The 140460-nt window shown below is 43.5% G+C and overlaps 4 protein-coding genes across 6 annotated transcripts; 2 read left to right on the top strand and 2 right to left on the bottom strand.

Moving 5' to 3' along the window:
• Positions 1 to 23373: 23373 nt before the first annotated feature.
• Positions 23374 to 107093, bottom strand: ALDH16A1 (aldehyde dehydrogenase 16 family member A1). Its single transcript, XM_066607818.1, has 17 exons — positions 106956 to 107093; positions 99333 to 99435; positions 76021 to 76147; positions 74369 to 74547; positions 74204 to 74281; positions 73273 to 73457; positions 71680 to 71832; positions 65880 to 66077; positions 62685 to 62783; positions 62432 to 62568; positions 60314 to 60419; positions 58963 to 59132; positions 41215 to 41382; positions 35499 to 35703; positions 34288 to 34473; positions 26811 to 26936; positions 23374 to 24105 (listed from the first exon to the last, which is right to left on the bottom strand). The coding sequence occupies exons 1-17, from the start codon at positions 107049 to 107051 to the stop codon at positions 23932 to 23934; spliced, it is 2490 nt and encodes an 829-aa protein (XP_066463915.1). The 5' UTR covers positions 107052 to 107093; the 3' UTR covers positions 23374 to 23931.
• On the top strand, positions 89233 to 95981 carry LOC136631696 (speedy protein 1-A-like). Its single transcript, XM_066605984.1, has 6 exons — positions 89233 to 89420; positions 93078 to 93235; positions 93638 to 93696; positions 94466 to 94548; positions 94787 to 94955; positions 95041 to 95981. Exons 1-6 carry the CDS (start codon positions 89233 to 89235, stop codon positions 95275 to 95277), a joined length of 894 nt encoding a protein of 297 aa, XP_066462081.1. The 3' UTR covers positions 95278 to 95981.
• On the top strand, positions 106854 to 117967 carry PIH1D1 (PIH1 domain containing 1). 3 transcript variants are annotated; one of them, XM_066607821.1, is made up of 11 exons: positions 106854 to 107140; positions 108866 to 109003; positions 109305 to 109371; positions 111801 to 111986; positions 113492 to 113553; positions 113674 to 113755; positions 114987 to 115083; positions 115314 to 115361; positions 115461 to 115551; positions 115670 to 115813; positions 117774 to 117967. In XM_066607821.1, exons 2-11 carry the CDS (start codon positions 108923 to 108925, stop codon positions 117807 to 117809), a joined length of 894 nt encoding a protein of 297 aa, XP_066463918.1. In that variant the 5' UTR covers positions 106854 to 107140; positions 108866 to 108922; the 3' UTR covers positions 117810 to 117967. The 3 variants fall into 3 exon arrangements, with proteins under 3 accessions (XP_066463918.1, XP_066463916.1, XP_066463919.1); XM_066607819.1 differs by lacking the exon at positions 106854 to 107140 and adding an exon at positions 107162 to 107358; XM_066607822.1 differs by lacking the exon at positions 106854 to 107140 and adding an exon at positions 107362 to 107421.
• Positions 117968 to 120604: 2637 nt separating this feature from the next.
• LOC136571774 (prolactin-like) lies at positions 120605 to 129404 on the bottom strand. The gene is made up of 5 exons (XM_066572403.1): positions 129374 to 129404; positions 126355 to 126536; positions 123655 to 123762; positions 122062 to 122223; positions 120605 to 120811 (listed from the first exon to the last, which is right to left on the bottom strand). Exons 1-5 carry the CDS (start codon positions 129402 to 129404, stop codon positions 120605 to 120607), a joined length of 690 nt encoding a protein of 229 aa, XP_066428500.1.
• Between the last annotated feature and the right edge of the window lie 11056 nt (positions 129405 to 140460).

Below are 140460 nucleotides of genomic sequence, written 5' to 3'. Positions count from 1 at the left end.
GACCCGCAGAATATGGTGGCAGTATACAAATGATTATTATTCAGACCACACAGCTCTCAGCATGAGGTATATAGGTGCAGGTTGCATAATATACATATAGAAGAAGAGTGGAATAGCACATAAGATAAATATGCTTATGATGAAATTGTATTTATTTAAATTGACTCAAAACCAGTGATGAACACACAGTAATTTGTATGTGACGTTTCAGGTAAAAAATACCCTTCTTCAGGCACGGATTGCAGTTGAAGGCAGGAAGGCAAAGGCCTGGCCCAGGCTCAAGGGCTGCCAGAGTAATAACTGAGAGCAGGAGGAGATATTGTTGTATACAGCACCAGTGGTCGACTTTTTTCTTCTATATGTGCTATGATCACTGTCAAGGATTATTGATTTGTACCTTCTCTTCATCTTGAGCAAATCTTTAATTAATATGTATGCAAATATCACCAAAATGGGTCGCTTCCAGACCCCATGTGTAGCATGTTTTGCTCAGTACTGATTATACGCCATTTACCTCAGCTATGTCTGTATGATACATTGCAATAACTGGAAAATATTACCAAATGGTATCACAGTATCTACACCTGCCAGCATTTAATCCCAAATCGTGTGAGTTTAAAGAAATGACCAGGAATGCCTGTTTTGACTCTGAAGAGATTTAATGGGCATAATTCTTAGGGAATTCAAGTTGATGGATGCCGCAGAAGATGACACTTTCCCCTTACAGTATTTTTTGAATTGTAAGAGATGTACTCGACTATACAACCAGGTTTTGGCAAAAAAAAAAAAAAAAAATATAGAAAAAAAAAATCATACTAATTAAAAGGGGTTTTCCCACTTCTAGCCATTTTGCTGCAGGAAGCAGGCAGCTCTGTACATCACGCTGTGGCCCAGGTTGGTACTACAGGCTGAATCCCATTCATGTCAATAGGACTCAGCCTGCAGTACCATCCCAGGCCACTGTGCAATGTATGGAACTGTCTGCTTCTTGCAACAGAACAGCTAGAGGTGGGACAACCTCTTTAACCACTTGGCAGCATCTGATGTGCGCAAGGTTAGTATGGAGTGGGCCTGAGAGCAGAGTAGAATTGATATGTCATAATGGGAGGAAAGACATCTTTTTTTCTGATCATTACTCATTGGCAGCTAGTATACTGTGGTAAGGCAGGTACATTGATAAGCTCTTGCTTATGTGGCATGGGTAGATATCAGCCACATCAGAGTTTACCCTACACATTAACCCCTTAGTGACGAAGCCTGTTTGCGCCTTAGTGACAGGGCCAAATTTTGGAAATCTGACATATGTCACTTAACATAGCTAGAGATGAGCGAGCACCCAAATGCTCGAATCCGCGTTATTCGAGTCAAGCTTTTCGTAAAATTCGACAGCTCTACTCGAGTAATGAACCCCATTGACTACACTTTCTCTCTCCTGCCAGACAAAAAATTTGCCAATGAGGCGCGCTGCATCGCAGCAGGGAGAGGCCAAAACGGGCACGTCACAGCAGGGAGGAGCCAAAAACTGGGGCGGGGTCGAACACGGCTTGATGCTCATTTAAGTAACGAGCACCATCGAGTATGCTAATACTCGAACGAGCATCAAGCTCGACAGAGTATGTTCGCTCAACTCTAAACATAGCATAACACCGTAAAGGTTTTCCATATCCAAGTGATTCTGACATTGTTTTCTCGCCACATATTGTACTTCATTTAGGTGGTAAAAATAGTCCGATATAATTTGTGTATATTTATCAAAAGTGCCAATATTGAGAAAATTGTGAAAAAAAAATCATCATTTTTTCACATTTTCAACTGTAATATCTCAAATATGTGCAAATATACTGTACAAATTACAAAATATATATTTCCATCTGTTTACTTTATTCTGGACGCACATTTGATAAACTTTCGTGTTTTTTTTTAACCATTTAGATGACGTACAAATTTAACATTACTTTTCAATATTTTGAGGAACACTTTGTTTTCCTACACCAAGCCAAGATTGCAAAGGCTCATAGGTGTTAGAATGATAGATCCCCCACAAATGACCCCATATTAAAAACTACACCCCTTAATGTATCCACTGAGGATTTTCAGGAATTAATGCAATTTAGAGGAGAAAAAATAAAATTTCATATTTTTGCAAATATGTAATTTTAAACACATATTTTTTCCTATAGTGCACATGAAAATGAGGATTTATACCCCAAAATGGATACCCCTGTTTCTCCCGTGTTCAGAAACATACCCATTGTGGCCCTAATCTTATGTCTGGATGCACAACGGGGCCCAAAATGAAAGGAGTAGTCAATGGTTTTCAGAACATAAATTTTGCTTGAAGGCCTTTTAGGCCCCATAGCACACTTGTAGAGTTCTTGAGCACCCAAAACCATAGAAAACCGCCGCAAATGACCCCATTTTGAAAACTAGACCCCTTAATGAGTTTATCTAGGGGTGTACTGTCCATTTTGACGCCACAGTTTTTGAATGAATTTCAGCAAAGCAGAAGGAAAAAAATTAAGAGTTTCGTTTTTTTGGCAATTCTGTCATTTTAAAACAGCTTTTTTTGTACAGCACACACATGAAGGAAGACTTACACCCCAAAATGGATACCCCTGTTTGTCCCATGTTCAGAGACATACCCCTTGTGGCAGGGGCGTACCTAAAGGCTCAGGGGCCCGGGTGCAAAAGTTCAGCTCGGGGCCTTCCCCTTGGGCCTCCACCCCACACTCCCCCGTACCCATACCTAGATTGTGCTGCATACATGATCTGCCCCTTGGCGTAATCTTTCCAAATATGACGCATTTCCTGAACATGAAAATTTGTTTGTAGCCCCGCAGGCCGCTCTCACATACACACCACTTTTTACTGCTATTAGCACAGCGCCCCGAGTGCCGTACTAACCACGATACAATCTGCGCTGGAACGCGGTGTCCCCAACGCTGTGATTTTCGAGAGCTGTCTGTTCTGTTCCTGCATTTTCGTGGTTTTTAACACACCTCATCACCCATCACAATGATGGGGTGCATTAAAAAGCGCTATCAAACGCTGTAACCTGTGTTCGAAAAGGCTGCTTGAAATTCTGGTCAAAATGCCACGATTTCGAGTTGCGATTTCTGAACATGCATGAGAGCGGCCTCAGGGGGGTCATGTTTTTGTTGCACTTTAGAACCACAATAAAGAAAAACACATAAAAAACATGCATGCAGTATTTAAATGATCGCGTACGTTATTAAGGAGCTGCAGACACTATTAAAAGCTGCATGTGGTTTAGATGCATTTTTTTATTGTGTGTAAAGTGTGCAAATAAATACAGTAAATCCAGGGAGATGTATAACTTATACCAGAGATAGATAGATAGATAGATAGATAGATAGATAGATAATCACGGTAGGAGATAGATAGATAGATAGATAGATAGATAGATAGATAGATAGATAGATAGATAGATGGATGAATGGATGAATGGATAGAGAGATAGATATTGGATGGATGGATGGATAGATAGTAGATAGATAGATAGATAGATAGATAGATAGATAGATAGATAGATATTGGATGGATGGATAGATATTCGATGGATGGATTGATGGATTATAGATAGATAGATATGATATAGATAGATAGTATATAGATAGATATGAGATAGATAGTATATAGATAGATAGATATGGGATAGATAGTAGATAGATAGATAGATAGATATGGGATAGATAGATAGATAGAGAGATATGAGATAGATAGCTAGATTAATAGATAGATATGAGATAGAGAGATGGATAGATAGATATGAGATAGATAGATAGATAGATAGATAAATAGATGCGGGAGACAGACAGACAGATACACACACATATATACACTTACCCCAGGGCTCGGTCCACCTCTCCTCCATGTGACAGCAGCAGCAGGAGAGGTAAACTCAGAGGCTTCCGTGCAACAGGAAGCCAGGGGCAGCACATGAGCACATGATCATTGTGCCCTGCCGTCCCATGTGACCTCCTCCCTCCTTCCCTGCCGGCCCATGTGAGTACCTCCCTGCTTTTCCTCTCAGGCTGGCTGTTCTCGCTGCTGTATAATGGGAATCTTGCTGCAGATAGAAAGGACAGCCATTAATGCACTGAATGTGCATGTGGGCATGGCGGAGGGCAGCCTCGGGGCCCCCTGAGCGCAGGGGCCGGGTCGCCATGGCGACCCCAGCAACCCCTGGCGGTACGCCTATGCCTTGTGGCCATAATCTTATGTCTATATGCACAACGGGTCCCAAAATGAAAGGATTGGTCGGTGGCTTTCAAAACAGACATTTTGCTTGAAGGCCTTTTATGCCCCATACCACACTTGTAGAGTTTTTGAGCGGCCAAAACCATAGAGAACCCCCACAAATGACCCCATTTTGAAAACTAACGAATTCATCTACAGGTGTACTGTGTATTTTTACCCTACAATTTTTGAATAAATCTAAGCAAAGCAGTAGGAAAAAATTATGATTTTCATTTTCTTGGCAATTGCGTCAATTTAAAAACAGGTTTTTGTACAGCACACATAAGTATGAAAACTTTCACCCCAAAATGGAAACCCCTGTTTGTGCTGTGTTTATAAACATGCAGGACATATTATAAGGCCTGTAATGGAGGGAACACCCGTTGAATTTCAGGGCACAACTGAATAAATTCCAGGTCTCATTGCTGACTTGTGCGGGAAAAAAAATGGACTCTCTTAAAATAATCCCCCCCCCCCCCCACCTGCACCCTTTTTGTCATTCCACAAATCTTAGATGAAAGTAATAATGTGAACTGTGTGGTATTTCCGAAGACAGGGGTAATTAGGGGGGCCTGGTGGGGACGGGTACATGGGGCAATAAAACAGAGTATCCCCCCTCCTCTAATGCTTTTTGGGGGGTATTTCTTGACCTCAGCGGCAGGCATGGAGTGTAAAAAAGTGGCGCTCTGTGAGGCTTCGTAAGCTTGCTGAGGTGCAGCGGTCTCACACAGAAGGCGCTCTACAAGCTGCTCCAGAAACTGCAGGAAGGCGAGTGTTCCTGGGGCTTCTTGTAAATGACATAATACAGGTAGGGGTCTGAATAATTTTGGGCCGTATGTGGAATCAGCTTGCGGAGCTGTGAGCCCGGCCGTGACGCTGCATACGGCCACGTAATGTACTGCGCATAACTGCGTACTCACGCAGGCGGTCATGCGCAGTGCACTTTTTTTGGTTCGTATTTCCTGCACCGTCGCTTAGCGAGGACGCGGTTACACGCAGCCCTTACACAATGTAGTTGCGTATGGGCTGCTGGTATATCTGCTCTATGTTGTGGATATCTGTGTTAAAATATAACATGCTGCGTTCTGTTTTCTGCGAGTGGATTACGTAATTCCAACCCGCTACGTGAGCGGAATTGTGTAATCCAATGCGATATTACCACAGATCAGATGCATGCGGAATCCGTAATTCCTATCCGGTCATGTGAGACTGACCTAAGGTATATCGCTACCTTTTTATCACGTGACCAGGGACCACTTAACGAGGCCACTGGTCACTGCTCCAGGCTCTTAGAGACCATTGGTCGCCAGAAGCAAGGAGATTTTGGATTTCCTGGGCTCCCCGGCTCCTGCACGTGTCCGGCATTTTGCCGGCGGTCGAATGTGCAGAATCCGGGAAGGTTCATGGAGGAGGATCACGTCAGGATTCAAATACGGAGGCCTCCAGTGAAAAGTTTCATCTCCACTCACCGATCGCATCGGTGAGGGGAGATGAAACTTCAACTTTTTTTAAATTACTTTAACGTGATTGCCATTATCTATTGGATAACGGCGAACACGTGATCGGGAACCCCTCACTGCATCCCCCCATAAAATCTCCATGCTCTCAGCTAAGTTCTGTAGCCAGGAGCAGGGAGATTTTAAATTACCCTAGTAATCAACGGCTTTTGCGCATGCGTCTGCCATTTTGGCAACGGGCGCATCCGCAGAAACTGGGGTAAGGTCCGCGGGTAAACCTACCCCATAAATCCGATCCATAAGGGGAGGTGAAAACTGAACTTTCTTTAAAATTTTTTTTTTTTTACTCTTGTGTGATTGCCACTATCCATTGAATAGCAGTGAAGACTGACTCGGGGACCGGTCGCCGTGGTCCCCGGTGATATCTCCTGGTTCCCGGTTACCTTCAGGAGCCAGGAGATTTTAATTCTGCTGGGGCTCCCGGCCTTCTGCACATACGTGTAACGTCATATGTCTGACACGCATATAAAGAAGAGCGGCGACGGGTCCCATAGGACCAGTTCACTGCGGGACACCATGGACAAGGCGAGTGAGTATGCTCAGCTGCCCTGATGGTTCCGATCCATCAGGGCAGCTGAATCTTTATCTTTTTAAAACTGTTTATGCACTTTATTGCTATCGGTGCTATCTATTGGATAGCATCGATCGCATTGCTGGAGGTGGGGAGGCTATCCACAGCCCAGGATGACAGCTCCAGGCTGTCGGCTACCTGCGGGCACCGACAGCATGTAGCTGTCACGTCCTTAGCCAAGAGGGCTTTAATCCAAAGAGGATGCATGTTTTTATGTCCTCTAGGATTAAAGCCCACTTAGGTAGGACGTAAAAAGGCAATGGGGCAGTCACTACGGGGTTAATGAAAATTACTACAATTTGTGATTCACACATCGTATGGATCCACATCATGTTACCTTCATGGATTTGGAGCTACATTGTATTCAGGGTGAGGTCATTTTGACCTGCACATTCAGAAAACCTGCTGTAGGCAACAGAATTTTGAGAGCAAGCAATAACCACCCACAGCATACCATTAGCTCAATTTCTGTGGGTGAGTTTTATCGCTCCAAGCCCAACTGTAGTGATGGTGCCAGCTTTGAGGGTGAGTCACAAGATTTTTGTTCCATTTACAAAAGAATGGCTATCCAGCACAGTTATTAAGCAAAGCGGAGAATAGAGTCAAATCTAAATCAAGAACAAGGATAGACGAGGGGTTGGAAACTCATAACGAGGGCGTAAATAATACATCATTGTTGGTGCTACAAAATAGTAACCAATTTTCTAATAAGTAGATTTGCCCGTTCTCAATAGTAACCAAAATCTTGCTAGGAAGGTAAGAGGCTTGGGAAATATGTTGTCCCCCAGCTTGATAATTTCAGCTTCTGTAAGAAAAAACTGCTTCTACAGCCAGTGGTTTTACAAATGTGGGCAAACTAGGTGTAAAAGGTGTCTGTTTGCCCTGCCCTGTAGAGGTTTCTCTGCTTCAGAATACTTTTCTACATATAAGCATTAGTTTTATTAATTGTAACTCAGAAATGGTGGTTTATGGTATAAATTGCATATCCTGTGGCAGGTCATATGTTGGAAGCACGATCTGTAAGTTTCAGAAAAAGATATTTGAACATGTACTTTATATACTAACAGAGGGCATCAACTTTCTGGTACTTCCAGACATTTCATTTTAGAGAATAACTGTGACATGACTTCTTTGAGAGTATTCACTATCGAGGTGGTGTGGAAAAAGCTGAGAGGAGGTGACAGCCAGCAACCGTTATTGAAGAGGGAGGCATAGTGGATGTTCTATTTGAGCACTATTGTCCCCCAAAGGTTAAATGTGAAACGAGAATTGAGTTTTTTTTTCCCTAGCCATGGTTCTTCCTGTTTCCTACAGATCCTTAGAGTTTTGTAATTATGGCAAGGTTCCTCTATTGTTGCTCTCTGTCTCCTCATTTGTTTTCCTTGGTTTCACAGACTGCATAATATTTAATGGGATGTCATGTGACCATGGTGGCATCAATTAATGGCATTGTAGTGTTGCTTTTGTAACACCTGGATGGAGGCCAAGTGGAAACTTATAATAGGGGTTTAAGTAGTTGCATTAGTGGTTCTTTGTCTTTTTTTACAACTACTGAATAGTAATGGAGAATTCTTATCTATGTGATCGGGAAAATGAGGAATAATGGTATATTTAAGTTCCTTAGTTACCATCAATTGACATCTAATTTTTATGTTGCCGGTTGAAGTGCACATGCCTCATTTGTACCATATTGCTTGCCTGGGCAATGATGTAATGGTGCCTGTATTACTTCCGGTTGGCTAACCTGAACGCCAGAAAGTTATTTATGATTGGTTCAATCTTCTGGGTTATGCGTCAGTCAGCTGGTTACCATCAGGGACATTTATTTTTGTTCATGTTGTTTATTGAACTTCGTGTCAAGACTTAGTGCCAAGACAACGACAATGGTACTAGGACTACTTCCGGGCTGAGAACGTGGATCTTGTAGCTGAACTAATCTATAGAATGAATTCTGTGGATTACATGCAGACTGTGACATTGGGGCATTTTTATAAGTAGTTTTCTCATCCTTTTGCTTGTTTATGGTATTTTGAAGTGATTTTTGATGTACATCTGATTATTACATTTGTTCTGGGGAGAGAACATGTGATGCAATTTGGACATTGATTCTGAGCTTTATCTGTAGGTATCATGTGATAATGGTTTTAAATTTTCATTGGTAATACGGTGTATTTTGCACGCGCAATATGTTCTTGCAAAATGAGAGCAGCTATTGAACTAATTACACTAATTTCAATGAATAGGAGCCTGGTTGTGTATTCTTTTTTTGCACACAAAAGGTACGGTGAAATACGCACACAACCACACAGGTCCCATTGCGTAAATATACTTACAACCATGTGACATCAGCCTAAGATCTTAGTCACACGGGCACATTTGCGCCCGTGTTGCTGCACTAAAAGACGGCCACACTGTAGATGCGGATGAATCTCCACAGCGCCGGGAGGAAGAACTGTTGACCGGCTCCATTGCTGGTCATGTGTTCTTTCTTCCGGCTCTGCAGAGGGACGTTCGTCCTGAAATGGTGCTGTCTTCTTCCTGCAGTAACACGGGCGCCGATGTGCCCATGTGACTAAGCTCTAAGGGTGCTGGTATTGCTTGAAATGTGTTGGTATATCGTCTGGATAATGAAGAAGTGAAATAACTAACACATTGGAGAAAACAAAAAAGAATGAAATGAAAATCTGGTGGGACATGCATAGTCTAAAATGATATGTAGAACTAAGCATGATACCCAGAGGATTACGAATAAAGAAGGTTCCAACCACTGAATATTCTGAAGAATTTAAAATAAGATGGGATGCCATTCTGACGGAGTGCTCCTTGGATTTAATGAAACTATTAGTGAAATTTGAGGAACAAAAGTTAAAGGAATTGAAAAATAATATAGGAGAAATGGAGAACGCGTTGGTAAAAGCAGAACATGACAAAAAAAGTCAATCAAAAAAATAAAACAATCTAACAAGAATGGAAGAAGCTATTATGCTAATAAAAAGGAAAAAACTAGAGCTGGATGAGAGAGATTATTACATTAATGGACCTAAATAAATTCATTAGGACATTAATAGTAAAGAGGCATTTTTCTATGAAAGAAATTATGGAAGGAAACAAGGAAAAGGATCTAAAAAAAAAAGAGTGGATGAAGCTGACAATGAATTTATTAATAAAACCTTTAAGGAAGTCAGAGCAACTTTGGATCTTATTCAATTGGAAAAAGAGAGTATGCCAACACAAAAAAATATGACAACTACTAACGTACCATTTGAAATTCCAAACCCAATGTTTTACCCCCTTGCATCCAGATCGAGATTTATGGACGATTTCCAAAATACCTTGGAAAAGCAACTCATAAAATTAAAAAAGGAAAGTATCAAATTTATAAGAATTAAAAGGGACAGTCTCACATACAGTGAAAGAAAAGAACTAAAAGAAATCGTACTGAACAAAAATCTGGTTATCAAAAAATCAGACAAGGGGGGGGGACATTGTTGTTATGGATGCAGAACATTATGCAAGGCAAGTGGAAAAAATTCTATTTGATGAAAGAACATATAGGAGAATTGACTTTAATCCCACCAGAGAATGTTTGAGTGGTTTGAAAAAAATGCTGGATAGTGGAAAAAGAATGGGGGTATTAACGGATAGGGAAGCTCAGATTTTGTGCCCTGAGAATCCAGCATTGCCAGTGTTCTACAGGGTACCCAAACTCCACAAGGATGAATTCCCACCTCCATTACGCCCCATTGTTGCAGGGATCGATTAACCCTGTGAACGTCTTAGTTCATGGGTGGATCGATTCCTGCAACCTTTAGTTAAAAGGGTACCAGGATTTCTTTTGGATAGCAAATCAGTTATACAGCAACTACAGAATTTCAAATGGAATTAAAAATGTTTTTTCGTTTAATGCCATGTACTTTTTACAGGTATCAGGGGCCCCGATTCTCACCTACAATAGTGAATTTGACAATGGGCTGGTGGGAATCAAGATACACATACAATGATGAAAATCCCCTGCAAAGCTGCATGATGTTGTACGGACGATTTATTGATATTATTGCCATATCTGAGAAGGGGAAGGGAATGAAAAGCATTTCAGAAATGTAAGATCAGTTTTCCGAATATATTAATGAAAATAACATCAATTTAAGATTTGTATGTACCTATGAAAAAGCGGCAATTTCATTTTTGGATTTGGAATTGTATGGGAACAACAAATTTGGAGTGATCGCAACTAAATTATATCGAAAAAGCAAGGCAGGAAAAACGATATTACATGCCGATAGTGGACATCCAAACCATGTCATTAAAGCTATCCCTAAAAGGAGAACTAATTAAAGGAAAGCGAGCATGCTCTACAATAAAATATTACAAACAAGCGGAAAAGGGGATCAAACAAAGATTAAGACAAAGGGGTTATAGTGAAAATCTATTGAAAGAATCCTGCAAAGCAGTGAAGATCTTCTAAAGAATAGAAAATGGAAAAATGAATTTAAAAAAAGAGCACATAGTATTTTCAACTACATATAGTAAGAACTTTAGCATGATATGGAAGCTTTTCTACAAATTCCTCCCGGTACTATGTCAAGATGAAATAAATAATAACATTATGAAGAAGGGAGTAAGGGTAGTAGCCAAAAGAAATAAACACTACAGAACAATAAATCACAATGGTTACAACTAGAGATGAGCGAACGTACTCGTTACGAGTACTTACGCACCCAAGCACCGCCATTTTCGAGTACAGCAGTACTCGCGCGTAAAGATTCAGGGGGCGCCGTGGCGGCACGGGGGGTAGCAGTGGGGAGTGGGGGGGAGAGGGAGAGAGAGAGGGCTCCCCCCTGTTCCCCGCTGCTCCCCCCCGCACCGCCGCGCCTCTCCCAGCCCCCCGGCGCCCCCCGAATCTTTACGCCCGAGTACTGAAGTACTCGAAAATGGCGGTACTCGGGTGCGTAAGTACTCGTTACGAGTACGTTCGCTCATCTCTAGTTACAACACAAAGGCTTTGTAAATTATGGAAACACTCAATGCAGTTTGTGCCATTTGGCTAGGAAATGTAATAAATTTAACGATAGCATGGGAAAGAACGAGTACAATATTAACAACTAGATAAACTGCGACTCCAAGAGTATAATTTACATTATCACTTGCACTACATGCAATATGCACTACGTGGGATGCACAACCAGGAATTTAAGAACATGCATAGCTGAACACGTGCGGCATATAAAGAATTCAAATACAAACCATTCAGCAGTGCCAAAACATTTTATAGACTCACAGAATCATAGAATGGTAGAGTTGAAAGGGGCCTCCAGGGTCATCGGGTCCAACGCCCTGCTCAGTGCAGGATTCACTAAATCATCCCAGACAGATATTTGTCCAATCTCTGTTTGAACACTTCCATTTGAAGGAGAACTCGCCACCTCCTGTTCCACTCATTGATCACTCTCACTGTCAGAAAGTTTTTTCTAATATCTAATCTTTGTCTTCTCCCTTTCAGTTTCATCCCATTGCTTCTGGTCTTTCCTTGTACAAATGAGAATAGGGCTGATCCCTCTGCACTGTGACAGCCCTTCAGATATTTGTAGTCAGATATTAAGTCTCCTCTCAGCCTTCTCTTTTTGCATTCCAAGAGCACAAATAGTTTGGTTTATTATGGAATAAAAAAAAATCAATAAAAGAAAACCACAGGTTGACCAAAAGGACCTACTAAAAAGAGAGGATTCTAACCCTTGACACAAGAAGTCCTGGAGGTATGAACACTAAAACAGATCTTCTCTATATATTATAAATTAAAAAAATGTTTTTTGTTTTTTAATCACCAATGTGTTAGGAGTACAAACAGCTAGAATTAATTAATGAAACAAGTAGAAAGGCAAGTATTGATGCAATGAATGGGGAAAAATGCATGAATTAATTGGCATGAAAGAATGTAAGGAAAAGGAAAAATAAGGTAAAATGATAAAGAAAAATACCATTAGATATAAAAATCAATTATTGTAATCATATACAGAGTCCAAAAACAACGAATAGGGATAAACGGGGATGTGGCTCACTAAGTGGGAACAAAGGGGTTAATAAGACGCTGAAATCCTATGAAGAGGTTAAAAATCAGGTGTTTTTAATGAGTAATGTTTTTAAGAAGACAGGAAGTGATATGAAGATGATGTGAACAAGGTTCAATGTAATCGAAACGCGTTCTACAGTTTAAGTCATCCTGATGTAACAAGCACTTTGTAATTGATAAAGCAGGAAGATTTTTTCACAAAGCCCGAGTTCCCAGATCATCTATGCTTATGTACTATCGAACTAATTACACTCATTGCTCATTTCAATAAATAGGAGTGTGGTTGTGTATTCTTTTTTTTTGCACACAAAAAATTAGTACTGTGAAATACACACGCGACCACACAACTCCCGTTGCATAAATATGCTTACAACCATGTGACATCAGCCTAAGGGTGCTGGTGTTGCTTAAAACGCGTTGGTGAATCGGCTGGACTGGAGCTGTGGAGTTGCATTGGAATTTATGGAATATGAATAAATGATCTGATTTGTAATCACATCATTGCAAGCTGGAGGCATTAGGTTTTCTATAAAGGTGGGATGCATACAATGTTCTATGGTGTAGGCCACGTGGAGGCAGAAGATTACTAGACATATAGACCCCCTGCAGCAGTCATAGCAGCTAATCAAAAACCCAGTGTGGTTGCTGGAGATGATAAAAAAAGGTAGAAGATTTAGGGTTAATCATAAGATGTTGCTTAAGAGAGAAGCCCATTGGATGCTGAAATTAAGCACAAGGCACCCAGTGGGCTTGAATTTCAGATCGGATTTACCTTATATTTATTAATGCACACCGCTGTTTACTATATATTTTTTGATTTATTGTAAATAATTGAAGTATTTAATCTATTTATACAGTTGTCCATAGAATTAGGTTATGCATTTCTAAAGTCCTAGGCGATATGTTTATCCATGAAGATCTATTTGTCAGCTGCTGCAGATTGTTTTTAATTGGTTTTAATTTGTAAAGTATTTAAGGAAGTGATGTAGCTCCCTTAATCAGGTGATCAAGACTCTGTTTTCTGGAGTCGAAACGCGTCCTGAGCGGCGTCTGACCTTTTAATGTACACTTAACATAATGAAGGCTTCAGACGTTCACTAACAGAACAGCAGCGTTCTACATTAATTATTCTACATGTGAGGCCGCAGAGGACTGAGTGGCGAAGCTGTCTGGATGGAATCATAAGCCTACATAGAGGTGAAGACAGCAGACACTGGGACGGGTGAGCAACTTTATACTTATCTCTGTTAGACACACAGTACTACTCCATCCCTCCTGTGCCTACATATAAATTTTGCCTTATTTTACACCCGAAGTTGATAATAAAGATAACAAGTAATATATGCTATCCAAACATCGGAGTGCACATAGTTAACACCATGGACTTTGACATTGACACAGAAATTCAATCACGGCAAACCCGATTGTGTCAGGTGTTTAATCACACCGCACCCCTTGACAATAGTAGCAGTGAAGTTAAAACTCTTTCTCGTCTCTTGGAAAAAGTAAAAAAAAAGTGAACTTCAAGTCTGGTGGGACTCTAACAGCCTTTCCAAATATGTGGACCTGAATATGATTCCACGGGGGCTACGTATAAAGAAATTTCCAACTACAGAGTTCTCACAAGAATTCACCATGCAATGGAATGAGATTCCAGAATTAGAGATGAGCGAGTACCCAAATGCTCGGGTCCGCGTTATTCGAGTCAAGCTTTTCGTAAAACTCGAGAGCTCTACTTGAGTAACGAACCCCATTGACTACAATGGGAGACTCGAGCATTTTTGTATGTGGGACGCTGGGTGCCGAGCTTGTTTTCCTTGGTTCGTGTGTTCTCTCTGTCTCTCGACAAAAAATTTGCCAATGACGTGCGCTGCATCGCGGCGGGGAGGGGCCAAAAACTGGGGCAGGGTCGAACACGATTTCATGCTCGCTCAACGAGCGCCATCGAGTACGCTAATACTCGAACAAGCATCAAGCTCGGCAGATTAAAAAAAGAAAATTGGACAGAGACATTAGAGATTATGAGACAAACGAAATCTACAGTTGGAGAAATAATTCTGCAATCAGAAAAAAGAAATCTATTCTGAGAAACAGGAAAACCAAAAGTAAACACATGAATCGAGTCACTTTTTCAACTTCTGAAACGGAGGATCAATGCACTGATGTGGAAACCTCCAGCTTTAACTCCTCAAGTTCTGAAACAACATTTAACGTGCACAAAGGATCAGATAAAAGGAATCCATACCCTGAAAAAAACAGGGAGAGAAACTCAAGCAATCCCCGGAGGTATCCCAGTCGACACAGAAGAGAAATGTACAAGAATTACTGGATAATGACGTTATTGTATTATCTCCTCTAATCATATCAAACGAAAAGAAGTCAGTACTTAGTGAAGGTCTCAACTTCGTACCAGAGAAAAATTTTGACTTACTACGAATAGAGTTGAGCGAACGTACTCTGCCGAGCTTGGGGAAAGAGAGAGAGAGAGAGAGAGAGAGAGAGAGAGAGAGAAAGAAAGAGAAGGAAAGAGAGAAAGAAAGAGAGAGAACACGAACCAAGAAAAAAAAAAAAAAAAAAAAGCTTGGGACCCGGCGTCCCACATACAAAAATGCTCGAGTCTCCCATTGTAGCCAATGGGGTTCGTTGCTCGAGCAGAGCTCTCGAATTTTACGAAAAGCTCGACTCGAATAACGCAGACCCGAGCATTTGGGTGCTCGCTCATCTCTAACTACGAACCATAATGGATGCCAACAAATTTATTAGACCTTTAACTGTGAAAAAATATTTTGGAGAAACTAACAAAAAAGATGAAAATTATGGTAAAATCACAAATCCCTCATTTAGCGATTTTTCCGACAAGAATTGCTTAGGTACCATGGCTATAATACATCTACAGGATCTGGAAAATGAACAATACATACCAACTACAGAACGATTGACTAAAAATATTAAGACCATCAAATTTCAAACACCCAATGTCGATTTCTATCCTAAGACCTCTAGAAGTCCCCATATGGACAATTTTCAACACGCAATAGAAAGAGACTTATTGAAACTTCTAATGCAAATTAATGCAAACCCCAAAAGAAGGAAACAAACTCTGACAGATAAGGAAAATGAAGAAATGCGTAAATTATCTAATAATAAGAACATTGTCATCAGGAAATCAGATAAGGGGGAACATAGTGGTCTTAGATGCAAGTCTATTCCAAATTAATTCATAACATACTTAGTGACACTGCCACATATAGAGTCTTAGACGTTAATCCAATGCAGGAGTGCATCCTCAAATTAAACAAACTTATTCATGAAGGTGTATATCAAGGCATATTAAATACGAAGGAGGCGACATATTTATGTCCTCAGAATCCTTCGATGGCTGTATTTCACAGCCTTTCTAAAATGCACAAAGTAGTATTTCCTCCTCCCCTCCGTCCCATTGTTGCAGGGATCGGTTCACCCTGTGAATATCTTAGTTCGTGGGTGGAGCAATCCCTGCAGCCTTTGGTTAAGAGGACTCCTGTAAAAGTTGTCCCAAGAAGTCCTGGAGGTATGAACACTAAAACAGATCTTCTCTATATATTATAAATAAAAAAAATGTTTTCTGTTTTTTTTTTATCACCAATGTGTTAGGAGTACAAACAGCTAGAATTAATTAATGAAACAAGTAGAAAGGCAAGTATTGATGCAATGAATGGGAAAAATGCATGAATTAATTGGCATGAAAGAATGTAAGGAAAAGGAAAAATAAGGTAAAAAATACGGTAAGATGATAAAGAAAAATACCATTAGATATAAAAATCAATTATTGTAATCATATACAGAGTCCAAAAACAGCGAATAGGGATAAACGGTGATGTGGCTCACTAAGTGGGAACAAAGGGGTTAATAAGCCGCTGAAATCCTATGAAGAGGTTAAAAATCAGGTGTTTTTAATGAGTAATCAAAACGCGTTCTACAGTTTAAGTCATCCTGATGTAACAAGCACTTTGTAATTAATAAAGCAGGAAGATTTTTTCACAAAGCCCGAGTTCCTGGTTCTTCTTTGCTTATGCACTATTAAACTAATTACACTAATTGCTCATTTCAATGAATAGGAGCGTGGTTGTGTATTTTGTTTGCACACAAAAAGTACAGTGAAATACGCACGCACCCACACAACTCCCGTTGCGTAAATATGCTTACAACCATGTGACATCAGCCTAAGGGTGCTGGTGTTGCTTGAAACGCGTTGGTGAATCGGCTGGACTGGAGCTGTGGAGTTGCATTGGAATTTATGGAATATGAATAAATGATCTGATTTGTAATCACATCATTGCAAGCTGGAGGCATTAGGTTTTCTATAAAGGTGGGATGCATACAATGTTCTATGGTGTAGGCCACGTGGAGGCAGATGATTACTAGACATATAGACCCCCTGCAGCAGTCATAGCTGTTAATCAAAAACCCAGTGTGGTTGCTGGCTGCTCTGCAGATCAGAGTGGCGCTGCCGAGGGCAGGGAATGTGGCTGGTTGCTAGGAATGGCTTGCTAAGCAGAGAGGTCAGGCAAGCAGCTCACAACGGGGAGGAAAAAATGGTGAAGTTACAAAGTGACTGCGCTCTTCAGGACGGGGGGTATTAGTGTAGCCCTGCTGTGGTTATAACAGCCCCACAAGATTTTGGAATGTGAATTTGTAGCCGTTTAGCCAAAAGAATATTTGTCAGGGCAGAAAAAAGATCTTGTTAGACTGGTTGCACAATACATCTTCTGAAACCAGCGCTAATTCCGCCCTGCATGCAAAAAAAATGCATTAGGATGGAATCCAGGATAGCACCATGGAGAAGAATAAGCGAGACGTAGACTTCCTTGGTCTTCATCTTCTCTGGTTTCCATCCTTGTCAGTCTTCATCACTGGAGAGAAAAGCTGTCCAATGTAAAAGAGTCTGTAACTTTGAGATGGAGACCAAAAACGTTTCCATCTCACATATACTCCCCTATGGTGCCATTCAAGTTACGTCTTGGTTTTCGTCACCAACTATGATGATTTGCTTGATCAAGAGGTCTGCTTGGCCTTGAAACACATAGCCTGTTGTGTCCCCGCTGTAACTAAAGAGTGCGGATGCTTCTATGGCCGGGTTATGCACTGCTGGGAAGCTCTGTTAGCTGTCAGTTTAGGATCAGGGTGGCTGTGGGCATGCATACTGACCTGCTGTCATGGAGGAGCGGGCAGCAGTCCTAGCTGTCACACACACTGTGCTGTGAATCACACTGCCTGACAAGGTGAACATACCAGGGGGGTATTGGGAATTTAAGTGGGCCTGTACATGAAGCCTTTTTTTTTTCTTTAATTCACACATTTTTTACATGCATTTTCTTCCTATACAAAACAGCATCAAATCTACCTGCTCAACTATTAAAAAATTTCTTATTCCATTTCCTATTTTTTTCATTGCAGGGCAGTGGTTTCACAAGCAATACTTTTTTGAAAAAATGCTATGGTTTTTGGCATTTTTGCTGCAAAAACACTGCTGCCAGATGTTAGCAGGAAAAATGCCCAAGACCGTTTTTCAAGAACACTCTGAGGCCCAATGTCCATGGGAGGATTTTAATTATAAAATGTGCGTGAAAGATCTGCAGATCTAGAAGCCCATAGGGATGCATTAGCATCCGCAGAGCATTTAAAGCATGCAGATGTGATTTTTTTCCCCCAGTGTGTGGATCGGACACGTGGAAAGAAATCACACCATGCTGCATTTTTCTGCGGATCCCGCAGGGACAGCTTCCTTTGAAGTCAATGTAAGCCATCATATCCACAGCTGTCATTGTAGCTGTGCCGCAGATCCGAAGGAGACTTACAAAAAAAAAAAAAAGTGAGCATGGCGCATGCTTGCCGCCGGCGTGCCGAGCGCATCCGCCGGGCAGAAGAAAGAAGATCTGGCCGCGACAGAGGAAAGCCCCGCAGTGTCCAGACAGGTGAGTAAAATGTAATTTGTGGCCTCATAGCTGCGGGCACGGGTGTAAACCGCTGCGTGTCGGTGGACACGAGGCCTTAGTCTACCTTGACATATAGCACAAATGCTGTGGAATTTATGCATGAAAAATCTGCAGCATGTCCACCGTATAAGCCATGTAGACATACTGCGGAAACAATCCAAGCAGAATCAGCAACGGAATTGACATACGGCAGATTTTAAATCTTCAGCATATGTTGATTCATGCTGCAGATTTTTAGTGTGGACTTCACCTCTTCCCATAAGGAGGTGACATCCCTGACCAAACGTGGATTTTGGCACATAATAGCTGTAAAATCTGCAGCCGATTCTCTGCTGCAGAAAATCTGATACAGGTGAATGGAAACCTACGGATTTTTCCAGTATTTTTTTGTTATTTCCAAAAAAAAAAAAGCCATTTTTATGTGTAGTCAAATACAATTTATTGTTCCCTGTAAGCAGCCATTTCACGCTGGCCAGAGTCTGATTGAAACGTTCTTCATTTGGAGGAAGCCCAGAAGAATCTCTGGCCCGGGGATCCGCTGCTCTGATCCATCTCCACGTCTGAGACGCTCCAGAAACTGGAGTATGTTTATGAAGTTCATGTTGTTCTTAACGTCTCCAGCAATGAAGTACGGGATTTAGATTTCATGCACTTAGAAATGGAACATTTCTGAGTTTCTACTACAAGAGGAAAGTCCAGACCCTACGGCTCCCACTACCAACAGTAACTTGCACACTTGTGTAGGCGCTGCGCTCCTCACCTCATACCACAAGCGGCTCACAATAGAACCATATTTACTTCCTAGCAGACGATGTTCTTAATTCTTAGTAAAATCTCCCACACAGGAAATAACCTTCACTTAGCCGTACATATCTGTGAAAAAGCAAAAGCCTACAATATGCACAGAAATAGCAGGGCGTTGGCGCCATTTATATATTTAAATAGAAGGTTAAGTATTTTTTATGTCGTTTAAGTATATTTATGCTGCCCTATATGAGTGCAGCATAAACTAGCAATAGAGTCCCACATCTACGGCTGACCAATGTCACCCTAAGGACGCTTTCACACGGCCGAGAAAATCTCGCACGATTATGAACCCCATTGTTTTGAATGGGCTCATATACATGAGCGATTTTTTGTTCCGCACATCATGGTGTGGGAAAAAAAATAATCACGGCATGTTCTATCTTTGGCCGTCCCCTCTGAATGCCTCACCTATTGTTTTCATTGGGGCCGGCAAAGTATCGCACGGCGTGCAAACAATGGCGCTGAAAACAATGAGAAATATTTTACGATCCTTTGGCGCGGCTATCAGATCAAAAATTCAAGAAAAATTAAGTGACGACACATCTGTATATGTTCCATATGGAAAAAACATGCGAAAATTAAGGGTCATTTATATTTCTGCCAACTCCTAAGGGACTTACCTACTGAGCATGTGTGACCATCAGTACTGAACAAATTAGGCCACTGGGAAGTAATCAAAAGAATAGCAGGTGGTACCATAACAAGTGCGTAATGGCAATATCTAAACACAGGAGCCCCCAAACCCATACTGCCCCCATATCCAGGCAGAAACAGAATGGAAACATGGCTGTGCATGTCCACAGTAATGGCCATGGACTTCTATAGGAGTCACTGAAATGGAGCATGCATCTTGCTCTGCGGATAGAGTTGCAAAGTTATTCAACTCCATTCCAAATTAGGTCTATTTGCTACATTTACAAACTTTTAAGCACTTGCAAAAAAAAAAAAAATAAAACAAGAACAATTAAAGTCTAAGTTATGGTGCTCATAGAGCAGGTTACCAGGAAGGGGAGGGGGAGGATATTTGTTTTTATACTGGCCCACCTCCCGATTCCTGCACTGCAGATTGTACATCGGTCTCAAAAGTTGCATGTTGTGCGCCCACACTCCCATAGAGATTAATGGGAGTGCATGCACAAGACCGAAAGGTACATTCCCATGTTCACAATGTGCAGCATGTACTTATGTCCATAAAAGTGCCTCCTTCTCCACCACCACCACGGGAAAGAACTTCCTTATAAGAGACTTCATCAACTGTCTCACAAAGAAGGTGGTCTATTTGATCACATGTTCATGCAAGAAGAAATAGGTTGGCAAGACCTGCGAACAATTTAGGAGGCGGATCCTGGGGGAACATTGGGAATGTAAGAAAAGAAGGTACTCCCCTATCCAATCATGTATGGGAAGCACATCAGGGGGATTCTGATTGTCTGAAATTTCAAGCGGTTCAACTCGTGAGAAGAGACGTACGAGGTGGGGATGTCGACCCCCTTCTGTTGCAAAAAGAAGTAGGGTGGCTATTTCAGCTGGACACCGTCCAACTGAGGGGTCTAAATGAGAATTTGGTGTTTAATTGTTTCCCTTGAAGATTAACCCTAGGGGAAATGTTTCCCTGGATTCTTTGTACAAAATATTAGACTTAACCCTATTTATACCTTGTTGAGGTCCATGCGATGGATTACTTACCGGTAGACATTAGGGAGACCTGCTATTATGTGGTACCTGGTATTAAGCTTTACCTTTTATCGGATATAAATAGGTAAACTGAATTGATATTTATCATGATGTCCCCAGAGTGGAAATATAGGAGTCTGAATACCGACCTGAGATCACCGTCATCACACTTACCGGTATCAGGATGCGATACTAAGCTCTAATATAATTCATCCCCATTGGGAAAATATATATCAAAAGTTTGACCTGAGATGATCATTTTCATACTTCTCATTGAGAATGATGCTATAATAAAAATCACCCGCAAATAATACACAAGCTCAATACTCATATACAAGTTTAATCTTAATCTTTATTTTGCTTGTCCTCGATTCCACCAGTGGCATTTCCATAATCTCTGGAGTCACCATTATTTCTAGTGTAGCCGGGAATTGATGATCAATAACTTGTCTGACTATAGTATTGTATGTGCCAGAGCATTCATACCCAAGTAGTGTCGGCACATTGTAGCTGCCATCATCCAATATGGCCAACACGCTCCCTTTGCCCTTACAATGTAGATAAATTGGGAAATGAAGTCATGATGCAACGGAATGTGCAGCGTCACAAGCATAGGTCACGTGAGCCACTCGGATGACGTCCCAGAGTAGGCAGTGCCCCTAGGGCGTATCTAGAGCCTGCGATTGCTATGACTGCAGAAACACCGGCAGGATAGCAATTATAAGTTTTAATGCCTCAGGTATGAATTATGATCGTGATCAAAGGGATTCAAATGTTACTGAAGGACTCCACGATACACCGAGCAACCAGAGGTACGAACGTGTGATATAGATGTGAAGCCGTACTATTACAATGTGGGCAGCATGGACTATTTATTTACATCACTAGAACATGTATTGGCTAATTGAATCCAGGGACACTCCCCAGGGGTGGAGCTAGCGGACTATATACGACGATGGGGACACATTAGCCCTGACCTACCATCAAGGCCAGAGGCTCTGTCTCTATTGTTTGTTTTGTTATTTTGTCAGTATATATCAGAGGAAGCAACCATACTGGTGACACTATTGCTTTACTGGTGGTTATTACTATATGGCAGCGCTGTCAATCTAGTCGATGTTATGTATGGCCAGCAGCATTGTTGTCATTGGCAAGGATAACCGAGGCTACAGTTTGGCCATTTCTTATACAGATAATGGGCCAACTCAGTTACCCGATAGCTTGCCTGGTCATTTGAAAAGATATTGCTCTTTATCGATAACACAAGAGATCAATGATCGTTCTCTATAGTTTAGCATCTATTTCTATTTCAGACACATTACAAAAGAGTTATTTGGGCGTTGTTAGAAATAAGATCAGAGAGAGAATTTTCCACAGCAGATGTTGCAGATGCAGAGCTCGATTTATTCCCGATGATCTGCCAGCATTGCGTGGTGAAACGCGGTGAAAAGTTAATCAATATCTAAAAGCTGGAAAGCAAAAACATCGGAGCCTTAATAAAAACTACATCTATTATGTAAAACCTAAAACTTATATTAAAAGTCAAGCTACGACAATAACGCTTCTATCGCCCCATGATATTGATATCACAAATTATCCTAGGCCTGTTGGAGTCCATTAATTTCACCAAGCCTAGATATCATTAAATGTGACATAAATCAATATATTACATCAGGGTATATATCATATACGGCCCCTAATCAGCTGCTTAAAGTAATCACGTCTTTGGCACTGAATGTTTGCTAATGACCGAATTACTAGCCGGGGTTGCATCTGATGTGTATCTATTAGTTGTTCTTGTGTCTGAATTTACGTTTTTGTACGTTGTCTGTGTGTCTCTGTCGGCCCACCTTAAGAATCAGGATTAGATCCTTTCATTTCTTAGGGGGCAATTGTGCCCTGTAGTGTATATGTTTTTATAAAAGTTATCAAATAAATCTATATTTTAATAGAAGTCTATTCTGTGAAGGGCAAATATATTTTTTGGGTTTTATTATTTAATTCTTTTATCATAAATATAAGATTTTTTAAAAAACTTTTATTACCTTTTATTTTTTAATAATTTTTAAACTAATTTTTTTTCCATTTTTGTCTCCATAGGGAACAAGAACATGCGATGGCTTGATCGCTCCTCCAGTATAATGTAATTAATCTGCAATGGCAGCCCTGAGGCCTTTCAGAAGGCCCACAGCTGCCATGGCAACTGCACAGCACCCCGCGATCCTATCGATTGAGGTTAACAGCTCCAATCAGCGATGCTGCTTATCTGAGCTGTTGCAGGCGGTTGTCAGCTGTAAGAAACACCTGGCACCCGTGTTATATAAAGCGGGATCAATCCCATGTCCTCCAGGACGTAAGTGTACGTCCTATAACATTAAGGTGTTAAAGGCTATGGGCACCTCTGGGGGGCAATTTAAGTGGGAAAAAAATTCTGTCCCCCAAAAGGTGTCCCTAGCTTTTACACATAAGGAAGAGAAATATTAAAAACACAACTAAACACAATTTCATTGAAATGTGTCATTTTATTGTAAAATATAGGACTTTGGTCAACATTCTTCACTAAAAGGACCAATAAACTCACCTCATGTCCACCCTTCATTGATATTCCACTGGCTTGGCTATACATTGCTTAAAAATTGCTTAAAAAGGTCTTATACAAGGTTAGAAAAAACTGCGCCACATTTGTACGCAGGTTTTGTTTGGTATTGCTGTTCATCTCCATTAAAGTGAATAGACTTTAGCTGCAATACTGCACACAACCTATGGACAAGAGTGGTGCTGTTTCTGAAAGATAGCAACCATGTTTTTCAAGTCTCACAACCACTTTCAAGAAAGTGCAGCCACATAATCATTGAAGGATTTACTGGTCCTTGGAAATGCACTGAGATATGATTTGAACATACAGATGTAGCAATATTTAACATGACTGGTGCATAGTGATAACTCAATTTATAGCATTATAGTACAATTTAGTTAAGTTATAATGCATTAAATGTCCAGTTAATGTTTGCTACATCTGTACAAGGTCCCCTGCTTGCAATAAGGCTTTAACCAGTGAGGTTAGTTTGCAAATATTTCCCCCATCGGCATCCAGATGTTTTTACACTGGGTGGCGTGATACAGGAACTCTTCACCTTCTCCCTCTCGGGGGTTCTCCCAGTCTCTGGCGAGCCCGTAGTTTACCCAAGTTCGCTTACAATTTTCTGCAGATGACCACTCCATAAACTTCGATCCCTGTTGATAAAGAGGATGAAACTAGATTACAGAGAGTACAAGTTACTGACATCTGAATACTGATAATCGTTTCTTACCAAGCCTGTGGAGAACTGCCCTGATAATTACTTTGGCACTTAAAAGGGAGCTAGTTCAAGAACGTTTGTGCTGTAATATTTTTTACTGCTGGCCATACTTGTAAACCTTCTGAAAGTAGACACATGACACAGCTGTGAAAATACTACCTGCACTGCACACTTCATGTGATTTTCCGTCATACTTTTTTTTTCTTTAACAAAATGTAAAAGCTAAAAAGTTGAGGTTTGTAGGCTAAAAGTCTGATCTAGAGAACAGCCTGAGCAACTAAAAATAAAAGCTCAGGATGTGTACAGATCTAGCAAATCTTATCTTGATGTTTTATGTAATTGTTCTCAGTAAGGGAAACCAAGTAATCTTGTAGATAGGATACCTTTTAAAGGCTATCAAAAATACATGATGTTATAGCGAGCTTTCAAACCTCTCAGGGTTCTTCTTCAGGTCATTTTCTGAGTTGTTTTGATAGATGATTGGCCAGCCAAACAAAGCATATGGAGTGGAAGCAGATTGCTCCAACCCCCGTGAAGAGGTTGGCGCTGGTAATTACAGGTGTTGCGGTTATTGATTTTAACAGGAGCTTTGCCTGCAACTACCAGGACTGGCTACAACACATGGGGTTGGAGCGATCAGCTTCCACTCCATACCCTGAGTTAGCTGGTGACAGTGGGTGCCTGAACAGATGATCAGCCGGGGTCTCAAGTGGTGGACCTCAGCTGATAAACTATTGTTGAACTATGCTAAGGATGGGTTATCAAAAATAGCCCGGAAAATCCCTTTAATATGTTCGTTAGAACATAGCTACAATGCACTGTACTGCTGTAAAGTGAGTTCTCACAATGTGCTAGATAGGTTGACAATTGCTAAATCTGTGATGGCCAGAAGCACCTTCCCAGGGGGTTAGATGAGCTGAACCTGTTGTGAACAGCTGATTGGCACACAGGTTTCTTTTTATAAAGGGGTTGTCTTCATGGCTTCAATAGACGGATTCTCCGATGATAAGCCATGATCTTGATAACTCAACGCTACAGTGAGTACCAGATGAATGAGCAGGTTCAACCTCACAGAGAGAGGTTCCTTGCAGTGACTCTTGGCTCTGACTAAGAGGGGATCCTGGAGCCATTAGCCAATACTAATAATGAACTAGAGCCTTTAAAAGGGGTTGTGTCAATATACACAACCCATTTCAGAATGCGGGTCACTGGGTGATCAGCTAATTAAGAAAGGTCCTGCTCCTGACACCCCAGCAAACAACTAATTTTGTTGAGGGAAGCCACAGCCAGTGAAACATATCCCGTACAGTGGCCACTGCAGGGGAAATATACTATTGCAGGATGGCTGTTCACATGAATTACAAGGACTGCACTGTTGCAGAGTGGCTCTCCACTCCAGCCAGAGGGGGGTCCTCACTCTACAATATTCATATGTCCAATACGGGATGAACAGGGGATGCCATCACCCACAACCCATTTAATGGTGGTGTTCCAAATAAGACATCCCATTTTTCCATATGCCCTATTATGATATCATGGGAGGACGCCTCAAGATTCCCCCTAAATGCGCAGTTATAGACTTCTAGTAATAAAAACCAGCTCTCATACAATCATAAGTTCCCACAGAGATACTTGCAGCATTATTTAACCATTAGTGGTCTTTTACAGCCAAAACACAAGAGTGAATAAACTAACAAGAATTTCCACTCAAAACATGGCTGTATAGGAGCACATCACGTTAGAGCAGCAGCAAAGATTTCCAAATACTCCTTAGCATTTGGAGGTTAGCTCCCACTGATATCACTAGCATCAATTGAGGGATGATTGTGCTTATAGTATAAACCTCCAAGTGACCCAGCAACAGGAACTATTCATTCTGGTCACCGGTGTGGTCTCACCTATGGGGCACACAACTGGTTTACAAAATGTTATTGTTCCCAGAAAAAGAAACCACGTAATCTTGTAGATATGATAGCTTTTAATGGCTAACAAAAATACATGTAATAGCGAGCTTGCGAACCTCTTGGGTTCTTCGTCAGGCTAAAATGGAATAAATCCGAAGAGGCATGCATATTTATACACACTTATGATGCACATACTTATGACAAGGCACATACATAGATGTGATTGGTTTGCACTTAAATGGAATACTGCAACAGGAACATAAACATTTTTAACTAGGCACTGATAAGGGAGTGAAAGTTTTATGGTCCCTGAATTACTGTTGATGAGGTTTTTCACCAGGCCAGCAGTCTTATCTGTGTTATAGATGTCTCATACCTCCCATTCACTCATAAATCCTCATGAATAATTGAACCTACTGTTCAGCGTGTCAAAAGTTATCAATTTACATTCCCAAATTCTTCTATGGTTTTGTGACTTGAAACTAGCCTAAAGAGAAATGAGGGGCTTTGCTTTATATACAAAACTGGTGTCTGAAGATGTTGATTGACATTTATAGGAAAGTGCTGTGAGCATGCTCTGTCACCTGTGCAGGAAGGGGCGAGGCGGTGGAGCTGGGCTAATCACCTATTGGTAAAAATGGATTTGGGATTGCAGTTATGGCTCCGCTAGAAGCAGACCCAAGATTGTAGTGAGAATAGAGAATTGTAGAAAGCAGCAAAGAATAAGCTGGGTTACCCGGTCAGATCCAAAGTACCACATGGCTTGTACATCTTGGTGCTCCACCAGATATTTGGACAAATGATCCCGTCCACCTGTAAGTATATTCACCACCCCTCCTGGGAGGTCCGAGGTGTCAAATACCTGTGAAAAAAGTATAATAAAAAACAATCAGTGCCAGAAACTTACACTCCTTAAAAGTTTAACACAAATGACTGAAGACACTGGATGACTTTAACCCCTTGAGGCCTCGGTCAGACGGGCGTTTTTTGCCGCGATTTGCGGATTGCATGACGGATGCGCATCCGCAAATCGCGTGACCGGGGCCGAAAAAAAAAAAACGCTGGAAAAATCTGCTCCTAGCCGCGTTTCCTTTGAAACGGGCCCGATCACAGGAGCGCTGTCCAGCCCATTGAATTCAATGGAGCCGGCAATACAGCCGGCTCCATTGAAAGCAATGGCATGCCGGCGAGCGCAGGATGAATTTTCGGGAAGGGCTTAAAAATATAAGCCCTTCCCTGAAAATCATCCAAAAATGTGTAAAAAAAAAAAATATATATATACTCACCTTGTCCCTGCAGACGGAGTTCAGCCGCGCAGGGACCAATCAGGGGCAGCTCTCAGCTATTGAATGACAGCTGAGAGCTGCCCCTGATTGGTCACAGCCCTCACCAATCAGAGGCAGCACTCACTCACCCATTCATGAATGGGTGAGTAAGAGCTGCCTCTGATTGGTGAGGGCTGTGACCAATCAGAGGCAGCCCATTCAGCATGCGGGGATTTTAAATCCCCGCCTGCTGACTACTACTCAGAGCAGTTCAGGAGAACTGCCGGCTGACCGCGGCTGAACTCCGTCTGCAGGGACAAGGTGAGTATAGATTTTTTTTTAAATTTTTACACATTTTTGGATGATTTTCAGGGAAAGGCTTATATATTTAAGCCCTTCCCGACAATTCATCCCGCGATCGCCGGCAGCCCATTGCTTTCAATGGAGCCGGCTGTATTGCCGGCTCCATTGAATTCAATGGGAAAACATCATTCTTCTCTGCCACAGCTGTTACAGCTGTGGCAGGAGAGAATGATTTGTGTAGTATATGTTCTCAATGGGGTCGGCGCTGCTGCCGCCGGCCGCATTGAGCGCATATAGAGAACACAAGAAATCGCAGATAGGCGCGATCTGCGATTTCTTGTGTCCTATAATTCATCGGACAAGCGCATAAAAAGCGACCATGTGTCCGATACCATTGCAAAGCAATGGTTCTATAAAGTCGCAGATCGCATGCGCATATCGCGCGAAAAATCGCCCGTGTGACCGAGGCCTAAGGACCAGGCTGTTTTGTACCTTAAGGTCTAGACACTTTTTAGGGATTTTACTGCCCTATTCTTTCCTTTAGCTATCAAAATTATTTTTGCTGCATTTTTTTTCCCCGTGGCATATAGGGCTATTTTTTAAATATCTTTTTCTTGGACTTTTCCCCCCGTTTCTTTAGTTTTATTGGGGGTTTAAAAAAAAAAAAAAAGATTTTTTAACATTTCTAGTAATTTTTTTAAAATTTGTATATTTACACTAAAATAAAGTATGGGAATGGGTCCCTCATTTTGTTTCGGACATTTTGATATATTTTATGTATAGTTTTGGTTTACAGGGCGTATACAGCGACGGTTTTTTTTGGCGTCTGCTTTGGGTTATTTTCTTTCTTATGTATATATTGTTGTTTTATTCTGTTATTTTGTTTTACTTATTTATATAATTGTCTTTTTACTATCTGTGTCCCTCATGATGTCATATAGGACCTGTGGGGGACATTCCCGTTTTTTTTTTAATTATTTGACACTTTCCCACTGTAGCTGAGGCATCCATAGGAGCCCCAGTTACAGGGGAAACAAAACCTGTGGTGACATTAGTCACTGGCAGAGCTGGTCAGGGTATCTAGTATGACCCTGCAGCTCTGCTGTAGCAGGGAATGCCGTCGATCACGTGACCCCCGGGCTCCCATAGTGGAAGTTACACTTTCTAGTACACAGCGCTTATTGAGCGCTGTGTATTCAGGGAAGGTGAAGACAGAAAGGGTTAAAAACCCCTCCTACCTTCTCCTCTGGGTTATCAGCTGTTACTAACAGCTGACAACCCATCCTGCTTCTGATTGATTGCAGAGGCTTAAATCCCCACTGTAATTTTACATACGGCTGGGTTTTAAGGCCAAGACCATGGGCCGTATATTTACATCGCCTGGTCCTAAACGGGTTAACAATCTGTTACCTGGGTGGAAAAGGTGAAACTTTGGAGAAAAGATTATGTACATAGTGTTGATCCCAATTCAGATATATACATATGCAGGACATCTTAAACACTGATTGACAAACATTTTACCAGAAATGCCCCCATGATGCTGCATACACTACACTGTTATACACAATGTATATCCCGATTAAAAAGCCCTAATAAGAGTGGGCACCAAAAACCTTAATAATTTGCAGAAGCGTAGAAAATGCACAAAAGAAAAAATCCTTTAAAAAGTTAAAACCGACAAAGCTATTTTTCAAGTAGCATGAAAATTAAGGGCCAAATGTAAAAATAGAAAAGGTGTAAAAATTAATATGTTCCTTTTTAAGTAGGAGTGCTGCAATGTCTGTCCCCACACATCACCACAACCACAGACGTCGGCGGGTTTTGGAGAATTGAGGTCACACGTTACTAAGAGTTTATAGATAAATAGATGTATAGTGGAAATTGCAGAAGTGTCTAATATTTCCATACTGAGAAATGGCAAACTTGTAAGAGATCATCAAACATTCTGGATTAACAGTCACAGAAAAGTGCATACAGCTCACTTGTAAGGACAGGGACCTTAGTATGCAAGTTTTTTCCTTCTTAGGTTAGTGGCATACTAATGTAAGAAATGAAAAAATAGCAGACCAGCTTCTAAAAGAAACTTCTCTGCACATAACTTTATGCCCTTGCAGTATATGCATCTCAAAGCTTTAAGGAGGTTTGTCCACGGGCGGATCGGATTTTGCATGTGGGAGCCCACAGCGAAATCAGACACTGCGGGAATTCTACTTACCCCTCTGGGTCTTCTGCAGGTCTTCTGTCTTCTTCACTGCGGAAGCGCCAGCTGGTGTGCCACTGCACTTGCGCAGTGGAGTGTTTTTTTTTAACTTTAGCGGAATCTGCAGCTTGTCCACAATTGAATTGCGGATGGGCTGCAGATCGGATGGCTTCCACTGACTTCAATGGAAGCCTTCCGTGCAGGATCCCCAGTGAAATGGAGCATGCTGCAACTTTTTTTCCAGGCCAAAAGGTCCACAAAACAAATCCGCATGCTTTAATTCACTTGCGGATGCCCATGTATCCCTATGGGTGGGCTTGATTTGCAGATTCTGCAAACCGGATCCGCTCGTGGACATTGGGCCTAAGGCCTCATGTCCACGGGGAAAATCAGGCCCACAACGGATTCTCCATGTAGAATCCGTAGCGGGTCCCTCCTGCCCCGCGGACACGAGGCATAAAAATAAGAATAAACTTACCTCTCGCCCGCTCCGGATCTTCCCTTCGTCGCGGCCGGATCTTCTTTCTTCGGCCTGGCGGATGCGCAGGGCACGTCGGTGGCGCGCCCCGCGCATGCGCCGGCCCGAAGAAAAAAGATCCGGCCACGACGGAGAGAAGATGAAGTCGCGGCGAAGGGAAGATCCGGAGCAGGTAAGTAAATTCCGATTTTGGTCTCACGCGGATCCGGCGGCTTCCATAGGCTTCAATAGAAGCCTGCGGGAGCCGTCCCCGCGGGAGACCCGCACGAAAATGGAGCATGGTCCAGATTTTTTCATGCTCCATTTTTTAAAAATCACTTTTATTGAGCATCCGCGGGTATTTATCTACCCGCGGGTGGTCAATGCATCCCTATGGGGTGCGGATCCGCGGGCAGGAGAAGAGTTAAAATCCGCTGCGGATTTTAATTCTTCTTTTGCCTGTGGACATGAGGCCTAAGGCTTTTTGATCATAGCATGGTGGGTAAAGACATCACAGTTCCATTAAAAAACCCCTTTCAACAAGGTGTAACTGAGTAAATGTAAAGCAGAACATTTCTGAAGCCCATGTTTGGTGGATAGCTTATCTGTCAGCCTTAATCCGTCAAGGACATGGCCTGTTTTGCCCCAAAGGACGCAAAAGCTTTTTTTTTGGGGGGGGGGGGGGGGTGAGGGGGGTTTTTCATCTCCACCTTTCAAAAGTCTCAACTTTTTTCTTTATTATTCAGTCAAGATGGCCATATAAGAGCTTGTTTTTTGCGCGGCGAACTGAAGATTTTATTGGTACTATTTTTGTGTACATATAATGGATGCATTGTAAAACTTATTAATTTTTTTTGGAGGACAGGGAGAAGAAACACAAATTCTGGCATTATTTTTCTACAGAGGTAATCAAGCAGCATAAATGACAAAATACATTTTATTTCCTGCGGATTGGTACGATTACGATGATACCAAAACTGTTATTCTTTTAGGCTTTTCCACTTATGAACAACCACCTTTTTGTTTTTAGAAATATTTTTTTTTACATGGTTGCATTCGAAGGGCTTATTTTTTGCACGGCGAGCTGTAGTTTTTAAATGATACAATGATAATTTTATAGTTTTTAATGATAATGATCTGGGTTATATAGGGCTTTTTCAATAACTTTTTGTGTTTTTTAGGATGCAAAATTAAAAAAATCAAGCATTTTGCCTCAGTTTTTTAGTATGTTTTTCACATTTTTTGCTGTGCAGGATAAATATTGTAGAGGTTGTTACAGATAGAATGATACCAAATACGTGGGATTTTAACTTTTTTTATATAGACAGGGGAAATTGTCTAAGAAGGGGGTTATTTTTTTTAACATGTGTTTTAATTTAACAAGGTTTTATTTAATATTTTCACAGAATTAAATGGCATTTAAAAGTCTTAGTTCCCCATGCAGGGGGCTAAATATTGCAAGTTTGAATACTTTAAACTTTAATATAACATTTCATTCCAATAACAAAATGAGTAAGAGGGAAGGGGGTAACAACGAACACATAACAGGGGATCATCAAGAATCTACATCTGTTCTCCGTAGTTGGGGTCATAGCTAGTTAATGGTGGGCAGGTTAGGTAGTTGAGATGCTATAGTATAGCCCTGGGGTTTCCAGGTGATCAATCCAGGGTTGCCAAGCATTCATAAAATTGGCCAGAGAATCTGTTCGGATTGCATGTATTCTTTCGTACAGCATAATCAAGAAGAAAGATTTGTGGACTTCCATCTGGAGCCAATATGGATTCTTGTGACCATACAAATATTTTACGTGTGATTTAACACCATTTTAAAGTATGTTTCACATTTTTTATGTCCCTATAGGGGACTTGAACCATAAAAGCTATGATCACTATGATAATGCATTATAGTACTTCTGTACCGCAATGCCTTTTCGCTTACAATAGCGATCATAGACCATGAAAGGCCCGGGTACCAGTGTCTGGCGTCCGGTTGCCACGGCAACCCATCGGCCCTCCGCGATGATGTCAGAGGGATTTTATGGAACAGATGGAACGGGCGCTAGTATAACGTCTCCCGAATTGTGAACACATCTAGAGAATACAAAGACTTCTGAATTGCGCTTTTTCTGACTACTTCGGTCAAGTATCCACTGCATCTTGTATATGTGGTGTTATTGACACTGTAGGTTTTCTATGATATACCTTGTAATATATCCACATGTTCATATTGTAGACATCATGGCAAACTTTATCTCTCTCTGTTCTGTCTATTATAGCTTCGAGTTTATTGAATCGTGTATTACTTGGAGGCAGAACAGTATAGTAAGTTTTGAATACAGATAGCCCCCTACTTGCGAACGTGCGAAATACGAACTTCGCAAGATACGAACAATCTGTCCTGCAGATGGCATTACATCATACTGTGCAGGGACCGGACAGGCCCCCGGCTGCCTAGCAACCGCACAGTGTCCCGCAATCTTATCGTGGGAGGCGTACAGGACCCCCGAACGTCGGGTGCCACCTGTTTCTTATAGTGGACACCCGGCAGCAGCAGTTCCAATAAGCCACGGCGCTCTTCTTAACGGTTAACGCTCTAAATACCGCCATCCATTCTGACAGTGGCATTTAAAGCGTTAACAGTTCCAATGAGCGGCGTGGCTTATTGGAACTGCTGCCGCCGGGTGTCCGCTGTAAGAAACAGACGGCACCAGACGTTGTATGGAGCGGGATCCACCCAGTGATCCCCCTACATACAAGCATTTGTTGGGACATACGAACAAATGTACTTACGGACAGCTTGATGGAACAGAACCTGTTCGTAAGTTGGGGACTTTCTGTACATACCGTCTTCATGCATATGTTACATCGTGGATATCTTATATTGGCTTTCTGATATCCGCTGTTTATGAGGCAGCTTAGTACAGCGAGCTTGGATTTGTATAAATGACACTTCACCAGAAATAACTTGCACCCTTCCCGACAGGAGTGCCACCCCTCGTCTAAATCTACATTTATAGGGGTTACGTGCTTACATCCAAAGAGAATTACTCTAATTAAGCAAACAAAGAACTCTAAAGCACAGGAAGGAAAACAAACAAACAGATTTCCTGGTCTGTATGTATCATAAATCTAACGAGCATCAAAGAGTTATACAAGGGCTTACAGATAGCATCAGGTCAAAAAAGAAAAAACAAACAGACATGAATGTACCATGAAATTAAGCTTTGCAGCGGAGTGAAGATTCAGCATGGAAAGAGTATACAGCACAGGTTTAAAGCTCTTGCAATATAGCAGGAGCAGATTGGGTGCTCGTCTGTCAGAGACAACTGAGGACCCCAAGGAGAAGGCATAGCGTTTTAATAACTGCTATAAAGACTAGAGGTAGCAGCAGTGTAAATAAATGGACTCCGTGATCACCAGTGATCCCCAGCATGGCAAAGCCCTCCGAATGATTAATATCACTATTTGGGGAAGTTTTCCCCAGTAATTGGGACTCCTAAGGAAGCCTCAGTTACACTGGAAAACTTCCAAATTAAAAAAAAATCCTAAACGATCACCGTATCCCGCCCTGTAATCCAAAACTATGCAATTTATACATCAAAATGTCCGAAACAAAATGGGGAATCCATTCCTGTACTTTATTGTTGTGCAAATATACTAATTTTAAAAATAAAATCCCTTTAACTTTTTCTACACATTACCCATAATAAAACAAAACAAAAAAGAAAGTAAAAAAAAATCTGTGCAAAAAAGGTAATAAAAATAGCCCCAAGTGTCATAAAATACTGCAATGTCATTTTGACAGCCTAAGAAAAATATAGAGGGTCATAAAAGCACCACATGTGTAAAATCACCAAAGTGTCTTGTCTTTTTCGGATCGAAACACCCGGTTCTTTAGGGAGTAAAGTTTGACATTGCATGTCATTGAAAACCCAACAATCCATCGGGAATCAGACCAAAATAGTGAAGTGAAATGAATGGACTGTACCTGGTAAAAGTCTAGGGCCGGCAGAGGAAACTTTTCACTTGGTACGATCACCACAGCATTTCCACGAACAATTGCTGGAGCAAAGAGGCTCACAAAACTTAGGAGAGGACTTTCATCAGGACAAGCGATGCCTATTACCCCAACAGGTTCTCGAATTAGAACAGTCGCTCCGTAAAGCAAGGTTTCCTTAAAAGAAGAAAAATAATAAATGATCCATCATTTCCCCCCGCATATCGGATCGCATGCATCACCTCTAGATACACATTTCAGGTTTCTGATAAATGGCCCATCATGCTTTATGACTAGAGATGAGCGAGCATACTCGCTAAGGACAATTGCTCGAGCGAGCATTGTCCTTAGCGAGTACCTGCCCACTGGGAAGAAAAGGTTCGGGTACCGGCGGGGGGCGGAGAGATCTCTCTCTCCCCTTCGCTCACTCCCGCAACTCACTGCTAACTCGCGCCGGCACCTGAATCTTTTCTTCCGAGCGGGCAGGTACTCGCTAAGGACAATGCGCGCTCGAGCAATTGTCCTTAGCGAGTATGCTTGCTCATCTCCATTTATGACAGATTGCTGCAGTCAATAACTTAACCCCTTAGTGATGGCACTATAGTGTTTTTATGTTCTGCATATGCAGGACGTGTATGAAGGAAGATTGCGGGGTGACTTCCCTTCAAACGATGATCGGCCGGTGGAAATAAGCAACTTATCAAAGAACAACTTCCTTTTTACTGTAAATGGAGGTGGGCGAGCAAAAGTAATCTCAGGCCCGCTCCGCCTCCATTCACTGAGCGATCACTGCTCCTGCTTGGAAGCACAGGAGCGATAATCGCTGGGATGACTGTCGGTGCGAACGTGCCTAACAATAGGCAAGTATTAAAGGACCCTTAGGTTTACAGACAGTTTTAGCTTGGTCATGTCTTCAGCTGAGTTCACAGAAGTCACAAACTTAATTCTCATGGCCATGTGAAAGATGAGAAGTGGCAACCACCCTGATTAGCGGTTATCACTCTTTAATATGTATTTCTTGTTGGTAGAATCTCAAAGATTCCTTAAAAGAACCATGCAATGTCATTTACTTGTATATCATGAGGTCCTTCCAAAGTGTTGTTGGATTTACAAAACGAGTGGGGATCTAAGGATACGTCTGATGTATGCACTCTCGACATACATAAAAGGCCATCACAAACGCTGTGTGAATCCACCCTTACCTGTACAGTGCCACCATATTTGTCACAATAGGCTCCCCAATAGAAGAGTCGTTGGATGCTGAGGTCCACCTCTTGCAAAGCCTTCTCTTTAGGCTCGCCGGTCAAATGACTCAGTCTTTGGGCTACCTCTTCCCTCCTCAGCTCAAGATTTTCAGCCATGTAGTACACAATCTGTGCTCGGTTATGTGCTGCCCTCTTGCCCCACCTGTTAATGTTAAGAATACAAAATTAATGAAAAATGCACTTCCTTCAGAGGAAGAAACCATTGGGGGAGGGGGTAGTATTATTCCTTTTTATACAATAGGCATAAACTGTATGGTATAGATCAGGAGAGAAGAAACAGAGGCCATGTTTATACGGGTTGGAATTTGCTGCAGAGTGTCTAGAATTCACCCTCCTCATTTTAAGAGGAGGAATTTGCGGCGCAAATCCACTGCTAAAATGGACATGCTGTGGATTTAAATTCTAAACAACATGCCAATTTCCACACTGATTTAGTGCAGATTTTTTCTGAAATGTGTGGACAACATTTTGAAAGGGTCATGCACATTGCTACTACTGTAAATGCTGTGGATTTTATGTGTGGAGAAGCCTGGTGGAAAATCTACGGCAAATCTACCCCGTGTGAACATGGCCTTACACTAAATTAGTTGGTCATTAAGAGGCAAACAGGCTTAGAATCATAGAATGGTAGAGATGGAAGGGAGCTCCAAGGTCATCAGGTCCCTCTTCAGTGCAGGATTCACTAAATCATCCAAGATATTTGTCCAGCCGCTGTTTGAACACTTCCATTGAAGGAGAACTCACCACCTCCCGTGGCAACCTGTTCCACTCATTGATCCCCCTCACTGTCTAATATCTAATCTGTGTCACCTCCCTTTCAGTTTCATCCCATTGCTTCACGGTTTTCCTTGTACAAATGAGAATAGGGCTGATCCCTCTGCAGTGTGACAGCCCTTCAGATATTTGTAGACTGCTATTAAGTCGCCTTTCAGCCTTCTTTTTTGCAAGCTAAACATTCCCAGATCCTTTAACCATTCCTCATAGGACATGATTTGCAGACCGCTCACCATCTTGGTAACTCTTCTCTGAACTTGCTCCAGTTTGTCTGTGACTTTTTTTTAAAGTGGGGTGCCCAGAATTGGACACTGCTCTTCCTTAGTCAGGCCTCATCTGGAATACGGAGGGGGATAATGACCTCACGTGATCTAGACTTTATGCTTCTCTTAATACATCACCGAATTGTGTTTGCCTTTTTGGCTGCTGCATCACATTGTTGACTAATGGCTTGATCACTAATAAAATAAAAGTATCTCTCATCTGTGTATACAAACAACCCAGTAAGGATATGTTTCATAGTACTGGTAATGACAACTGATGTAAGCGGTTACAGTCACAGTCAACCTTGCCAAATGCTAGTAGGATTTTATTGTGCATTAGGAGGACACATACTGGAACTGAAAAGAAGGCTCAAAGAAAATCTCAGTTATGAAGGAAGAAAGCCTGCACTTCATTTATTAACACCAACTGCAAACAGTGAATGGACCCCAAGCTGAAATATGATTACAGGACATAAATCTGTTCATGGGCCAAAGCTTTTTCAGTTTCCATAAACGACAAAGTGCTGATTATCATTGGAAGGCTGCCTGGGTGTTAGTGTATCTTGACGCCAACAGCAATAGCTGGTGGAGTCAAAATTGAAAGGGGGGGTGACGCCCCCTGAGGCTGATTGGCTGCGCAGCTTCTTGGGCACAAGGTGCTGGAAGGGCACTAAACTAAGCTGGAAAAGGCATAGAGTGGCCGCTGAGGGTGCAGCCACGGCTCCAAGTAGCTTCCCCGGCGGCGCCCCAGAAGGTTGAACCCCCCATCAGTGCACAAGCTTTGCAGCACCTGGGCAGCATGGTGGCGACAGGGAACTTACAGTGTTAACCCAGGCAATTGTTATTTCATTGCCAGCTGTCAGCGGGGGTGAGTGGGGGGGAGGTGGGCGGCCGGCCAGCATAGAGTTCACAGCCCCAGGGCGATATAGCCAGCGGCAGGGACGGAGGTGTCAGGCCGGCAGCCAGGTGAGATACGTGCCAAAAATGCTGCCCGGGACAGAGGGGAGATGTGTCTCAATACATTTCAGCCGGCCCTGCGGGCTTATGCTGATGGTTAGTGGTCTCCTTCGCCTTACATTATTAGATCCATTTTACTCTGGTAACATAGCAGCATTTATAGGTTATAATGTAAGGCAAAGAAGACAACTAACCGTCAGCGTAAGCCAGCAGGGCCGGCTGAAATTGATCCACAGTGTGCTGCTAGGGTCAAGGCTGCAAGGTCCTATCGGGAGCTGGGGGTGTGATAGGGGCGTTCCTCCCGTCAAACCCCTAGCTTCCCGTGGCGTCAAGATACAGTAATACCGGCTGCCTTTCTACGGCCATCACGGAATATTGCTAGTGATATTCCGCCGCGGGGGAGCAGGGGGAAGAACTGACAGGTCTCTGCGATGAGCCTATCTGATAGACAGGCTCACCGCGGAGAATCGCGGCAGATCGCAGCATGCCGCGATTTGAATCCCGCAAGCGGGGAATTGCTATGATTCTCTGCTCGTGGACGTTGGGCTGCGCTTTCCATAGTTAGGTCTATGGAAAGCGTCCACTGCGTTACCAGCGGCTGGATTATCTCCGTGAATAACGCAGTGACATATTACCCGTAGACGGGAGACCTAAGACAGATTTAATATGAAACTGTAAGATTCCTCCTTTCTTCTAGGAGCCAAAAAACTGTGGAATGAGATCTCATAGCAACAAACTAGAAGTTGCATAAACACTTAACAAGAATCAAAAATTATTATCTGTTCATGAAGAAAAAGAAGTCTTTTGGACTATGTCTTGTAAGACTGTATTTACCATTGTTGCATCATCTGGTGTAAAAGGAGATCTTTCTTTGATTTATAATATGAAGATGCGGTCTGGGGACCTGTAAAATGTTTTATCTAGGCGTTGCAATCTTTTGGCATCAATGCCTGGCTGACGGTCTAGATGTATTTTCTGGCATTTGGCACGGTGAGAAAAGGGAGCGAGTCGATAACATTTTTGTTCAAAACAAGAATTTATTAGGTCTGACAAGGTAATTTGTAGAGATGAGCGAGCGTACTCGGAAAAGCACTACTCGCTCGAGTAATGTGCTTTATCTGAGTATCGCTGTGCTCGGCCCTGAAGATTCGGGTGCCGCTGCGGCTGACAGGTGAGTCGCAGCGGGGAGCAGGGGAGAGTGGGCGGGAGAGAGGGAGAGAAAGATCTTACCTCCGTTCCTCCCCGCTCTCCCCTGCAGCTCCCCGCTCCGTGCCGGCACCCGAATCTTTAGCCCCGAGCACAGCGATACTCGGATAAAGCAAATTACTCGAGAGAGTAGTGCTTTTCCGAGTACGCTCGCTCATCTCTAGTAATTTGTGAACTTCTGAAGAAGGAATATAAGAAAGCTGTAATACAGTTTCAAGCTTCGCAAGGTAAACAATAAAAAGCTGGCAAGAAACAAGAAAAAAAGTCAATAAAATAAAAATGGGCTGTCAAACAGCCAATTGCACAAAGTTTGGTGCAATTTTACAGTGGCCAATACATAGGAAATGTAGTATTACATGCAGGATTGGGCAATTAATCAAATTAATTTAATTCGAGATTAAATAAAACATTTCAGATTTAAAAATCGATATTAGCACCACCATGTGGTCAGGGCTAATATTCTGGGGGAAAGAAGCAGCAAGACAGGGTACGAACTGTGGAGAAGGCTGTATGAGCAGGACAACGTGATGATGAGCCAGGGAATGATGCTGGTATCAAACATAGCACTGATTGGCTGAGGCTTGGCCAATCATTGCTGTGTTTGCATATTGCACTGCTCATCAGTGTATCTTCCAGCTCAATCGGTGCACAGTCAACTGCAAACAAGCACCGCAGAGTAGGTGGTACACTGTGATGACAGAGAAGAGGAAAGTACATGAGGGGGAGGGGCAGTGCACTAAATGGGGTAGGTGGCAGCACTGACTGGGGGATAGCTGTGATGTACATTGGAGTGTTGCCTGGGAAAGAGGGACTATAATGTAGTTGGGGGTTGCTGTGCTGACTAGGAGGCTTCTGGGTTCACTCAGGTGCAGAACTTATACTCCTTTGTGTGGGCAAAACCAGATATGGCTTTCTGCTATTTAGCTGTGCTATTTGGGTTCTCCTCAGTGAAGAAGATGTGATAGTGTTTTCCCGAAAATAAGACACTGTCGTATATTAATTTTTGCCCCAAAAGAGGCACAGTGTCTTATTTTTGGGCTTGTCCTAATACTTACCTAGCAGGCGGCATTCGGGTCCCTCACGCTGGTCTTTGTCGCTCCGGTCAATGAAAGCCGGCGCTCAATGAACCAATCACAGCCATTCAATAATTTCATTCACTGAATGGCTCATAGGCTATAAGTAGGTAATCAGCAACATAAGTGAATCCAGGAATCTTTCACCGGTATTCTAGCCTTCACTAGGCAGGGAGGGAGATGCACAGCCAAACCAGGTCCGGACCAAGACCAACAAAGCTTGACAAAGACCAGTTCAGGTCGAAACATCGCCAGCTGTTTTATCATGGGGGAATAAAGATACGCAATGAATGGACTGAGCACTGTCTGTGATTGGCTGAGTGCTGTTACCAATCACAGGCAGCGCTCAGTTGTCAGTCAATGAATGGCTGAGTACTACCTGTGATTGGCTGAGCGCTCAGCCAATCAGACACAGCGCTTTTAGATGGCTGAAAAAACTTCAGTACAGAGCAGGGATCCCACGCTGCAAAACCTGCCGAACCCCAACAGCAGCGAAGAAGTGAGTATATATATTTTTACACAAGTATATATATTTACACAAGTTTGGGATGATTTTCGTGGGAAGGGCTTATATTTCAAGCCTCCCCCCCTCCCCCCCCCCCGAAAATCATCACCGTGGGGACTCCCCGCGGGGGTGAAGGAATCCTCTGCCACTGCTGGTACAGCAGTGGCAGCGGATAACGATCATCACCCATTGATTTCAATGAGACCAGAACCGCTCTCGCACGTCGCATGGCATGCGTCAGAGACAAATTTAAAATTTTTCTCCCCAACGCATGCCTGACGACAGAGTCAGGCAAGTGGTTAATCACCCATCCAGGACCACAGGTGAGATACCTGGAGACCCTCCCAGGTTCCAGGTGTCCACACCAGATGAGACAGGCTTGAGAGATTTCCTGAGGCGGTTTCCTGTGAGTGTATAAGAAACCCAATATGAGGAATTTTTCATCTGCACAGATGCTTTAAAACTACTGTAGTACTATCCATCCCATTTGCTTTGTGCTTGACAGCAGTATACTGGCTGTGAACTACATGATGGTGACTCATCAGTGACTATGCTATGGAGCCTGATGAATTCTTGTTCTGTCCTTGATTAGATCATACAGTAAAGACGACATAAAATTAACAGTATACAGCAAGTAATTTAGTATAAAGGGAAGTAGCCGTGTAAGTCCATGCTTGACATATAAAAGAGCCTTGAATCATGATTTCCTGAGGGCATGTAGGGCATGGCTTAGCAGAAAATAGTTCTAGTTCAGTGTGGCAGCTATGTGTGGTCAATGGCAAGTTGTTCAAGTCACCCAGGATAATTCAAACCAGCAGGCTGCATGATGGACCATATAATTTTCCTATAATTGGAGAAAGGCAGAGACAACTTACCCGGGAGCAGCTTTGTGGGCCCCTTCCACAGCGTTGCGCACATCCTTTCTGTTGCCATCAGCCACATATGCTAAGACAGAGCCCTCAGATCCAAAGATGGGTCGGGAGTACATACCATCTGGACGTTTTTGCGCTCCACCATAATACAGCTTGTAGGTTCTATCCACACTTAGGAGAAACATGAAGAAAAGCATTTAAAACAAACGAAAAAACCCAAACATGTAAGCATGCAATTCTCTCAAGTATGGAGCATGCGATTTTCTTAAAAAAAAAAAAAGTCTGCTCATCTCCCCTTCGTCTGTTTTAAAAGATCCGCTGCTCAAAAAACTAAGTGAACACTTAGGCGTCGCAGTATAACCCCATGTTGCTTAAATCTCATGGATATCAAGCTGTCCAGTTAGGAAGCAGAAGTGACTGGGAATCAATTTTTCCTGCTTTGGTGTAACTAAAAAGTGACAACAAGTGCCATGGAGGGGCAACCCCCAAAGAGGGAATGGTTTTGTAGGTGGTGGACATAAAGGATTATGTATCCTTCTCTAGTTTTTATCTAGTTTCCTTGTCACCACTGGTACATGAGGTGGTACCTGCAGACCATCAGGTTGCACAGGTAGTCCTGCTCCTCCAGCATGGCACATCCATCCATACATGCCATCACAAGAAGGTTTTGCCGAGAGTCTTAGCAAGTCTCAAGAGCATGGAGCAGATACCAAGACATGGGCCGTTAGACAAGGACAGCTGGTCAGGGCAGTACAAAGATATCAACTCAGCACCAGGACCGGTATCTGGTCTTTTGTACAAGAAGAAACTGGAGGAGCCCTGCCAGACCCCTACAAAATGACCTCCAGTGGGCTGCCAATTTACAGATTTCTGCCCAAATAGTCATAAATAGACTACATGAGGCTCATATGAGGGCCCAATGTCCTGTAGTGGGACCTGTGCTCACATCCCAGAACCGTGCAGCCTTAACGGCATTCACCAGAGAACACCAGAGCCCGGCAGCTCCACCGTTGGCGCCCTGTTCTCTTCACAGAGGAGAGCCCGAGATTTTTAACCCTTTCCAATCCACTGTCTGACCAATTTTGATTTATGGCTGTACAGCTCCGATGTTGGAAGACATCCGTTGGGGTTCTCTTACTGTATATTGCCAGCCTCTCTGCTGTCGGAGCCTATCTAACGTATCACCTCATGCAGTACTGGCTTTAGCCAGCATATAGCGCTGTTCTATAACAGCAGAAAAAGAGTAAGCCCCTAGGAAAACCAGGATACAAATTGGATTGGAAAGGGTTAACTTCAATCTTTTGTTGATCGAGATCCAATGACCAAATTAATCGTTCCCTTCATTGTTTTTATGCAGTAGACTTCAGTATAATATTGGAACATCTTTTCTTAGAACTGAGCATACTCCCATTCCTCTTGGAAATACCAATAGATTGACAAGCAGGTTTTAATACTCTCCCATCAATAAAATGTATCCAAACACAGTCATTGCTTGTTGCACAATATCAGCGTATGTATGGTCACAGTGTATCTACATCCTCTTCTACACTGGTCACAGAGCCCACAACACTCTCCCTTAGAAGTCAATGAGTCACCTCCTGTCTAATTTTCTAGATCTAGGTCGTAGTTTCTAATCTACAAATCAGGAAATAAGAACAGATCAGAATGGGCTTAATTAGTAAAAAAATAAATTATAAGCGATCTGTACAGTACATTCCCTTGAAGTGGCTACATCACCAATTTTTTCTTTATTAATTAATTTATACCAGATAAAGAAATATACACTATTAGATTTTTCTAATGAGCTTTCATTTTATGATTTTAGAATGTTTTATTCTATTGTCTATACAGGACTACGTAGGCGTCCATCTTTCCTGAGCTACATTTAACAGCATTCAGAGAGATGCTTTACAGCAGTTTCATGGGGCATTCACACAATAGACAGGAGCGGACCCATTGACTTGTATGGGGGACTGTTCTAGACATGCTTTGTCACCTCTGCAGAGGTCATTGTGCAGGGAGGGGGCGTAGATAATCAACAATTGTGAATGGAGGATCCAATGTTAACTACATATTGGTGTCCCTTTTAGTGTAATCCTGCCTGTGATGTTAGTGAGATGACTGCTGCAAAGTTTTCTCTACAAATTGGGAAATTACAGGCCATTATTATATTCTATAGTTAGTGTGAAAAATACAGAATTTTAGCCTTTTTGATTGTGACTTAAAAAAAAAAACAAAAAACAACAAATCACAAAAAATTCATAGATATGTTTAACACAAAAATGTGATTTATGTAATAGGTTATTTTTTGACGACACAAGCCCTTTAAATCTTAACCCCTTAGTGACGGAGCATTTTTGCTTTTTTCCATTTTCGTTTTTTCCTCCTCCCTTTTAAAAAAAATTGTAACTCCTTTATTTATCCATCGACGTCCTTGTATGGGGCTTGCTTTTTGCGGAATAAGCTTTATTTTTCAATGATACTATTTATTGTACCATATAATGTACTGAAAAACTTTAAAAAAATTCTAAGTGGAGAGAAATAGAAAAAAAACGACATTCCACCATTTTTCAGTGCATCCTGTTTCCACTGCGCACAAAATGCAATAGCATTACAACATACTGCAATCTGACAGGCAGTCTAGCAGGCCATCTCATGGAGATGGCTTGATAGGCACACTGCAAAGACAGCCCTGGGGACTTTCAGAAGGGCCCCGGCTGCCATGACACCCACACGGTTCCCCAGATCTCATCCCAATGGGGCCATATGGGATGCTTGGGGAATTTAAATGCCGCTGTCAGACTTCACTGCAGCATTTAAAGGGTTAACAATCCCAATCGGCCACGTGGTGTGTCAGCTGTAATAAACAGCTGACACCTGCGATGTATGGAGGGAGATAGCAGCGCTATCACCCTCCATACATGTCCTGCAATGGCAGGACGTAAAAAACACTATAGGGCTGTCACTAAGAGGTTAAAAGATTCATTTCTGGGAGCTGCCCAGGGAACGTACAAATGTGTGAAGAGAAGTAATATTGTTGTTTTCTCTATAGACATGGGTTTTAAAAGTTTACCGAGTTGTAGGAGGTCTGGAGGATTTAAAAAAAAAACAAAAAAACCACACTTTTTTTGCCTAAAATTGGGTGGAACATAATGTGGTTCTGTAGAACTTCCACCCAATACAGTTACGTAAGAACTTCCACAACTTGACAGCTAACTGGCTCAAGCATTGATTTGGTATTTCCCACACCAACAAGGAAAAATAAACTAAAACGTTGACATCTGTGAGAACAGGATGCATGTAAGAGACCACTGAGTAATAATACATTACAATGAATGTCTATGGAGTTATGTAATCGGCTTAACCCTTTCACTGCCAAGAACGTAAACCATCATGACTCTCGTAAAGGGATTTTCTGTGCCTGAATGTCAAGTGCTTAAAGATAATTACATGTTAACCCCTTAAAGACCGGGCTGTTTTGGTCCTATTCTTTTTGCAGCATTTTTTTTCCTGTGACATAAAGGGCTTTTAAATAAAAAAAAAAAAAACGTATTTCCTCCTCCCTCCGTTTTAATGTGGGTAAAAAGATTAGAAAAAAAAAAGCGAGCATTGCCTTTAGCGAGTATCTCCCCCGCTCAAGACGGAATGTTCGGGTGGCGGCGGCGGGCACAGAGCTGCGGGGGAGAGCGGGGCGGAACGGAGGGGAGATCTCTCTCTCCCTCCTGCTGACAGCCGCTACTCACCGCTCCCCCACGCCGACAGCCGAACCTGCAGTCTCGAGCGGGGGAGATACTCGCTAAAGACAACGCTCGCTCGAGCAATTGCCTTTAGCGAGTATACTCGCTCATCTCTACTAAAAACCCAACCTACTCCTGCGCCAATTTTTTTTTTTCATACTATCAGCGGGGATTAAAACCTAAGACCAAGCGCTATATATTTACCACACTTGGTCTTTAAAGGGTTAAACAGAGCCATGTTTCAATATGCTTGCATATTGGAAAGTGAATATTTGCTAGATTGAATCATGGGTCACTTGATGCCGTCTGGCCTGAATATGAAACCGGTCGAATATGAAGCCAGCCAAGATGCAACTGAGCACTTGCCAGCAGAACTGGGATTGTCAGAGAAGAGGAAAATAATAAAAGAGATATAGGTGGGGTCTTACTTATATAGTGCAGTTACACGGTTTTCAAATAAATCCAAAAAGTGTTAGAAAACCCCTTTAAGAACTAAGCTAACACCAGCCTTAACCCTTTCCAATCCAATTTGTATCCTGGTTTTCCTAGGGGGCTTACTCTTTTTCTGCTGTTATACAACAGCGCTATATGCTGGTTTGAGCCAGTACTGCATGAGGTGACACGTTGGATAGGCTCCAACAGCAGAGAGGCTGGCAATATACAGTAAGAGAACCCCAACGGATGTCTTCCAACATCGGAGCTGTACAGCCTTAAATCAATATGTCTTCAGAGGTCAGAAAGGGAACCTGTCAGGTCCCATGTGCTGCTTTGGCTAAAGGCAGCTTGGAATAGTGGTAGAGATGCTAATTTCAGTGATCTTTCACTTACAGTAGTTTTTAAAACTTCCATTTGTAAGTATGTAGCGCACGGCTGAAGAGAAGTCTGGTGATACTTCCCCACCATCCAGCTGCTGCTTGACAGGTTTCTCCCTACTACTGTGCATTTAGTGAGACCTGTGAATCAGCAGTTGAAGGTGGGGGGATGGGCAGGAGAGCGCGTGAATTATAATAATACTATGGAGTTCTTTTATTATTAAAATCAACTTCATTCGATTTTTCTGTTAACTATAATGTACTGGTTAATATTAATGTTCTATCTTGGGGGTGGAGCTTGGATAGACACCCAGTAGGATGCTTGCTAGCGAGCTGCGGAGAACAGAACCTCAAAGTGAAGCACCGTCTGCCGGCAAGTCAGAGAAAGCAGCATAACACGGCAGAGAGCAACAAGAACAGGTCCGAAGAGACTTACTGATTTCTTTGCCCTGTGGGAGAGCGGAGAAGAGCAGGAGATGATGCAGCAAGATAGCGGCAGGATGGCACTATCAGATCGAGGAGCAGCGGACCAGCGGGATCCCTCAGCAGAAGTAGTGAGTAAAGTTGTTCCTTGCTTTCAGGCCACAGCCAGCTCCACAGACAGGGGAAAGGAGAGAGGAGAGGAAAGCTCATGCTGTACCCCTGCAGCAGGAAACTCTGCTATGCTGGGGAAGCATCCCTTGTGCAGGGGAAGCTCAGGCTCTGAAGACAGAGATACAAGCGCTGACAGCAATAGCCCAGAGAAGAGGAGAGCCAGGAGAGAGGTAACCCCTCAGGACCAGGTCTCAAAACAAGCAGGGGAGCAAGTCCCACGGAAAGAAATTACCTGCTATTAAATATTGCCTGCACTGATCAAGCTGCTTCAGAGAACTTTATTCGGGAGGAGATAGTAGTGCTGCGGGGTTCACTGCAAAAAGATCTAGCAACAAAGCATACTACTTTCAACTCCACTATAAATCGAATAGGGTCTAGAGTCAACCACTAAGAGAACAAAGTGATTGAATTTACAAGCTCCCACAATGAGCTGATCGACGGTGGTAGAACAGATAGAAGCTATTAAATTAAAAATGGCGGATCTAGAAGACAGACACAGGGGCAACAATGTAAAAATACGAGGGATTGAGGAGTCCGTCTCACCATCAGCATCAACAGTCTATGTGAAGCAGTTCATTAACACAATGCTCTCTGCAGCTAGCCAGGAACAACTGGTGATTGACAGAGCACACAGGCAACCGCACCAAGGAATGTTCCCAAAAAACCTCCCAAGAGATCAGACTATTCACGTCTACATTTTTCATATTAAAGAAGCTTTGCTGACTAGAGTCAAGAAAGCTCCAAATCTACCATCACTGTATGAGAAGATTAAGCTCTTTCCAAGGGCTTAAAAGTAGCGTTGGGATCAGTAAATCCAATTTGAATAAACACAGGAGGTTCCCATCCTATACGGCTGGATTTTCCCCCCAATTAGTATTCCTTCCCATAGAGGGCCACATCATCTCCCCAACAAGAAGGAACGCACAACTTTGTTTGATGACAAAAGTTCCCTTGCCCAAAATTTGTTCTCTCCACACATCCTTCCCTGGAACGCCAGGTTTAAGAAGCATTATCCTGATAAGTTGCACGCTAATCCACCAAACATGAGGAAATGATGATAAACACATACCAAGCTTTATCCCATGGAGAAGTTCTGGGGAAAGCCGCCAACAAGCATCAACATGAAGCCCCACCATGATTATTAACCTTATAACAACGCAAAGGGAGTGAACTCTTCGTATAAAAGATCTGCTCTATGGAAGGATGCCTTAAAATTAAAGGCAGACGTTCTTTGCGTACAAACATATTCTGCAAAGCAGAAGTGCCCAAAATTCTCCTACCCTAGCTATCCGACAATTTTTCTAGCCAACGTTTAGAAGAAGTTGGGAGTCCTTGTGGCTGTTAGTAAAACAGTGGACTTTCAGTTTGTCGACTCAGATAGGTGTGGGCGGCAGATATCTTGTCTAGGTATGCAAAAATCAATACCATTCTGTTGAAATATATATATGAAAGCAATCACTGACTGACTCACCACTATTTCTCTAACTTCCCAGTGTCATACAAACCTGAAATTTGGCACGAGCATTGTTTAGGTCCTAAATAGGATAAGTAAAGGGGTCACAACTCGATTATTTAATGCGAATTGAAAAAGTGCCCCACTATGTAATGTAACTTCTCGGTGTCGGAAATGCGTGAAATTTGGCACGATCATTCTTTAGGTCTTAAGTGAGGAGAGTGGGAGGGATGGCACATTCTGCAGAGGGACATCGGTACATGCAGCCTGAGGAGAATCTGATGCTCCTCTCTGTGTATACATATTTTATTCCTCGGTTCCTCTAAAGTAACCTTAACTTCATAAAATTTTCCGTGTGAACACGTAAACACCTGTATCAAATTAACTCGGGTGAAGCCGGGTTTATAAGCTAGTAGTAAATATATATGCACCAAATTCATCACAGATCGGCTTTCTAAACAAAATTAGTGAAAAAAAACAAATAAGATTCAAAAAGAAAACTCCGTTCGGTGCAGAGACTTTAACATTATTAGTGACAGAGAGGTTGATGCAAATAGCTTGGGCAGAATGTTTGTGCCCACCCTGTCTCGGTGGTTGATTAAGGAGGATCTGTAGGATTTCTTAAAAAGCCTAAAACGCTAATTCGAAGGAGTACACATTTTACTCTACAAAACACAGAACATTTTCTAGGATAGATAGGTTTTTAGTAGATTCTTTTCATGCTACCTAGAGCCCAGAGAGCCACAATAGGCACAGCGTCATGGTAAGATCACGCTCCTATTCTCCTGACCCTGATGTTGTCACCTTATCATATGTCCCCTCAAACTAGCATAATAATGCATACTTAATGTTCTATCTTTGTCCAGTTAGTTGGAGCGGACTCTCAGACACTTTGTTGATCAGCCCTCTCTATGCGGTTCTGTTTTGTACTGCTTTTTTCAGTTAGATCATTTGCACGTTGAGGTCTGTTTTAAAAAGTATCAAACCAGCAGGTTCTTTGGCGGACAGGTCTCGTTTTGCTGCCGACTACTCCAAACATTAAATCAATGTTTCTAATGAACTAGCTTGCATTATGTTGCTGAAGTATGAGAGTCTTGGTTCCACGATTTTGCTTTAGTTTGATACGGTGTAGGACTGTTTTGTTTCTAATCTTGGTTGCGTTTCTTCCGTATTTTTCAACATCCAACTTTTGCACCCATAACTTGTGATTTGGCAAAGGATTACATTGACTACCAGGCATTTTGTTGCAATGATCATGTCCTTGCTTTTCCAGTTCTTATGTATACTTAAATATTGCACCGCAATCTAGAAGGATTTATTTTATTTCAGGAGCAGATTCTTCATTACAGGCGATTTTTGATCTGAGGAAGATGAAGTCTTGAACTGCCTCGATTTCCTCATTCTTGATTTTGATTTTTCTTGCACTGTTACCGGCTGTTGTCATAATTTTAGTTTTCTTGATATTCAAGTATAGGCTTAGTAAAAGTTAAAGGAAGAGAAAAGGTATCCGTTGTTAAAGATCTCCCCTACTTTTTGCCATCAAGGTTGTATCATCTGCATATCTGAGATTGTGGTTTCTTCCACCGATCTTGACTCCAATATTGGATTAGTCTGAATTGCATTGCCTCAAGATCGCCTCAGCATATAGTTTGAATAATGCTGGGGATAAGATGCAGGCTTAGCATACGCCTTTGTGGCGTATGGAGTTGGAGATCCTGACCACAGCCTCTTGATTCGCATACAACGACTGTACAAGTTACCCCAGGACTCCCATTTGGCATGGCCACAGTTTGTCTTGTTCAATGCAATCGAATGTAATACATAAAGCATATGTACACTTCCTTTTAGTATTCCTGAGCCTTCTTAAAGATCCATCGGAGATTTATAATGTGGTCTCTTGTTCCTCTTCATGCGAAAACCTCCTTGTGCATCAGGAAGTTCCAGTTCCATGATCCCAGTCATGTGTTTTTGTAAACTCTTCAGTTGGATTTTGCTTGCATGTGGTATTAGGGCTATTGTGCGGCACTCTCTCTGGTTACTTTTTTTGGGAAGCAGCAAGAAAACTTGTCTAATCTTTTGGCTCCAATTCTGTTAGTTCTTCTATTTACACAAATGTTGGTGAAAACCATCAGCTGCAAGTTCTTCTGTATAGAAAATATACCATTCAAAAAAGCAACGTGGCTTGAAGCAGACACCATTCAAGTCGCCGACATTTGACTAGAAGCAAAAGCTACAGGAGACAGGGATGATTTCTAGTGACCAAATGCCCAGTTTCGGTGTGAAACGAGGAAGGGCAAGGAATGGTTTTGGAATGCACGTACATGGAATTGGAAGCAGCAAACAAAAAAGGACACACCAAAAAGCTCTTCACGCATGTTAAAAATGCGGATGCTCCTTTTGCATCGCCCAATAAAAACTTCAATTTTTTAAATGATCCTAAGCAATTTGAAATGATTCTTTACTTTTACTACGGAAGCGAGAGGCGCCGAGTCAGTCTTGAACTTCAATGCTGCTGCATATTTTTTGCAATTGCAGAAACTTAGTTTGACTTTGGCAACAAGCAGTTGGTGGTCAGAATCACAATCTGGCCTAAGAATGTTTTGGCTGCTAGAATTGAACTTTTCTATTTTTGGGGGACACAAGAAGTAATCGATGTGATCGCAGTGAACTCTGTTAGGAGACGTCCAGGTGTACAAGTGATGGTTTGGTTGTGTGAACACTGTGTTGATAATCAAGTGGTTTTCTTGGCAAATCAGGAAAGGTCGGTCGCTGGCATCATTTCATTCTCCTAAACTGAATTTCCCTACTATTGGGGTTTCTTATTCTGTGCCAATTTTTGAATTGAAAATTGCCAATGATGTAAACAATGTCTTTTTTTGGCATTTGCTACAAGCTTTCTTGGATGTCCGTATACATTTTTTTGATTTGTTAATCTGTTGTGTTAGTGACAGGAGCATACATTTGTATTATATTAATGCTATCATATTGTATTATGTAAACATGGCAGGACACATTAGATAATAATATTGTCTTGAAGACCGAAAGCAGAGGGTGGTAATAAAGGATTTGTACTCGGATTGGGCCACCGTTGCTAGTGGGGTGCCACAGGGCTCAGTACTAGGCCCCATTATGTTCAATATATTTATCAATGACCTGATAGAGGGGCTGCACAGTAAAATATTGATATTTGCAGACGATGCATAATTACGCAAGATAATACAACGGAGGACAATGTATCGCTGCAATTGGACCTAGATAAGCTGGGGGCTTGGGTAGAAAAATGGCAGATGAAGTTCAATACTGATAAATGAAAGGTTATGCACATGGGCAGGAGAAACGGATGTCACCAATATACACTAAATGGGGTACTGCTAGGGAAAAGTGAGATGGAAAAAGACCTGGGGGTACCGGAGGACTGTAGACTTAACTGAAGAAATCAATGCCAGTCAGTTGCTGCAAAAGCAAATAAAGTCTTGCGGTGCATTAAAAGAGGTATAGGGGCGAAGGATGAGAACATTATTCTTCTACTATATAAGGCACTTGTCAGGCCTCACATGGAATACTGTGTACAGTTCTGGATACCAGTACTTAGGAAAGATGTTGCAGTGCTTGAGGGGGTTCAAGGAAGGGCAACTAAATTAAAAATAGAATGGAAGGATTAGAATACCCAGAGAGGCTATCAAAATTAGGATTATTTGTCCTAGAAAAAAAGATTGCAAATAACTATGTATAAATACATTAGGGACAATACAAGGATCTCTCCCATGATCTGTTTATACCCAGGACTGTGATGGTAACAAGAGGACATCCTTTACATCTAGAAGAAAGAAAGTTTCATCACCAATATAAAAGGGGGTTCTTTACTGTAAGAGCAGTGAGACTGTGGAACTCTCTGCCTGAGGACGTGGGGATGGCGAAATTGATAGCGGAATTTAAGAGGGGAATAGATCCCTTATTAGAGCACTATGGCATTACAGGATATAGACATTAAATAGTCAGAAGGGTTGTTGATCTGGGGGAACGTCCGACTGCTGGACTTGGAGTGATAAGGGAAACTTCTCTGAAGAGCATTGATCCAGGGATTATTTTGACTGCCATTATGGAGTTGGGAAGGAATATTTTCCCCCAGGGTGGGGTAAATTGGCTTCTGCCTCATTATTATTTTTTTTTTTGCCTTCCTCTGGATCAATCCGAGGGTCAGAAACGGGCTAAACTGGATGGACACTTGACTTTTTTCAGCCTAGTATACTATGTAATAAGACAGGACAGCACTAATCTCCGTCATTATGTTGATAGCAGTTGATTACACATTTTGTGTGCTGCAGAGTATAAAAGGAAGATAACCGGAGACACTGGGGCAGGCCACTCTGATTGCAGAGATTGTAGAAATGCAATACAGACCTCAATCCAGCTGTTAAAATGCCGACTGGGATTATTTGTACTTCCTCCACCCTGCGCTACGCTATATCAGTTGCATTCTGTGGACATATTTCTCTACATCACTTCAAAACAGAGTGTTGGCAAGTGGTTTTGTGGGACTGAATGTCATGTCTTCTGGAAAGCACACGTATGACTAATGTCCTTGGATCATACTATGAGAGGTTCACAACAAAGGACACTGTGTCCAAATCATTGTGTACTTTGCTTCTCTTTTGATACTCCAAGATCTGCTTTCAGTTTTTTCGTCTGTGTCAATGAGGGACACAAAAGACGTTATCTTGCTGAGGCATAGCTTTGAGTAGTTCTCCCCTTTGTGCTGCTTTCGCCGTCTTTGGTTAGACTGGCCCTAATTCGCAGGCTGGGGTCAGGAACTGGACCCATTGGGATATTCAACATGCCATATTCTGACATTCCCATGAGCCACTTCTCCTGGTGTTCCCTGGCAGGTTCACAGCGCCTTCTGGGTTTATTCTCCAGCCCCAAGAGTTATGTCTAACCCAGCTTTACTGGTGAAGGGGCCTACCCCGATATGCATACCTGCTGGTTTTAACTGACACAATAAAGCAGCCTCTTGGGATAGGAAAAGAAGGAAGAGAATAACAGGGTGCCCCTAGTGGTCACATACAAATTCCAGATGAACATCTTGAAGAAAATTTCTGATTTCCAACTCATATTTCAAGAAGGCAATAGACTAAAAGAAATCTTCCCAGATTTACCTCTCCTCTCATACAAACAGCCACTGTGAACCTAAAGAATCTCCTCACCAGAAGTGTCTTCTCCTCACTGTAAGAGGAGGCTGCAAAAAAAAAAAAAAAAAAAGCTGGACCTGTTCCCACATCTTACCAACACCGGGCCTGCAAAATCACCCAGGTTTCCCAGGAGTCACCCAGTTTTCAAGGCCCCACACCTAGCCCAGTCTCATTTTCACCCGAAAATTATTCCATCACCCAGCAGTGTGATTGTAATATTGATATAAATAAGTGATACAATATTAGAACAAAAGGATAATTTATTGAGTGAAAGCGCACACTAGAAGGAAGGCTCTAGGACCCTGTTGGACCACTTTTAGATTGTACGCAAGATGTGATACAGGGTCATGGAGGCTCTAGTACCCTGTTGGGTCGCCTTTAGCTTGGATGCAAGATGTGGCGGGCATGGAGACATACAAGCTCGGTATGGTATCCTGCGGTATATCGCTCCACATTTCCTGTAACTGAACCTCTAGATCGTGCAAACTCATAGGCTGTCAAAGTCGGCGACCCAGATGGTCCCATACATGTTCTATTGGCGATAAATCTGACGACCTGGCAGCCACGGAAGTGTGGCAATTATTGCGGAGACATTCCTGTGACCCCCTTGTGTGTGCGGTTGGGCATTATCCTGCTGGAAAATTCCTCTTGGAAGCCGCCATGAGAGGAACACATGTGGCTGCAGGATGTCCTGAACATATCGCTGAGCTGTCATTGTCCCTCTTACCGCTACTAGAGGTGACAGTATGTTGTATGTGATGGTCCCCCAAGACCATCACATCAGCAATGGGGGCAGTGTGCCACTCCACAGCAAAGGTAGGATTAAGAAACCTCACTCCTAGGTCTCCAGACATGAATACAGCAGTCTTCCATGCCCAAACTAAACGTGGATTCCTTGCTGAAGACAACCTGGTTCCACTGCATAGCAGTCCAGTTTCATCATTCAAGACACCACTGCAAACGGAGTTGACGGTGTAGGTCATTGGCAGTACACATAATAATGCCATGAGATCAAATGTCCGTCAACCAAGTGCCTGGAAATAGTTCAGACAACTACGGGTCTGTATCGATGGTGCAATATATCTCCTAATCTACTGGATCTAACACCTCCTAACAGCCTTGTCAGAATGGCCCAGTTGGTGGGTAATTCATCGATACGACCATCCAGCTTCTCACAATCAAATAATATGCCTTTTAAACTCTGTTAACTGGGCAAAATCTCTTTGATTGCATTGAAAAGGGTTTTAGTGGTCAATAAGCTTTACACAAGTGGAAAAAGTCACACAAGTGGCCTCTGAGAGTGTTTTTATAGATCGATGGTGGTACCACTTTTAGGGCCTCAGATGGCAAGCCCGTTCATCTAATAATGCCACAACTCTAATCATTGCCATAAGCTGAAACCCTCAGTTGTGCCCCCTTTAAAAGTAACTTTTATTAATTTGTATTAAAATATATTAGAGTAGCAATTAATTAAAAAGCTCAGAGTCTCAATGTAGTGTGAGTGTAATACAATAGAAAAATCTGTCTAAGAGCAACAATATCCTGCCTTGCCGATTGTGCCCAAATATCAGGGTCATGCCTCTAACACTTGCTGCAAACGGTGCCTGCTACCATGCAGCAGTACACTGCTATGTGCTAAAGTTATGGCAAGTAATCGGATTCCTGCATGAGCTGCCAACATGTGTGATAAACTTAAAGGGGTTGTCCCACGAAAGCAAACGGTGTTAAGCACTTCTGTATGGCCATATTAATGCACTTTGTAATATACATTGTGCATTAAATATTGGCCATACAGAAGTTATACACTTACCCCCTCCAGTGTTGGCGTCCCTATCTCCATGGCGCCGACCGAAGCCTTCTTCTCCCTCGATTAGACGCGCTTGCGCAGTCTGCTCTTCTGTTCTGTTGAATGGCGCCGCACCGGCGTGCTCGCGCTGGACAGGTCTTCTGCGCATGCGCGAGCACGCCGGAGCGGCGCCATTCAACAGAACTGAAGAGCAGACTGCGCAAGTGCATCTAATCGAGGGAGAAGGCGGCTTCGGTCGGCGCCATGGAGACAGGGACGCCAACACCGGAGGGGGTAAGTGAATAACTTCTGTATGGCCAATATTTAATGCACGATGTATATTACAAAGTGCATTAATATGGCCATACAGAAGTGCTTAAAGGGGTTGTCTCGCGAAAGCAAGTGGGTCTATACACTTCTGTATGGCCATATTAATGCACTTTGTAATATACATCGTGCATTAAATATGAGCCATACAGAAGTTATTCACTTACCTGCTCCGTTGCTAGCGTCCCCGTTGCCATGGTTCCGTCTAACTTCGGTGTCTTCTTGCTTTTTTAGACGCGCTTGCGCAGATGCATCTTCTCCCTTCGGCTGGTCTTGGAAGCATCGGCGTTTTGGCTCCGCCCCCTTGTACGCATCATCGCGTAGCTCCGCCCCATGATGTGTGACGGTTCCAGCCTCCTGATTGGCTGGAATCGGCACATGACGGGGGCGGAGCTACGCGATGGCGCGAAAAGGGGGCGGAGCCAAAACGCTGATGCTTCCAAGACCAACCGAAGGGAGAAGATGCATCTGCGCAAGCGCGTCTAAAAAAGCAAGAAGACACCGAAGTTAGACGGAACCATGGCAACGGGGACGCTAGCAACGGAGCAGGTAAGTGAATAACTTCTGTATGGCTCATATTTAATGCACGATGTATATTACAAAGTGCATTAATATGGCCATACAGAAGTGTATAGACCCACTTGCTGCCGCGAGACAACCCCTTTAACCCCACTTGCTATCGTGGGACAACCCCTTTAAGGCCCTTTTACACGGGACGATTATTGTTCTGGTTGATAGTCGTCCTGTGTAAAAGCATGCAGAAGCTGAATGATTGAAGGAGAATCATTCAGTCGTTCAGTTTTAAGCAGCTTAAAATCCTGAACGATGATCATTCAGTGTAAACAGCAGCCGTTCATTACTGAACAGCCGCTGCTTACAGTAAATTGAGAGGGGCTGGGAGAGAACGCTCCTCCAGCTGCCCCGCGATACTCGCTTCTGTGTAACGACAAGTGTTGGGCATCGTTTGCCTGACACTCGTCCCGTGTAAAAGGGCCTTAAAGGGGTTGTCCCGCGCCGAAACGGGTTTTTTTTTTTTAAACCCCCCCCCCCCCGTTCGGCGCGAGACAACCCCGATGCAGGGGTTAAAAAAACAACCCGCACAGCGCTTACCTGAATCCCGGCGGTCCGGCGTCTTCATACTCACCTGCTGAAGATGGCCGCCGGGATCCTCTGTCTCCATGGACCGCAGGGCTTCTGTGCGGTCCATTGCCGATTCCAGCCTCCTGATTGGCTGGAATCGGCACGTGACGGGGCGGAGCTACACGGAGCCCCATTCAGAAAAGAAGAAGACCCGGACTGCGCAAGCGCGGCTAATTTGGCCATCGGAGGGCGAAAATTAGTCGGCACCATGGAGACGAGGACGCCAGCAACGGAGCAGGTAAGTATAAAACTTTTTATAACTTCTGTATGGCTCATAATTAATGCACAATGTACATTACAAAGTGCATTATTATGGCCATGCAGAAGTGTATAGACCCACTTGCTGCCTCGGGACAACCCCTTTAAGTCTGAGATGTGCTTTTGCTCCAATACCCCTGATTACGCCACAGTTCTGGTGAAACTAGTTGGGGGAGCTGGTCTTTAAGCACAGAGTCTCATGTAATCTATCCTGCAAAAGCTCATCTCAGACTTCGTTTATCTGGCAGCATTTATCACACATGCTGGCAGTTCAAACAGGGATCCGAACACTTGCCATATCTTTAGCACATAGTAGTGTACTGCTGCATGGTAGCGCGCACCATTTGCAGCAAGTGTTACAGTTGTGATCCTGGTATCTGTGCATAATCAGCAAGGCGGGATATGGTTTCCCTTAGACTGGTTTTGTCTAATATATTACACTCACACTGCATAGAGACTGATCTTTTTTAATTCATTGCTACTAATATTACTATATTACTAATATATTTTACTACATATCAATAAAGGTTACGTTTTAAAGGGGGAGCCAACTTGCAGCTTATGACAAAGGCTGTGCTTGGTTACAATTTAACCCTAGTGGACCCTAGAGCCCCCCAAATTTTTGTTCGCAACTGTAATTATTTGGATATCTGCCTGAGATGTAACTGCAAGCCGAGTTCTGTAGCAAAACCACTCCTTCTAGGGGCTTGATTTTTTTTTCCCACAAAGAGTATATTTTCAGGCAAGAGTGTGTGCGGTTATTTTTGGAGGAGCTAAAGATATCTTTGCAGAGACAATAATCAGCTGGAGAATTCAGGAAAGTTTGGAGCAGATAGAGAACATAAGAAGGAGTCCAGAGAACATCACGTGTGAGTCACTCATTGTGTGTCTGACGGCGGCCATCGGTGCTGTGTTCACATGTAAGGTTTGCAGCATTCTAGTTTGCTACACTGCACCTCTCGGCATGTATTTACCATTGTTTAGCTCACACGGGGGTTGGAGTTGCACATGGTAAAATTTGCCATAACACACAATGGATTGCCAATAATGCTTTGGTGTATTGGGTGGGCTCAAGCATTATTGGCAACACAAGTATACAACACGACTTAACCGCACCAGCTTTCGTTCTCTTTCACACATTCTTTCTCCCCTGCTCCAGGTTAGCCACGCCCTCTGTATTGGCCACACCCCTAAGGGCTACGCCCACAACCATGTGAAATCTCTGCAACGCAGTCCACATACCCAATACAACAGGAGAATAAAATCACCGATGCCTTCTCATGTACATCCTCAGACGTGGTGTAATACAATAATACAATGCAGTAGGACTGAGGGACTCAACATGGGGGGAGACTAAGCGGAAATTGCAATCCAGGATTAATCTACACAGACATACAATAAAGAAAAAGCTGGATACACCTGTGGAAAAACACACATCTCAGAGACAGACCACAGTATGATAGAGTTAAAGGTATTAATACAGAAAGGTCATTTTAAGACAGATAGGGAGAGGAGAAATTTGGAAGTTATCAGCTTGAATTCCCAATCATTGACAAGAGGACGTGATCAAACACCTGGATTTATGGCCCGATACATGGATGGTCCCCATCACCATCAGACGGACTCTACATCTCCCAAGTCCCAAGTCATCACCTCTATTGTCCTTTCATAGGGGTTACTAATGCAAGGGGAATCATTACTGACAGAGGAGCAAGGTGAGCTTAAATAGGTGATCATCGCTCTGTCCTGAAGCTACCTGTCCTAGCAGGATGGGCTCTGTGTTAAGCTGCCATTTTCAGTCCTTAATGATGGTCCTCTGGACAAAAAGAGTAAAAAGAAATACTAACTAAGGGTAGTCAAGGATCCATTTATACTACTGAATACACTGGGTTTTTTCACAATTTTTCATTTCTCAAACAACTCCTTGAATAATCTATTTGGTCCGTGGTTTGCGGACCATAAAGCAAAGCTAATGTATATCTAAAGGGCCATTTACATGGGTGTTTTTTAATTGGACATGTGTGAAATATGCAGCATGATCTATTTTTGTCCTTTTTAACCATCGTATTAGTATTTATTGGTGTTATTTCCTATTAAGTATCCATATCACAAATCTGATTATCCATCAGCTATATATATATATATATATATATATATATATATATATATATATATATATATATATACACACACACATATATATATATATATATATATATACACACACACATATATACACACACACATACACACACACACACTGGCATTAGGTGCCTCCATGACGCCCCATATTCTCCCCAAGGAGTCATGTCTACTAGCAGCGAATACCTCTGCAATATGCCACATCCACTTTAAAGCAATGTCCCACAGATAAAACACTGAAATTTTAGATGTACGAAGACTTCATATACTAATCCACAGACATTAAGCTGAAGAATACCATTTCACTGCTGACCTTGGAATCTGAGAATCATGAACCTGAATGACAGATGCACCGACGTCTTTTTGGCCAGGAATTGGGGGTACATCTGCTCCATAAGTGGCGGCAAATGTTTTATAGTTGACATCTCCTGGATTTGGCTTGGCTCTGCTCTCCCAACACGGTCTTACATATTCGTACAGTCCCTAAAAATAACAAGTCGCTCAGGTTACATCACAGATTTGGCTCTGTTATGTATCTGGTGTTTAATCCCATTATCTTATTTTTCATAAGCACATGGTTATCCTTAATTAGTCATAATTCACCACCAGCACTTATATCATATAAGATGAATAATTGGACTGAGGAGACTTATAGGTCACCCAATGCTCCTCTGGTAAATTTAGTATGCAAATGGGAGATGGTATAATGCCTGTGTTACCTTCCAATAGGTGGCGCTGCAGAGGCTTTATAGCATCACCTATTTGCATGCCTATATGCTCAGGCACAGTCAAGGCTAGGAGCACCCTCTTTTAAAAGAATATGGCACATGTGCACTTCAGTATATAATGAGGTACTAGCACACCAGGATTATGTCTCCCTAGGTCATCTAATGCCACTTATTTGGGCTTATTTCTACGAAGTTACATATGCATAAAATATATACAGAAGTGTTCAAAAAAATTGCAGCATGTGCTCCATTTGGCGTTTGATATTGAAAACAGTAAGGCCTCATTTATGCGACCGTATGCGTAAAACGCTGCAGGTGCCCCGCAGCGTTTTATTGGTCTGTATGATGCGGGCTCTGCCAGCAGAGACCGCGGATGCCAGCGAGTGTAAAATCATTTACAATAGTTCGCAGACGTTTTATGCTGCTGACTTATTGCTTTTCAATGTTTTCATGGAGGATGTGATGCAATTGTTTTGCACGCCTATGTTATAATATAGAAATCCAACCACTAATCTACACTTAGTATCAATACTTTCTTGCCTCTTGTGTGTGCCACGGAGTACAATATACCGCCTGCTGCTGTTCACCCCCTTTAAGGCCTTCTAATGCGTTCATACAGAATTGTGAAGGCTGCGTCACACGGCTGTTCCGTCACATCCGTAAAATCACACCTTAAGTAAATGAAGTTTCTACTACATAAAGGCATAAGGATGGGAATTGTTTATCTGTGATCACCTGGGAAAACCCCTTTAAAAACAGATTGGTCATCACAAAATGGTGCCCTATGTAAATCACTGGGACTGAAAAAAATATGGCACAAATGTGTGTCGTTTGGTTAACAGCCATTAAGAAAGAATAAAATAGGAAACAGAGAACATCATTAATATGTCCTACGCTATACACACACATTATAATGAAGGAAGGCCTCCCTCTTACCTCCTTTCCGCCATCACGGCCGAATCCACTCTCTTTGTATCCACCAAAGCCGGCGGCTGCATCAAACATATTGTGCCCATTTACCCACACAGTGCCAGCCTTAATGCTGAAAATAGACAATGTGCAGGTTAAAGAGATTGAAGGGGGTTTACATGGCCAGGGTATAGTGTGCAACATAGGAATGCGAAACACTGAATGAGAAGTGAACGATTCTCAATGATTATCTGCCTGTCTAAACAGGTTGCACGAGCGGGAATGAGACGGTGATGGTGTCATTCGCTCAGGCAGACCACAATAGTACATTTATTGTTGGGTGTAAAAGGGTCATAAGTCTGCGATCAGCCAAGAAACGAGCATATGCTTGTGTGTCGGCTGATCGCATCCTATAGGAAAGTATAACAATGCTCGGTTATTGTTAGCACATTTGCCTGTGTAAATAGGGAATCTGTTTTGAATGAATGCAGTCTGTATAGGGATAAATGATCACATTAATCCCCATGCTACTAATCATCTACCATATGCAAATGGCAGTAATGAGCGCTGACAGACACCTACCTGTGTAAAGTGCCCTCAACTGTAGATGGATAATAATGTTGACCATCTGTAGGGTGCCTTACAGAGTAAACAGCAATAGCCTGGGCCTGAGAGACATCATTCACTCATTCATCCTATATAGGGAAGGGACACAGAAATCTAGTGTAGGATGGGGGGCAGACGGATGGTAGAGAATGTTCATCCTTAACCATTTGAGGACCACCCATAGACTATAAAAAGTCCAGGCAGTCCTTATCTATCTCTGCATTGACTTTTAAAATGTCCTTGCAGAGAATCCCCCTAGAACCTGCAATCTTAAGAGTCTAATGACAGCTTAGATAATAAAGCTGCGCCTGGAGAGCAATCAGTGTGGTCTCCAGGCACGCTATAGCTGTGGCAGACAGTCGCAGCCATCACGGTGGCAAAGCACTGCTATGACCTTTCCCTCTATCTTGGAAGTCAGGCAGCTCATCTCATAAAAAGGAAAGCAAAAACAATGATGCAGACATAACATGGACATCTTATAAAATGTTACTTATTAACTATTTCCTGTGGTGTGATTATCTGTATTACAAGCAGAAAATTTTGTCAAAATGTCAAATTTTGAAAAACGATACATTTTTCCAAGTTTGCTCTAAATTTTAGATTATTTTCTAAATAAACGCAAAACATACCAATTAAAATTTATCATTTATAGAATGTAAAATGTGACATGAAAAAACAGTCTCAGAATCACTTGAATAAGTAATGGCATTCCAAAGTTATTGCCATATAAAGCGAAGCATGGAAAAGTTAGAAAAATTGCGCTTGGTCACATAGGCCAAAACTGGCTTGGATGGCAAGGGGTTAAGGTACTGTCATATCAAAGTAACATCATTTAGGTCTGTCTGGATTTAACGCTACTATACAACTCCCCTAGGTCAACATCCCAGGACTTCAGGAAGCAGAGATATGGAGAGATGTTTGGTGAAGTCCTTACACTGGGGGTCATGAGTTCTCTAGTGTAAAGACCAGGAAAAACAGCTTTACATAACCCGGTTAATGTGGCACAGGGGAGGAGAATACAGGGGTTAATTGTAGTAAAATCACCAAATCTGGCACTAGGACTTTAAGGTATGTGACTTCTTTTAGGACGTAAGGCCCGTTTACACGCAAAGATAATCTTTCAAATGATTGAAAGATTGAAAGTTTTAGCAATCTTTTTGCATAAAGTTTTAATGGCCATTAAAACTTTATTTTCATTTGCATGTACAAGGGCCTCTATGAGCTGTTTGCAGAGCCCAGCATGTGATTAATCCCATGCCCAGCTGTGCATACAGCTGCATTGTTCTGGTTGGGGCTGCTGGCAGAATACAATGTAATGTCCGCCTGCACAATGGCAGCGTTTACACGTAACGATTATCGCTCATTTGCAGTCGTTGGAACGAATTTTGAGCGATAATCGTTACGTGTAAATGGGCATTAAGTGTTTATTATGATAAAGTTAATAAGCCAGGAGAAAGAATAAGAGAAGAAGCAAAGCATGAAGAAGAGAGAAGAAAAACGGGAAGAGAAATCTGGAGGCTTAAATACAAAAATATTCACCTCATTGCGACTTCCAGCGCTAGCGGCAGATTTTCTGTCCACAGACTTGCTGCCAATCCGTACGAGGTGGTGTTCCCCAGAGAAATGGCTTCTTTAGCTGTGCGGAAAGACATTGCAACCAAGACAGGTCCAAATATCTGGCCAAACAAAACCATCAAAAAGTCTGTTTATTGTATGTACCGACATATTCTAACAACACATGTATACAGGTGAAGTACAGCGCGGACTATAGATCATTTAGAAGATAGCATACCTCTTCCCTGACACAACGAGAGGTGGTGTCCACACCAGTGATCAGGGTGGGCAGGTAGTACAGTCCTTTCTTAGGGAGTGGGCCAGGAGCTTGGAAGACCTGCGGGGCACACAGAAAACATCTGCATTAGGACGAACCAACAGCGAAACCAAGAAAGGACTGTCAGAACAGATCACTTATTAGAAAGACTTAGAACTCATTTTGTGTTAGCTGCATTCGTCGTCCTTCAGAAATTATTAACTCCTTAAGGATCAATCCTATTTTGGTGCTAGAAGCCATAAGAATTTTTTGTTTTTTTTTTACTTTATGAAAGAAGCCACATTTTTTAAGTTTTCTGTAGATCTAGCGATAGGCCGGCTTATTTTTGTAGGAGGAGTTATTTTTTTCAGTGGTGCCATTTAGGGGTACACTAACTTTTTTTGAGGTGCAGGTGGGGCAGGAGAACGAAAGCAATACACTGCTATTTTGTATTTTAGGATCCTTAAAACTTAACTTTTAATGATAATTAACTACAACATTTATGAGCTCAGGACAAACATATAGATAAATATCAGGCAAATACCACCTAAATCCTAATTCTACAGCTGGGGGTTACATGGCAAATTCGATGGCAGGTTGGAGACTCTGCTAGCTCCTTTTGTCATTTTGTTTATTTTCATTTGTTTTGGGTCAGGGGCTCTGCAATCTTTAGACTGGGCAAAGGAGTCCAGATGAAGAATAGCCTAGGTTATTGCACTAGACCTATAGGAGAACTAGCCAGGGAGATTATTCTCAGATATAGACGCTGTATGGAATTGGTCAGCTTTTTTTAGTTAGTTCAGCTCAACCCAGGTTATTAGACTTAAAACCTTAGATGTTCTAGCTGAGGTTACTGTTCCTATGCTGGGGTGCTGACTAGAATCTGTTCAGTACCTTTTTAGTGTGTTAATCTACTCTAGACTTCTAATCTTTTTCATATTTAGTATTTAAGTGATTTGAAAGCTGTTTGATGGTTACGGTATTTTTACATATAGGGTTCCTGAGGAGTTGAGAGTTCAAGAGAAACGTGTCAAATTTAGAAACCCAGAACCTGCACCTAGAACCTCAATTTCGAGGCTGCAATCTAGAAACCTTAGCCTGGAACCACTATCTAGGGTCAGGAATCTGGAATTTAAATATAGAACTGCACCTAGTACGCAGAACCTAAATTAAGAATTCTCCGGAAGCACAATTTGGGGTCAGGAATCCAGAACCTAAGTGAGAATTCAGAATCTGAAGCCTGGAATTTTTCTAGAATTACCTAGAACCAGACCTAGATTCTACAGATTCGCTCTAGAATCTAGAACTGATATATAGAACACAGAACTTGAGACTAGAACTCGTATCTAGAACCCAAATCTAGAGCTTTAATCTAGAACCTGTGTCTAACAGTACCATCTCTCCAGTAGTAACACAAATAAACCACTCTGAGGGCTCAGTCACACGGGCGTTTATTGCCGCGATTTGCGCATGCGCATGCGTCCGGCGATTTTTTAAAACCATTGCTTTGCAATGGTATCGGACACATGAGCGCTTTTTATGCGCTCGTCCGATAAATTAGAGAACAGAAATCGCAGATCGCACCTATCTGCGATCTGCGATTCCTGTTCTCTTCTCTATATGCGCTCAATGGGGCCGGCGGCAGCAGCGCCGACCCCAATGAGAACATATAGAAGACAAATCATTCTTCTCTGCCACAGCTGGAACAGCTGTGGCAAAGAAGAACGATGTTTGCCCATTGAATTCAATGGAGCGGCAATACAGCCGCTCCATTGAAAGCAATGGGCTGCCGGCGTGCGCGGGGTTAATTGTCGGGAAGGGTTTAAATATATAACCCCTTTCCTGCAATGCATCCTGAAAAGTGAAAAAATAAAAAAAAAGGATGTACTCACCTGCTCCCGACAGCCTGAGATCCCCGCGGCCGTCCTGCAGTGAATTCATGAATGGGTGTGACTGAGATCAGCCTCTGATTGGCTCAGGCTGAGCCAATCAGGGGCAAGCCTGAGTCACACCCCCTTCACACCCACTGCAGGCCGGCCGCCGGGAGCAGGTAAGTACATACATTTTTTTTATTTTTTCACTTTTCAGGATGCATTGCAGGAAAGGGGTTATATATTTAACCCCTTCCCGACAATTCATCCCACACTCGCCCGCAGCGCTTGCATTCAATGGAGCCGCTGTATTGCCGTCTCCATTGAATGCAATGCGCTGGACAGCTCCGGCCCGTTTCTAATGAAACGCGGCTAGGAGCAGATTTTCGGGCCGATTTTTCGGCGCCGGTCACGCGATTTGCGCATGCGCATCCGTCATGCGATGCGCAAATCGCGTGAAAAAACGCCCGTGTGACTAAGGCCTGACACTGCAGTCCATATATATATATATATATATATATATATATATATATATATATATATATATATATATATATATATATATATATATATATATATATATATATATATATACACACATATATATACACACATACATACACCCCTTTGTCTTGATGGATTACATTTTATTGAAAATCTGGTACCCCATTGGGAAAAAATGGCAAGGTTTGGGTTAAAGCATTAACAGGACTGCGGTGTTATATAGACCAGTTACTTATTCTAAGTACACTAACTATTGGCTTTTTCCACTAAGTTTCTCTCTATCCTATCATTACACGAGGGGTGTAACTTGATTTGGTGAGCAGGGCATGTGCTATTGACACAGTTCTGCCTTACCTCTACAGCTAAAACTTTCGGATTTCCCAGCTAACGACTGGCTGTACAACTAGGATTAGAGTGGTATTTGCTTGACATTTATCTGTATGTTTGTCCTGTGCTCATGTAGGTTTTAGCTAATTACCATTAAAAGTTTTAGGGGTCCTACCAGTGAAGAATTTGAAATAAGTTTGGATTCCTCTGCCCCAGTGATTTTGCTTTTTTTGTATTTTAAGTCTGTGTTGCTCCCCTTGCAGCATAATGCGTTTCTTTCATTCTATGGGTTATTAAAGTGATAAACATGGAATTCTAAGAGCCAAGACATTTATTTATTTTTGAGGGATGGTAATGAGCCATCAATTACCATGTTGGCCATATTGTTTCTAAGAATTCCCTAATAGGATAGAGGGGACAAGTCTTTGAGGGATTCCCATTCATAAAATTCTCTGCCATTAACTCAGTCACTCACCTGTGCCCCTTCTGAACGAGCCTCTTCCACAAACTCGGTGATTGTCTTCTTTTGACTTTCATCTACCAAGGCTCCCATGTCAACACATTTATCCAGGCTGTCGCCAACCCTCAGGTGTGACATCCTCTGCTTCAGTCTATGGATCAGATCTTTAGCAATGGACTCTTGCATTAGAAGTCGGGATCCTGCACTGCAAACCTGTTTTAAAAGAAGATATTTAAGCATTGCCATGATTGAATATGGTGATCACCAACTAGCGGCATACCTTAAAGGGGTTGTCCCAACATGCACAAACCCTTTCAGAACGTGGGGCATGGGATGATTGGACGATTGCTGGGGTGCCAGGAGCAGGACCCAAGGTAAACAACTGATTTTGCCTGGAGAATCCACAACTAGCGAGACATTTTCCCTGCAGCAAATGCACTGAACTTGTGTATTCCTCCTTTTTGGTCTGTTGCCACATATATGTGTCTACTGGACTTGGGCAAGCATGCATGTGTTTTGAATGGGGAGAGGGGAGTAAGCCGCTGCTAGACACCTCTTTTAGCAGCTTACATACTAAGAACAAAGGATTTTGGCAACAGAAGATGCCTGATCATTATCTCCCCTGACGTCTGCGAAACACCTTTTACACAGAGCAAAAATTGCACAATTCTCGTTTGCACAAGTGAACAAGCTGGGGACATCATCACCGGCTCGCTCGTGCAGCCTGGCTCACTCATTGACTTCTCGCTCAGTGTTTCACATTCCTATGCGTGTATGGACCATAAAACCTTCACATCTGTATCAGTGGACTATTTAAGTATGTATTTATTTTTCAACTCATCCTGTTGTGGTATTCTTTTAAATTAATTAATCACATCCATGTCTGTGCCTTGTCATAAGTATGTGTGTTTATATATGCATGCCTCTTCGGATCCATTTCATTATGCCTAGTAGGTTTGAAAGCTCGCTATAACATCATGTATTTTTGTTAGGTATCCTTTCTACAAGAGGACTTGGTTTCTCTAGCTGGGAATAATCGCACATTCCTATGTGAAACACGGAACAAGCGCTATTTAAACAGAACAAAAAGTGAACGAGCCGACAATGATTTTTAGTCCTGCAGAAGCTGAACGACATACAGGAAGCAAATGACTCTAGTTCGTTGTTCAGTCATTGGCTTGCATATTATCCGTCTGAACACATTTTAATTTGCTGCTATGGATAACTAGATACCTTGTCCACTTTTCCTTTTCACCAATATTTATAAATCTCTATCACCGACTTCCATGGGCCCGCTCCGTAACCAGTACAGGAGTCATCATCCAGGAACAGTGGGAGGCGAGCGGTGATATCCCCTACTGTGAGTGGTGGCCCCTGTGTTATCTATATATAGGTGCTACCTGTCAATGTAATCCTGCCTGTGATGAGGAGGAGAGCAGGAAGTGTCAGACTATTCGGCTTAGTGGTCAGTGTGAAAAATGCAACTCTATACAGCTTTTTTTAAAGTTTTTATATTTTTAGAACTTGATAACATTTTTTCTTAAACAAAAATTGCCTTCCGTCACCATATTCTGAGACTGGTCACTTTTTTTTAATTTTTTTGCTGACTGGGCTGTGTGATGACTCCCTTTTCGCAGGGCGAGCTACACAATTCTTATTCGTACCATTTTGGGTCCATCAAAGGCTTCTACGTATTGCAGCCTTGGGAGCCTTCAATAGGCTCCAGGCTGCCATGCTAGCCCATCGGCACCCTCTGATTGCATTGCGTGAGGTGCCGATGGGGTACCCCCCCCCTCCTGCTGACTGATTATACATGTGGTCACTTTTGATCAAAGCAGTTACTGGCGGCTGTCAAGCTGTAAGAAACAGCTGATAACTGCCTGCTATGGAACGCACCCGTCTCCCGAGCCCGCTCCATACACCCTTCATGAGCACCCAACATAACTTTACTATTGGGCAGTTGGAGAAGAGCTTTATGATGAAGTGGAAAATTTGAAAAATAAAAGAACCAAAAATTGAAGAATATGCTCAACCTGAAAACTTGATTTAGTTTTCATTTTTAATACCATTTTTTGATGAACGACTCCCATTATGGGAATGAATGCATCAGCTCCTACGAGCCACATGAACTACACTTATGGGCTCATAGAAGCTGACTAGTCTCTTTTTCTATGCGCACCTAAGCAGTACGTGAGATGCATGAAGCCGCAGCTTTGACAGCAGGGGAATGCTGAGGAGTGCAAGTCCAATACTCCCATCCCTGGATTCAGCTACTACGAGTCCTTAAGTTTAGTTTATAGGGCTTAAAGGAGCTGGCAGATTTCCATTAAAGTGAAATCTACAGATACTTTGCTTTACCATCTTTGTATCTGCCACCTGTCACACATGGCTGCTCCAGAAGAAGAGTTTACGTTTAACCCCTTGAGTGGCAGGTTTACTGTTACCATGTCGTGCCTCAGAGGGCAGGTTTTTTAAATAAGTCAACAATGCAATTTTCTCACGCAAGTATTTATTTAGGAACAGAACAATCGCTTTGCAATATTTTTTTGCAAAGAAAGAATAGATTAGAACAATTTTGGAAAATAAAATAAAAGAATTCATAATTTAAAAAAATCTATTAAGAAATTCTAATACTTTCTTTTGGTGTGATACGTCTCAAAGCAGCCTTCTGGATGTAATGCGATATTCCCACAAAGCTTGCATTCCCATCTGGTTTCTTTCCTTCCGGGACAAACTCGGCACACTCTGCTGGGATACTTCTTCTTTGGTGTGGGTGGGATATGAGATGGGAAATGTCTTTCAGTAAGACGAGAAGGTGGGTCTGTTTTGGGGGGGTCTTCCTCCCAGGGCTGGTTTCCTTTCCATCGTATACTTCTCTAGAAGTTCATGAATTAATTTATGCCTAAATTGCAGAAGACGGCATTTTTCTCCACCACTTTTGACATACACAATATGGGCATTCACAAGAGTGATGTCTAGGAAATGGAAGAATAGCTTCCGATACCATCTGATGCTCTTCCTGAGGCATTTGTACGGCTTTATTTATTGGTCCAATCTGTCAACTCCACCCATGTTTGTATTGTACTCGATGACTACGTCAGGTTTTCTCACCACTTCTTTGGTCTTTCTGTCTGTTTTCCGGGTGTTGCATATTATTCCCCTGTGATATGTGGATAACATTGCCACATCTTTTTTGTCTCGCCATTTGATTGCAGCACAAATTCCAGATGTATAGCAAAGTACGTCTCCTTTTTTTAATTTAGCAGACTTCAATTTTTTAGGCATTTCCTTCCTCCGTAAGTCGACGGTTCTACAGGCTCCGAAACCATGCTGCTGCAGCTCATGGAATAGCATGGGGCTTGAGAACCACCGGTCCATAAAAACCACATAGCCTTTCCCACAAAGTTCTGGGCACAGCACAAGTTTGGTCGCTGAAGCATGGCTTATCAGTTTCCGTGAAGTACTCTCTGTATCCCGTGTTTCTTCCCCTTGTCCAGTGTAAATGAAAAAGTCCCAGGCATATCCTGATAGCGACTCGCATAAAAAAAACATTTTTATCCCAAACCTGTCTCTCTTTTGCGGAATATATTTCTTCATCGCTAGCCTTCCTTTGAACGACATTAGACTTTCATCCACGGAAATATTTTGTTCTGGAATATATGTTTTCCTAAATGAATTATGAAGAAGTTCTAGTAGTGGCCTAATTTTGTGTAGACGGTTATTACTGTCTGCTTCTTCATTATTTGCAAAGTGTAGATAGCGAAGTAATAGCTGAAATCTTTTTAGAGACATTGTCTCATAAAAAATAGGGGGCTGGAATATATAATCTCTGGACCAATAGAGCTTCAATTCTGGCTTGCTAATTAAGCCCATTGTCAAAATTAAAGCTAAAAAAATCCGCATCTCATTTTCACACACGTCCGACCAAAATCGAATTCTCGCTTCTGCTCCTGTTCCCATTTCTTCTGCATCATTTATGCAATTTTTTGCATACCTATTTGTTTCTATGACGATATTGCGTACAAAATCGTTGGTGAAAAAAAGCTCAAAACATTGCAGAGCTGAAGCGGTTGAAGAAGGTGGTGCACAAACACCTGCAAAACCAGAAAAATAAGGTTTTTTACTGGGCTGTTCTGCAGGGTTACATTCCCATTTGGTCCACTGCAAATGGTGCTGAAGTGCCTCCGATGGTTTTTTCTGCAGCTCAATGTCTGCGCTCTCAAGCAGTTCTTCCCCACTGTCACTCCCATCACTGCTGCTATTTTCTTGGTCACTGTCAATTTCTAAGTAGCTGATATCGCTTTCTTCTTCGCCACTTTCAAACAGTGCAGCAATGTCAATCTTATGCTTTCTGTTTGCCATTATCCCACTCAGCGCTACACTAATCTTGTAGGAATTCCTGAGGAAATTTCAACAGTAAATTCGGTCAAAAGACGCCACAAGGAATAAATTACACAACTGGCTAGAAGTCCTATCTGGCGGTAAAACTGTAGGATGCGGTCAGAAGCCAAACAATATTCTGCGCTCAGGTTCAATAATGTTGAAAAAGAATTAGTTTCACTCACTCTTCATAGAGGGACCTTAATTACCACAGTGTTACCTTATTCCCACTCAAATCTGCTCTGCAGAGTAAAGGGTGCGTTCAGAGGAGCATGGGGAGTGAAGGGGACTCACCAGGGGACTTAAGAATAGCAATCCTATTGACTCAATGGAGCCGCCGGCAGCCCCATTGAAGGCAATAGTAAGCTGGCTCACCCGCAGTAATTTTCTGGGAAGGGCTTGAAATATAAGCCCTTCCCAGAAATTCATTTCTATCAAGTGTAAAAAATAAAATAAAATACAGACTTACCGCTCTGTGCTGCCGGGGCTCAGGCGCGTGTCTCTGCTTGGGTCCAGGCACTGTAATTATGTTCTTTCCGCAGGCGGTCTCCTATTGACTTCAATGCAGCCGCTCTGTGCTGCCGGGGCTCAGGCGCGTGCCTCCGCTCAGATCCCGGTACTGTCATCATGATCTTTCAGCTGGCGGGGATTTAAAATCCCCGCCTGCTGAAAGAACATAATCAAACTGCCGGGATGGGACAGCGTAGCGCTCAGCTAATCACACGCAGCGCTCGGTCTATTCATAGAATTCAAAAAGGAGCATGATGACAGTACAGGGACGTGAGCGGAGACACGCGCCTGAGCCCCGGCAGCACAGAGCGGCTGCATTGAAGTCAATAGGAGTGCTATGCGGTCCCCTCCCGGCAGTTTGATTATGTTCTCCAGCTGAAAGATCATGATGACAGTACCGGGATCTGAGCGGAGACACGCGCCTGAGCCCCGGCAGCACAGAGCGGTAAGTATATATTTTATTTTATTCTTTACACTTGATAGAAATGATTTTATGGGAAGGGCTTATATTTTAAGTCCTTCCCAGAAAATCACTGTGGGTCAGCCAGCTTCCTATTGCCTTCAACGGGGCTGCCGGCAGCGGCGGCTCCATTGAAATCAATAGGAGTGCTATGCGGTCCCATCCCACAGCTGTCACAACTGTGACAGCTGTGCGAGGGGATTATTTACTTCCTGCAGGGAGTCCCTTTTACTCCCCATGCAGTAAAAACCCCAGAAATTCAGCGGACATCTCAGTGCTCAGTACATTTCAGCACTGGAGCTGTCCACGGAAGCCTTCCGGGGTTTAACTGCATGGTCCGTGCAGCAAGCCACGGAGATTTTCCGGGCGTGCCACTCAAGGGGTTTACCCAGGTGATAACATCGCTCACCCCTGTAATGCGAGTTCAGGTGCATATGGAAAGTTATGTGTAGTATGTGAACCTACCTGGCCTTGATTAAACCAAATGGCATCCACAATTCCCTCTACTGCACTGTCCAGATCCGCTGTATCAAACACAATAATCGGAGATTTGCCACCGAGCTCCAGGGACAACTTCTTGCCTGTGCCGGCTGTTGCTTTCCGTAAAACGCGTCCAACCTGTTAGAAGAAGTGGACAATACAGAACCGTGATTCCCAAGAAAGAAGCAACTGGAAGGTTACCCTACATGTTTACTATCCACATATAGGAACTGAGGCCATCCTTACAATCTACAGAACACCAAAGAACTAAGTAATGGAGCTCCTCTAGATCCCAATATTGATACTAGGAATACACTATAGAATTGTATTCGCAATTTCCTAATAAACTGTATGTTCACCGAAGAGAGGCCAACTATTCCAAAGGGAAACTCCAGCAATGGCTGGAAGAGTATTGCTTGTAATCCTTTCGCTGTTCTACAGACTCCATGATAAGTCATTATTTGAGGACACCATCTGCCGAGTTGTGGCCAGAAAAAGTTTGGGCCGTTGCATGGCAACATCAGTTGGAGTCAGTAGGTGATTGTTCCAGGTTTCCCTTATTGTAAACTGTGTCTCTAACACCGATTACAAGCCCTGGCTCTGAGATTTTAGAAACCACTCTAGCAATCAACTAATCCAGTCCGTTCTACTCTAACGCAAACAGCCAGGAAAAAATAGTATCAGAGTGCCCATTCACAGAAATGGGTGATAATGTAATACACAATTACTTAGAGTCTATTGCAAATAGCGGCTGCTTTATGCTCTCTGCCCTGGCTCATAGAGGGGGTCTGAAGCGGCAGGTCCTCTCTAGGACATCCTTATATGCAAGGACGTTGTACAGACAGAGAGGTCTTTTATAGGCGATGACATCTTGTTTGTTGCGACAATATGTGACCATGGGCTAGCCACAGCATGCAGCCGTGGCACATAGTTTAAAAAAAAATTGCAACAGGACATAAATATGCACATTTCAACACTGCAGACACATTTCCTATATCTAGAGAATACATATTTAAGGGGTGGTCGAGTTGTAAACTACTGATTAGAACAGAAGATCAATGGAGACTCCCACCAATTAGTAGTTCACTGAGCCGATAAGCGCAGGAAGACGACAGCTCTGTTATTACTGCAGTGGTCAGACTTGGTATTGCAGGCAAAGTTTCCATTTAAGTGAATGTCCTGCAATACCAAGCCTGGCCACAGCAGTGAGAACAGAGCTGTCTGCTTCCTGCAGAAATCTGCTCAGTAAAAGAGTGCACTAGGTCAATGAACAGCTGATCAGAGGGGGTCCCACGTGGTTCACCCCTTGCTAGTCTACTCTATTGGACTTCCATGCCGTGGATAGGCCATCAGTAGTTTACAACTAGACAGCCCCTTTGACAACTGGGTACCGCAGTAAATAAAATGTATGAGACCAGACCTGAGTCTGATGCTAGATGTGAATGAGTGAACGATTAGCTACAAAGAGCAAAATGATCTGAAAACGTGAAATTCAACTAAAATCTGGAATACTCGTCAGATCGAGTACTTGCTGCATCTCTATGATTGATGCCATGTCTGTCGAGCCTTGGTCATTACCTCGGTGGAGCCGGTAAACGCTACTTTATCCACATCAGGATGAACAGCCAGTTTCTCCCCAAACGCTCCATTACCAGTAACCACGTTGAAGACTCCGGGAGGCAGGCCGGCCTCGGCACAGATCTCCGCCAGAAGAAGCGCCGTCAACCGTGTGTATGTGGCAGGTTTCAATACTACAGTATTTCCTGAACCGTGAGAGTGAGAAGTAAAGAAGTAGAGATTATCCATAGTCCCTGAACTATGAAAGATAAGTTAGCCAAGGGGCAAAGGTGTTTTACCAAGCGGGCACCACAACGTTGCTTTCTGGAGACTATAGGAGATATATGGATCCCCCACTTCTGCCATGTCTTTATATCATAAGACACATAAAAAGTGGTATTCCAATTTAAATTGAACCCATGATCACTGTTTTAACTATTAAAGGGGTATTCCGGCGACAAGACGCGTTTTTCAATTTTCACCCATCCACTGGAGGTCCAACTGCTGGAATCCTCCCCGATCCTGAGGATGGGGGACCAGTATCCCCCCTATTTCCGCAGTGTAGTAGGGAATGGAGCCACTGGTCTGTGCGACCTCCGCTCTATTCACTCTGGAATCTACTTGACCCCTGTTCCCAGGATTGGTAGGGGTTCCCAGAAGTCAGACCCCCACTAATCAAAGTTATTCCCTATCCTGTAAATAGGGAATAACTTTATAACTTGGCACAACCCCTTTAACTACTGTAACTGTTATTTAGGCACCAAAGAGATCTTTCTAAACATACCCGTTGGAGCAGTAATACAGCTGAATGGAGCACCGGTCAAGCACATATGGTGCTGCTCCATTTAAAGTCTATGGGGCTGATCCAACGTCCATAAACACATGAGCTGTAAATACCAATTGTGATCTGATACATAGTACACCAATGCAAAGAATAATTTGGTGACCATACCCATTGCTAGAGCAGGACATATTTTCCAGGTGAGTAACATGAGTGGAAAATTCCAGGGAACGATAGCGGCAACAACACCTATAACCAAGAAAGAACCAAATAACTAATACAGGAATCACATGTAACTGGAATGTAGTCCACTACAGCATAACCAATCCGACCCACCAAGAGGCTTCCAGTTTGTCATTTCCGTATCCCTGAGCTGAGCCCAACCAGCATGATGATAAAAATGGCGAACCACCAGCGGTACATCGCAGTCACGTGACTCTCGGATGGGCTTCCCATTGTCCATGCTTTCCAGCACGCTCAGTAACCGTTGGTGTTTCTGCACGGTGCGGGCTATGCTGGGAAATAAGAAAAAATATATAGATTTGGTTAAATTTATATTATTTAGCTTAAAAATGTCAGTCTGTAGCTCCAGTCTTAGAATAAGCAGAGGAAGTATGGTAATACTGATGGCAGCTGGCTTCTGGACATAGACAAGCAGCTGCAGCGTGGGAGGGGGTCCCACAATGAATTACTCCTCTGCGTTCCATGTTAAAGCAGCTACTTTGCATCCACACCTAGAGACGGCTCACTGTATACAGATTCATTTGTAGTTAGCTCCCCCTAGTGGTGACTGCATGCAGACAGAATTATCTTATTGCACCCCCCACAGCAAGGAAGTGATTGAAGGGAGCAGCGGTCACGCATGCGTGGTGCCACTACGTATATACATTTTCAATAGGACTGCTGGAAATAACTGAGCTCTTGTACTCTGCCATTTTCATCAGTCCTATTGGAATGAATGGAGCGGTAGTGAGCAAGATCAAAGTGAGGAGAAGAGGACGATATAAGGACCCTGTTCTCAGGATTGATGGGGGTCTCAGCAGTGAAACCTCATCATCTACCCTATGGATAGGTGATAAAAGTCTACTCTTGTATTCTGGTACAAGGATATTTAGTTGGGCCCTATGATCTCTGTGTATATGACTGCACAGGAAACTCATCTATGGTTCTACAAACTGTTGATGAAGCTGGAGAGCAGTTTCAGCATTAGCTCAAACCAATAGATAGAACCACATCAATAGCATTGAAGTTATACGAAGAATAATGGATACCATTTCTTTATATGCTAAATCCACTAAATCAACTCATTGTGTACTCCTAACATATGAGATATTTTCCTTAACCTTTTACAACATATGACCAATCTGCAGCAGTCACATGTCGTATCGAGGCGGCATCACTGGAGTTGGGTGAACTGCTGGGGGAACCAGGTAGCAGCAGAGGAATGATGAGGAATAATGTACTTATTTTTTAATGCTGTAAACGGTTATTTTTTTTCTTCTCCAATTGGGTGGCTGGACAACCCATGTAGGGGAACTGAACACTTACTGCCAGGTATGTTATTGCTTGGAGTCCCAGCAGGGGAAAATGTAATCACAGCTTACTGTCAGAGGACCCTTCTTACAAAACAGGACTGCCCAAAGTGAACAATAGAGATGAGCGAGTATACTTGCTAAGGGAAAATTACTCGAGCGAGTAGTGCCTTAGCTGAGTATCTCCCAGCTCGTCTCTAAAGATTCGGGGGCCGGCGGGGGGCGGGGAGGAACGGAGGGGAGATCTCTCTCCCTCCGGCTCCCCGCCGCAACTCACCTGTCACCCGCGCCGGCCCCCGAATCTTTAGAGATGAGCAGGGAGATACTCGGCTAAGGCACTACTCGCTCGAGTAATGTGCCTTAGCCAGTATACTCGCTCATCTCTAGTGAACAACCTTTTACATATAAGAACGGTCTATTTTAATTGCCTATGTTGGATCTCCTTTTGATGCTCACCTGTACAGGTATCGTGCCCGAACATGGCAGGGCAGTTTGCTCCAACTCTCAAAGGCTTTCCTTGCCGTGCTGACTGCCAGCTCCACATCCTCCTCACTTCCTTGGATGGTGGTGGCCAGAACCTCTCCTGGAAAACAAGAGCAGAAATGTCCAAATAGGCTGATGTAAGAAAGTCAGTAGTAAGTATACTTTACAGATATACTGCTTAGTGGTTCGCCATGTATGCATCAGAAGCCAGAAACATAAGGAGCTTAGTTGTGAAAATATTAAACAGGATAGCTTACAGCTTATCACCAAAATGCCCCTCTGTAAAGGCCCATTTACACGAAATGATTATTGCTCAAAATTCGTTAAACCAATGGCTTTTGAGTAGAGCTGAGCGAGCGTACTCGGTTCGGGTGTTTTTGCACTCGAGCACCGCTTTTTCCGAGTAACTGACTACTCGGACGAAAAGATTCGGGGGGCGACGTGGTGGAGCGGGGGGTAGCAGTGGGGAACAGGGGGGAGCTCTCTCTCTCCCCCCCCCCCACTCCCCTCTGCAACCCCCCGCTCACCACCGGCGCCCCCTGAATCTTTTCTGAGACCATTATGAATTCAGGAGAAAGGAATGCATGTAATGCTTTACAGACCTACCCCCTGTAGTGTATAGCTTCCTGTCTATAGATATGCATACATGGGGGGTCTAGTAGACTATCATCTTTCCTGAGAAGACATGGAGGCCTAAAGAAGGGTTATATTTAACCCTTTCACTACTTATACCAGTATCATGCTCTACAATGCAATATAGAATAATTAACTGATACATTGATCTACAATTTTCTTAACATTCCCCACTTTAGATCAATACATCAACACAGTATAATAGTAAATACACATATATAATGACTCTACCACAGACCCCCTGGCTGAGGCCTGAAGCTTTATTACCAGGACGCCTGGGTTCACACTTCAAGACTAAGTATATAATTATTTCATATAAAAGCATTACATTGATATATATATATATATATATATAGAGTCTTTCTTCGTAGAACTTTTACCCATCACTTGTCAGAAAGAGGTGGTCACCTGACCCAGTAAGTGATCTTGTTCTTCGTCATCTTGTATATTTTGGAACATAGTTTTGGTGATGGAAGTGTTAATAATAAGGTTTTGTAACAGTCCTCGGATACAGCAGCAACCGCAGAGTACTAGAATGGAGGCAAATACTGACACAGACTAATGTGGAGTATATGACTTGTGACCAGTGTCCGAACAAGTTTTCCAACCAGTCTGTGAATGGATCGTCTATTCCAGAGTTATCAGCTAGTTCATTTTATTATGCATTTAACCCTTCCAGTGCTCAGGTATCATCTGGTGCAGTGTTATTAGGAATGATAGTACAACAATATCCTCCAATCATTTTACAAACTCCTCCTTTTTCTGCTAGTAACATATCAAGAGCCATTCTATTTTGCCATGCAATGAGTGAGGTAGGTCCTAGTTGTTCCTCTAGGCCCTTGATTGCATCTCTTGTATAATTAACAAATCTCTGTTGGTTATAGTATGTGTAATTAATCCAGTCTACATCTTTATTCACTGTTACCCACCATACGAGAAGAGACTCAAAACCCCCTGCAGCTATCCGATTTCTCGTCCCATACTCGTCCGGTACCCCCCTTGGGACCCCGATGGGTCAGAGGAACCTTTGGGAGAGGTGTTCCTAGTTCTCCAGACACGGCCCTTGCTGTTGCCCTCGGAGGTCATGAGGTACACAGGCATTATCAGTTGTACCAAGCACAATCCCGTTAGGGGCTGTACCTGGCACCTGTTCTAGGCCCGGTCACCACACAACCCCCACACGTCTGTGCGTGCTCTCTGTAGCTCAGGCCATATCCCAGAGACAGCGTGCCCTTACGGTTCTCCTCTCCGCACAGCATCCCTCAGGCAGTCTCCCGTAGTCTGCCTTGGTCCCATTACCAGGTAGCGCGAAGCAAGCATGACCCCAGGATCAGAGGCAACAGCAGGTATTTGGTCCCAGCTCACAGGTGGAAACAGCAAACTCAATGTATAACATGGATCTCTTATCTGTGGGGGGTAGGTACAGTGAAGAAGCTTAATCACACATTTTACGTTCATCACAGCGTGAGGACTTGTCATTAACTTTTATCTATCGTGGGGTCAAGTCTTTCTATCTCATATAATTATTAACATTCTCTATACACAATATTTACTGCATAACATTAAGATTCACACAACTACTACTACTCCAATCATCTGCAGTCGCTTGATCCTCCAACCTTAACAACCCCCCCTCAGGAATTTCTCTTATCAGGGAGAGGTGATGGAGTAAGATAAACAGAGCTTTAACTGTGGCTGGACTACTACAGATAACTGCAGCATCCTTGTGATATCCTTCCCGTAATAGGGACACTCAGCTCTCACATTATCAACAACTTCATTATTATTATATCTTACATGACATTATCACATTGAAAACACCATTTAACAATCAAAATCACTGCAAACCAATCACAGAACGGACATGTACACAAATAACAGCAAGAATGGACGTTCCCTATTCACACAGGTTTATACTAAACTTCATTCCTGATCATCTTCATTACAGGTCTATTCATATCAAGCAAGCAGAGCATGGCTAGAGTCAGTCACACTCCCCCCCTCCCTTTTTCTCACTGAACTCTAAAGCTGAAAGGTGGGGGTGAAACAAGCATTCCCATGTAACAGATGATTTAACCATTTGTGAGCTGACCCCACCGCACAGAGCAGCACTCAGGCCGTTGTCATCTTCATCTAATACTACTGTAAACTTCCATTCCCTCACTGTGTGATCCCAGGACTGTCTGCATCATGTAATCATCCCTTCTGTCCTGCTGCCTACTATCCCTGATCCTTGTCAGCAACACCGTCACCCCTAGCAACCTGTCCCTTCACTACCGTCACCCATAGCAACCTGTCCCCTCACTACCGTCACCCATAGCAACCTGTCCCCTCACTACCTGACACTTATCTGAAGGAGACCTTACATATTCCTCACTAGACTAAATATCATACTGACCCCATCTTATAGCACACACTTAATAAGGTAGACAACATATCATCAACACACAGAGGACAGTGATGGAGGCTGCTGACTATTCCTATGCAATTCAGAGAAGGCACTAATCACTGGTGTTGTGTACTACAAGTGCAAGCATTGGGATGCCAGGTAGAAGGTACAGCTATGGGATGTAAGGAGCCAAGATGGCACCTGGGCGGCGGCTGAAGGTCTTACAGCAGATACTAAAATGGCCGCAGGCCATGACTAGCACTAAGATGGCCGCCAGGGACGTGGCCTGACTAGGAGTACTATCAAGCCAGGCAAGCATCTAGCCACGCCTTTCCCCTTTGTGTGCAATGCCAACGAGTCCCTCATCTGACACACATCTATAATAATCTTTGTATATAGCGTCAACATATCCCGCAGCGCTTACATAGACAGGGGGATACAGAAAGACAAAGGTACAAACATTACAGAACCGCGGTTACATAGTAATCAGGCAATGCGAACAATAGGGGTGCGGGTCCTGCTCCAACGAGCTTACACACTACAGGTAATGGGGTGATACAGAAGGTAAAGGGCTGGAGATGTGCACGGTATGGCGGGGTGGAGATGTGCACGGTATGGCGGGGTGGAGAGTGAGGGGTGCTATACACATAGACAAATGGTCAGACATTTAGCCGTGTGACGGCAGAAACGGTGTGACTGCAGGAGCGGTTTATGATGGCTAGCAGGGAGTGCAGTCAGTAGGTCAGGGAGCAGATCTACCAGTATGGCACTCGTCACTCCTTCTATAGAAGTTACACCCAGAGCTCTCCCAGCATCCCCCATGTGTAGGACGGCGCCCCCTCCTGGTCTTATACTCCCTTCTGCATTGTTTAGCACAAATAATACAAGACAAAAATTTTTTTTTTAGAGTAGTTTGTAAACCCCTAGGCTGTGAATACTGTCCATATGAGTGCCACCATCCCCCCTGTTGAGACATGACACAGGCCATGGCTCAAAACTGCTGCACATCTGAAGAACAATTTAGGTAAGATAGCTTTTTTTTTTTTTTAACGGAGATGTACAGTCCATCTACAACAGTGTATTCAGCATCCACAAGAGATACATCCTGCAGATCTGGTCTGAGTAACACCTCATGTGCCATCTCTCCTAGACAGTTGTGTGGAGGAACGTCTGAAGAAATAGGCAGTAAGGTAAATGGATGGAGCGTAGTACATCCCTAGGTTGTCAGGTGTGGCTGTGAGTAGTAGTGTCATGCAGGGGGATGTCTAGAAGGACTAAGATACGAGTATAACTAACTGCGTGCGGTACTCAGTGTGTGGGGGGGGGGGGGCAGCACTATAGTGGCAGAAGGTCTGACTACCACTTGTACACAGGCTGGGAGCGCTCGGCCACTGGATCTAGTCTGCTTCCCACCGTGTTCCTGAGTTAACACAGAGGTGATATATCCTTCTCCTGAGTCAACAGTTAGCACAAAGGGCTTGCTGTAATTTGGGAGGCCCAAGACAGATGTGCCCACCAGAGTCTGTTTTAATGTAACAAAGGCTTCTTCAGAGGATCCATCCCACTGGATCTTATCAGCTGCAGCCAGAGGTTCATCACAGATGAGTCTGGTAAGAAGCGCTGTCAGAGATGCAGAATTTGGGATCCAGGAGCTGCAGAAGTTTGTCTGTTACGATCGTGTGGGCAGGCAAAGCACGGAACCCACATGATCATGACCAAAGGGGACACACACTGGTACTATCAGGGTCACACGGGACTCACACCGGTTTCAGGCAACTGACCCTGTGCTACAAGGGAGGATGACAGTGGCCCTACCTAAGCGGGGACATTGCCCTAATAAGGGCAGCCCAGCGGTCTTCGGATCTGGGCCCTAGCTGATCCTAGGAGCCACACACCAGAACAGGATGCATTCACATGCCACATGACAGACCCAGAATACACTGCATACAACATACAACCACTAGTAACAGATTGGAAGCTGAATATAAATACCAGGTATTAGTTGACATGTTGTACAAGATGTTGAAAGCTAGCAGGCCACTTCACAGCTCCTGGTTATACTGCTAGTCCCTACACTAACCAGGAGTCTAGCAGAACCAGACAGCGTTCACACCGCACGCTGCAACAGGACAGGACACAGATAGCAGGACACACAGCAAGCTAACACAAAACTGACAGAATATAAACGTACAAATGGACATGAACCTGATCACACTGCAAACCTCACCAGACAAGCATTCATGACTGCTCGCCTGAGGGGCCATGCAGTGACTGACCAGGGGATTGGCTAGCAGACAGTACCACACCCAGCCAGCTCAATCATTAACCCTGTGAGTGCTGTGCTGCTGGAAACACAATAGAACAACAAATTCCAGCAGCACACGTAACATTGTCATTCCCAAAGAGGACATCATTTGCTCATAGTTTTGGGACCTCCAGAATTGCTTGCCTACCTTCATCTGACAGGTTATACCCCAAATATTTAACCGTTTGCTGACCGTATTGGAGTTTCTACCTGTTTACTTTATGGCCTTGCTCATAAATAAACCTCAAAAGTGCGACTGTGTCCCTCCACAATTCTCTCCACTGTCTGCTGCTGGCTACCAACATACAGTAGTAGCTGACTACCTCTAAGAGGCTGGAACTGCGCTAAGTGTACTGACATAGCCTGGGAGAACATTGTTGGAAGTTCACAGCAGCCCTGAGGTACCTGGTGAAGGTATACCTAATTTTATCATAATATCTCATCTCAACACATTTACTGGACATATTCAAGACTACATAATCTGACATTCACAGGCTTATTTGTCTCTAGGTCTGTTATAACTGGTTCACAGAGGGATTCCCTGTGGGTCCGGCCATTAACCCCTCTGACCAGGATATGACTATTACTACATTTTACATTGGCTACATATTGGGATGTATTAATGTCCTGGTGACTCCTGAGCCCACCAGGAAAGTAATCATCCGCCCATTCACCTGGAGATCTATCTCAGGCAGTGGAGATTGCCATGAGATCCTCCAAGTGTTGTACATCGACCCCTCCTAGTCATTTTTCCCCAAGGTGGCTGAGAACATTGTTTCTCAGGGCACTCTCAGACAAAATCACTAGACTTCCCATAATTCCAACATACATTTAAATCCCCGAGCTGCATCCCACATCTGCTTCTTCCTCTGTCTCTACTTTCACATCCTTTTGCTATCCAATAACCTCTCTGACTTTCTTGAACCATCATATCATATTCTTCTCCCCATATAAAAAACCTCACTTTCTCACCCTTTTCTTTGTAACACTTTTCTGCATGTTTTGCATATTGCAAAACATCCTGCAAGGATCCCATCCTCAGGGTAACCATGTATCTCATTATATAACCTCCTATTCCCTTCTGATTATACTATAGAAGGGATCTACCATCTCCTCCTCACACATTCGCTTCATGCAATATAAGACAGCAATACAAATAGTACATTATGTTAGTAGGCGGCCGCCCTCTTTATATTCTTAATTACTCTATAACATAATATCAAAGAGAAAGTAATAGAAAGATAAGGAGTAAAGTTCCTGGACACCCCTGTGTCCCATGACGTCATCTAACCACTTTTTACGTGTCGCACGGAGTTAATTCTTTCCTGTAGCCTTCTCACAATGGCTATGGTCTCACATAGACTACTGCTATTGCCCCTTTGGCAACCCATTTGTCTATACTTCTCATTTACCTTACACATTTCACATAGACTACTGCTATTGTCCCTTCGTCTATGATTGCCTCTCATTTACAATACACATTGTAAATTCTACTAACACTAAAGTATACAGAAGAAGAAGAAGAGAGAAGAGAAGTTTAACCATTGTTATACTTACTACACGTTATCTGGGAGGCTTCTAAATTCTCCGGCTAGTTCGGAAAAACGTCACTGTTTCAGACAGGATGCCCGACTGGCCTCTAATTACGTCTAAGCAAGACGGAGGTCTTTTAATGATCGGAGAGTACTTCAGACCCACCTTTTCACAGCCAGGCTGTCCTCTCCCTCTGCAGTGAGTGATTCCGGCTCAAAGGACCAAAAATGTAAGGAGAATTTATGTGTTTATCAAAGAGAAGACGATCCCAGATCCCGTGCAGAAGTCTGGGCCCAGGAGAAATTCAAATCAAACCAACTTTTGTGGTATCAAGTGATTTTCTGCTTTATTCTGAGGTGGACAAAGCATATATACCCTAAATGACATCATAGCAAAAAGTATATACCTTCAAGATGAATAAGATTTATAATTGGCTAAGACAAAAAATGATTAACATAAGTTACACCTTCTAGGGAGTATCTATTACATACAATGAGACCATTATGAATTCAGGAGAAAGGAATGCATGTAATGCTTTACAGACCTACCCCCTGTAGTGTATAGCTTCCTGTCTATAGATATGCATACATGGGGGGTCTAGTAGACTATCATCTTTCCTGAGAAGACATGGAGGCCTAAAGAAGGGTTATATTTAACCCTTTCACTACTTATACCAGTATCATGCTCTACAATGCAATATAGAATAATTAACTGATACATTGATCTACAATTTTCTTAACAGTGCCATGGCCCAACAATTGGCAAATAAACCCTTCTAAAGTTCTGCACAACTACATTCGCTATCATAATCACGCACCCAAATTCGCCATCCAGCCATAGCCTAAAAAACGTAAATCATTTGTTTGTGCGTCACCATACATCCGTAACATTATTATTTTTCTGCTGATAAAAAAAAACAACTATGCTTCATACTGTTCTAAGTGAAAACTGATAGCATTCTATTGTACCCTGTCACTGGTAGGGCTTAATAGGCTCCCACAGATGGCAGCCCTGAGGGCCTTTTGTTTGGCCCTCAATCACTATAGAAACCCATTAGCATTCCACAATCACGTTCCAGGTTTACTGCTGTGCAAACCCCCGTCCCTCTGTCTAACCGCTTATATGCTGCGGTCAGCAGCATCTAAGGGATCAAAGGGCTGGTATCTGAGCTAGCTCCATTCCTGACCATCGCAGCAGGGTGTACATTTTTATGTTACACTTGTTGCTGATTGTATTCGCTCAGTGAGTCTATGCCATCCCAGTGCCATAAACATACATCGCTGCGCAGTATGACCACCAACCAGCGCCGTACATTCATAGTGCACCATGGGAAGGGGTGAAAAAGGCTGTCAGATTAGAAAAATGGTTCAGTTTTTTTTTTTTTTTTAAAGAAATGGTGCTATGTTTGTAATGATCCGTGTCTCTGGTATTGCAGCATCTATTTAAACGGGCATGCTACTGCAATATCAGACACAACCCATGAACAAAAGTGGTGCGGTTTTAAGTAGAACGAAAAAAATGTCATACAACTCTTTCATCCTTAAGAGGTTTTTATTTTTATTTAAAGGGGTTATCCCACCTCTGTTTTGCTGCAGGAAGCGGATAGCTCTGTACATTGTGCAGTGGGCCGGGTTGGTACTGCAGACAGCTCTGTACATTGTGCAGTGGGCCGGGTTGGTACTGCAGACAGCTCTGTACATTGTGCAGTGGGCCGGGTTGGTACTGCAGACAGCTCTGTACATTGTGCAGTGGGCCGGGTTGGTACTGCAGACAGCTCTGTACATTGTGCAGTGGGCCCGGTTGGTACTGCAGACAGCTCTGTACATTGTGCAGTGGGCCCGGTTGGTACTGCAGACAGCTCTGTGCATTGTGCAGTGGGCCGGGTTGGTACTGCAGACAGCTCTGTGCATTGTGCAGTGGGCCGGGTTGGTACTGCAGACAGCTCTGTGCATTGTGCAGTGGGCCGGGTTGGTACTGCAGACAGCTCTGTACATTGTGCAGTGGCCTGGGTTGGTACCGCAGACAGCTTTGTACATTGGGACTCCTGCTCTGTTTCCTACAGCAAAATAGCAAGAAGTGGCACAACCCCTTTAAGATCATACTGCCTGAAAAAACATTTTTACATGCTTTGGTTGTTAGGCAGTATATCCCTAGCAACTAGGCTGGCAGACATAACCCAGTAACTCCGCTCACAATGATACTGGCAATGGAAAAGACCCATCTGTGTTAGCCTATTCAGGTCTTCATCTCAAGGATGGCTTGGTGTTTACCTTAGGGCAGAGCAAGGAGCTGGGCATTGCTCAAATGCTTTCAATGAAATGCTATGATCACAGACCGTATATCTATATGGGATAGAAATGAATAGAATCCCTGTACTTCACATGTACTGGACGGCAGCGTGTCTGTATGGCCAAGATTTCACCCCTGCGTTCCTGTGTCCTACATCTTCCACAGTACAGCTGCTCGCAGATTAACCTTGGAATAAACCCGCAGCGCACATAATCCTTACACTGGCAGCGGCTGGCCTTGGCATCTTACATTTCTCACAATGCTCCTGATTGCTTTACACGACTCCTGGAGATCTTAGAATTCATTTACTGGGTTCCAGAATCAACGGGAAAAAAAAAGAAGTCTAAAAAGAGCCTGATGTGGTGCAGAGTGTTAGGGCAGCAGAAATGCAGTCCTAAACTCTCGCTCACGACCTGAAGGTTGCGGGTTCGATCCCTGCATGGTTCAGGTAGTCAGCTCAAGGTTTACTGACTCAGCCTTCCATCCTCCTGAGGTCTTTACAACGGGGGGTAATAAATAAAATTACTTGAAAGCACTGCGGAATAAGTTGGCGCTATACAAATAAGATTTATTTTTTTTATTTTAAACATTAATTTTTATTGAGAAATGTTCAATTTACAAGGAATAGGTCAACAGAAAAAGTTGTACAAGCATATCTTAAGTGATCACAAAACTAATTCTGTTTGTTATACAAAGTACATTAGTAAGAATTTCTCGTTTTTTTGCTAGTGCTTTTCTTGCAGGAATATTTCGCTAAACACAATGGCCTGGCCAAGGCCAAATAACAGTTCTAAAATGGAAGGAAGGGGAAAGGGGGGAGTCTTAGGGGTACAAATAAGATTTATTTTAATGTCCACTGCAGGAGAAATATGCAACATAACTTCCCCCCACAAAAGTCCTCAATTAGGGAGTGGTCCAGATGCAACAAGGCGCACCCCCACACACTCAGGAAAAAAAAACCTGTTAATCACAGACTTTGAGTTGCCCTTTTTTTTATCAGGTGACAACCAAAATAGACCCAGTTACAGCTTCCAGGGCAAAGCGTTCAGCTTTAGGGCTTCTACCCACTAGCGTTTTTTTTTCGCTGTGATTTCGCTGCGTTTTTATTTCCAAATGTCAATGGGACTTTCTAATCTTAAAATCGCATCGCACAAAAATCGCAAGTTTGCGTTGCTGCGATTTTTGTGCGATGCAATTTTAACATTAGAAAGACCCATTGATATGTGGAAAAATAAAACGCAGCAAAATCGCAGCAAAAAAAAACAAAAAAAAAATAGTGGGTAAAAGCTCTTGCATAGATTTCTGAACAGAAATTCTGGGTGCTAACTCTTTTGGCAGCTGTAATGACAGCCATATTGAACATCAGCATGCTTTTACCCGGTTTCCCCGAAAATAAGACAGTGACTTATATTAATTTTTGCTCCTAAAGATGTGGTAGGTCTTATTTTCAGGGGGTGTCTTGTTTTTTCATGAAGAATAATTCACATGTATTGTTAAACAAAAAAAAAAGATTATATACTGTATAGTAGTTGTCATCACAAACCACCATAACCAGACAAACTGTGAATCCCATCAAGAATTTCTTGTTACTACCATCATTTCCATGTACACAGTCTGGAGACTGTAACGATCACCCCCTAAAGAATCAAAGTGACACACTGGATGCCTAAATCACACACAGGGCCACAAAAAATAAGGGTTGTAAAGTACCGGGCTCCCACACACTGTCTGGAGACTGTAACGATCACCTGCACCAGTTCCTGGACCACTTGTACAGCAGGGACGGTATTGCAGCTTCCGGCCACCAGGGGGAGCTCATCACAGCAGATTCACACAGCAGAAACAGTGCTAGGTTTTATTTTTGGGGGAGGCCTTATATTTAGCACTTCAGCAAAACCTCTACTAGGTCTTATTTTCAGGGAATGTCTTATTTTTGGGGAAACAGTATGCAACCAAAAGAGCTTTGGATTACATTTTTATATGTGCCTGAACTAGCAGAGGACTCCACTACTACAGAAGGAGTAGTATTATGCCTGAGTCTCCAATTCTGCAGCATGAATAAGTATCCAAATAATAAACCATGTGGGAGACCATATTGGTTGTCATATTGGTGAACCCCTAACAGCAGTCTAGAGACCATAAAACTTTCACATCTTTATCAGTGGACTAATTAAGTATTTACTCCACTATTCATCCTGTTCTAGTATTGATGTGAGTGCAAATTAAATCCCACCATGTCTGTGCCTTGTCATATATATTCCCTTTAGATCTATTTCATTATGCCTGTATCAGATCTACAAGATTACTTGGTTTCTCTTATGGAGAACAATCACATTTTACTCTACTGGCTAACACAGTACCAAACTTTTTTCTTAGAGCTTCCCCGGAAACTAATAAATAGAATCTCTGACAGAAGAGCGTGAGGCTATGAACCAAGAGCTTACATTTACTGGAGATTTTTTTGAGGAGTACAGATAGCACAATACTTGGCGACATCTAGTGGTCAGTGACAGTACTGGTATTAAACATGCTGTTCGAAATACAGTAATCTCTTTGAGGACACCCCATGTACACTTTGCAGCGCAGGGCGGTAGGGTCACATGCAGATTCTAATTGCATTATTCTGATGTTGCAGATCAGTAAACAAGATTTTACAAAAATCAAAAAATGTCTGCTTTATAGGCCACGGTGACGGTATTCTTAAATTGACGTAACAGAACTTATCCCTGGAGGATGACCTTTTTTACATTAAAGGGATTTTCTGGGCATTTACTATTGACAATTTATCGTCAGGATGGGTCATCAATAGTTGATCAGCACAAGTCGGCCACTCAGGATCCCTGACGATTCTCTGTCCGCTGTCAGTGCAGCCGAGCCGGATGTTTGGATCAGTGGTCAGAGAAGCCGGAAGTGTAATAAGAAAGGCTTCATGCTCATTGAAATCAATGGCAACAATGCCTTCTATTACACTTCTGGCTTTGACCGTAATGGGGAGCTGGAAGTGTAATAGAAGGCATCACTCCCATTGATTTGATTGGGAGTGAAGCCTTTCTGTTACAGTTCAGGATCTGACTACCAATGACAACGTCCGACTCGGCTACATTGACAGCGGCTGCAGGATCACCTGATCAGTGGGGATCCCAAGTGGCAGACCCCCGCTAACCAACTATTGCTGATCTATCCTGAGGAGAGGTCATAAGTAGAGATAAGCGAGCACGCTCGGATAAGGCAGTTACTCTAGCGAGCATTGCTCTTCTCGATTAACTGCATTCTTGTCCGTGCAGGCTCAGTGGGGAAGGGAAAGGGGAGTGAGATCTCTCTCCCCCCCCCACCGCCCCCCCGAGCCTGCTCGGACAAGAATGCAGTTACTCGAGAAGAGCGATGCTCGCTAGAGTAACTGCCTTATCACAGCATGCTCGCTCATCTTTAATCATAAGTAGTAAAAGCCCAGAAAAACACTTTTAAATGTGATCAGCCACGTGCAAAAAAAATGCAACCTCCGTTTCTGAAGGTGTCAACCTTTATGTTTCAATGGAATAGTAAATGTTACATGAATGCGGTAGTGCTGCAGTACGATGAATGAGCTTACTGTATATAGTACATGAGAGCTACAAACTGTAATCAACTAGTTTGAACATTAACCCCTTAAAGGAATTCTGTCATTGAAAAAAAAAAAACAATACTTACCTATTCCTTCCCCGTCAGTCTTCTCACTGCATCTTCTCCTCCCCGATCTTCTCCTGGCTCTTCCAGTCCCCCGGGTCACCTCTAACAGGCCGGATGCTCTTCTGCGGCACTGATCATGATCTCCTTGCAGCTAAGATCAAGATCAAATTCTGTAGCATTAAGAAAGGTGCTACACTGAGAAAACTATGGAACGATATACAGTCCACAGTTATGGAAACAGCCAGTAAGCATCTCGCCTATAAGAAGCAGGAAAAATGATGGTATTGGTTGTCCCAGCAAACCCTCAGAATAGCTGATAGAAGAAGAGCAGCAGAGGCGGCCGGCAACAAAGACGAAGTGCGGCAACTAAATGCCGATTTTCAGCAAGCGGCAAGGAAAGATACGGAAATGGACGGGAATCAGCGTTGCAAACAACTGGAAGCAGAAGCCTGAAGGGACATATACGAGGCCTGTTCTCACAGGTCAAGATGGCCTGAAAACCCTTCTTGCCACGCAACAGTACAAAGGCAAAAATAGGAAGGAACTGAATTACCAACAGTATCAAGGATAGATGGAGGGAATACTCAGAAACTGCTAAAACTAAAAGTGATGGACGAGACACAGTCGTGAAGTTTCTAAAGGGCCCCAAACAAAACTTTTGAACCAATGCCCACAACTCTAAGCTATGCCCCTGCTAAGGGGTATATGCCTGGGCAAACTTAGCATTAAAATGCTCTATTACCAGCCTGATTTTATATAAGCGATCATAATTATTATAATCTTTAGTTGTGTAACAACGTGTACAGAGACATGCAAAACATTGGGGTGTGCTATAAAATATCCCTGCTCCAGTAAGCCCTAATGCTCGGGTTTTTTACTAGCCCAACACATAATACAATACCCCAAAATTTAGTGATTTCTGATGCATCCACAGAGCTCCACTTGTGGGGTTTCGCAAAGCTGGAGTTGGGATCTTCTTGGCTGAAATTCTGCGCATATAAATTAGTTTGGGTAACAACGTGGGCAATAAAAGCATCTGGAAAAAAAAAAAAAAAAAAAACAACCTAAAAAAGTCCGCTTGTCTGAGCCCTGCTGTATAACATTGTATCCATGGGTTCCCAGTCAGGGGTCTGAAATTTTCTGGGGTAATCCACTGAGCATTAGGTGCACTGGGATCCTCTGATGTGGCAGTCCTTGGGCGCCTTCTCAGCAGTATAGGGAGTTCAGACTCGCTTGTTATTGAAGAGGATAATGCCAGAAACGAGGGGTCCTCCTCACTAGCTGAGTCTGACTCAGACTTAATTATTATGCAAGTCTCCTCCGCAGTAAACCTCCTGTAGGCCATACTAAACTATAGATATATACAGTTATTATGCACCCAAAGAAGTGCATAAAAACCTTTTATGGGTCGGTAACCACAGGACACGGGGTGATCACTGAAGGGGGTAACCACAGGACGGGTCGGGAACACAGCAGGAACTTTTGTGGATTTGTGTTACACCGACAGAACTGCTGAAACTACACAGACTAGTGATGGGATGGGCGACTATGGAATGGGAACACTGACGCCATGCTGACTAACCACCCACTACACTGACTGACCATGGGATGGGTGACTACGGGACAAGGGGACGGCGACGGGACACAGCTGGACATTGTATTTGTTTTTACACTGGCAGGATCATTCACTTCTATGGCCTACTGCGGTGTGTAATACGCAACAAAATAGGTTATGCTGTGTATGTTCTCATGTGATTGCACATCACGTGAAACTAATAAGCTCGTGTGAACGAATCCATTGAAATCAATAGATTCTATTCACTGCTTATTACATACACAACACTTGTACGCGTAAAGAGCTGCGCAAATACGCTCATGTGAGCGAACCCTTACTATATCATTACAATCGGCCAGTTGAAGGCGACCATAAGGCTGATGTGGCCCTCGGTGAATATGAGTTTGACCCCCTGATCTACATATTGCCAACAGAAAGTAAAAGCTGCAACAAAACTGATGGAAATGGCAAATAACAACCGATAGGATTAAGGGTTAAAAAACGAGATGTCTCTTTATACAGGGTAACATCTGGAGGTGACAGGAAAAACTCACTAAAGATAACATATATGAATAACGCTGATATATATATCCAAGAGTATGAATATACAGCATGACAGATTGTATCTCACCCAAGAGAACAACATGGCAGCCGCTATAAATGGCGCTAGATGGTTCATATAATGGAAATATAAGGGAAAGTTTAAGTAGCCATTCAAAACCCTAATATTTGAGCATTTAAGGTAAGATGATGAGCGGCGGCCTCCCTGTACATTTACTGCTGTGTGAACCATTGTGGCAGGTGCCACCAGCAACAGCCAATAGGATCGCAGGATTTGCTTCCAAGCCGAGCAGGAGAATGACAGTTGGTGCCAGTCTGCGATTGCTCTTCTAGAGTTGAGACCGGCTCCCTACTGCCCTTATTAAAGCGACTTCAGCAACTTGCATCTTCAATTGAGATTCGGATCCACATCAGTGATGGAGAATTCACCGCCCGCTGTCCGTGAGGAGAGGTAAGTACCGAATCTGAGGACTGTATACTGCCATACGCTGAGCCTGCTGTATTGTGAAAGTTGTCTTACAGAAACGCTGCTTTCTCGTGTTATTGCTCTTTTTCTTATGTTTTTTTTTTCATTTGGGGGGGTTGGTTGGGGTGGGGGGGAGACTGGTAAGAGTCACGCTGTTGTACTTTATATATGGTCCAAGGATATTATTTGGAAGTGTACTCATATGAGAAGTATAATATATAGACATGTCTTATATGTAGAGTATATAATGTAGAGGTTATACATAACATAGGGGGTACTGCGGTGATAGATGAGTGATATCCAGCTGTAGGGAGTTGTTAGGCAAATGCTTTTGATAGTGTTTATTGCAGATAGCTGTGACAGAACTGCAGGATAATGATGTAACCTAAATGTGTTTTGATTATGTTTAATTGTGTAATTCAGTGTTTGTAGCATTTTCTGTTATGGCCCCATCACCTATCCCTACCAAAGTGGGCGCTATTGACCCTGATGGTTGAACTAAAGCTTGCACCCCAATCCCTCACTTGATGCCCAAACATATGGAAAGGCCGGCAGGATGAGCTACATCCCCTAATTCAGTGATTTAGCTGTTCAGGGTATATTATATGCTTATTTATATAGGGCCCAACATATTCCACAGCACTTTGTATATCAGAGGTGTGGGCAGACTGCTGGAGATAGATATGAGATAGAACTTTCTAACTTGATATTAGACTAGCGCACTGCTGTTGGGGTCTGGCTCGCTCTGGGTTGTGCAGACAACATGTCACTGTTGATGTGATAGTTTTATAATAGAATGTTACTGAATGAAACAGAAATATTTGCATCACATTGACAATGTCACAGCAGCACTGGAACAGGCGGCTCACACCCTCAGGTGTCTAACAGCCACAGTAATGTCATGCCTCCTCAGACTGGATCCAAAGTCTGCTCCACTCACCAGCTAATCCATACGTAGAGGCAGCATTTTTACGGCAAAAGATGAATAAAAAGGGAACTTTATTCCATCACGCTTCCGATAGTATATACAACAATTTGGACTGCTCAGCAAGGTGGTAGCGGCGACGTTTCGATCCGGCTAGGATCTTGGGCTTGAGGAAGATCCTAGCCGGATCGAAACGTCGCCACTACCACCTTGCTGAGCAGTCCAAATTGTTGTATATACTATCGGAACCGTGATGGAATAAAGTTCCCTTTTTATTCATCTTTTTGCCATAAATGCTGCCTCTACGTATGGGTCAACAGAAATATTAGCACCGGTGTTACCCAGAAAATGCCACTTTTTGCTCATCTGTCCATAGAACAAGAGTCTGAATTACTTCAGGTTTTTGATAATGTGCGCATGTATTTCAGTTCGGTTCCATGAATTAGATATAAATGTGTAGAAGACAAATAATATGGCAGATCTTTTTTTTAAATGTAGCAAATTACTATTATTTATGGCTTCTATTTGGAGACATGTACAACTGTAGCAACATTTACTGGATATTAAACACATTGTTATAACGAACTCCAATGTACAACGATGCTGTAATCGCAGAGTTAAATAAACCCAAGTGGGTAGGAGCCCCTATACTGGGCACAGAAACCACGAATATTGTCCTAATAGTAATCCCTGTTTATTTCCCCTAAGGATTACGGATGGCACGCCGTCCAGAAGAAACAACAGAGGACACCCCAGCCGAAAGAGAAAGAGAAAACTCTGCCCGTGTGAGGAAGACCTCCAGAAGAGAAGGAGGGATGACCGGGCCCAGCTACAGGAGGAAAGGGAAGCCTTCTTCCGTGTCCTCGGTAAGACTCCATCCAAAGTTTCTAATGTTGCAGCAGATTTACAGTATCTTAGATAAATCTATGATAAATCATGATCCCAGGACAGAAATACAAGGTGCCCTCGTGTTATTCTGAAACACTGCAGCGTTTCAGATTAACACACTTTGAAGTTTGTCTGTTTGTCTCGGGAACAGAGCTCTGAAGTCAATGAGGCGGGCCGCGCCGGACTCTCCTCGCCCGCAGCATGTTAACTGACAGGTCTCTCCCTATACACAAGCAGAGAGAGGACTGTCAGTCAGCATGCTGCGGGCGAGGAGAGTCCGGCGCGGCCCGCCTCATTGACTTCAGAGCTCTGTTCCCAAGTCAAACAGACAAACGGATACATTAATTGCTAAAATATTGATATTTCTCCTCTTTTTCTAGAGCTTGACTACTTCAAAACGTTTCTGACCAGAGACAGCTGCATGAGAACATCCGACAAGGTAAGATAATAGTTTGGAAAGAAATAAAAAATCTGGCAAATAACAGAATATCCATCATATTTAAAGGGGCCACAACTATTGTTTATAGTTAAATCCACCCAATAATTAAAAATTTTTTTGAATATACACTTTTTAAACAATGTTTCCACCCCCAGATATTCCAGGACTGGTAGTAGAATAGCGCCACCTGCTGTTTCTATTCTGTGTCCACCTCAGTAAATGTTCCAAGGTGGTCACACCTGCCTAGTCTTGCCTCTCTTTTTGCTCCGCTGGGTATGTGGAGGGATTCCTGGTGTGGAGGGCGGCTGCCTCTGAAGTTGTATCTTCTCAGATGTCAGAAGAGATGATGAGTTAGTGATAAGAGAGTAAGACATCGTTACTGCAGAGAAGCAAGTCTGGACCAGATGCATAAAGGTTCTGTCACAGCAGGTGGCGCTATTTTAGCATTAGTCCTGCAATATTTGGGGAAAGAAGCATTTTTAGTAAGTGTAAATGCAAAATGTTCTTCATTATGGGCTGAATTTGTCATGGGACAACCCCGTTAAATAAGGGACTTACGTTGATGTAATAGGCCTGGTGACACGCTGCACTCTGTAACTTGGTGTCATAATAGTCAATATTAGACGTAACAATGACATTTAACCATACAGTGTAGTTATATTCTTTACTGACTAGTATTCACAATAGCATATTGATCACATATATAATAAAGTCTGATTTATGTAGTAAATCTACTTCCAGCCTCTCACTGTCCTTCTCCTCCCACCAGTACCTGCTGGCGATGGTCCTCGTGTACTTCAGGAGAGCCGGACTCCGTACCGAGGAATATAGAATAAACTTCTTTCGAGCACTGTGAGTTGCTTTTATTAGAACAGATTTATATTTACAGGCAGATGTATAAATATAAAGATGAATACTAAAACAAGTAACAGGAGTCCAAGTGACCTATGGAGAAGACTCCCGGACCCCGTAGCATTACTTGTTTTAGTGTTCATTAGCTCTCCCCTCTTCTCCAGGTCCCTCCTTAGACCGGTAATCTGCTTTATACTCTTCTGACTTATTCATCATCCAGATTATTTTTTTCTGGCAGCTTCTTAGCCAACCAGATGGAGGAGGACATCGACTTCTGTGAAGAGATCTACGCCTGGGCCTTAGGAGATGACTGGAGGAAGAGGAAGGACCTATTTCTGGAACAACGGAACCAGCTATTCCGCCGGTTGGGATTCAATGTGTTTGTGGACCGGAGCACCTGCGAACGGGTTAGTAGGAATACTGCAAAACACTCCAGTCTTGAATGAAGAGTCTGTGTGATAATAATACTAATCATATACTGTTTAATCATAGGTCATGGCAGAAGATCCTACACATTGGGCATGGACAAGACAGCGGCAGGTCCAACACAGCTGGGCTATTCCCATGTTCAGAAGACATCACCAGGAGTTCACCATCCACGGCCCATGGGGCAGCCCACCTCCACCCTGCGCCCTTTGTAAGAACATCCATAGGTTTCCACCAATGTGGAGAGACCAACAGGAAGAAGAGGAACCCGACACGGATCCCAACAGCAGTGGCAACAGATGAGGACGTCACATATCCTTTTTTGGTCACCACATGAACACAGACATTCACAGCTCATACTTACTTATGTGCGCACACACACATGTACAGGCAAAAACACTTTCAATAAACATGATTGCACACCCGCATACCGTAAATAGTCACATAGTCACTGTAGATAGTCACATGCAGTCACTGTAAATAGTCACATAGTAACACACCTTCACCTTGCACACATGTTATAGTGTTACCTCCCTTAGTATGCCCGGAGGAAGGGCAGTACAGCGGCCATGGTTTTCCTACAGGTTTCCCCCACAGGGGGTTTTTCCTGTCCTGCGTGTTGCTGTTCCCTCTTCGTGAGTGATGGGAGGTAACAACCAAAGCACATATAATACACAAATAATATATAACACATTTTTTAACTTATTATACTTTGTCTGAGTCATTTTTTCTCTATCTGTGTGTCTAAGTAAAATGTAATTTAAAGGGAATCTGTCAGCTCCTAGGAGCCCCATAAACTAAACTTATGGGCTGATTAGAGTTAACCCTTTCTGTTAACCATTTATATGCCATGGTCACCATTGATTGTGGCATCTAAGGGATTAGTGGTCTGGGCCAGAGCTATCTCCAAACCCACCCATTGCAGCAGGACCTTGGTGTCAGTTACAGCCCGCTCCTGTTGAGGATCCTGTGGGCTTAGCTGCTAAGCCTATATTATCAATATGTCCTAAGCACTTTATTCTAAAGCCCACCTACCTTCACCCTGCCAATGACATAAATGTACATCATTGAGGGGAAAGGGGTTGAAAAGAAAATACTAAAGCTCCATGAAACTCAGAAAATGCTAATAAAATCTACGGAACTGTTCCCATTGCAAAGACTGGCAGCCCTTTTTTTAATAGTACATAGTCAAGAATAATCACTTTTCATGGTTTAAGACCATTATTAAAAAAATCACAAAATACCCGGTCTGTTTCTCTTATGTCAAACAATAGTCATATTTATTTGATGTATTCCCACCAACATCTGGTATCCTTGAAGGTAGAACTTGAAAATCGCATTGCTGGTATGTTGCTTTAATTGTTAAACAACATGCAAGTACAGCAGCATTTATAAGGAAGCAATGCTGTTTAATCCTACAAGCCCCATGGGTGCATGGAGAAGAGGGCAATAGACAAGGGGCCTAAAAAACCAAATACATAAACAACTTCCACTATTATCGGGGTCTCTGGCCGCCTGCCTAACGGATAGGAACATTTATTGGATGTCCATGAGCGCAGATCATAGGCATTCATTACATTTATGAAAGGTAATGGGGAGCTTCCTGCTGTCATGTGAATTATCAATGTGCTAAAACTAAGGGTATGTTCACATGGCAGAATTGGCCGTGGAATTCACCACCTCAAAAATGGTGTCAAAATCTACTGCTTTTTGCCGCATTTTTTTACGCAGATCTTCATATGGAATTTACTCGGTCAGTGAAAAATCCACATGTGGAATTATAATGTGGAAAATCGTGTTTTACAGGGCAAATTCCACATGCGGAAGTACGCCAAAAACTGCGGCAAAAGCCTGCGGTATGTGATGCTATTGTTAAGGCAGAATTCACCACTAAAAACTGCAAATTACAGCATGTAGAGCAAAACCTCAGAATAGCTGATAGAAGAAGAGCAGCAGAGGCGGCCGGCAACAAAGACGAAGTGCGGCAACTAAATCCCGATTTTCAGCGAGCGGCAAGGAAAGATACAGAAATGGACGGGAATCAGCGTTGCAAACAACTGGAAGCAGAAGCCTGAAGGGACATATACGAGGCCTGTTCTCACAGGTCAAGATGGCCTGAAAACCCTTCTTGCCACGCAACAGCACAATCAAAGGCAAAGATAGGAAGGAACTGAATGACCAACAGAGAATCAAGGATAGATGGAGGAAATACTCAGAGGAACTATATGCCTGCAACCACATGCCTAGACCATTGTGTGAGGTGGAGCCTGCGGACTTGGAGCCCTCCAATATGGAGTCAGAGGTAGTTATGGCAATGAAACAACTAGTCACAAATAAAGCACCAGGCATTGATAACATCCTGCAGAGCTATTGCTGCCAGGACCAGGGAAAACTATCACAGCACTGTGCCAGGCAATATGGGCATCCACATGATGGCACATAGAGGGAGCCTTTAGGGTTGCCGAGGGCCGTTAATAACTAAATGGCTAACAACTTTTCAAACAATTTGTGTTAGTATGATAGCCAGTGTGATAACTAGCAAAAGTGCAAATCACTTACTTTACCTACAATAAGTATAAAATCACTGTAACATGCGGCCACTAGGTCTAACTTCCTTCTGGTACTGATGTATCATGAGCTCCGCTGAAGGTGCTAAAGGGAACACCCACAGCTTTGGATTGGCTGCCGGAGACACACCTACACAGAAGTATGTTCCTCGCTCTCCTCCTTGCCCCGCTGGAGTACCTAGTCCCAAGCAGTTTCCCAATGCTGTCCAGCAACTGTGTTTCTCCGGCCCCCTAATGGACTGTCTGATGTGTCTGGAGTGCTTATCAGCCGTTGATATGGTGGGAGGCCAGCCGCACGGCTGGCACTGTGGATGAGCATCATCCCCTCTGCCGATTCGCGCTGGGTGCCTGGGAGATCTGCCAGCCACCGGTGGACGTGAGACAGCATGCAGTGGCTTTCGGCGGCGGAGGACTACGGAAGCAAGCATTACACAGTATAGAGAGGTCTGTGGGGGTAAGTGACAGCGCAGGAGCTGGGAAGGGGACAATGGAGAGCGGCTGAGTGTCACTGCCCCCCCCCCGCCGCTCTGCCTTCTCCCGTCCCTGCTGCGGCGCAGTCGGTCATCCGCTGTCATTCTCTTCACTGGCCTCGCATAATGCTTGCAATGACATTGCAGAGGGCATAAGCGAGAGCGACGGCAAAAGGTGTCAGTGATACCAGGCGGCAGGGGAGAAAATGGACACCCGATCTCTGCCCCAGCTAATCAAGTTGTGGGTGTGAATCTTGTCTCCACCCATTCTTGTGGTGGAGACAAAATACAACAGTACCCTTCCTTCTAATTTGTGGTTTAGTGCCTGCTGTCAGGTAATGCCGGTCTCTAGTAAAAGAGATAACGAGACAGAATAGAACATGAAGGCGGTTGATGACTCCGGTTGCCATAGTTGGAGGGATTGAGACTCACACCGACATGCCTGCAGTTAAAGTGAACCTGAAAACCTCCAAACAGCACCATTTACTAAGTTATGGGAGGTGATGGGGAGCCAGGGGATGGATTTTGTATATGCACGTGCTTCCATACTGTCTGCTGGTGAGGTCCATGTGCGATCTAAAACTTGGACTCTTTTGCAGACCGTTCTGCATGCACTTTTGTAGAAATCTATGAAATAGTGATTATTTACAGTGCTATAGCTGCTAGAATCACGTCTGCGCTGCCCGCTACTTCTCTAGTGTTCTACATGATGCTGTTATTTCTGTGTATGTTGCAGACAGTTAGGGATCAGGATCTCCTCTTCTTTGTGTGCAGTATGTGGAGACAGCATAGAAGTCATGTGAAAACTTAGGTACAATTTACAGGGCTTGTTTGATTATAGATTGTCTATTATGTAGAGGTCGTCGGAGCAGTTAGCTAATCACTGCAGGTGCAGCTCCTGAAAAACCTGCAAACCGCTCATATTCAGGAAGATGCTGCAAACTAGACGTCAGAGTGGCTGCTGTAGGGCAGGTATAATATAAACCAGACAGTCTGCCAGTTCACCTGTCTGTCAGCAGCTCTTTGCTAGTTTATAGGGTGTGGGGGGCAGGAAATCCCATCCTATGAGGTTACTGTGCCTTCATAGGCTATATGGGTAGGGGTTATCCTTATGGGGTATCCCTTTAATCCCAATATCCAACCCCCCAAGTAGACATGTTAGGGGATGCCTGACAGTATAGAGCGGCTCTAGATGCCTCTGTGCTTGTCCTGTGACATGGAGGGACCACTTGGGCCACTAATGCTTTCCCTTCATTGACTAACCCCAGCAGCCAAATCTGTTTTATGTAATTATAGCCATAAAATAATGGCACCTACTCACCAGTTGCTGGATTCTTCGTAGCATAGGTCTGCCTTCCATCGGGTTTTACCCATTTACCACCGATAAAATGCCCCAAACTACGTTCATGAGCATCCAGCCAAGCCTAGAGAGGAAAAGAAAGTGTAAATGACCCAAATCTGCTAAAGAGTATTTACCTCCTTCCAGATGACCCCTAATGTGCAACACATTGAATGGCTTCTCTTTAAACGAGTTGTAATCAGATTAATGACATCATCTATCCATCAATCATCGGGAGAAATAACTTCCATTTAGGATTAATAGTTGTTGTAGCAATAATTGCATATAATCCCTTCCTATATTTTGGTATCAGTCGTCCACAACGGCTCTGATGAATGGCAGCCGCTCTCCTAACATGGGGCAGGTGTTCCTCCACCAACTGTTCATCTCCGGGTCCGGGACCCTTCCACAGGGTCTTTATGGGGTTCACGTCAGTGACAGGTGTGAAGTTAAAGGCGTATTGCGGTTACATAAAGTTGCTGTCATATGAATGACAATCCAAAGTTATTAAAGTTTGCAGTGTGGTTCTGCTTTGGATTTTGTGTCTGTAGGTCTATAAACCATCACCTCCTTCAGAAGGGTTTATACCCGGTTCCCTGGATGCGACCTGTAGACATTCCAGCGATAGAGGTCGGGTTTGCTCAGTAGGAACAACCGGGGACGGCTTTTAATTTTTCACTGCAGTGCTTGATGAACCAAATCACAGCCATTCAATGCGATGGCTATCTAAGTAAGGGCTCTTTCACACAAGCGCATATTGGCTGACGTTTTCATGTCCGGCCAATATATGCTTCCATTTGGGGCGTTGAAGCTCGTGAACGGGCGCACAAATCTAACGTTTGTGTGACTGTTCACATTGCATGGGGCCCGATGCATATGCGCCGAGCTCACCATGCCGTCGTCCCTTTTCCCTCGTTATTGCAGGCTCACCTCTCGTCTCCTCCCCGCTCGTTCTTTGCAATGGAAGTGGCGGGGGCGGAGCTAAGTGGTGGCCCGCCCTGCCTCTAATGGCTATGGACAAGGGGCAGGGAGAGAGTGGTAGCTTAGCTCTGCCCATGTCCCACCCTTGTCCATAGCCTTCAATGGGAGGAGGGACAGGACGGCACTTAGCTCCACCCTTGCCCCCTCCCATTGTACAGAACAAGTGGGGAGGAGAGCAGAGGTGAGCCTGCACAGGCTATCTTTTGGGCCCGATGTAAAGACGCTATATTGGCCTTGCCAGGCGCTTTTACGTATCAGTAATACGCCCATGTGATCGGATGCATTGGAATCCAATGCATGAGATCGCACCGCATATTGGCCGGCCGTGTGAAAGAAGCCTTAGATTGTAGATACAGAGGTAGCTGTCAATCACTGATAGCTCCGCCCATTGGACTGTTCAGATGAGAATGAGCAGAGATATAAATTAATAAAGTACAAGTTCTACGGAATATTTGCCCATAAAACCCCTTAGCGACCAAGCTTTTTTTTGCTTTTCCATTTTTGTTTTTTTCTCCCCCCTTTTAAAACACAGTAACTCCTTTATTTAACCATCGACGTCGCTGTATGAGGGCTTGTTTTTTGCGGGACGACTTGTATTTTTCAATGGTGCTATTTAATGTACCATATAATGTACTGAAAAACTTTTTTAAAAAAAGTGGAGTAAAACAAACAAAAACCCAAATTCTGCCATCTTTTGGTGCGTCTTGTTTCTACAGGCCACAGAGTGCAGAAAAAAAATGACATGATAACTTTATTCTTTGGGTCAGTAGGATTATTTAAGATACTCCATTTTTAAATTATCTTCTGCCGCCATCTTCTGAGTGCAATGGCGTGTTTATTTTTCCGTCAACATAGTTGTCCTGTAGTTTGCGTTGGTACCAATTTGGAATACATATGACTTTTTGATCGCTTCTTGTTGCATTTTTTTTTGGCGATAGGGTGACCAAAAAAAAAGCGCATTTCTGGCAATGTTCATCGTGCGCGGTAAATAATGTGTTACTTTGATAGAGTGGAGTTTTATGAATACGGTGATACCAGATATGTATTTTTGTTCTATTATTTAGATTCTTTTATTATACATATAACAAAAGTTGGTTTTTTTCCCTTTTTTTAATAATTAGTAAAAAACTTTATTGTTGCTCTTTTTACTTTTTTTTTTAGTCCAGAGCGCACAACAACTGGTGATGCTTTGATCGCTCCTGCAGTATGATGCAATGCCACAGTATTACATCATACTGCAATTGGGCAGGCAGTCTATCAAGCCACCCCACGGGCATAGTTTGATAGGCATTCTGCCATGACAGCCCTGGGGTCTTTCAAAAGGCCCCCGGCTGCCATGACACCCACACGGCTCCCTGCGATTGCATAGCAGGGGGCCATACAGACCCCTAAACATCATTCGGGGGGATTTAAATGCCACTGCCAGAATTGACAGCGGCACTTAAAGGGTTAACAGCTCATCGGAGCTGATGCCGCCTGTAAGAAACAGCCGTTAGCCGTGTCCACTGCGCAAGTGCATGGCGCAAATGCGCTTACACCCATACGACAAAAGGTTATAAGAAGTCTGCTTATGACAAATAACATGAGTTAAATAATAGGAGGCTCGCTTTAAGAACTGAAAAGGATTCCCAGTGTTCTGCCCATTGCTTCCCTCCCTGAGGGCGAGACGGACTGGTACGCGGTTACGCTGGTTATTGGATTATGACGATCCTGTTAAAATGTAGCATGAACGGGCAGACAAGAAGGAACCTTTGTCCAGTCCGAGTCTACAGTGCTGCGTAGCCAAGTACACAGGAGGGGCTGCGCCCCAGCCAATCACTGCAGACCCAGGGGTGTGCCCCCTTACAGGTGGCGTGACCGTAAGAATGTGTCGCTCTGTCTGCGGTTTGCTGTTGCAGTGAGCTCACACAGCTATTCTAGGGGGAAAATTGCTGCTTGATTGCTGAGATTTAGGAACACCAGAGAAGAAATAAAATGCACACGACATAGATTGAATTCTATGCAAGAAAAGACCCTTGTGACTTGCAGCATGCTGCGCTACTCTGTGGGGGTAGATGCCGCAGGGCAGGATGAGCCCTATTATACTCCTAGCAGTCTAGGTTCACTTCCGCCATAAGACAGATTCTGAAGAATGAAAAGCCCGATGCTAATGTGAATTACCAGCACCATGTGAGAACGGCTGAGCGCCTCCAGGAGGGAGGAAACAGGCAACTGTGACGAATAGGAGGAAATAGGCCCATTAGGCAATGCAAGCGCCATTAACTCCTTAAGGACCAGGCTGTTTTGTACCTAAAGATGCAGAAACTTTTTAGGGATTTTACCCCATATGGTGGTTTTATTGCTCCATTTTTTTTTCCTTCAAGCTACCAAAATTATTTTGGTGCCTTATTCCCCGTGACATACAGGGCTTTTTTTTAACTTTTTTTTTTTTGTTTTATTGAGGGGTAAAAAGCTAAGAAAAAATATAAAAAAAAAAAATTCTAGTTTATTTTTGCGTAAAAATACAGATTTTAAAAATCGTATTAGAATGGGTTCCTCGTTTTTTTTAATATAAATTATGTATGGTTTTGGGTTACAGGGTGCATACGGCGATGGTTTTGGCTGGCGTCGGATTTTGGTCATTTTCTTTCTAAAAATATAGTTTATTCAGTAACTTTTTTTTAACTTCTTTTTGGGACTATTATTTTTTTCCCATGTATGTCCCCCATGCTGTCATATAAAACCTCTGGGGGTCATTCACATTATTTAGTTTTTTTTATATATTGCACACTTTCCCACTGTAGCTGGGGCATCCATAGGAGCCTCAGTTAGGCCGCCTGCAGACGAGCGGGTCGGATCCGGCGGCGAGAATTCTCGCCGCCGGACCCGACCCGAGAGCTTGCAGTGACGAGCGCGTACTCACCCGCGCCTGGCGGCCCCGGCTCTTTCATGTGCCGGCTGCCGCGCAGCCGGCGCATGCGCAGACCGGAGCCGGCGGCCGGGTGAGTGCGAGCCCCGCACAAAAATAGGACATGCCGCGGTTTGTTTGCCGCGCGAAACCGCGGCCGTCTGCATAGGAGTGCGTATTGTAATGCACTCCTATGCAGACTTTCAGAGGTGGAAATCCCGTGGAAAATCCCGCCGTGGGATTTCCGCCCGTGTGCAGGCGGCCTTAAGGGGAGAACATCCCCTGTAGAGACAATAGTCACTAACACAGATGTTGGCCGGGATTAAAGTCGGGGACCAAGGGAGGGGGGGAGCAAAGCTCCACTCTGTCCCACCCACTCTCATTGCTGGCTAAGGACAAGGGGCGGGAGGGAGCTTAGCTCCGCCCCAGTCCTAACCACTCCTATTGTAAACTGCCTGGAGGGAAGGAGAGAAGCAGAGAGCTGGTGAGTGGGAGGGACAGCATATATCAGCCGGGCGTGAGAACCCAGCCAATTTACGCACGTCTGAATAAGCCCTTGAAGTGATTTTCCAAGCAGTAACTGTTGATGACCTATCCCTCACAATAGGGCATCATTAGTTAATTGCCGGGGAGCCGCCCCACAGAATCCCCAGCAATCACCCGATTGTGCGGCTGCCAGTGCTTCATACGAGTCAAGGCCTTGTTGGCTTTATTCCCATCACAATCAATGGGAGCTGAAGCCACCATTACACTTCCGCGCCCGTTCCCAATGTCGGAGCTAGACGCGCAACAGCTGCTGCAGCTCCCATTGATTTGAATGCGCTATACCAACCTGCTTGTGTGAGCCCGGACCAATACGCAGTGTGCATCAGGCAGTCAGAGAAATTGGCGTGGCCATCATTGTTCTTCCAGCCTGGAGGGTCGCTTTAACTATTGATGATCTATGCTGAGAATAGGTCATCAATAGCTTTCGCCTAAAAAAACCCTTTTAGATACTGTGTTTACCCGAAAATAAGACAGGTACGGTCCGGGTCCCTCCCGCTTTTCTGCAAAGTTCTGTAGCTCCACTGGACTTTCTGCACTCCTTGTCCGCCGACAGAACATCACTTTCTGGTTGCAGCGATCATAAATCCCACCTCCAGGAAGCGATAACTCTCAGCCAATCACAGCTGTCATGTTGGTTCAGCAAGCGCTGCATTGATCGTTTGAGAGCAATGCTCGCTAGCCAATCAGAGCCATCGTCCCCTGGGGGCGGGATTTACTAACACCGCAACCAGGAAGTGATGTTCTGTCAGCGGTTGAGGAGTGCAGAAAGTGCGGTGGAGCTACAGAACTTTGTAGACTAATGGAAGGGACCTGGACCGCGTCTGATAGGTAATGTATTCATTTTTTATTTTTATGTAGTCTAGCTAGGGCTTATTTTCAGGGTAAGGCTTATATTTCAAGCCTCCCGCAAAATAGCAAAAATCATGGTAGGGCTTATTTTTGGGGAAACATGGTAATAAACCATTTTGAGTATGAACGGAATTGTAAACACTGAAGGGGCTGTGGTGCTTGCAATCAGCTGGTCAGGGATCTCAAGCAGCACCCCTGCGCCGCTCAGATATACTGATGGCCTATCCTGAGGGTATATTGTTTCTATCCTCAGATTCAGGACCAGTCAACAATTTGTCTGATCGGTGATGAGATTAATAACAGATTATTTTGTAGGATAAAGGGGCAAGCCATACACCTCCCACACTCAACCATGCCAGGGGGTTACCATGCAACCGACTATTCGCCAAACCGCAGGGGAAGGATAATAGCTATGGACCAATCATTCTTTAAGCCATCTCCCTTTACGGAAGGTGCCTGATCAGGGTGATCTTAGACCCTAATGTAGGGATAGGGTGTCACCAACCGGTATTAGTGTATCTTGACGCCACCAGAAGATAGTGGTTTGACAGGAGGAACGGCCCTCTCACACCCCTAGCTCCCAATTGGGTCAAGGCAGGAAGGTCCTAGTAGTTTACAGTGTATAAATGCTGCCATGAAACCTTTGAAACATGGCAGCATTAAAATGTAATAATGTCAGCCTTAGAAGTAATGTTAGGTTCACCGTAACGTCCCCCACTCACAGCTCGCGCCCTCACCGCTTGGGTTCTGCCGATGGAACTCTCATCTCCCTGCTGGCCGCTATCAGCGCTTCTGCTCCTCCGGCGGGACTCAGACCTCTGTTGAGGCCGCTACCCTGCTGACATCTGGCGCCCTGACACCGCTTGTGGTCCGCCACCGCCACAGTCACATCCCTACCGCCCGGTCATCAGCTGACAGCTTGCACCTGCAGTGCTTGTGCTTCGCCACCGTGAAAACCGGCTAAGGTGGGGGAGGAACGGCGGCGGCCTGTGGCCCAGCACTGTGTGGCCGCCGCATAACAGTCTCTGTATCCTCGGCCCTGCAGGAGCATCCACTGCCCAACGGCAGTGGTGCAGGAAAAGCTGCTTCATTACGCTTTCTGATCCGTTTAGTGCCCTTCCAGGACCTATTTCCAAGGCTGCCGTGCAGCCAATCACGTAAAGGGGGCGTCACCCCCTTGCAATATTGGCTCCACCAGGAGTTCCTGGTGGTGTCAAGATACACTAATACCTTACCAACCATCACCTATCCCTGGAAAACCCATCTATGTATGCGGTATCACTGGGGACAGCGGGGTCCTGCTGTATAACCCTTGACCCTAAGACAACATGCAGATTTTTGTGTTTTTTTATCATTTTGAGTGGTTATATCGGGGCTAGTAATGTTTTATAATCCCTAAAATTATTAGGCAATTGTCAAATACAAATAAATCCTATTCTAATATCCATAAAGCAGTTCTCCGGGCTCTTACAATTGAGGACATATCCTCAGCATACACCATCAATCATTGATCGGTGGTCCACTGATCCTCTGGCTATCACACTTCCAGCCCTGACCACTAGTGGCGATGTCCAGCCCTGCTGCACTGACAGGATCAGCTGATCAATGGGGATCCTGAGCGACGGCCCCCACTGATCAGTTACAGATGAGCTATCCTGAGGATGTGTCACCAGAATAGCCCTTTAATCCTATTGCAAGTCAGCAGTGAATGCCGCAGCGCCCATGTGACAGGCTACAGAAACATCCCTCTAAGGGTTTCTACCCACTAGCGGGTTTTTTTACGCTACAACATCGCTGCATTTTTTTCCAAGGGGCCTTTTTAAAGTAAAAAAAAAAAAATCGCATCGCACAAAAAAATTGCAAAAGCACAGACTTGCGATTTTAACATTAGAAAGTCCCAGTGGAAAAAAAAATAGCGATATCGTAGCGTTAAAAAAAAACCAAACAAAAAAAAGCACTAGTGGGTAAAAGCCCTAAGATTAGACCTTTCAATGTGAAATTTCCAGTTGCGCAAAAGTTGCACAAGCTGGCATCTCATCTGCGCTGTATGCCAGGCGTGGCGCTCGGTGCCGCCTCCTTGTTATGTGGCGCAAAAAAAATTTGCACACAACTCCTAACGAAACAAATTGAGGGGGGAGGGGCAAAGTTGGGGGTTCCAGAAACTTTTCTGCACCAACACCGCCCAGCTGCTGCTGGAGACATCACGTGATCTAGAAGCCGCCAGCACTGCCGAAGCAGCGGGTACTGCAGTGTAGTGTCGCGTACGGCTGTACTGCACTATAGACTCCTCATACACCGGACACTAGGGGGCACAGCTCCTCTAACCAAAGCCCCGGCCTCACCTGCGCCACACTGGCGTCCTCAGGAGCAGGCCCGTACTGCAGGGAGGAGAAGATCTCCCGCACGGACGGCTTGTCAGTCCCAGGACAGGCGGCCATGTCTCCACTGACAGCCTGTCAGCCTACTGTCCACCACACGGGGGAGCTCCAGCTCTGCGCAGAGACAACGCTACTTCCGCCGGAAGAAGGTCAGATTGTTCGCTACTACTCGGGATATAACGACTATTTCCTCCCCCGGTCTCCGCTATACGTGTCATTCCGCTTGTAATTGGTTACCTAATGTGGTGTCCTAGAAAAGCGCCAAAAGTGTGTGTCAGAAGCAGGAAAAGCCGGCAGAGAGGGGTTAAGCGGAAGTGTGTGTCCGCCCGGAAGTGCCTCGGTTGCTGCGGTGATGGGAATGAGCTAGGTGAGGGAGCAGGTGACGCCGGACGGTTTTGGGGTATTGTGTCTGTTCTCCGCGCGCACAGCCGTATGTCTCCTGGTTTTACTACATCTTCCTTTACGTTTGCCAGCACATTGTAAGCCTAGAGCTGCTCCCCGCGCCGTCTGCAGTCAGCGGGCCGTCACTGTTGTGTATTGTACCCGCCAGGCTGCCCCTACATGGGATACCGTCCCGTCGTACAGGTTGCTTCTCCCAGGGCTCTCTTACACGGACAGTTATGTACAACATTCAGCGCTGCGCTAAACGCTGTACAACGCTCAGTCATGTCAGTGGGGCCGCTCACACAAGCGTCCGACCGCTGCGCTGTGACAGCGATGCATGTTCTATCTTTGGTCGTTTCAGCCCTGCATCACCCACTGAAATGAATGAGCAGAAGATTCAGCGCTGCTGAAAACGTGGCACAACTTGGTACCACATTTTTGTCAGTGCTATGCGCACTACCCAAAAAAAGCAATACTCGCCCATCTGGCACATTCCGGGTCCCTGCTGCTGTTCTCCAGAGCTCCTGACACTTGTCATCGCTTGCTTCAGCAGCACCAACTCCCCCAAGCACGTGCACCAATCACGGCCATTCAATGAATGACTGTGATTGGTGCATCCAGCATTGGCTGTGAGTCAGGAGGCTCAGCCAATCAGAGCAATCTCTTGCTGGAGGCGGGGTCTTCAAACCCCATCATTATCAAAGGATCCTCTGTTGGCAAAGACAAGTGACGGGAGCTCCAGAGAGCAGCGGGAGGGACCCGGGCAGCGCCAGCTAGGTGAGGAGTGATTTTTTTTCCCAGCATCTGAAAGCACAGCCAAAACGTTGTCAAAAATGCATGACCCCTCTCTGGCATCGCCCGTGTGCGGAGCCTCATGGATTCAGCTATACCATTTTTATATTTATTTTTTTAATATAAAAATCGTCTGAGCCGTCTCAGCATATGGCTGCCAAATGTGTACAGTGCTGCGGTGAGACCACAGTGGTTCACACATACGGCCGTGGACATGAGCCCAAAGATGTCCCACAGGCAGAGCTAAAGGTGACCCTCCGGGCTGGGAGATACCAAGCTGGCAGCACCGCTCCTCTGCCTACCTGTGTATTGGTATACATCAGTAGTCTATCACTACATGCCGCTCTGACCGGCTGGTACCAGTTAATCACATATCTTAAGCCCTATTTACACGGGATGGTTATTGTGCGTTGGGTCTTTAAGGGGTTAAGGACTTTCGCAGGCATAGGTAGATCGAAACCGCTTGAGGTTGACATGTGTAGTGAGGAACACTGCTCTTGTCTAATGGGGCACAGACCCCACCCTTCCCTGCGGAGCAGCAACCCCCCACTACTAACTGTTGTGGCGACGCAGCACCTCCACCCTTCTCCCTGCTGTCATGGCGCCGTGGGCACTGCCCTGCGGGGCAGGACTCTATAGCTGTTGTAGTGGTTTGTGGTCCGCCTATGGTGATAATAATCCAAGCGTTGATTTTTCAGCCTCCGGCTCAGTTTTTTGAGAGAGGATCCCTGAGCTCCCATCGCTGACCTGAGAAGATGGAGTCTGACAAGTCGCTGCTCTCTGCGGAGCTGACCGCGGACATGGAGGACGCGCTGTACGAGCAGATGCTGATGAAGGTAATCGCCTCTGCTGGCTGCACTTCTCTCTGATATTTCCCCCCCACCTCTCTAACCCTAAAGTTATCGCCAGTCAGGTTAGGATCGTAGGATCGTCGCTCGGACCAGTATGTGGGAATGCCGGGTGCAGTCCGTTCCATCACTGTACATCACCCACAAGTAGTCAGCCCACCTGCAGTGCAGGATGATGGCAGCCCAGGACCTAGGAGGGCTGACCGATATTTACCTAATGCATATGGAGGAAAGGACGTCCCCGGACCGTTATGTCATTCACTAACTCACACTGCTTACCTTGTTGCAGGCCAAAGAGGAAATACAAAGCAGATTGCCAAACTTACCAGAAACCAAGCAGATAAGACCCCAGCCAGGTAAGACAGGACTGCAGCATGAAGACTCAGGTGTGTGAGAGGGCAGAGAATGGGGGCAAAAGACGTCTTGCTTTGAAATCCATGTGTTAAATCCTCTAATGAGAGCTGTGAATTATACCTTACCCCAGTGTTACTGCAGGTGGAAGATGGACACTTGGGCCATTTTTGCTTCCTAGAAGCCCAACCTTTACCTGTTTATTACTGGAAAGTTACTGAATTACAGCATAGCCAAACTGTCAGGTGACTCTTCAGAAATAAGCTGCCATGTGTATGTGAGGAATAAGACTTTTTGGCCATTTTTCAGCAGTTTTCCCCTCTACAGGCTGTATATGTAATCCTCAGTCTTCTCTGATTGCTGTTATGATGGCTTCATTGATCGCACCACTTCCTATAATCTGTCTTTGCGCCTCTTTTACTAGAGACAGATCTCACATAATAGACCGTGGTCAACAAATTAGAAGGGAGGAAATCCCCAGCAATTTAGAAAGATTATTCAGCACAATAAAAGTGGCTAATTGGCAAATATTCAAAAGTTTGTTGAGAAGTTATTGATCATTTAACGCATACTTGTTTCAGAAAACTTCTGGCCTGGCGTAGTAGCAGGTAGGAAGGGGCCCTGGTGCTGACACTTTTTTAGGTTCACTAAAATAAAGGAGCAGAGGCTTTCAGCTGATCACTGTACCCCTCCGTCTGCAATCAGCTCTCCTTGGATAGGCAGGGATTACAGTTTGCAGACTTTGGCCGCATACATACTGCAGAGCCAGATTCTACCTGCGTAATCGCGCGGCGGAATCTGGTCCTGGCAGCAACGGTGTCTGCGTACCTGCTAGCTTGAGTCTTCATCTGTACTGTGGATGGTCTGCAAGTACAGATTTTTTACTTTTCCTGTGGAATCTGGGCTGGTCGGACGGCTTCCATTGACTTCACCGCAGGAAAATAGAGCATGCTGCGATTTTTCATCCACCGCAATTGGTTTCTGCTCCTGTGCATGAAGAATCACTTTTGCATTGCATGCTATGGGTGGTATTTCTTGCAGAATCCGGTTCTGAGAAAATCCAATTACAGTTGATTACAGCCTTAGGCCGCCTGCAGACGGCCAGGTCGGATCCCCTGTGAGAATTCTCGAAGCGGGATCTGACCCGCGTCCCTGCAGGGACCCGTGCAGCTCTCACCTGCTCCCGCAGCTCTGGCTCTGTGATGTGCCGGCTGCAGATTTCACGTGGACAAATCGCGGCCGTCTGCATAGGCTTGCATATTGTAATGCAGTCCTATGCAGGCGGGCACAGGTGGGAAATCTCGCCGCAGAATTTCTGCCCGTGTGCAGGGGGCCTAAAGGGCACAGCACTCTGCTGAAAGGAAGAAACAGAAGTGCTCAGGTATCTTTAGGATTGTCAGCACCCGGAACCACAGGGATCAGAACTTCTGACATCTCACTATAATATGAAAAGTTAAAAAATACCAGTTTCACGATCAAATCAAACATCATACTTCCACTACTGCCTTTCACCTGAGTTCATCCCTCTGTACTCTATTGCTCTTCACAAAGATCTCAGAACAGCCAGTAACTGGGCGGCATGATTAAGTGACTCCTCTAATATAATCATAATTGCTTATATTTAACCTTAAGGCCTCATGTCCACAGGCGGATTTGAATTGCGAACAATCTGCAATTCGAGCCGCCCATAGGGATGCACGAGTGTCCGCAGCTTAATTAAAGCATGCAGATTTGTTTTGCGGACATTCTGATTTGGAAAACAAATCGCAGCATGCTCCATTTTGCTGCGGTTACTGCTCGGACGGCTTCCATTGGATTGCGGACAGGCCGTGGGAAAGCAGGATTTAAAAAAAAAAAAAGAAATTGAAATGTACTGCTCATGCGCGCAGTGCCCACGGCCGGCGCGTCTGCACGCACCCGCCTTATGGAAGAAAGGAGATCCAGCTGTGTCTGCAGAAGACCTGCATAGGGCCACAGAAGACCCACTCAGTTTAAGAGAAAAAAAGAGTCCGCCAGCAGGGTTGGATCTTGCTGCGGGCTCCCATGGGTGTAATCCGTAATGTGTTTTACTGTCTCGTGAAAACAATTGCCAATGCGTTGCGAGGGACCCAAAAGATAGGACATGCAACGCTTTTTTTGTTTGTTTGTTTCTTCCACTCACCAAATGGAGTTCATATTTTTTTGTGTGTCTTGCAACGCAACAAACTTGTGTGAGATTCTCAGTCGCATGAAACCGCCTCATGATGAGATACTGAACATCTAAATCATGCTGGGTGATGATTGTGGTGACCGGTACCCTTCAAGTAGTTTTTTTTTTTTTCTTTTAACGGTTTTTCACATTAGAGTTGTTTGTATTTCTAGATGAAATTCGTGTACTTGTAAATGCTGAATGCGTGTTACAAACCATATTGTATTTTTGTTTACTTTTTATTAGGTTTCTGCATTAAAACTCGCACTTCTAAAAATGCAAAAATTTTTATCAACATCTGCAAGTCAAACCAAATCCCCGCACCCCCAGACCTAACTGAGCAGGAGCTGGTCAACATCCTGGAATCTGATGATCCCTCCGGCTATCGAGTCCCCATGAGCCTCGGAGAGCCGCATGTTGAAGTTGATAATAGTAAGCATGTTAATACTGTGGTGAATGTGGGACAAGGCAACTCAGCCTAACGTTTATTCTCCTAATGTGATGATACAAACTTACCATAACTATCGCAGGGGGTTTAAATATTAAATAGTGAATACCAATGTATGGTTTACATACGGATAGCAATATAAAATCTATTGAAGATGGATTAATTTTGTAAAAATGTATCGCATTATAGATCTTGAGTTGCCAACAATATTCTTGTCGAGAAATACGACCATTGTAAAGCGGTTACCATACTTGTCAGATGCAGTTGTATTTTCCCCCCACATGAGATGACTGCACAGTGTCGGGTTCAAATGACACTTCTCAAAATGGGAATCATCAAAGGGGTTTTCCTGAACACAGATATTCATATCCTTAGACTATGTCATCGGTATTGGATAGATGATGGACCGACTCCCAGAACCCTCGCTTGTCAACTGTTTAAAAAGACCACGGTACTCCTCAGTTCTTTACCCCACTCTTTCTCTTTGTGCCATCTCTGGTTATCACTCTGCCAATTATCACTCTGCCAATTATCTAAGACTAACATCCTCCATAATCTGAACCTCCCATTTTCAAGACTTGTCTTGAGCTGCACCACACTTCTCTGGAATGGGCTAGCCCAGACAATATGATTAAGGTCGGGCTCATATGAGCGTAATCTTTGTGTGCAGACTGCAGGATATACGCGCATGGCACGCAGTTAATATGCAATGAGATTGTGCACTGGCTGCTTACCGCTCATCAGCATGTACTATCTTTGCGTGTATGCTTGCGTAATACGCGCCAAAGTAGGACATGCTGTGATTTTTAATTTTTTAAATTTTATTTATTTTTTTCTCCTTGAGCGTGTATTTCACGCAAGCTGTGTGAGCGGCAACATAGCTGCTATGCAGATTGGTACAGTGTATTACTCGCGCAAGCCCCGTGGGAGGTATACGCTGTAACTACACACTCATGTGAGCTGGGCCTTAACCACAATTTTTTAAGCAAGCCCTACGACGCCTCTTTTTTAGTTAAGCATTAACTTTCTGCAGAACAAACACTCTTACCTCTCATGTCATTGCTTTTTCATCATGGATTGTAAGCTCTTGGGAGCAGGGCCCTCACTCTCTTCTTTGAATGGATTATTGTATTTAAGAGGCAGTTTCTATCATGAAAAATATTGGCTAAAACATCCCTGCTTATAGTCTGAATAGTCACTTCCTCCTCCTCCTCCTCTCACCGCTCCATGTCTTGTCAAGTGCAGAACGGTCAAGACGCAGCTCCTTCCTCCTGCCTTTTATGCCTTGTAGTTCTTCCCTATGGATTATTGCAGATCACAGCTTGTAATAGGGAGTCACTGATACTAATTTAACCAAATGACTCTGTTTTTTTGGTGGAACTATATTTTGTTTGTTTTTTTTAAATCCAGTGACCGTTATCTTTGTACTGATTTTGTTTGGTAAGATATAGTACTTTTCATCATCAAAGTATCTCTGTTGTTCCTACAGGTGGAAGCGGATGCACGGCTTATGACATCGTGATTAATAGCACATTCTTTGGGAAAATTACGGTAAGCGTGAACTGCAATATTTGTCCTTATTCTAAAATACTGCATTCCTAAAAACTGCTGTTTCCTCTTATCTACTCCTTTGTGTCAATTCCTTACTATGCTTTTTTATGTTTTTATTAGAATAATGAACTTTTCAGGGAGTTCTTTATTACTGTGGCGATGGAAGGACTTGAGAACAAGTATGAGATGGAACTTTCTAGAGGTAACACTATGCCAATTTTTCTGTTTTATGACTTGAGGTCAGTCCCTTCTGTTTTCGACTCAAATGGGTTTTTCTGTCGTGTAAAGTGGCCCTACCTCTCCTTACCTGCATTGTGGCCACTTGGTCATGCAAGGAACGACTGCCAGGCAGCAGTGGGGCCACACTGCAAGCCAGTATGGCTGAGTGCTGTCAACAGGACACAGCACTAATTCAGCTTTGCTAACCTGCCTGCTCTAATATATACTTGTATTCTCCAAAAAATAACAATGCTGAAGCATCATTTCTTAGAATTCTGTATGGTACCATCCCTCTATTATATCTTTTAGAAATGCATAGATAAATGGACAACTAAGAATTAATATTCCCCTGGTCAATATGGTAGCACTAATGAAGAAAGATACCCCTTCTGGCGCTGCCTGTAGAGTATACTCTGTGCTTAAAGGAGATGTCCCGCGCCGAAACGGGTTTTTTTTTTTTTAAACCCCCCCCCCCGTTCGGCGCGAGACAACCCCGATGCAGGGGTTAAAAAAACCACCCGCACAGCGCTTACCTGAATCCCGGCGGTCCGGTGACTTCAATACTTACCGCTGAAGATGGCCGCCGGGATCTTCTACCTTCGTGGACCGCAGCTCTTCTGTGCGGTCCACTGCCGATTCCAGCCTCCTGATTGGCTGGAATCGGCACGTGACGGGGCGGAGCTACACGGAGCCGCTCTCTGGCACGAGCGGCTCCATAGAAGAAAGCAGAAGACCCGGACTGCGCAAGCGCGGCTAATTTGGCCATCGGAGGGCGAAAATTAGTCGGCACCATGGAGACGAGGACGCCAGCAACGGAGCAGGTAAGTATAAAACTTTTTATAACTTCTGTATGGCTCATAATTAATGCACAATGTACATTACAAAGTGCATTATTATGGCCATACAGAAGTGTATAGACCCACTTGCTGCCTCGGGACATCTCCTTTAACTTCAGGGGTCTTTCTGAAAAATGGCATTGTCAAAGCGGCTAACCCCTTTAAAGACTGCTAAAGTGTTAAATTGTCATGGATTTCTGGCGGTACTAGATTAGGAATGATCTCTATTCTCTTTTAGGGCAAACGAAAAAAACCATTTTAAATGTATCAAGGTTTAAGGGACTTGGTTAATTTTGCCCATGACAGGGAGTAGAGTTTTTGTTTTATTTATTCATAGCTCAGCTCATGTTGTGTGAACAATCTTTGGTTTCCTTTCAGAATGGAGAATGTTGAAAAATCGAAAGTTCATGGGTTCAATCTTTGACCAGAATATCCGAACAAAATCCAAACCTATGATCCAGGAAATGGATGCCATGTAAGTTTGGGCCAAATTGCATCTCAGAACTAATGTAATACTATTTCCAAGCAAGGACTGTTATGTACGGCCGGCCATAGGTTCTCCCAGTGATAACAGCTGCTGTTATGGATGACGTTGCCAGCTTTATTTTCAGGAGGGGCTGTTGTTTCACCATGACTTCTTTCTTTCTTCCTTCTACTATAGCAATGACTGTACATTTCATGGTATATTTTGTGCCTGCTTTCCAGACCCTCCCAATTCACTTCAAGCAAGTCCCTCATCTCAGAAGTTGAAAGGTTTGTGTAGTTTGATACAAATATTATTTAGAATCTTTTGATTTTCTTCATTTTTGCTAAATGTTTAGAAATTTAATTTTTTGTGTTCCAATTTTTTAGTTCACCGGTGAAACCAGATTACACGATTGTGGCAGAACCTCCTGAAGGACATCCTAGTTTTCTGGTGGCTGAAATCTGCTTACCCAAAGTGGTGAGACCTCACAAATGTGGCTCATAATGTAACCTTTCTATATTGCTCATATAAGGCAGCAAATGTAAATAAACTAATTTTGGAATGTATATGCCTATTATTAATTTTCTCTTTTCAGTCTTCTAGTAGATCTCTTGTTCTAGACTTGGGCGAAGACAGAATTGTTTTAGTTGGACGTCCTGATTTATATCATCTAGATATATTCATTCCTTATAATATAATTCAAGAACAAAGTGGAGCTCAGTTCAACAAGGACACGAAGGTGAGACAATACTGTACAAGCAGTCATGTTTAATAGCCCACGGAGGTTAACTAAAATAATCCATAGTAAGCTTCCTGCACACAAGCGTAAATTACGTGGTGGGACATCCCGCTGAATTTCTACCCATGCACGCTGCCATATGACTGCATTAGATAATGCAGTCCTAAGCAGACAGACGCGATTGGATGGCGTAAAAACCCGTGCGGTAAACAAATCGCGGCATGTCCTATTTTTGCGTGGGCCTCGCAGAGGCTCGCACAGAAATGTCACTGCTGACACACCGACTCTGCACTATGCATGTGTGGCTGTGCGACAGCCGGCACATCACAGTGCAGAGAGAGAAGACGCCAGACAGATGAGTATAAGGCCTCCATCACACAGGGCATTTTATACAGCGTTTAGCGCTGCCTTTTCAGCCCAGCGCTAAACGCTGTACAACACTCCCATTCATTTCAATGGGGCTGCTCACACAGGGCTGAAAACGCAGCGCCTTGCAACGCTGCGCTTTGACAGCAATGCAAGTTCTATTTTGGGGTGTTTTCAGCCCTGCGTCGCCCATTGAAATGAATGGGCAGCGGTTTTAGCACAGCTGAAAACGCGGCAACACTTGGTGCCGCGTTTTTGGCAGCGTTAACCGCTCGCTGATTTTCGGGGGGGGGGGGGGGGGGGCTTGCAATAGAAGCCCTACCCCGAAAAACAGTCCCAGCTGGCTAGAGAAAAAAAAGAAAATAATACTCACCTAGCCGCTGCAGTCCGGGTCGCGGCCGCTGGTCTCTGCCGCTGATCCGGGCTTCCCCTGCATTCACAAGTCTATTGCCTGAGACCAGGTTTGAGAACCCTGCCTCCAGCAATAGAGTGCTGTGATTGGTTATCGGCACGGTCGATGCCCAATCACAGCCCTTCATTGACTGTCTCAGCCAATCAGCGCCGGCAAGCTCTGATTGGCTGAGACAGTCAATGAAGGGCTGTGATTGGGCATCGAGCAAGCACCGACAACCAATCACAGCACTCTATTGCCAGAGGCGGGGATCTTAAACCTGGCCTCCGGCAATAGACTTGGGAGTGCCGAGGAAGCCCGGATCAGCGGCAGAGACCAGCGGCTGCAACCCGGACTGCCGCGGCTAGGTGAGTATTAACTTTTTTTTTTTTTTTTTTTCTTTTCAGCGTTCTTGGCTGCGTTTTCAGCCGAGCTGAAAACGCAGCCAAAACGCTGGCATAAAGTATGCCAGCGCTGCTGAAACGGGGCGGAATCTGCAGTAAACGCAGCGTTGAAAAACGCTGCGTTTCTGCAAACGTCCTGTGTGAGGGAGGCCTAAGGTCAATTCCGGGGCACAGGTCACATTCCGCTGCGAGAATTCTTGCAGCGGGAACTGACCCAGCCGTGTGCAGGCGGCCTAAATTTGCTGCAAAATCCTCACGTAACAAATGTGAATTTTGCTGCAAATAAGCCATTGATTTGTGGCGTTTTTTTCCCTCTGTGTGAACTAATCCTTACAAATTGAGAAATCTGCCTCTTAGATTTCATACTAGATTTACTTACTTTTTGTGTATGCGGTGGGTTTTTTCATCTCTGTTGTGGACGATAATTGCTTACCTGACTCTGTTAACAGTCCGTGCCATAATCGGGTATATAAAGGGAAATCCTTAAACATGGAAATACCTTTTAAGATATTCAAGCTGACTTTTCCTACCAGATAATGTGATATCTGTGTGATGGCAGCCTGATGTGCGCCATGCTGTAGTTAAAAAAAAAAACCAAAAAAAAAAACCTGTTTTTACCTGGGAGTTCAGCTGCTACTTATCACCTCTATAGAGATGGGCATGCCTTTTAGGCTATTTCAAGCATGCATGTATATGGGGGAGTTGGTCAAGTTAACAGACACTGTGAGGTACAGGGTGTTCTTCTGTCTCTCTATGGTAATGTTGGGATTCAGTGCTGTAAAATGTCTGTATATTTCAGGTACTGACTATCACAATGCCGGTCCAGCCAGCATAGCACAGCTCTGAGAAACATCTCTTCTATATAGATCCAGTGGATCCAACTTGGACGGACGTTGCTGCTTTCACAACTGTTTACATCAATGTCATGCGATGTATGACTGAAATTGTATTTGGACTACAATATAATGCCAAAATAAATCTTTGTCTTTATTACATGTGCCTCATCTTGCCATACTTCTCTCTAAGACTGAAATGAGACATGTTTTTGCTGGAATATTGCTGCAAAATTGTAACAGACTTGTAACAGATTTCACTCTTGCAAAGTGCGACGTCCACGAGAAAAATCCACAACATAAGCATTTTGCTGATTTTAAAGTCCACGGCGTGAGCTGAGATCTGCAGCGACAAACTCCATTCACTAGTATTGTGCTGTACTTCTGTTACAGATTGTAGATGTATTGGGATCACATGTCTAGTTTTAAAGGCAGCTGCCCCTTTAAGAGATGGCTGAAGTTACTCCCAGATACCAGAGGGAGGCTTTATTCCAGCTAATCAAATTAAATACCACTGAATTCAGTGTTCAGACCGGTCATTCTTGACCTTTTCGATGCAGTTTTTTGAGCAAAAGCCAGAAGTGGATCCAATAGGAACGGTATTGCATAATAGAATGATACAAGCAAGAACCTGCAGGACTGTGGAGACCTCACATGCCATCAATGCAGTACAGGCACTATACTGTATTAGGCAAGTGCATGAAACTAAAGAAGCACTCCTTGACTTGTTTTTTTTGTTTGTTGGAAGCAGAAAACTAAGTCCCAAGAAGACCTATGATCCGTGATGCCGATGAGGGCAGAGTCGGTAGTCTGAGATCATTGTCTACGTTAGTCCATGAGAATGCAAAAGGAGACTGACCTCCAGTGAACACAATGCCTGCTGTTACAGGCTAGTAGTCGGAGTAGGCGCCATGTAAACTAAGAAGACGACAAACGTGTTGTTGTGAATGGTTTATTTTTATGAGAAAAATTAATGTGGTGCTTGGCTCATTGCGATAAGTACACTGATAAAGCAATAACTGAAAGTAATGTTTTGGTTTTTTTTTTTTCTTCCCTCTGTAAAAATGTTTAGATGACAGTCAGAAATGACTGCAGCATCTGCTGTGTTAAATCGTGTAGAGAAGTGATTAGATGAGCAAGTCTACATTATTTTTCTTCTTTTCTGGGGAAAACCCCATATGTGACAATCAGAGAGCAAATGTGCTTTCTGTTTTATGGGGTGAGAGGTGATAACATGAACAAATGAAATTATGTCACCCCCTTTCCTGAGACATGAGAATCTCAGGTCTTTTCTGTTGACTCTGATTTCCCCTCCCTCTCTTCTCTGCACACACTGCATTAAATAATCGCTATAAAGTCAGTATTCCTGACTTCACGCCAAATGCCTGTACCTCCAGTTCTGTAAGTACTATGGACAAAATTAGTAACTTTAAAATAACACAAAGTATGTTGGTAGCCCTGATAGAACCGGAGCTGCAGCCATTTTAACCCTTTCCAATCCAATTTGTATCCTGGTTTTCCTAGGGGGCTTACTCTTTTTCTGCCGTTATACAACGGCACTATATGCTGGCTAAAGCCAGTACTGCATGAGGTGACACGTTGGATAGGCTCTGACAGCAGAGAGGCTGATGGACGTCTTCCAACATCGGCGCTGTACAGCCTTAAATCATAATGTCTTCAGACGTCAGACAGTGGATTGGAAAGGGTTAAAGTAGAACAAGCTCTGTTTGTTCAAAACTGTAATGTCCTTTTCCTACTTAATGAACAGAGCTCGTCCAAAACTGCTGGGAGTGTTAAAGTAGCAGTGTAGACCCCGTGTCATGGCTAGTGCAGGATCAGAGGGGCGAAGCATGACACGGGGATTCTATGTGGTTTTCTCTGAATCTGTGTGTTATTCACTGCCCCCTTTAGTTCCTGTACATAATGCACTATATCAGTTATTTTGGACCAAATAAACTGACAAAGCTGATATTCTATCAAGGGGTTCCTTGCTACCCTTCTAAGTCCTAGTATAGTGTTAGGATATGATACCACTTCCCTATCAGTGGGAGTCTGACTGTCAATGATGCTCAGTGGCTGCAGCACTTGCATTACCGGTGGAACAGTTTCAGTCTCCTGTATTGTGGGTGGCTTGCAGCGCAACTGTTAAAGGAAGAAGCTGCAGGGGCTTCTCAGGATCAGCGGGGGTCCCAATGTTCAAACTCCCACTCATCCTACTGGTATGCCGTAAGATGGACCACAACATTATAAGATAAAAGATACTATTTTAATATTTTGTTACCATTGATAAAATTAAGGCCAGTTTAGCCTTACTGAGAGTTGCTATGATGTAATAACTTGCTATACAGATATGAAATGTCATGTACTAGAAGCAAAAATAATTTATAGTACAGATATATAGACACTAGAGATGAGCGAACCTACTCGTTTTGAGTAATTACTCGATCGAGCACCGCGATTTTCGAGTACTTCAGTACTCGGGTGAAAAGATTTGGGGGGCGGGGGGAGGCGTGGCACAGGGGGGAGCCCTCTCTCCCTCTCCCCCCCCCCCCCCTCACTCACCCACGGCGCCCCCTGAATCTTTTCGCCCGAGTACGGAAGTACTCGAAAATTGCGGTGCTCAGGCGAAAAAGGGGCGTGGCCGAGTAGGTTCGCTCATCTCTAATAGACACCTATCCGCTAGTAGCTCTCATTTCTAAAAGGTGAGTTCAAAAATCAAAACTGTATCCCAATAAATTGTAGCTTTTCTTTACTGGTGTAAAATATATACTTTGAGGCAGCAGAAACAAAGGTGGGTCTATATTTCAGAATGCACACTTCCCTGGGAGTTGGCATGTATCATGTGATATCGTAGGATCTTCAGGTAGCTGTCAATCTTATGAGCGTCTCTACGAAAACAGTGTAGCAATTGGTAGACGGGGAACAGATGCAAATCTCCCTGTGGCATCATAACATCAACAGGACCCAACCACTGCGGGTAAAAGTCTTCTAAATCAGTCAGCATCTGAAATAAACAGCAAGTTAGGGTCAGCACAGAATTTGCTATAGGAAGAAAGAGACCCGAATATCTGTCTTGTAGGCTGGGACTCTACAGCACTGTGGCACCGACAAGTCCTACTCTTACAGACTTAAAGGGGTTTTGTCATTAAAAAAAAAAAATACTATAGTCACCTATTCTTCCTTCTCCTCCCTGAGCTTCTGCAGTCTCCTGGGTCATGTCTGCTCCTGTCGGCCAACCGGCTGGCTTGTTATAAAGACTGCATTCCTCGCATTCTTCTTCCTGCAGGTCAGTGAAGGTCGCATCCCTGTGACGTAGCGTTCACTGGCTAGGAAGGAATGCTGATCTGTTGCAGAGACAGCACGCATGCGCCGTCTCTGCACAGGCTCAGCACTCCCTGCTAGGCTGTGAACTGTGATGTAACGTAAATTGCCGGGCAGGAAGGAGACTGCCTGTGAATGTACGTAACCACAGGAAGCAGCCAGCTGGAGTTGAAGTGACCCGGGGGAGTCTAAGGTGACTGCAGGAGAATATAGAATTTTGTTTTTCTTAATTACAGAACCTATAGTAGGGAGAAAGAGCAGTGCTATAGAGGGGTAAGAATAGAGGGTGAATCACGCTACCTCCTCCCATGCTCTCAGGGAAGCCCAGTAATCCTGCCCTCTCTCTCTCCCTGCTATAGGGAAATCCCTTGGGGAAAGAGGTTGAGGGAGTGCCCTACTCCCCCCTGCTGCTGGGGAATTGCCCTCGGGGAGTCCCCTCATCCCCATGGTGAATAACAGGAGTTTACAGTGGGGCATTTAAAATGTGCTTCTGAGCAGCACATTTTAAATGTCCTGCTGTAAGCAGCGGGGTATTCCCTCAGTAGAAATCTACTTTTCCTGCATCGGAGTTTCCATAAACACCAGCTCCCATAGGAGTCAATTGAAACTCCTGCACATCACGCACCAGGTGATGTAGGTCAGGTCCCAACTTTTCTTGCAGCAGGGACCTTAGATGCGGGCATTGTAGCGACGCATGTCCTATCTGTGATTGGTGCGAGTATTTAGCGCATCTAAAATTCCTTCATGTGAACACTTACATAGGAAACCTTTGGTTCTTATAGAAGCGCTCTTTAAACGCTACTCTAATGCGCAAAAACAGCGTTTGTGTGAAATGAGGCCTTACTCATTACTACTCTTCCAACGCTGTCCATCATAATACTCAAAATCCTTAAAATAATTAAGAAATGGAGAAGGTGTGTTAATAGAGCTTACTCTTTCAGAGATCCTGTCTATTCCTCCTTGAAGAATCCTGGCGTGTTCCTCGGCTTCTTTCACTTTCTGTACAATGTTATTTGGTGCCTTCATGGACAAGTACTTGAGAGGTTGGTACCAAGACAGCAGTAACTTATTTACAAGGCTCAGCAAGTCTTCATGCTGTTCAACCAATACAAGGCAATAAACATGTGCACATATATAAAAGAAAATTGCACAGAGAATACATTGACTCATAAACCATATACGTATAAATCTTAAACCTCGTGTATCCTATATGTAAGGGCTCATTCATACAGGCGTATATCGGCAGCGCTTGGACGATATATGCTGCCCATCTGATGCATTGGTTTACAATGCATCGGTTCAAAGAGGTGCATTCCGACGGCGTAAAAACTTCTGGCCGGTAAAGATAGCATATACGGTGCACATTCCGGTCGGACGGTTTTACGCCGGCAAGAAAAGATAGTTCAGGAACTATCTTTCGGCCGGAATGCAGCGGCCGCTACCATATACTCCTATGAGAGCCTGTGGTAGCTGCCGGAGAAGGAAGGTGGGAGGGAGTTTAGCAGCATGTCTGCTAAACTCCCACCCCCTTCCCTCCTCCTCTCTGCCCCTTGCCGGCTGTTTGCAATGGGACGGGGCAGGAGCTAGTTCCTAAGCTCCCGCCCCCTCCCATTGCTGGCAGCCGGAAAGGAAATAGCAGTTTCACAGAGCTAAACTGTCTGCCTCCACCCGACGGTATTCCGGGTGGAGTGTAAAATCGCCGCACTCGGTAGTCTCACTGGACGTTAAAACTAGAGTTTTAATGCTCGTTCACGTAATTTTCGGCCACGCTGTGGCTGTCCAGAAATCGCCTACGCTCGTCTGAAAGCCCAAAGTTTGAATTGCAGTTCCACATCCAACCAGTACTGGTGTTGAGCTGTTCTTGGTCATTAAAAGGTCAGAAGACTAATGGGCCATTTACACAGGCCTATTTTCGCTCAAAATTCGTTTGTCCATGGGGATTCTCATTTTCCGAAAGGAGCAGTAAGGTGGAATCCCTGCCACAAATCTGAAACCACCCTAAGATGATGATAGCTTTTCAGTGGCTTAAGAGAACTTGCTGCAGTAAATTATCAGTTGGGTTAAAATTGGCTATGTCTGTAGCAAGACTTGAAGCAGTACAGCTGAGCTGCCATTAAATCCCTAATCCTGCATAGATATTGGCTCAACATCCCAGATGAGAACAGTTTGTAAATTTACCGGCTCTTTACATTTATAGTACATTTCACCTTATATATTTAACCATGGGTGTGTTTTTTATTAAACTAGCAATATAAATGACCCTGTAAGGCAACACAAGGATTCTCTACGAGTCTCTATTATGGATCTGTAGGCACTTAATGTCTTAGCTTAGTGAGGCAATGCTTCTATGGGAGAATTCCTCCATAATCTGGCATGCATATACAACTAGAAGTACAGTACATGGCAGTCTCCAAGAAACTGTGGATCTATATGACATATGTGCATTATGCCTATGTGCACAGTCTCTAACACTGGGATACAATGGATAGTATTGGACTGTACGGGATAATTTACTCGAAGACTTACTTGTAGTTGCAGTGTCTGCTCCTTATTCTCCGGAGTATTTAAGGTTGAGGTATGGCAGTTGTTCATTAATTTAATTAGAAGCTGCCGCCCTTCAGAATATTGCTGCTCCTATAATTTAAAAAAATGATTTGAAACTAATGAAAATTTAGGATATTAATAAGAGAAAATGCAAACAACAGAACATTAGTGTTTACTCATAAGAAATGAGAAATTCAACATACTGGTAGTTTTTATGTGAAATCCTAAATTAGGTGTTAATTACTCCAATTAATTTTCCACATTTTCTTTTGTGAAACATAAAAAGAAAAATATTCTTTCCTCCTATGGGGCTCTTGGGAGCATTACTGTGGCACACATTTTTCAGTGGAGTAAGTACAGCACAATATTTAGCACTTGTTAACCCTTTGCAATCCAATTTTGGATTCAGGTTTCCTAGGGGGCTTTCTCTTTCTGCCATTATACAATGGCGCCACCTGCTGGCTAGAGCCAGTACTATGGTATTGGAGATGCTGGAGAGGCCCCTGACAACAGAGCGGCCAGTAATCTACAGTAAGAATACCCTGCCGGACGTCTTCCGACATCGAAAGCTGTACAGCCTTCAATCAGAATGTCTTTAGACGTCAGACAGTGGATTGGAAAGGGTTAAATGCCATAGTGCCGAAGGAATCGCACCATTTTCTTGAACATGTATTGGCAGCTCCAACATTTTTCTGTGAGCACACTATTTAATGGTAGGTGCAAATATGGACTAGACTTGTCCATTGACTCTCAAAGCAATTGCCATATTCTAGACTGTTCTGAAGAGTGGAACATTTTTTTTTTGGAAGACTAGAACAGCTTGTACAGGCAACAGTATTAATACTTACTCTACTCCCCGCTACATTAAGTTTCTACATACATGTCAAAAAGCCATGAATGCTCACTTCTGTTTGTTATCAGTTTCCAGTGCTTGATAAAGCCGCCCCTTTTAGACAAGCCAATTCTCATTTTAATGAGTAAGTGAGGTCACTGCTAACTCGTTTGCACTCACTGTTTAGACAGGCAGATTCATCATTGAGGATTGTTCACTTCTCGTTCAGTGTTTTTTACATTCCTATTAGAGATGAGCGAGCACACTCGGTAAGGTCAGTTACTTGAGCGAGCCTCGCTCTTTGTGAGTAACTGCCTCCTCGTCCTAGCATGCTCGGGGGGGGCGGCGGGGGAGAGTGAGAGAGATGTCTCTCTCACACCACTCACCCCCCTCTCCCCCAGCACGCTCAGACGAGAAGGCAGTTACTCGAGAAGAGCGATGCTTGCTTGAGTAACTGACCTTACTGAGTGTGCTCGCTCATCTCTAATTGCTATGTGAAGCAATGATCGGGGAGTGCTTAAACGCAACAAGAAGTGAACGAACAATCGATGATTTTTAGTCCTGCTGAAACTGAAAGGCAAACAAAAAGTGCACGATTCTCATTTGTCGTTCAGTCGTTGGCTTGTGTTTAAACCGACCGATTATCGTTTACTTTTGCTCATTTGAATGTTTTTTTTGGAACAATTATGTCTAAACACCACATAGGACAAAATTAAAATGCCTCTTCAGTTCAAATAATACAGCTGAGCGTCGTGATCAGCTGACCATCGAAAGTCCGGCTGTGATAACCACCAGGGGATGCAGCGTGCAACTATGCATTTATTCTGCAGCGGCAGGCAACTACAGGAGAGACTAATTGAGCCGGCTCTTGGGCCAGGTAGTCCCCCTCTATAACATTCAAATGCCCTAATAAGACAGCTTCCATATTTAATAAGCATAATTAAAGAGCAAATCACTGTAGGAACTGCTCAGTAATACAAATCCCTTAGTTGTCCTACATGAAGCTGTAAATACTCTATTCAGCAATTCACTTCTAAGTTACCTGTTTCAGATTGCTCTCTTCCAGGGTTACAACCACAATTGACAGTCATCATAGTTTTCATAGGAGTTCTCATTTTGCTTTCTGAATGATCTATACAGTAATTCAGCATCTCCCTACTACTCTTCCTGTATCTTAATGTTCACTTGAGTTCTGGTATTCTGTTCATGAACCAGGAGCATCAGGACAGGGTTGCCAACCTGATTTTTAACTCTTTTTAATTATCCAAAAATCACGGAAGGTCAACATTTTTTTCACACCCGCTGGAATACTTTAATGAACCATACAGATCATTAGTAATATATGTCTATAGCTCTGAATAGTGGTTAAAAGAAATTAGCAGCATTTATTGTGACCAGTAAAAATATGATAATAACCTACAGAATCTCCCCCAGCATCGAAAAATAATCACAGACACACCAATTTTTTTTTTATAATGGAAAAACATGTGCTTTTTATGGGCTGTCCAGGATTTTATGGACTATTGACAAGCCTGTATCAGGATGATCATTGCCATAAGATCCTCCAATTTAAGAGAGTGTTTAGAGAATAGTGCTTTAATAGAAAGGCTTATCTGTAAAGGTAATAAGAGTGTCGAGGTTAATGTTAGAAACGCTACCTTTCTCCTTAGGGAGAGCACCTAGATGGTGAGTGAGGAGACTCAAATGGCCATGCATGCTCCTCTGGGTAATATGCAAATAAGAGAGATGGAAGATGGAATAAAACCTCTACAGTGCCACCTATTGGTTAATGTTAATATGAGAAGTAAACTAGATGAGGTCCTGCAGATAAAGGACTTCCCAATACTTACAATGTCCTCAAACATCTCTGTGGAAAGAGAATGGATATAATGTGAAAGTCTGATTGCCCTATCGAATAGATCACTGAGCAGAACTTGACATTGGAAACTTCCTGAAGTGCAGATTGGGCTGGAGAAGACCACTTCCCTTGTCAGGCATATGTTCGATATCAAAAACCCGAACAGCAACTGTCCTGCGTAAAATCCAACAAATCAATTTTAACATGAATAACTAATAACTGAATATAAAGTATGATCATTATAGAATGAAGTTCCAACGTAATCGCTCTGACAACTGTCCACGAGCCGGCACACTGCTGCTGACAGATCTGGGCTGTGGGTCTGATTGGTATAATGATACCTTACTAATGGCTGTATTACTGCTCGGTAAACACATGAAGACATGTATCTATTTTCGTTAATGAAGCCATTTCTGACGAGCGTATTGTAACACATTCATAATTCGGACCTGTATGGCAGATGTGTTTCAGATGATATTACAACCGTATTTCTCTACTATTTTCATCATTATTTGCCTTTGTATATTTTATTTTCTTCTAAGCAAATACTGATAAGTAATTGCACAATAGAAAAGAATAGCAATAGAGGTAAATAAGCAAAAAAATAGGTCATGCTACGTTTTTAGAAACCGTATGTGAACGATATGGTCATGTGAATTGATACATAGATTTACATTAGCTCGGTATTATGGACCAAATATGGAGCTAAAATACGTTCATCTGAAAGCGGCCTTAGGGCTCTTTCACACAAGCGTATATCGGCCACCGTTTTCATGGCCAGCCGATATACGCTACCCTCTGATGCATTGGATTCCAATGCATGCGATGAGATAGGCGTATTCCAATGTAGTGCCGGGCGCTTTTACGCCGGGCAGGAAAGATAGTCCTGGAACTATCTTTCTGACCAGCATTATGGCGGAGGTTTCATAGACTCCTATGGGAGCCAATGACAGCTGCCAAAAAAGGGAGGTGGGAGGGAGTTTAGCAGCATGACTGCTAAACTCCCTCCCCCTTCTCTCCCCCTCTCCTTGCCGGCTGTTTGCAATGGGAGGGGGCGGAGCTAGTTGTTAAGCTCCTGCCCCATCCCGCCCCCTCCCATTGCTGGCTGCCAAAAAGGGGTGGAAAGGGGGTGGGAGCTTAGCACACTAGCTCCTGCCTCCTCCCCTTGCTGAAAGCTGGTGAGAGGGAGGGAAGGGGGAGACAGTTTAGCAGAGCTAAACTGACTTCCCCCATGCGACGGCATTGCAGGCGTGGCGTATATGAACCAGGCTCAGGCCGTCTGAATGGGTGCGCAAGCTTTAGATTTGTGCGCCCATTCATGCGTTTTTACATCGCCAGCGGGCAAACGTAAAAATGCTGATGTGAAAGAGCCCTAACGCTATCAGATATTAAGTGACACTTAGCTTAATTGTACCGGACATTAAAGGGGTTGTCTCGTGAAAGCAAGTGGGGTTAAGCACTTCTGTATGGCCATATTAATGCACTTTGTAATATACATCGTGCATTAAATATGAGCCATACAGAAGTTATTCGCTTACCTGCTCCGTTGCTGGCGTCCCCGTCTCCATGGCTCCGTCTAACTTCAGTGTCTAATCGCCCGATTAGACGCGCTTGCGCAGAAGGGTCTTCTGTTTTCGGCTCAGTTCGGCAGCAGCGGCGTTCTGGCTCCGCCCCCTTCTACGCGTCATCGCGTACCTCCGCCCCATGACGTGTGCCGATTCCAGCCTCCTGATTGGCTGGAATCGGCACACGTGACGGGGCGGAGCTACGCTATGACACGTAGAAGGGGGCGGAGCCAGAACGCCGTTGCTGCCGGACAGACCCGAAAACAGAAGACCCTTCTGTGCAAGCGCGTCTAATCGGGCGATTAGACGCTGAAGTTAGACGGAGCCATGGAGACGGGGACGCCAGCAACGGAGCAGGTAAGCGAATAACTTCTGTATGGCTCATATTTAATGCACGATGTATATTACAAAGTGCATTAATATGGCCATACAGAAGTGCTTAACCCCACTTGCTTTCGCGAGACAACCCCTTTAATTTGTTGGTGAGTTGCACTGCAAAGACATTAAAGTGGTAAAAATGCATGGCATAAATTGCCTCCCCCTCCTTTCTCTTTCCCTGCTCCAATAGGAGTCTATGGGAGCCGCTAGCATATATTGGCCAAAACATAGTTCCGCGTATATGTTCTATTTTCACGCTGCCGGTGTATTTACGCGCCGTATGTGAACGAATGCATTGCAAACCAATGCTTCACGTGGGTAGCGCATATACGCCCGTGAAAACGCGCCGTATATGCGCTCTTGGGAATAAAGCCGAAGGAATGGCAAGCACAACACATAGCAGCCAACCCGAGGGACAGTTTTTCATCTAGCAATGGGAAATCTTTTCAGATACTATACTGGGTAACAATAAACTGAAAAATAAGACGTTTGTGGTTTCTTTTGGAACCTCTATCACTGATTTACGCTAGAAAACTGGGTAAATAGCACTGCAATCCGCGCTGATTTCTCCCGTAAATTCCTGCAAATATTGACCGAAATCAAATGGACCCCCATTGCAGTCAATAGGGGGACCGTTCACCGCCGTTCGGTTCTGTCATAGGATGGAACTGTCTCGCCAGGGGGTGCCATTTTCCTGCTTCCCAAATGGGGCAGGAAAATAGAACCCCCTAATGTGAATGTGCCCTAAGGGCTTGTTCATACTTGCGTTTATCTCAGCTTTGCATTTCCATTTCCCTATTCCATTTTTTTTAAGCACTTAAACAAAAGTAAAACTAAAATAATATTCCATTATAAAGTTGCAGGGCTTTTATTTATTTCCTCTATAGTATAGTCGCACGTACGGAAATTCATACAACTTTTTAAAAAATGGATTACTTTAAGATAAATGCCCATTTTTTAACAACATGTCATTTTTTTTGGTCCAACATATCATTTGAGGGTTAAGCAGACTGTGACCATAAATGGAATATCAATGAATAGCCAAATAATTCTATAGATTGTTCATACCTGTAAATGAAGCTCCTTTGGTGGTAGTCATCGTTAGGAGTATTTTCATCTAACATTAGGGTTGCCTATTCGTGTTCAGTAGAATGGGAGCATTGACTTTTATACCTTTCATCCTCCGACCACTTTCCTGCCTTCCAATGACTTCAGAAACATGGTAACCATATTAATTAGAAACATGGAAATCTTCATTGGCAAATATCCATATTTAGGAGGGAAGCCAAGCTGAGGTTACTGGTACTATCTTTACATACTACGGTTTAATTAATTTTCTCCTAACTATGGTATAGCGGATGTGCACAAATGCACCCTTAATGAAAATCTCTTGTATAGTAAACATGGTGTGACGTTTTACTGTTTTTTCTATATGTACAAATGTCTGAGTTTAAAGCACAATGGCTGTGTTTCAGTATTTATGTAGATATACCATATATACTTGAATATAATCCTAATTTTTCAGCACATTTTTTTTGCTGAAAAAGCCCCCCTCGGCTTATACTCTAGTGAGGTTAAAAAAAAAAAGCAATACTCCCCTCCCAGCCTGTGTCTGTGTCCCCGGCACGATGGTCTCCCCGGCGGTGCAGCAAGCTGCTTGAGAATTCTCCCCACTGTCATCTCTTTGCTCAGCTTTGAATTTTCCTGCCGTCAGCGCTGTGTAGGTAAGCGCTGTGATTGGATCGAGCACCAGCCAATCACAACCGACGCTCGATCATTCACAGCACTGAATGGCTGTGATTGGTTTATCAAGCGCCAGTTGTGATTGGCTGGCGCGCGATCCAATCACAGCGCTGACTGCATAGTAATTGAAAACCGAGCAGGTAGATGAGAGCGGGCAGAAGTCTGAAGCAGCTTGCCGCACGCCGGCTGGGAGGGGAGTATTGCAGGTTTTTCTTTACCTGGTATATACAATAGTATAGCTCGGCTTATACTCGGGTCAATACGTTTTACCAGTTTTTTGTGGTAAAACTTATTGACTCGGTTTATACTCGGGTCGGCTAATACTCCAGTATATACGGTACTAAGTTTTTAAGATGTTTATATGGTTAACTATCAAAACTGTACTTGATCTGGTAGTGCATAATTACAGCAAGGGGTTCTCAGCTTTGGAATTCCTTTTTTTCTTAGAAGGGTCCCTTGGCATACGTTTTCCTGCTTCTGAGATCCCATAAATTCACTGTAAATTGTGAGAAAGCCTGACAGAAATTTTTCAATTCCTTTTCAGTGCCACTACAGGGCAAATGAAGTATTAGGGCTCCTACCCACTTGCGTTTTTTTAACGCTGCGATATCGCTGCTTTTTTTAACACAATTGTCAATGAGACTTTCTAATGTTAAACACACATCGCATTATAAACACACATACATTATAAATTTCAATTGACAATTGCGTAAAAAAAAAAACAGCGATATCGTAGCGTTAAAAAAATGAAAGTGGGTAGGAGCCCTTACACGTCCAATGTAGTGTACCTGATCCTGTGCAGTTAATTTCCTATTGGGGGACTTTATATTAAGGAAACAGGACAAAAACTGAGAGCCAGGATGAGATCTCAGTGCCACACAATTACAGAGGGTAAGACGGAATTACCTTTGGCAAAACATTTTTCTATTCATAGACACAATATGGAACAGATGAGAGTTATCCTACTGAAGGGCAGCATCACAGAAGAATTTGGGAGTATAAATCTATGGCCATTTTTGATACCCTCAAGAATGGGATAAACCTCGGAGCGGGGTTCTTGCATCAGTGGAGAATATAAGAAAAGGTCTGAAGGAGATCAAGAGGGGTGTCCTTAAGGAGAGCATCTGGGAGTGGGGTGGTGTGAAGACACCTAAGCGGAGAGTGGATCGGTGGATGGCATCCTCCCAAGTAGAGCACCCAGAAGGGGTGCTATTCCCAATCATTGTTTTACAGACTTGGTAAAAAGTCATACATTGATTTGAAGGAATGCTGCTATCCAATAGGTGGCACTGCAGAAGTATTGTTTTATCTTCCGTATTTGTAGGTCTGAAGGAGAGATAACACACAGGCCTGTGGCCCCCTAACACCAATTGAGAGATCATAAAACTCACATTCCTTACTAAGGGACTAATTAAGTATTTACTTCTCTGCTCATCTTGTCTGATATTGTTTGAAGTGCAAATTAGTCACACTATGTATGTGGCCTTTTATGTGTGTACATTTGTATTTATATATGCCCCATATAGATCTGTTTCATTATGCCCAAGGAAGGATCCTGAGAGGTCCGAAAGCTCACTATAACATCATGTATTTTTGTTAGCCATTAAAAGGTATTGTATTTACAAGATTACTTGGTTTCTCTTACTGAGAGCAATCACATTTAGCTCATTTAGTTCATATAATGCATGGATATACTGAATAATGCAGAGCGAGAGGTGCTTTTAGTAATTGCTCTACAGTCTGCCTAATAGATGAGGGACCCCACCTCTATTAACTCAAAGTTCCCAAATACAGTATTATTTAGTTATATACAGTTAGATATCACAGGATTCAATGTTAGGTGTATTTCCATAAAAGGATGATTGTCGGATGATGAGAATTAGTGTGAACTTTCAAACATTTGGTTCGGCTGGTAATTTAAATCTGACCAAGGGCAATATCTGCATGGATGTCTGTGTGGGTTTCTACAAACATTCAGGCAAACTCCATACAGATGTTGTCCTTGGATAAATGTGAATTTAGGACAACAGTGCTAACCACGAAAGAGGAATTTTAATGGGTTTGGCTTAAACGAACCGTTCACGTTTGCACCGAACCAAACTTTTAAAAAAGTTCAAGCCGAAATTGGGTTTGACGGTTTCAGTTTATTCAACACTAATGAGAATTCCATCAGGTTATTATGTTCTGGAGAAAGTGGACTAAGGGAACACCAAACATCTTTATTAGGAAACTCCAGGTAAGCAAGATTTTGGGAGAAAAAATGCTAAATCAACTTGTAACCATGGATGTTATATTCAAGAAGAAAGTCCAGCGATTCTCAATAGCTCTGCGTCAGTAGCAAGCCTGTCAAAGAATGGAGGCTGCAAAGTTCTTAATGCTTGCAAGAAATACCTTATTCATCATGGCAAAGTTTAATTTGTTAGGCAACACATTCACACCTTACTAGTTTTTCCAGGAAGTAGACTCCAGCACAGTGTACCAAAACACATTATGCTGTCTAAACACATGGTACCAAACTTTCCTCTTTTTACTACTATATGTTAGGTCTGATTTTGCCTGTATGTGTATACTTTGCCTTCTAAGGTGCTGCAGAAAATAATGAAGCTATATAAATAAAGATTATTAATTTCTCTCTGGGGCTCATAGTTATAAGCACTTGCTTGTATTTTTGTTTTACTTATTAGTATTATTATAGTACCAGTATTTCTGGTGGCACAATGTGCCACTTATCATATAATATAGTGAATGACATCATCACATATAACTTCCTGAAGGACCTGTGATGATAGTTGGAGTTGGTCAAAATATTGAAGGACCTGTGATGACGTCACCATTATGTGATCAGCGGCAGAGCTCCAGTAATTCAGTTAGTCGCTGAGGTAAAATCCTGGCTGGGATGAAGGACCTGTGATGATGTCACCATCCTCTGATCAGCGGCAGAGCATGTAACTCACATGATGAAGGACCTGTGATGACGTCACTTTCATATGATCAGGGGCAGAGCATGTAACTAACTCAGTCACTCATGGACAAGTGGTCATTAGTACTTTGATAGTAAGCAAAAGCAGAAAGAAAATGAACTTAATATAAATAAAATGTGTAGCATTTGTAGACTTTCTATACTAAAAAGGCCGAATCCTATATGTATAATCTTTAATGCTCACGCACACAGTTTTATTACAACTTAGTATTGTATAGAAGTGCATGAAGCCTCTACAGTAGCGCTGTATGCCGCTGATTTCAATAAAAAAAGCGGACAGTTTTTTTCTCATTGTATTCATAGAACATGCGGCATGTTCCATCTGAAGCCATATGTACTGTAGCATGGTCTCCCCAAAATGTTGTTTTGAGAGGAAAATATCTAAGGACATACAATATGTTCACATGTTGCATAAACGTTGCAAAATTTTATGAAGCAGAATCGCCTGCGTACATCACACGTGTGATACGCTGTGAAAACACAGTCGTGGACATGAGCCCTAAATTGTCCTGCGGCTCAGATTTTGAACCCGCAGCATGTCAATTTATGCTGCAGATTTTCATCCCTTCAAATGAGGGTGAAATCTATAGCAAATATGCACCGAAATCCATGACAATTCTACTTATAATACATGCAGATTTTCCTGCAGATCTCCAGTGGAAAATTGACTCATACAATCACAGTGTGAGGACGTTCACAGCATGTAGACACAGGCGGTATTAGTGTATCTTGACGCCACCAGGATTTCCTGGTGGAGTCAAGATTGACAGGGGGGTGACGCCTCCTCAACGTGATTGGCTGCAGTGCTTTTCATTGGTGAGGTCCTGCAAGGGCACTAAAATTATGTAGAGAAGGCATAGAGGGGTTGCTGCCGCTGTTTCCACACAGCCCCAGGTGGAAGTATGCGGGAGCCTCAGCTTTTCTTGACAAATGTCAGCGGGGTAGCGGGCGTCACGGATGACAGACGCGGTCACCTGTCACAGAGGCGTCTTCTGAGGTTTATTCCGTGGAGGGGCCATCAGGGGTCACAGAGGCGGCCGCCCTCACCCACCAGAGAGGCGGCCAACGTATTTGGAGCTGTCATCGGGGGGCGGCCATCACCCAGCAGAGAGGCGGCCACTGCCACAGAGCAGTCAGGCAGCCCAGCAGCAGCGAGCACGCAGCCGCTGGGCCATACGGAGAACTCAGGGGACAGAAGGCAGGGAGCCGAGCGGCGCCGGCCAAGGGGGGCCCACCGGCAGGGAGCACGCAGCCGCCAGGCCGTGCAGAGGACTCAGGGTGTGGACAGCAGGGAGCCGTGAGGTGCCAGCCAAGGTGGGGCCCACCGACAGGGAGCACGGAGCTGGCGGGCCATACAGAGGACTCAGGGGATGGATGGCAGGGAGCCATGAGGTGCTGGGAAAGGGGGTTAAGCATGCCAGAAATGACGGACGGCTAGCAGCACACACAGGCAGCAGCACACTGTGGATTGATTTGTGCGTGCCGTGCACGCAGAAATCAGTCCACAGTGTGCTGCTAGGAGCTTACAACATTGACCCTATCGGGAGCTAGGCGTGTGAGAGGGGAGTTCCTCCTGTCAAACCCCTAGCTTCCGGTGGCGTCAAGCTACACTAATACTGACACAGGCTATTTACTGAGGAGGTGCAACCCCTGTACTGCCTCCCTTTACAGGCTCTGCCCTGTCCATCAGCCGTTACAAATATGGTTCACATAATCCATATATTAAATACCATTTACTCAAACTCTTAAGATACTTTCCCCTCTTCAAATAACAGATAGAAAAGTAAGACTAAGTGTGACACTTGAACTGTGCATCAACTCTAATTGAGGTGACTTTCCAGTTGTAGACATCTCATTATTAATACAAAGACAATTACTGACTAGTAATGAGGCTTAGGTTGCCATATGAGTGTTCCATAATGCATACATGAATATTTGTATCTGACCTACAAGGTATGGGCAGTTCATGTTATCCATATATACACCAAGCAGTTGATTAACAAAGAATACTTCATGAATTGCAGAGTCATGATGGGTGAGATTACACACATGACACATGGTTTCCTTTGCGTCTTAATTGTTTGATGAATATATTCATTCATTTGCTTATTCCTTTTATGACCACCGCACTAGAATGAATAGCTTCCTGTTAAACCCAAAATAAAAGAGTTTATTAAATAAAATATGAAGAGGCCTAAACTGAAAGGCGAGGCAGAAAACTTGTTAAAATGAGAAAAATCTGAATTGTCCTCAAAGGTGTATCTAAATTGTATGTGGCTTTGATCTAAGTCTTCAGACATAAAAAAATGGTAAATGTCTGAAATCACAGACAAGGATGGGAAAAAATCTTTTGGAGGAGTGAATATGGCGCTACCTTCAGACATAAATAACTGGAATATATATTTGCCAAAAAGATCTTAGTTTACTGATAAAAACCAGTGCCGAAAGAACTTTTTCAGATACACCTTCAGAGACGTGTATCCCGAGCAAGTATTGAGAAAGAGGTTCATACACCTCGAAACGTGTTTACAAGCTGATTTTTATCAATAAATTAAGATTTTTTTTGGCAAATATATATTACAGTTATTTATGTTTGAAGGTTGTGCCGCACTCACTCCCCCAAAAGAAAGTCTTTTCCTGCAACCAAGCTCCAGGTTTCCAATTTTCAGAACTTTTTAAATTGGGGTTGCTCCACTTCTTTTTTCCTATTTCTACATCATCATTTGTTGAAGATAACTTGACCATTATTTTTGGAATACTGCAGCACCAGTAAACTCAAATTTGGGATGAAGCTTCTGCTGGGGTGAGCACTTCAGTATATCTGGATCATCCAGGACATTCTGAGAGTTGCAAGGTATGTGATATGTCCATACATGCTCTGTTGAAAGTATTGAACAGCACACAAATGACATTAAATGACTCAAGACAATCATCCTTAGGCCAGGCTCACACAAGCGTATCTTGCAGCACGCCACCCACAAGAGACACACTCGCATTGCATATCTGCAGCATGCCGCCAATCGCCATGTACTATCTTGGCATGAGACAGCCCTTTCATATACCACACCAACATTTAAATAACATGAATAAATAGGTAAATAAAATAAACAGGTGGCAACAAGCAACAATAAAGGGGGCTCTCTGGAATTATTGGTTATCAAAATTTCTTGTGTACCCTTTTAGGATAATGTATTAAAACCAGGCGCTTATCTATAGAGCAACTTTTATAACATGTTATATGATATAATACATTGGCTTGGCTCTAGTATAGCTCTAAATAATGAAGTCACTATATAAAAGATAGCACTTTTACACAGGGATGATGATTACAGTACAATAACCTCCAGTAATCACAGGTGGCGTCTTGTGTTATTGGTGACATCTACTTTCCTTTTTCTTCTGTATCTGGGCCCAGACCACAATGACAACTTCTGTCAGCCATGGCTCTTCTCTGCACACTCTCCCTGTCCTGCCATTACCCCCATTGCTGGTTGATATGTTTTCAGGTAGACAAATTAAATGTTAATGTTCAAGCTCGAGGAAGCTTACAAACCGCACACACAGCATTAAATGTGATTAGAAGTCATCTGATTTAATAGTTAAAGGGGTTGTCTCGCGAAAGCAAGTGGGGTTAAGCACTTCTGTATGGCCATATTAATGCACTTTGTAATATACATCGTGCATTAAATATGAGCCATACAGAAGTTATTCACTTACCTGCTCCGTTGCTGGCGTCCCCGTTGCCATGGCTCCGTCTAACTTCGGTGTCTTCTTGCTTTTTTAGACGCGCTTGCGCAGATCTATCTTCTCCATTCGGCTCGTCTCGGCATCACCTGCATTTTGGCTCCGCCCCTTGTACGCGTCATCGCGAAGCTCCGCCCCCGTCACATGTGCCGATTCCAGCCTCTGATTGGCTGGAATCGGCACGTGTGACAGGGGCGGAGCTTCGTGATGACGCGTACAAGGGGCGGAGCCAAAATGCAGGTGATGCCGAGACGAGCCGAATGGAGAAGATAGATCTGCGCAAGCGCGTCTAAAAAAGCAAGAAGACACCGAAGTTAGACGGAGCCATGGCAACGGGGACGCCAGCAACGGAGCAGGTAAGTGAATAACTTCTGTATGGCTCATATTTAATGCACGATGTATATTACAAAGTGCATTAATATGGCCATACAGAAGTGCTTAACCCTACTTGCTTTCGCGAGACAACCCCTTTAATCCTCAGAGATATTCATACAAAGACATTTGAAGCGAGGCTAAAAAATGCCTCACCTGTAATAAATTACAATCTATTATAATTCATTTATTATTATTGGTTATTGAAAACTCGATGAGTGCCCCAACTTGGGGTGACATATCTGTAGAGGCAGGACTTCTCTCTGAATGATTGAACCTGAAGCTGTTTCTGACAAGACCTCAGTAATAGGCCTTGGAAAATGGCCCTGTGATAGAAACAATAATATGTGCTAAAAGAAAGACAGAGAAATAGCAAGGAAGAACAGGTTACAAGACAAGATGAAAAATATTATAGCTTTTCTCACACCCCTTACAGAGCACCAGTGTGCAGTTTTGTGCCCTACATTGTAATAATTCCCCCACCCAGTATTAATTCCTCTTTGTGCCCCTTACAATCTAATTCCCACTTTATACCCCTGAAAAGTAATACCACTGCGCCCCCAAAATAATCTTATCCCCACAAAGTAATAGAGGTCCTTCTGTGCCTCCACAAAATATTAATGGTCTCTCTGAGTTACCATAAAATAATACAGTTTCACTCTGATACCCCCAAAAGTAATTGTATCTGCTCTATGCCCCTTGCCCCATCTGGCTAGCAGAGAACAATCTTTCTTACTCTACCTGCTGCCAGATACCACATGCTGCTTGTACAGCCCAACTCCGCCATGTCTTCATGTTCTCCAATGCATGCACTGAACTTAGAGACCAGAAGTTGGGAAGATAGGTTGGGCGGCACAAGCAGCATGCAATGTCCAGCAGCAGAGAATGCAATGCTGCATTTACACAGGACGGCTATCGGCTAAACGAGCAGGTTATGTTACCGCTAGTTGTTCGCACTCGTACAGAAAGCTTTAGATCACCGCTGAGAATTGCTAACTTCCAGCTCAGTGCATCACATTTCACATTCATTGTGAAACACTGAGCAGGGAGTGAATAGAAACAGCGGGAAGTCAGCGAACCAGCGATTCATTAGTTTGAACAAAATTTGTGCAACAATTATTACGTGTAAATGGGCCTTTAGATTGTTTTTTGCCGCCTTGGCTCCATCTCCAATTAAAACACTATTGTTTTTCTGTAGAAAAATAATGATTTACCTGATTTGTCTAGTTTTCCTTTGTCAGAATGCCATAGATAAGGCAGCAATGGAATCTGAAACCTAAGAAGAGGATACAGGCTAAAAAGGAGGCAGAGGGGATGAAAACAAGGAGTGTGCATTTCTAATTCCCCTATGACTGCCGTATAATGCCATATTCAGACGGCCATGTACAAGCTGCGCCCGAGACTCTTAGGCTTTATTCACATGAGTGTATATCAGCCACGTCTTCATGGCTGGCCGATATACGCAACCATCTGAGACATTGGTTTCCAATGCATTTGTTCACATGGGCAAATTTACAGTGCGTAAAAACATTGCACCGTAAAATATGGAACATAAGCAACTGAAATATGGGTCGGCTATTATACAGTGGGTAAAAAGATAGTTCTGGATCTATCTTTTGACCGATATACGGCGGGGGCGGCTCCCATAGACTCTTATGAGAGCTGGAAAAAAATAAAGGGGGAGGCAGTTTAGCAGTGTCCAACACTGCAAAAACCTTATCGGTGCCTCTATGTAGACATTTGAAGTCATTCCGAGGATTTATGCCGAGCGAGGGCTTTCTGAGGTGCAACATATTTTTTTGCTGAAAACGTTGCACTCGGTTGTGTGAATGGACGAGAAAACGCTAATTAGGCTCGGGACTTGATTGTGAAAAATCGCCTGTTCATGTGATTTTATGTCGCGGCCGAGAGAACGTAAAAACGCATACGGTCATGTGAAGGTGTCCTTAGGAGGAACTTGCGTCAGACAGCACACAGACACCCCGCCTATGTGCTGTCTGATGTGCGGTAGAGTGGGCATTCCATGATCGGACCAGATTAGGACATACAGATTTTTACAGTGACCATCAGTCTGTGAAAAAAAATATGCACACCTAAAAAGCCCTATTGATTTTAATGGGTCCCTGCGAATAGGGCCTAAGAGGTCTGAAGCATATAAGCAGAAAGACGCGGCACACGGGTAAAACAAGAGTCCTGAGTTTTTATTTTTAACCAGTGATGATACACATAATTATTGTATTTAAATGACTTCACACATATTTTACAGCATTACAAGAAATTCTTTCACAGTTTCTAAATTAGAATAAATTACCCAATTATTATTTCATTTTATTAAATCTAACACAAAATCATTTATTTCTGTATTTCAAGATCTGGTGTTTGGTGTTTTACTATAAATCACAAACATTTAGATGCAATCAATATACCAGAAGATTTCTTGAGTCAATGATGTTACACTAAGGCCACTGTCACACGTCCAGAATGCCACTCAACACTCGAACACCATTTCTTCTTCAGAAGTGGAGTCCATGTTCCATAGACATCTATGGTTCTGAACTATGGGAGGTCCAGGTGTTAAGATCAGCAATACCAAACTATTCACCAACTTCAAAGACTATCCCACAAAGTCAAAAGGGACACAGCTAAAGGGAGATATGTTCTTGAAACATAACTTTAAATAAAAAATCACCCATATTATGGCCATCTGGAGGTGGCCTTACTAGGGTTGCAATACAAATGGTAACTAATTAATCAGGTGACATAAGAAAAGGCATGGTTTTCATCATTATGATTACTGCCACCAGGGCATATTTTCAATGTACAATATAGAATGTCTTGTGACAATTATTACAACCTCCTCAATTGCTTTGACTGTAGTTGATACTGAGCAAAACTAAAGGACCATTTACACACACACGTTTTGCATAAAGTACTAATAGGCACTAATTTCTATTAGTACTTTATTACCTTCATTTGCATGCAAATGAGCTTCTGGGAGCTGTTACTGAGCTCAGCAGGAGGTCTGAGCGCTGTAATTAGCTCCATTGTTCAGCCATGGGCTCCCAATGGAGAATTCAGCACCATGGACAGCAGGCACAGTGTGCAGTCCTGCTTATCAGCTGTTCTGCTGGTGGGGATGAGAGCTGATAACAGCTGTAACAATGTTATTAGCTGTAACCAGCTCTCTGTCGGTAGAACATAGTGTGCGGTCCTGCTTATCAGCTGTTCTGCTGAAAAACGGTTTTCAAGCAGAAGTGAAAACCGGCATTCAACCGAACAGTGAAAGATGGGCACATTTAGACACAATGATTGTTGC

This window comes from Eleutherodactylus coqui, chromosome 6 (assembly GCF_035609145.1).
Source record: "Eleutherodactylus coqui strain aEleCoq1 chromosome 6, aEleCoq1.hap1, whole genome shotgun sequence".
Classification (NCBI taxonomy): Eukaryota; Metazoa; Chordata; class Amphibia; order Anura; family Eleutherodactylidae; genus Eleutherodactylus; species Eleutherodactylus coqui.
Note: the sequence above shows the minus strand (reverse complement) of the source record. Positions and strands in the feature narration are given on the sequence as shown.

Coding starts and splice junctions, on each gene's coding strand:
- LOC136631696 (XM_066605984.1), top strand. CDS start 89,233: ATGCCGATTTTCAGCAAGCGGCAAGGAAAGATACGGAAATGGACGGGA. Junction 93,236..93,637: donor AGCCTTCTTCCGTGTCCTCG/GTAAGACTCCAT, acceptor CTCTTTTTCTAG/AGCTTGACTACTTCAAAACG. Junction 94,549..94,786: donor ATAAACTTCTTTCGAGCACT/GTGAGTTGCTTT, acceptor TTTTTCTGGCAG/CTTCTTAGCCAACCAGATGG.
- ALDH16A1 (XM_066607818.1), bottom strand. CDS start 107,051: ATGGCCGCCTGTCCTGGGACTGACAAGCCGTCCGTGCGGGAGATCTTC. Junction 99,436..106,955: donor AGGACGCCAGTGTGGCGCAG/GTGAGGCCGGGG, acceptor TTTCCTCTCTAG/GCTTGGCTGGATGCTCATGA. Junction 35,704..41,214: donor GCCCACAAAGCTGCTCCCGG/GTAAGTTGTCTC, acceptor TAACATTAACAG/GTGGGGCAAGAGGGCAGCAC.
- PIH1D1 (XM_066607821.1), top strand. CDS start 108,923: ATGGAGTCTGACAAGTCGCTGCTCTCTGCGGAGCTGACCGCGGACATG. Junction 109,004..109,304: donor ACGAGCAGATGCTGATGAAG/GTAATCGCCTCT, acceptor ACCTTGTTGCAG/GCCAAAGAGGAAATACAAAG. Junction 115,084..115,313: donor ATCCAGGAAATGGATGCCAT/GTAAGTTTGGGC, acceptor CCTGCTTTCCAG/ACCCTCCCAATTCACTTCAA.
- LOC136571774 (XM_066572403.1), bottom strand. CDS start 129,404: ATGACTACCACCAAAGGAGCTTCATTTACAG. Junction 126,537..129,373: donor CAAAGGAGCTTCATTTACAG/GTATGAACAATC, acceptor GATTTTACGCAG/GACAGTTGCTGTTCGGGTTT. Junction 120,812..122,061: donor TAGACAGGATCTCTGAAAGA/GTAAGCTCTATT, acceptor TGTTTATTTCAG/ATGCTGACTGATTTAGAAGA.